At 36.7% G+C, this 144179-nt stretch overlaps 7 protein-coding genes across 15 annotated transcripts; 3 read left to right on the top strand and 4 right to left on the bottom strand.

The window, feature by feature from the left end:
- Positions 1 to 8897: 8897 nt before the first annotated feature.
- On the bottom strand, positions 8898 to 9296 carry LOC126700971 (uncharacterized mitochondrial protein AtMg00310-like). The gene has a single exon (XM_050399129.1). It carries the CDS (start codon positions 9294 to 9296, stop codon positions 8898 to 8900), a length of 399 nt encoding a protein of 132 aa, XP_050255086.1.
- A 16516-nt stretch (positions 9297 to 25812) lies between these two features.
- LOC126701252 (1-aminocyclopropane-1-carboxylate oxidase 5) lies at positions 25813 to 62060 on the top strand. 3 transcript variants are annotated; one of them, XR_007647261.1, is made up of 4 exons: positions 25813 to 26002; positions 26178 to 26401; positions 26994 to 27844; positions 61962 to 62060. XR_007647261.1 is itself a non-coding variant. In XM_050399361.1 (4 exons), exons 1-4 carry the CDS (start codon positions 25901 to 25903, stop codon positions 61687 to 61689), a joined length of 921 nt encoding a protein of 306 aa, XP_050255318.1. In that variant the 5' UTR covers positions 25813 to 25900; the 3' UTR covers positions 61690 to 61881. The 3 variants fall into 3 exon arrangements, 2 of the variants coding, with proteins under 2 accessions (XP_050255318.1, XP_050255320.1); XM_050399361.1 differs by lacking the exon at positions 61962 to 62060 and adding an exon at positions 61582 to 61881 and having other exon boundaries at positions 26994 to 27480; XM_050399363.1 differs by lacking the exons at positions 25813 to 26002; positions 26178 to 26401; positions 26994 to 27844; positions 61962 to 62060 and adding exons at positions 59898 to 60104; positions 60280 to 60503; positions 61095 to 61881.
- Positions 62061 to 62990: 930 nt separating this feature from the next.
- On the bottom strand, positions 62991 to 72622 carry LOC126701250 (NAD kinase 2, chloroplastic). 2 transcript variants are annotated; one of them, XM_050399359.1, is made up of 8 exons: positions 72099 to 72619; positions 69486 to 71438; positions 68833 to 68954; positions 68588 to 68729; positions 68264 to 68488; positions 67935 to 68009; positions 66637 to 66738; positions 62991 to 63451 (listed from the first exon to the last, which is right to left on the bottom strand). In XM_050399359.1, the coding sequence occupies exons 1-8, from the start codon at positions 72318 to 72320 to the stop codon at positions 63248 to 63250; spliced, it is 3045 nt and encodes a 1014-aa protein (XP_050255316.1). In that variant the 5' UTR covers positions 72321 to 72619; the 3' UTR covers positions 62991 to 63247. The 2 variants fall into 2 exon arrangements, 1 of the variants encoding a protein (XP_050255316.1); XR_007647260.1 differs by having other exon boundaries at positions 63358 to 63451; positions 68259 to 68488; positions 72099 to 72622.
- A 1622-nt stretch (positions 72623 to 74244) lies between these two features.
- On the bottom strand, positions 74245 to 87029 carry LOC126701251 (uncharacterized). Its single transcript, XM_050399360.1, has 17 exons — positions 86497 to 87029; positions 86368 to 86410; positions 85721 to 85842; positions 85091 to 85198; positions 84667 to 84811; positions 84498 to 84589; positions 83177 to 83270; positions 82557 to 83049; positions 82200 to 82342; positions 81628 to 82007; positions 80668 to 80835; positions 77506 to 77796; positions 76700 to 77116; positions 76569 to 76613; positions 76399 to 76484; positions 75087 to 75177; positions 74245 to 74746 (listed from the first exon to the last, which is right to left on the bottom strand). Exons 1-17 carry the CDS (start codon positions 86674 to 86676, stop codon positions 74669 to 74671), a joined length of 2976 nt encoding a protein of 991 aa, XP_050255317.1. The 5' UTR covers positions 86677 to 87029; the 3' UTR covers positions 74245 to 74668.
- Positions 87030 to 98323: 11294 nt separating this feature from the next.
- LOC126701246 (ubinuclein-1-like) lies at positions 98324 to 110812 on the bottom strand. Of its 3 annotated transcripts, none has more exons than XM_050399351.1 (13): positions 110229 to 110809; positions 109026 to 109112; positions 108773 to 108865; positions 108565 to 108641; positions 105886 to 106489; positions 104413 to 104503; positions 104203 to 104312; positions 103978 to 104061; positions 103182 to 103307; positions 101850 to 101987; positions 101716 to 101763; positions 101024 to 101125; positions 98324 to 99014 (listed from the first exon to the last, which is right to left on the bottom strand). In XM_050399351.1, the coding sequence occupies exons 1-13, from the start codon at positions 110484 to 110486 to the stop codon at positions 98541 to 98543; spliced, it is 2292 nt and encodes a 763-aa protein (XP_050255308.1). In that variant the 5' UTR covers positions 110487 to 110809; the 3' UTR covers positions 98324 to 98540. The 3 variants fall into 3 exon arrangements, with proteins under 3 accessions (XP_050255308.1, XP_050255307.1, XP_050255309.1); XM_050399350.1 differs by having other exon boundaries at positions 103978 to 104064; positions 110229 to 110805; XM_050399352.1 differs by lacking the exon at positions 101850 to 101987 and having other exon boundaries at positions 103978 to 104064; positions 110229 to 110812.
- Positions 110813 to 115978: 5166 nt separating this feature from the next.
- On the top strand, positions 115979 to 120816 carry LOC126701245 (PLASTID TRANSCRIPTIONALLY ACTIVE protein 6, chloroplastic). Of its 4 annotated transcripts, none has more exons than XR_007647259.1 (7): positions 115980 to 116551; positions 116636 to 116704; positions 116821 to 116925; positions 118663 to 118782; positions 119274 to 119363; positions 119456 to 119638; positions 120404 to 120816. XR_007647259.1 is itself a non-coding variant. In XM_050399347.1 (6 exons), the coding sequence occupies exons 1-6, from the start codon at positions 116069 to 116071 to the stop codon at positions 119570 to 119572; spliced, it is 984 nt and encodes a 327-aa protein (XP_050255304.1). In that variant the 5' UTR covers positions 115980 to 116068; the 3' UTR covers positions 119573 to 119885. The 4 variants fall into 4 exon arrangements, 2 of the variants coding, with proteins under 2 accessions (XP_050255305.1, XP_050255304.1); XR_007647258.1 differs by having other exon boundaries at positions 119456 to 119794; XM_050399347.1 differs by lacking the exon at positions 120404 to 120816 and having other exon boundaries at positions 119456 to 119885.
- A 19048-nt stretch (positions 120817 to 139864) lies between these two features.
- Positions 139865 to 143327, top strand: LOC126701005 (agamous-like MADS-box protein MADS9). The gene is made up of 7 exons (XM_050399155.1): positions 139865 to 140356; positions 140510 to 140576; positions 141185 to 141246; positions 141325 to 141424; positions 141555 to 141584; positions 141955 to 141999; positions 142994 to 143327. Exons 1-7 carry the CDS (start codon positions 140169 to 140171, stop codon positions 143129 to 143131), a joined length of 630 nt encoding a protein of 209 aa, XP_050255112.1. The 5' UTR covers positions 139865 to 140168; the 3' UTR covers positions 143132 to 143327.
- Positions 143328 to 144179: the final 852 nt, after the last annotated feature.

Genomic DNA, 144179 nt, shown 5'->3' with positions numbered 1-144179 from the left:
AATTTAAGCTTAATTTGAAATTAAGATGCTGAAGTTGTTAAACCAATCAACAAGAAATGATAGATTTGTAATACACTTTTGTGCATACTCTTTTTTTCTTTTGATAAGTACACTTCTGTGTATAATACTCTTTCTTTCTTTTCCTTTTAATTATTTTGGAGGCTGGGTTAGTTGGGAGGGTTTAACATTTTAGATATTTGGGATGTAATTATTGATATGGTGTAATTAAATATGTTTAGTTTGTTGGTTTAATGTGGTATTGTATTTGCTATTAGAAAATATGAATTGTGGTTCATTATAGGTGCTGTAAAATATGTATTTTAGGTACATTAAAAAAAAAAAATTATAGGTGCTAAAAAATTTTTTTTTTTTTTTAAAATGACCTATTCCGGCGCTTTTGAAAGCGCTGGCATAGGCCTTTTAAATTATATTCATTTAAGACCTATTCCAGCGCTTTTGAGGCGTATGCCTTTCCCAGGACTTTTGAAAAGCACTGGTACAGGTTCGGCGACCCTATACCGACATTCACTGCGCAGCCAGGAAAAAAAATGCCAGGATAGGAATTTTGACCCTATCCTAGCGCTTTCTGGAGCTATCCCAGCGGTTTTGAAAATGCTGGGATAGCCCCTTTTTTTGTAGTGTAGTCAATTAACTCTCTATGATTTAGGGTTTATCCATTGTCTCCTGGCTTCCCATCCCATTTGCTCCAATCGAACTTGCTACGTACTACGCTAGTGGTGCTTTTGGGTACGCATGTATAGAGCAACCTTAAATGCAGGTGTGAGTCTGTGAGAATGCTACAAGCCTTGTAGTGAAATTGGAATTGCTACTTGTTTTTAGGGTCAAAGAACCAGCTATTGATCCCTTAGGCAAAATCTTAACCAAAATTATTTCTAAGTTTAAAATTAGAGTATGATGGTAGGAAAATGTTAGGCACCTACATACTCAAAGCCCAATCCGGAGATCAGCATTACTATTGTCACTTAACCAATTTCAATAAACCTGATAAACCTAATGATTAAACCATAATGTAAACATGCATTAGAAAAGTAAAACACTATATATTACAATGATAAAAATTGTTAAAGAATCCCAAACAAATGAATTAGTGATAAAAGGGATAAATTACTTGAAATAAAATAGAAGGCAAAACAATGTATGCCCTTCACCTTATAGCTAGCGTACCATGTTCTTTCATACCCAGATGTTGTTTTGCATATATAGGGTCTAAACAAGATTGAGAAGAACATCGTTTCATCGAAGAAGAATAATATATGCTTGCATTATTGCAACGTTACCGTACGTTGTTCGTCCCTGATGGGATGTTGTCCATAATTCAAAAACTAATCTTATTGCCAAATAACCAGACCAACTGAATAAAATGTGCATAATAAATAACTCTAAAATTAACTTAAAAACCCTAGAAATCACACATTTTTTAGAATCTAAAAGTAAAAAGAGGAAACAAAGAAAAGGAGAAAAGGGACTCACCAAACAAAAGGAATTTGAGGTCTCTTGAACTAGGTCCTTTGTCTATGGACTAGGAAAAACACTAGTATACAGCAATGGATCAACTTTTTACCAGTCCCCTCAAGAATTGGAAGAAGTTGCTTTCTTAAGGCTCTTTTTTTTTTTTTTCCTTCAAAAATGCTTGTTACCCACTTTCAAATCAGTTGGTCAGTAAAGAAAAACAGGAAAATTGAACCTCAGACCTATTGAGAAACTAGTGGGGATGTTTTAGCATAGATTTTGTAAGTAAAATAGGGTTATAAAGGGGTTGCTCAAAGGTGATTTCAAGTGTGGGGTTTGATCCTCATCCCCTTTTATAGAGAATATTTGAGGTTTAGGGGATGTCTGGGTTCATTCCCACATTGAGAATGAACTTTGGTAACATTCCCAAACCACCATATATATCCCCTCTCCATTATTTCCAAGTTTAGAATTAGGGTATGATGGTACGCTATCATGTAGGTGTTCGAAACAAGGACAATTTCACGCCATATACAAGACAACGTACACTATTTAAGGGCAGCGTTACGTACCGGTCTTTTAAGTGCATTAAGGCCCATTTAGAATTGGGTAGCCCATGTTTTGTAATATGTGACACAAGGGATGTCTTTATGAACTGTTTTGAATTTTATGGCGATGCTCGACCTTAAGGAATAAAATTAATTTTAGTAGGTATATGTAATTAGGTATCAAGTTAGACACTAGCATGCAACAGCCCAAAATTTTTATTTGAATACTTGTGCTCCTTCTATGGTCTTCACTGTCATACTGTTATTGTTAATGATGTCTGATTTTGATGTTTAAATGCACTGGCGTCTCCATGTAGAGTGCAGGGTGGTCACAGGACCACCTGAACTTGGAAAAAAATTAATTAGTATATGTAAATTTTAAAAATTTATGATTTTTTATCCTTAAAAAATATTTGGGACCACCTTAAATTTTTTTAGGCTCAACATAATTATACTTTGGACAAAATTTAGCAACAAACTTGGTTGTAGATTAAGACTACAATTCTACTCAATCTTTTTTTATTGTGAATTTTGGTAAATCCACCATTGGATTACATTTTTTTCTTAAATCCTCCATACTAGGAAATTTTCAAAAAAATCAAATATCAATAGCTACGTCATCATTCAAATCTTAAATTTCAAATTTTTGTTGTCTACAATTATACATAAAAAATAAAACTAAATAGTAAATAACTTCTGATTGACATGAAATTTGATTTGTATTTTAAGAACATAAAGAACATACAGTTTAATATTTAAATTTTCAAAATATGTAACCATGTTAATTTATTTAGTGAGAATTGTAGCAAAAGCCCAAGAAAATTTTTATGAAACTAAAATTTTGAAAAAAAATATAATTTGCAGTATTGATAATGAGACTATCATGCAAAGATTTCAAAATAAGAAAATTCAAAAAGGAAATTGTAAGACTTATGTCTTTGTGTATATGTGTGTGTTTTTTATAGTCAATATATGAAATTCTATTTTTATTAAATTTTGTATAATTTAAGTTTCTTAATGACCACCCTGAAAAATATTTCTAAAGCCGACTATTTGAATGACAGAAAACATCCTCTATTTTCTTCTCCACCAACTCGCTGCAATATTCCTCTCTATTATTTTCTTCTTTCTCCTGCTTCAATTTCTCCTCCAGGCTCCAGCTTACTGTCTCCTTGTTTTCTCCAAAGATTTTTTTACCTTCCCTATATATATCTACTTTTGTGCTTTCGGTCAAAAATGTCAGACACACATACTTTAGAGTTTATATACTAAAAAATATATGACTAACCCAAAGCTAACCATAAACTAATCCAAAGTTAGTATGTTTGTTCTACAAGAACATGAACTTACAATTGGATCAATATACTTGTTCTACAAGCACATGAGCCTATAATTGAATTGGATTATAATATATCTAACACCCCCCAACCGTCAAACTAAAGGTGAAAGAGTAATCTTAAAGTATTTGTTAATTAATAGACCATTTCAAAAAAGTTTTAATGCTACTTCTATATGAAATATAAAAATATGAAGAAAAAAAATTAATTACTTTTTTTTCCAATAAAAAAATTTTAAAAATAGTTGTCCGTTAATTTTTCCCTATTTAAAAAAAGAGACTGCAAAAATCAAGACTAAATGATTGAGATCTAACATTGATTTCGGTACTCAATTTTCTGTTTTTTTTTTTTTTTTTTTCTTAGAATATATAAAGAGAGAATGGAAGGGTTTCTAGAAAAGTATTTGTTGCAGCAGGGAGAAAGAAATAATAAACTAAATATAATTTATGCTACCAATGAAAAAAAAAAGGATAGATATCGGATCACTCACGGTCACCATCAGTAGTCATGCATATATTATTCCAATTACGGAGTGGTTAAATACGGTTGTAGGTAGTTATGCGACTAACAAGGATGCTTAAAATTTTTAATCATGAATTTACAAAATGATTAGTTGACTTAATTTATTTATGTTTTGTTTCTATTAGATAGTAATGTACTTTGCTTGTTGGAAGAAGGTAACAAGTATGGGAATGATGGAAAGAAGATTGTTTTTTCTTTTCCAACTGAAAATGATAGTCCTTACCAGGGGCGGCTCCCATAGAGTCTAGGGTGCTCACAGGCCCACCCTGGTCTAAAAAAAATTAATTATTATTTATAAATTTAAAAAATTTATGATTTTTTTTATTTTTAAAAAAACTTTGTGACCACTCTAAATATTTTTTAGACCCAACGTAATTAAACTTTGGACAAATTTTAGCAATAAATTTGATTGTAGAGTACGGCTACAACTCCATTCAATATTTTTTTTTATTGAATATGAATTTTAACAAATCTACCATTTAATCACATTTTCTTTTTATATCCTCCTTACTTGCAAAATTTTTAAGAAAATCAATGATCAATAGTCATCAATTAAATGTTTTAATTGTTGACGTGGGTTCAATTTGTGGCTTGAATTGCCACTAAAGCCCACAAGCCCATTGCTTGTATGTCGGTCAAGTATGACCGAATACAACTAAGAATATAATTCCTAGTATTGCCGACCTATAACATATATATAAATATAAATAAATAAATAAATATATATATATATATATATATTAGGTTTGTGTTGAACGGCATATCTAGAGAGATCAAAAATTCGATTAACCTAGTAAGTGCAACCGCATAAGAGAAAATAGAGAAAAAAGAGAGGCACTCAGCTTCTATTCTTATTATTTATATGAGAGAGTGCTATGTGTAATTGGGATTTGAGTTTCTTGAGTGTTCTTGTGCACTATTGTATCTTCCTATTTTTATAGTGAAATGTCTCTGTCATCGCCGTGGAAGTAGGTAATTTGCCAAACCACATAAATTCTTGTGCTCTTTGTTTGTGTGCTTATTATTTAATTTCTGCTTATTTACTGTTATTGATTTGAGTCCTGAGATGCAATCTACACAACATAAATTTTGAGTTTTTATAGTCTAAAATTATACATATAAAATAAGTTTATGAATTGAATAGTAAATAACATTCAATTGGCAGTTTTCTCAACCAAAAAATAATAATAATAACATCCAATTAGCATGAAATTTGACATATGTTTTAAGAATATAGAGAACATACAATTCAGCTATTAGATTTTCAAAATATGTAACAATGTTAATTTGTTTAGTGAGAGTTGTAACCTTAGGCTACAACTAAGTTTGTAACCAAACTTTGTCCTCAAACTTTGGTCTCTTTAACAATATATTAGGTCCTTACAAACAAAAAGAAAAAGTCCAAGAAAAATTTTATTTAACTAAAATTTTGAAAGAGATGTAGTTTGCAATATTGATAATTAAACTATCATGTAACAAGAAAATTCGTAGAAGGAAATTGTAAAATTCTGTGTTTGGTGTGGGTTTTTTTCAGTCAATATATAAAGTTCTCTTTTTATTAGATTTTGTATGATTTAAGTTAAAAAAAGTTTCTTAATGACCACCCTTAAAAAAATTCCTAAAACCGCCATTGGTCCTTGCCCAAAAGATATTTGTTATCAGCTCATGATTTTACATGTAGAATTCGATGAAAGTAAAATTTAGAGAATACAGATTTTTATTTTCTTTTAATATTGTTTGGTTACTATTCTAAATGGAATTTGTTTTTCTTTCATTTTGAAACGTTATTGGTTTCTCTGCTTCTTCTCTCCATCTTTTTTATTATATTTTTTTACATGTTACAAGTGAGGATTGTTTTAATTCTTACAAGTGGGAAAGAGGGATTCGAAACTTGGCTCATGAGGGAGACCAATTATGTCACTTAGCTGCAAAATTCTTGACATCCATTACACGGTTTGGCTCCTCTTTATCATTAGAAGTAATTAAATTTCTATTATATTCTAAGTAATACTGTAGACATAACAATTGAGATGACAGGCTTTTATTAGTTTTTATTTCAACCTACCATTAACATCACTTTATCATTTACTATTAACAACTTGCCACCTCCATAGTTAAGGGTGGCAATATTTGACATGACATGCAAACACACTATGAATATGACATGGTTTTTTATGTGTTAGTGTTTAGTATAAATAGGTTAGTGTCAAAAATGAGTTGCATGCTTAACACAATTAAGAAATTGGTCAATTCCGTGTTGACATGTTTAACCCAAAATTACCCGATTAATATAAATAAATATCATTTTCTCTCAAATAAATTTGAATTCTAAATATAGTTACATTATTAAAATAATTTAATGGTTATATTGATAAAGTCTTTATTGAAACTCTAAAGTCTATGAACCTTTAACCCAAAATAAAGAAGAAAAAACTCTCCTTACTTTATTCTTCTTAAATTGTGTATTAAATAAGTTGAAATAAGTCATGTCATGTCAACCTGCTTAATTAATGGGTTGTGTTATGTTTGAAGGAGGGGGGTCTAACACAATTATCAAATGGATTGGGTAAGAGTTGAGCCATGTCTTCGAATACCCGTATCTTGACATGACACAAACACAAATTATCACTCATATCAACAATTGTAAAATGTTTTGTAAAAATTATTGTGGTTCTAGAGTGAATATTAAGGGTTTTTTTTTTTTTTTTTTTATCTTACACCATTTTTAAAATAAGAGATTTATGCAAAACCTAAACCCATTTAATTAGTCTTTTTTTTCTTTTTTGAGAAAGATTTAATTAGTCTAGTTCAGGTAAAGTGATACAGATCCTACTAATGATAATCCTAGGTTTAGCCTAAGATTAAACTCTCTATAGATACTCTAATAAGCTCATTATAATTTATAATACGGGTTATATATAGTAAAGGTGTATTACTTTAATCCCAACATAAATCGTAAGATAATAGCTCATTTTTCTGATAAGATCTAACATTTATATCAGTAACCAATAGATAAAGTTTATTATCATTTCTTATAAATAAAAATTAAATTTAAAAAACTTAATGATAATGGTACGTACGTACCAATTTCCGTTCTTCTTCTTTTTTGGGTAGTACAAAATTACACACCATTAAAGGTTTATCTTCGATTTTATTATTATGATAACATTGTTGAATCATTATAAGTTTTACTAGGGCTTCATGAATGCTACGTGCATGGAAAAAGTCTCAAGATCGAAAAAAGTAATGAAAAGTACTCCATTATTTGATAATAATGAAGAAGGGCCAAACCTTTCATTTTGTAAAGACATTTATTTATTTATGTGAGTTTTAGTTAGTTCAACTAGTAAAGTCTCTTGATGGTTGAAAAAGATATTTAGAATTCAATTCCCACCTACACCAAAAACCGATTGATGTCTTGGTCTGATAAGAAATAGCTATCATCGAAGTGTTGAAACTCAAAAATAAAAACAAGTATTTATTTTTTTATTTTTCTTATTAAAGAGTGTACTTAGGATTAAAATTAAATTCTATAATATATATATATATATATATAAATTAAAGAAAATAAAGATTTACAAAGTTAATTTTTTTTTCTTTCCCCATAAAAAGTTTCTAAAAATATATCCTAAGTCTTTTTTTCTTTTTCTTTTTTTTTTTTAGAATTAGGTAAGCGAAGTTTTATTAATCAATCAAATCCATTTGGAATACATCCTCCAAATCAGTGGGTAGTTCTTCCACCCAAACATCAATGTCAGCAAATACAACTGCTCTACGTGCAAGGGCATGAGCTAACTTATTTCCCTCTCTCCTAACATGTTGAAAACTTATCCTTGTAAAACTAGAACATGATCCCTGAATCTCCTTAATCACATGGCCGAACATTGTCAAGTTCTCCCCCTTATTAGTGACTGCTTGAACAACCCACTTGTAATCTCCTTCAACAATCACAGAAAAAAGTCACAGCTCCTTTTCAAAAGCCACTGATCAATTACATGCTAAAACTTCGGCAGCATCCACCAAATGAGGCTCACGGATCTTCTGACTAAGGGTAGCAATTATTTCTCCCACATTATCACAAATAACGACTCCAATACCTGCCATTCCCGAGTTGCCAAAAAGGGCTGCATCAAAATTGACTTTATACACGCCATCTAGTGGAGGTAGCCAGCGGATCAAAGCTGCTCTCCTCTGGAGTTTAGGTGGCTACTTGTGGATCTCAAAAAATTCTATCACCATGTCCTTAGCTCACTTACTGACTTCATGAAGGGGCCAAGAAGGTTGCTTCTCTCGAATCCTATTACATCTCTGCCACAAGCTCCAAGCAATTGTAGAGAACTAGGCCACATGGAAGACTGATCCTCTACCCAATATCGCTTCAAATAGATCCATGAAAGTTCGAAACTTGGTCTTGTACATCACAGCAAAATTTACTTTAGATTTCCAAACTGCCTTGGCCTGATCACAACCAGAGAGCATGCATAAGTGTTTCTTGTTGTTCATCACAAAGAGAGCAAGTTACATTTAATGGAATGTGTCTCTTGTGTAGATTCTCCTTAGTTGGCAAAGAGTCCTTGACAGCTCTCCATATAAAATGGTGAATTTTTTTAGGAACTCAGATACGCCAAATGCTCTTCCAAACCTTTTGATCCGCTGACGAAGTTAAAGCTTGTTCAGCCATTAATGAACCCAAGGCAAGCAAGTGATATGCACTACGGACAGAGTATTCCCCATCTGAAGTGAATGGCCAAACATAGGCATCATCCTGACCAATTCCACATTTAATCTCTTCAACCTCCCATCCCATAAAAGTTTGATCAATCAACTCCACATTCCAAGATTGGGCATTGGGCATTAGGAGATCACTAACCCGTGAAATAGCATGATTCAAATTTGGCGACACTATTTTACTGTTTGCAAGATCAGGTAGCCAACGATGCTCCTAAACCTTTATGGATTGTCCATCTCCAACTTGCCAAATAGCACCCTTTTGTACAACCTCCCTAGCCTACAATATGCTTCACCAAGCATAGGAGCATTTTGCAAGTACAGCAGCATCAAAAATGCTCCCACTTGGGAAGAACTTTGTTTTAAACACCCTATAGAGAAGGGTATCCTTTCGGTGAAAGAGCCGCCACACTTGCTTAGCCAATAAAGCGTTGTTGAAATGCTGAAAATCCCTAAACCCTATGCCACCCATAGACTTCGAAGAACACAAGGAACTCCATTTCACCCAATGTATTTTCTTCTTCTCTTCTTGTCCCCACCAAAACTTTCCTATCATTGCCTCAATGTCCTTGCATAAGCTCATAGGCAGTTTGAACACACTCATGGAATAGGTGGGTATCGATTGTATAACAGCCTTGATCATGATCTCCTTGCCGGCTTGGGAGAGCAACTTCTCCTTCCATCCCTTCATTCATGCCCAAATTCGTTCCTTAATTAATGTGAAACAAGCTTTCTTGTTTTTCCCCACAAAGGAGGGCAGCCCCAAGTACTTTTCATAGTGCTAAATCATCGGTACACCCAAGGATTGTTTTATAACTTTCTATGACTCTTCATCAATATTTTTGCTAAAAGACAAAGTAGTCTTATCTTTGTTGACCATCTGGCCAGAAGCTACTTCATAAATAGCAAGCAACTCTTGAATTTTCTCACATTCAACTAAGGTGGAACAGCAAAACAACAAGTAATCATCAGTAAAAAAAAGATGGGTAATCTTTGGCCCCTGTCTATAAAAAGAAAACCCCTCAATTTCCCCAGCAATGGAAGCTTTCCTCAATATGGCATTCAATCCCTAAGTCAATACTCTTAGAGCATCTATTAACTTTTCTCACAATTATAATACATACTTTTCAAAAAGAAAAATACATTTGTCACTGATTTATTTGTTTTAATGTACAAATTTATTATATTTGTGTGTTTTTCACTTTTTCTTGATATATATGTACAATTTGACTTTAATTTTTAAAAATATCATTTAATGAAACATTAAACACACCTTAATTTATGCTCTTAATGCCCTTCTTAATGAGAAATTATTAGGTCCACCGGGAGGTCTGCTGACGTGGTCCTCCCTAACCTCCCAACTAATAAAATGCTTTTATTTATGTAAATGTGACATCATTTGGTAATTTTAATTTTTTATTCGTTGTGCTGATTAGGAAGTTTACAAACATATTTGCATAAATGACATTATCTCATTGATTGAGAGGACCACATTAGCAGTACTCCTGATAGACCTAATAATTTTTCCTTGTTAATCCTTCTCCTATGAATATTAATGAAAAGCTCTCCTAAAATTCTTAATGAAAAAAAAAAAAAACAAAAAACAAAAAACAAAACAAAACAAAAAAGCTTCTAGAAAAGTCGTCATTGCATGAAGAAAGAAATATTAAGTTTTCTTTCTTTAGAAAGAAATATTAAGTTTTTATTTTTTGAGAAGAAAGAAATATAAAGTCAATTGTGTTCTATGCTATCAATAAAAATAAGAACAGGGTCAACGTCAGAAGACATGCATATGAATATAATAATCTCATTACGATATGGTTAAATTCGGTTGTAGGTAGTTATGTAACTAACAAGGATGCTTTAAATTTTTAATCAAGTTTTGAAATTGTCAAACTACTAAGATTGGGTCATTGCATCGATTGACTCATAGGGGCTTCCATTTTAATCATTTAAGATTAAATTTTCTCTTAAAGAATGAATTAATTAATCCAAAGCCAATCGGTGATTAATTAATTAACCGAATGCCCACTAAATTTGAGCAAAACAATAATTAGAAAATAGGTAATGCCGACCATGCCCATGACTCTGCTAGCTAATATACTATTTTTGCTAACTATTTTATAGGTTCTTATTAAAATATTAACAATGATTTCGATGAGATTAGTTAAAAAAAAGAAAGAAAAAAATGAAGGACAAAGACCACAAACCATATCTATGTACAGGCACCCTAGACCAATTTTTTCTTTATGTCACCCTTATGAGTAACGTGTGAGGGGCACTATTACTCAGCACCATGTGTGTGACAAAGAGAGAGAGAGAGAGAGAGACTCCTTTGGATGAAAGGAAGGGAATCACTATAATAAACTACCATGCAACACTTCTTCCAAAGGAAACACTTGGCTATCCTTTATGGACAATGTCTTGGGGGAATGTATCAAAAGTCCTATTATATATGGATGCCTCATAAATAATAAGAAAATTGTTGGCAAGTCCCTTAAGACACCTATTAAGAAGTAATAAATGCTTTTTTATTATAAAAATAAAATAAAGTTCTTTTTTTACCTATTATTTTCCCAAGAAAAACTCAAATCTATGCTTGATTTTTAAAACAAAAATACATCATTCATCTTCAATTTCTACATGCACAACTTATATATGGATCTCAGTTAATTAATTTTATAAGTAGTACTTTTTTGTTGGACAAATCCAAATTATTGATTAAAGATGAGCACTCATTTGCTAACAATTGATGAGTATTCAATACTCTTAAAGCACCTCACTAAATCCTTTGAAAGGAACACCCATTAATATGGCTCTTATAATATAAGAAGAATAGTGCATCTCTCTTCCCTAGGAAGTATACCATTATCGATGGAGAAGGGCGTTGCCTTCACCAAAGAAGACTAGTTATATATTTGAGGCCTTGGGCTATTCAATTTTTCTTGTTCCCTTTCATGGCAAAGCTTTTCTTTTTAATTTACAGGAAACATGCTTGCAAAAACTACTCTATGTTGTTAGTTGAAAGAAGTTACCTCGTATTACGGCGTCCAAGTTGGTAACTTACATTATCATATTTTTTGGGCTAACTCTATTACTAATTTTCTCTCTCAAAAAAAAATATATATATATATATATATATATATTACTAATTTTGAATGAAATAAGACTGTAAAAATAAGAGACACCATCTAAGTTTCAAATTATAATTAAAAAACCCCAAACCTTGGTTCAACGATATTATAATATAATGTTTGTTAAGTTCAAATGTTCTTGTGTTGGCAAATTCAAGTCAAAACACACCTTTGATATATTTGAGTTTTAGTTTTAGTATCTAAAATAAGGTTGAAAAATTATGTTGAAAACACAAGAAAACTACTCAAGATTTTGCTCAAAACAGTGAAGATCCAATGGTCTCAACTCCTGCTTGACTCTACTCAATCAATCGAGGTTTGATGAACCTCAACTCTAGCTTATATACCTCTCAACAGAACGAGCAACCGGATTCTGCTGTGTAACTTTTAATTTCAGCCCATGATGATGACCTAGCCCACTTGGGATCCGTACACTAAAGTTTTCAAAGGTATAAAAGCTATATTTTACGGCTATCATCATAAGAGAGGACACACATTAAGAAAAGTTATTGCGACATTGTGCACTTTGGGTTGTTTTACCAAGCTATTTCTAGATTATTGTTGAAGCATATTACTACGAAGAACTTTGCACCAACTACTACTGAAATCAAGTTGTTGTGGTAAAGTCAGTCACAAATTGGAAATTCGTGAACATTGAAGGAGCTAAGAAAAGTAGTCCAACCAAGTTGGAAATGTTCTTAAATAACTTAGTCAGTTTCACTAAAGATAGATGCTTCGGAATCGAGTATGTTCCTTATAATCTCTATCTTTATTTGTGGATTTTTTAGAAAGTGATGACCTATATATAACTCAACCGTAAGGGTTTTTTTCATTAGGTTTTTCTCTATTGTGGGCATATAGTATGTCTTGAAATTTACTTTTTCACGGCGTGAAATTTAGTTTTGGCAATATAGTTGTGTCCAACACTCTGTAATTGAACCAATTCATAATTGAAAATTTTAATCAACTTAAGTAATTGGTTAAAATTGAATTGAAACCCATCAATGTTAATCAAAAACATTTAATATAAGAATTAAGACAACTACTTTTAAAGTAGATCATAGTTCGATTTTAGCCCCTAAAATATGTGTTAGATTTAAATTGGTCTCTAAAGTATCAATTGTTTCAATAAGTCCTTACAACTTTAAAAATGGCACAATGTTACTCTTATCCTAGTTTGTTAATTGTTACTACTTTATGAATGGCTTGCAGTGCTGACTTTAGGCTTAGGCCTAAGCAAAATTATCTTGTGCGCCCGCTCCCTCTCACAAGCAAGTGGACCACTAAGCTGTAGATGATAACTGGGTTTTTTTTAATCCTTTTGTCCTTTCAAATGTCATTCTCCAACACAGACTGAATTACGCTTGAGTGAAATTCTCGGAACATGTCTTATTCAATTCTAAATTTCTTATTCTTTCTTTCATTTTTCTACTTTCAAAGTGGGTTCCTCTCACATATTATAATCACTATAAACACATATAACATGTTAGACTACAATGTCATTAACATCATCATGATAAAGACATGCTTATATAGAAAATAGTCGTTACATCAGCAATTGGAATTTGCAATTTTGCATAGTGATGGTAAGATAGGATAAGACTTAAAAGTACTATTATTGAAGCATTTAACCAAATTGAAACAATACATAGATTACGAACAAAATTGAATACTAACATAAAAGGCCAAAATCATTGTTTGACCTTTGAATGATTAGACTTGTCAATTGTCATCATTCGGTAGACGTGGACCATAACACTAGTTTAGTTAAAAATAGTAACCATTGGGCTCAATTCACATGATGAAAGAGATTTGAAAGGATAAGATTGCACCCTATACATGATTTTCTTTTTCTTTTTCCTTATAAGGTGAAAGGAAGTGGGAGACTAGGAGAAGAGATTACATTTCATTTGCAACAAAAATTTACTAATGATGAGACCACGCATTTGTTGTTGAGGCATGTGTCTTGATAATTTCTCCTTATCATACAAAATTAGATATGAAAATAAAATATTAAGTATAAACTAATTTATGCTTTAATGTTGAAGAAAAACACAAAGTTATGTTTAATAACTCAAATACAGCCCCCTCAAATACAAAAGCTGAGTTGATCTTTGACCATTTCTGTGGAACATTGTTAATTTACACTATTTTAACCTAGGGTTTAATAGCATGCATGTATCAACTCTTGATCCTTTAATTAAGGCCTTGATAATCATCCTTTGAAACGATTTAAAATCACCAAGTTGATTTACTATACTATGCACTTGTTCCATTAATTCGTTAAAATTTTAAATATTCTTCTTGTATCAACCGTTAATTAGAATAATCCCAAATCTTTCTCTCCTTTTTTGTTTTTAGAAGACCAAACCTTTCTCTTTAGTGCTCACAATAGAATATGACAATATTAGGCTAGCTAACCATGATGATGATTTTCTACAGTATGGCATGACGCATTACATTTTTATCAAAAACTTTGAATCACTCTTCTACACTTGATCACTACATTAGCTAATAACATAATAGCTTCCCTCTTTGATAACATTTTCGCAAGGTTTAAAACATATATATCCTGCGCTGCATGGCATTACAACTTAGTGGTACATAGTAAAGCAAAACATTTTGGTGTATTGAAGCTTCATTTTTTTTTTTTTAGGAATAGAAGAAGCTTCTTCTATGGTACGTACCCATTTTGATCAGAATTCACAATCGTTCTTTCAAGTGTTTTAATTTCACTTTTATTTATATAATGAAAGAATGGTGAAGATTAACATAATTGATGTAAATTATATTTGGCTAAATTACAAATTGTAGCCTCAATTTTTGACATGTTTTCAATTTAATCCTTTAAGTTTTTTTTTTTTTTTTTTTTTAAATTTCAATCTTTTAATATTCAATTGTTTCATACAATCCTTCCATCCACCTCCATCAAATCCGCAGAGTTAAATTCACCAAAACGACGTTTTGAAAAGTGAAAATATTAATTTTATCTAATGACGAGATTGTATAGAACTAGATAAAAAGAACTAGATTGAAAATAGATAAGTTAAAGCACATAAGTGAGATTAACAAAATTTTAGAAAACTGACTTATAAATAAGTTAAAGTTAGAAGATATGTAATTGATGATTAAAATATTTATTTCACCAAGGAAAAAAATATTCTAGAATGTGGGGTCTTAGCAGTCAGCAATTTAGTTCTCTGTATGCTAAAGTTAGTTATGTCAAAAAATGGTTTTTTTTTTTTTTTTTTTTTTTTTGAGAAACATGTCCAGAAGTTTGTTAGAATCTTTGGCATTATATTTAACAGTTCAATAATATATAAATATATATATATATATATAAAATAAATAAAAAAAGTAAGAAAGAAAAGGTTGCTTCTATTGACTTTCCACTCTACTCTAATGTTTACATTTGGCTGGATACTGTTTAATTGTCATTATTTAGTACTCTTTTGTTTTCTTTTTCTTTTTCCTGAATGCCATTAATTAGTCAATATTGTAAACAGAAACCTTACTTTAAAAAACGAGACTCAATCATTGATGGAAAATTAATATTGGGAAATGAATATGCCTAGGGATAGAAAGGGCTTGGGGAGATTTCTAAAGTAGATGGTTCCAATGAGAGATAGTTCCACTTTCTTCTCCGCGACCGTAAGTTTATTAGAAATGAGAAAAGTTAATTGATGGCTGAAAGAATTGCTATCTAGTATTTTTAAAAACTTTTTATGAATAAAAAAAAAAGTAACAAGTTTTTTTTACAATTTTTTATATTTTTTTTTTAAATAATATTATTTTTTTTTTTTAAATACTACTATGTACATTTGGCGTACATGATGGTTACTCCACAATAACAAGTTTTTGTGAGGTGTGGGAAGTAGAGGTCGGATTCAATTCTCCAAAAAAATGGCTTCACTCACATATATGCTTAACAAATGTCCAAAGTTTATATCATATCCTTTTCCTTTTTTTCTTTTCTTTTTTCTTTTTTTAGCTTCATTGGTTCTCTGTATCCAACCGACGTGTTTCATTCACTGTGTCAATTTTTTTTTTTTTTATATCAAGTTTGTATTATTATTATTATTATTATTATTATTATTTTACTAATCAAAAGCTGCAATTCTAACTTCTATTTTATTTTATTAACCAAAGCTTGCTTTCACTATATGAACGAGTTCACGTTGAAATAATGAATTCAAGCCTTGGATCAATGCAGGGACGAAGCCAAAACTTTGAGTTAAGAGGGCGATTTTACTATTAACTATGTACAGTAATTTCAACTTTTGATTCTGCTACTTTTGTAGGTAAGAATAAAATTATTTTTGTTTAGAATTTTTTAAAGGGTAGGGTTATTTATTTTGGATAGAATTAGTTAATTGAACTTAATTTTGTTTTTAGTTTTACTGGTAATTGTTGTTGTTGAGCTTTTTTTTTTTTTTTGGCTTGTATATTTTGTTTTAGATATTAGATCTATAAATTTTTTTATGGTCACTAAAATGAGGAAAATGCTAGAGCTGCAAGTTTTTTATAAATTACTTATGTAATAAGTGATTATTGGTAAGTAAAAAAATGATATGAGTGGTGTGCCTATATGCGAACCAATAAGAATTTGCTACAAAAAAAGTTCGTAAAAATGTTGTGGGGCCAGGGAACTTGTGATCCGACCCACGCTCTATTAGGGCCCGGGGCCCGTGCCGAGGACGAATGGGGAAAGGCCGAAGTGTCGAGTGGAACAGCCGAGGACGATCCTGTCCTCGGCACTCCAGGGCTTCAAGGGGAAGAGCAACGTCTCGATGATGGCTGCCCCCAAAAAGCCCCCTGAAGGAAATGCAAGTAGAATGGAACTCACATGGGGGTACGGTGTGAAACTGGTTCAGGGTAAATACGTCCCCTCCGCATTAAATGCACCCGCCAGCGTCCTGACCATGTTAATGAGAAAAGACGCCTGGACAGGGTGACTTCGATCATCGCAACTAACAAAAAGCAAGGAGGGACAGCTGATGGGACGGGTACTGAAGTAGGCACCTACCTGATCAACAAGTGGAGGGCTAAGATCAACCAAGAAGGGCTATATAATGTGAAAGTTGATGCACCAAGGAGGTGGCTGGGAAAAATAGCCAAAAACCAGAGCCTCCCAGCCCGCCTCCAGGAGAAAGATTCCTAGAGCGAACACGATTTAATTATGTATGAACACCACAAAAAAAAACCACCGTCTGGTGACCAGAGCCTAGCCTTTCAAACCCACGCTCTATAAATGATATTGTTTAGGCCTTTTTACGTGCGAACCCAATATTATTTTGGGTCGTTACAAATCGTGTCCTTACAATTGGCGCCGTCTGTGGGGAAGGCTTGTGTCTTGGCACTGGTGGTGGGTTGATACAATCCTTCACATCATTTTCAGCAGCCGGATATAGTGTTTTAGCGTAAAGTCCCACTAGGGGCTACGTTTCTTCACTAGGGGCTGCACTTTGTAGCGTCAGCAGCACGGATGGTTCTAGGGACTTAGCCGAGGAGCTAATCCCCTTAAACCAAGGTCCCACGCCATAGCCGAGGGGATAATTCCCCCAACTACTTATAAATATCAAATTTTGGACAGAACCAAGGTATTGCATGGTCCTCGGACTCAAACCTATGGGGAAACCAACTACTTATAAATATCAAGTTTTGGACAGAACCAAGGTATTGCATGGTCCTTGGACTCAAACCTATGGGGAAACCAACTACTTAAATATCAAGTTTTGGACAGAACCAAGGTATTGCATAGTCCTCGGACTCAAACCTATGGGGAAACCAACTACTTATAAATATCAAGTTTTGGACAGAACCAAGGTATTGCATGGTCCTCGGACTAAAACCTATGGGGAAACCAACTACTTATAAATATCAAGTTTTGGACAGAATCAAGGTATTGCATGGTCCTCGGACTCAAACCTATGGGGAAACCAACTACTTAAATATCAAGTTTTGGACAGAACCAAGGTATTGCATGGTCCTCGGACTCAAACTTATGGGAAAACCAACTACTATATAAATATCAAGTTTTAGACAGAACCAAGGTATTGCATGGTCCTCGGACTCAAACCTATAGGGAAACCAACTACTTAAATATCAAGTTTTGGACAGAACCAAGGTATTGCATGGTCCTCGGACTCAAACTTATGGGGAAACCAACTACTATATAAATATCAAGTTTTGGACAGAATCAAGGTATTGCATGGTCCTCGGACTCAAACCTATGGGGAAACCAACTACTTAAATATCAAGTTTTGGACAGAACCAATGTATTGCATAATCCTCGGACTCAAACCTATGGGGAAACCAACTACTTAAATATCAAGTTTTGGACAGAACCAAGGCATTGCATGGTCCTCGGACTCAAACCTATGGGGAAACCAACTACTTATAAATATCAAGTTTTTGATAGAACCAAGGTATTGCATGGTCCTCGAACTCAAACCTATGGGGAAACCAACTACTTAAATATCAAGTTTTGGACAGAACCAAGGTATTGCATGGTCCTCGGATTCAAACCTATGGGGAAACCAACTACTTATAAATATCAAGTTTTGGACAGAACCAAGGTATTGCATGGTCCTTGGACTCAAACCTATGGGAAAACCAACTACTTATAAATATCAAGTTTTGGACAGAACCAAGGTATCACATGGTCCTCAGACTCAAACCTATGGGGAAACCAACTACTTAGAAATTAAGTTTTGAACAGAACCAAGGTATTGCATGGTCCTTGAACTCAAACCTATGGGAAAACCAACTACTTAAAAATCAAGTTTTATATAGAACCAAGGAATTGCATGGTCCACCAAGTTGGTCCTAATGGCACATATGACATTTCAGGTGATGCCTATGTACCCGCTGAAATAGGTCCAGACACGAGTTCAATACCCTGTGGGTGCGGGCGTGCTACTATTCTGAAACAGGGTCCTAAACACGTTATAGGTGCAACCATGCATACATGTTACGATAATTAGTTAAGAAATCATAAACAGTAGTAAGCATCGACAAGGGCAATTGACAAGTAACCAAAAGGAAAAAGGAAGAAAAGAATTTCATATATATGGTCAACAGGTTCAAATTACCAACAGAATACAAAGTTTTATCAATAAAAAAATAAGAAAAAAATAAGAAAAAAATAAAAAAAATAAAAAAAAAAAACTAGCTAATCATTAAGCTAAAAACAAATATGAAGCCTGGCCGGGGTTTCTACTTCTTTAAATTTGCATCGGCCACGTCCTAGGAAGGTGGAACGGGATCAGCTTCGATGCCCTGGAGGACAGTCCCTTCTGGGGAAGACTGAGCAGGATCGGTGTTGGTGCTCTTGGGGACCATAGCGAGGGGAATTGCCTATAGGGGCTGGGCAGGTATGGCTGCCTCTTCGGCATTAGGCATCTGAGTGCCAACCACGAGCTCAGCAACCTCTTTGGGTACCTCGGGATCCGTACGTTGAGATGCTTCTATCACATCCTGAAGCTCTCCCTCTTTGAGCGGCTCGCCAGGAAAGGCGCCGACCTGGACGGTTTCCGACTGAGTGACCCCTTCCTTGTGTTGGTCGCTCACAGCCATGGAGCTGGTGGAGGTGGCCTCACGGAAGGCTATAGGGTAGAATATGTTCTCCGCTTTCCACAAATCGGACGAAGCATCCACCCCAACTCGCTTCAAGGCCTCTTCCCAAACCTGGGAGCAGTAAAGCCTGCATACTCCAGGAATTTGGGCTTTGAGGGAGGCTTGGGTGTCAGCTACCCCCGCGTTGTAACCCTCATCCTCGGCCGTATCCTTGGCAGCCTCAGCCTCGTTTCTGGCAAACTCGGCCTCCCGCTTGGCCCTCATGGCTTCGTTACGAGCATACTCCGCCACACCTTTGTCATGCTCTGCCGTGATCAGTCTTTTATTTAAATCATTGATCAGCTCCTTGGCTATTCGTAACTGATACTCAGCTTCTAGCAGACGTTTTGTTTGGTCCTCGGCCTGTTTTTGGGCGCTAGCTAAACCCACTGAGGCGTTATCCCTGTCTCGGATAGCATCTGTTAGGGCAGTCTTGGCCTTGGCAAGGTCGTCCTCGGAAGCTTTAAGAGTCCACGTGGCCACTAAGCGCTTGGAGCGTTCATTCTCGGCCGCCTTACTCTGATTGTTCACCTCTTCCTTCATCCTATAGGTGGCCTGGAGAGCCTGCCAAGGGAGATAAATACATCGTGAATGACAAACCGGGAGTGAGAGTTAATAAAGTTTTAGGTTTCAAGAGCCTTACCATACCCAAGTACCTCTTCGTACTAAGGAAGACCTCCTGCATCCTTATTTTCTTCAGCCTATCCACGTCGGTGGGAAGTAGCATGGTTCTCCCTAGTGCGTCTGCCACGTAACCACCCTCGCCATCTCCAAGGTCCTTCATGGACGCAGTTTCCAGCAGTGGCCCCCCGTGAAGCATTGGGGCAGGAAGCCAGGCACTTGGCAAGGATTGGACCTCGATCCCCTTTCCCTTGCCTTAGGAAGATTGGGATTCAGTCTCTTTACCCTTGCTTTGGTGCCCAATCTTCAATTGTTTCGCATGCGGGGCTTCCTCCCTCTCATTAGAAGGTTGGGATTTTACCCCATCCATGGTTTCCTTGCCCTTGGGGCTCCTCTTTCTCTTTGAATCAGTACCTTCCGACCGAGGAGGCAGAGGTGGTTGGGAAGGAGCAGGAAGTTTGGGGTGGGGGGACTGTGACTGTGACTTTGTGGAGGATGACCTAGTCTGGATAGTCTGGGGCTGAGGTGGTGGGGACGGAGCATTGGATTGCGGCGTTCCCTGCGCACCCTTCCCCGATTGACCCTCGAGGAGTTCGATTAAGCTGGTCGAGGGCTTCCTCTTGAGTCCCATCTCGGCTTGAGAAGATGTGCCTACTGATGACAATTCCGCCTCGGACAAGGCTGGGTCACCTATATCACCACAAGGATCCTCGGATTGGTTGGCTGGGTCACCTATATCACCAGAAGGATCCTCGGATTGGTTGGCTAGGTCAAATACCCCAAACCCTTCCTCAGGCTGATCTAACTCGCCTTCGTCCTCTGCTACTTGGTGAGATGAGGAGAGGTCCACCAGTGGGATGCTCTCTAGGACAGATGATACTTCGGAGATTAAAAATCCTGTCTCGACCACGGTAATTTTTCGAAGCCGAGGACGGCTGGTGCTGATCACGTGCCTAGGGTCTGCAAATGACTTCTGAATGGGAGCGTACCCTAATATTTTGTGAGCGGCTCGAACTTAACCATCTTCGTCATTTACGAAAACTGCCGCTTGTAGAACAGTCTCCAAGTCCACCCGGTTAACTAAGTGAAAATGCCGCTGATAAGCGTGTGGATCTGCAAAAAAAAAAACACATATGCATGGTTAGTTACCGAACCACATCAGATTAGAATGGCGCAAAGGGTCGGCGCACTTCCATTCCCTATACCCCACCTGGTTCTCCTTCTACTATGGGGCACGGATTGCCATCATGCCATTCACCGGAGACGATAAGGAAATCATTAATTTAATCCCTTGTTGGAATCAAAGAGGCATTGAATTAGTCGAACCCTTTCGTCTCTCGTCTTCATATAGTAGGATTTCCCCTTCAAATTTTGGAGATTATAGCACCAATTCACGTCATGGTGGGTCAGTCTTAGCCCCATCTTTTCGTTTAAAGCATCCACGCAACCCAAAATCCTAAACATGTTGCCGGTGCACTAGGTGGGGGCTAATCGGAAGTGCCTGAGGTAACCCCTCATTACCGGCCCCATAGGGATTCTCATACCCCCCTCTACCAAGGCGAGGACGGGAATTACTACCTCGCCTGTTTCCCTTTTATAGTGCCACTCTCCCATCTTACAATGCCTCAAACTTACGTTAGGAGGAATCCTGTAATCGGCGATGAACTTTTTCATCGCCTCTTCAGTATCGACTAATTTCCTCAGTCTCGATTTAGCCATCTCTATGATTTACTAAACAAACTCAACCAGGGACGGGAGAAGAAAGGGAACCAGAGAAAAATAAACCCAGAAAAGAAAAAGCACGAGTTAATGGAGGCAGGGAACTTACATAAAAGAGGAAAGATGCTTCGAACAGGCTTTTTGTGCTGGAGATAGACTTGAGTTTGGACGAAAGTTCAGATGAATCCAGGGTATACGTGCTAGAACTCTTAAGTGTGAAACTGAAGAGACAGATTCGTTCCAAAAAATCATTTATACTTCCTAGGGTAACTGCACAAATTTTCCCGCCCACAAAGACCAAGGAATCACCACCGTTTGATCTTCATCATGCCGTAGAACATGGGAAACACAGAGCCGCCCATATTTAATGAGGCCACATTTCACCTTCTAAGGGCTCCAAGAACGTGTCTCGGGTAGACGGAAAATCTTAGGAACTGACAGGTGACAAGGATTGACTGGCATTGACAGGTATCTGATGCCATCAAAACCCTCTTATCCGCCCGAGGAGTCGGATAGCAGGATTTTGAGGGGCTATTGTGGGGCCAGGGAACTTGTGATCCGGCCCACACTCTATTAGGGCCCGGGGCCCGTGCCGAGGAGAGTATTTGCTGAGGATGAATGGGGAAAGGCCGAAGTGTCAAGTGGAACAGCCGAGGACAATCCTGTCCTCGCACTCCAGGACTTCAAGGGGAAGAGCAACGTCTCAATGATGGCTGCCCCCAAAAAGCACCCTGAAGGAAATGCGAGTAGAATGGGACCCACATGGGGGTACAGTGTGAAACTGGTTCAGGGTAAATACGTCCCCTCCGCATTAAATGCACCCGCCAGCGTCCTGACCATGTTAATGAGAAAAGACGCCTGGACAGGGTGACTTCAATCATCGCAACTAACAAAAAGTAAGGAGGAACAGCTGATGGGACGGGTACTGAAGTAGGCACCTGCCTGATCAACAAGTGGAGGGCTAAGATCAACCAAGAAGGGCTATATAATGTGAAAGTTGATGCACCAAGGAGGTGGCTGGGAAAAATGGCCAAAAACCAGAGCCTCCCAGCCCGCCTCCAGGAGAAAGACTCCTAGAGCGAACACGATTTAATTATGTATGAACATCACAAAAAAAAACCACCGTCTGGTAACCAGAGCCTTAGCATTACTCTTAAAAGAACCAGTGATATTGTTAAAGGGAAATAAAATGTAATTTTATTAAACAAAATTGATCAAATTAATACACACATATACAATAAAATATATTTTTTTATAAAAAAATTGGAATTTAGGGGGGCCATTGCCCCCCCTAGTCCAAGAGTAGTTCCGCCCCTGGATCAATGTAGGCTATAAATGACCATCATTATTTATGAATAGTTAAAGTTTGGTTTGAAAAAATTCTTATTTATACCTATTTATTTAGCAAACTAATCAAACTCAAGTTCAGGTTTAATTAATCTCGACTATTAAATGAGTCAATAGCTCAAATACAACAATGTATTTGTAAACAATATTATAAACATGAGACTTGATTTAAGTGTATATAACTTTTTTTTAAGAAAGGTGTATATGATATTATATGTTTATATGTATGCATTTATATATAAACGCATACTTATATAGACTTAAAATTAAATTTGTAAGAAATCAAACTATTATTTATAAATTTTTGATAGTATAAATAATTCATTTCACGGTAAAAATATATACTTATAATTTTAAGACTGCAATATTAATGGTCAATCTAATATTATAATTTTATAAAAAAAAAATTTAAAAAAAAAAACCATTCCATCTAATTAACTCAATATAATATAATTTCAAATATAATTTAATTATTAATTTATTAGTATATATTTGTTTAATGCCTCTCAGAGTAATGAATCAATTTTGAACATATAAGTTTTAGACAAAAAGTTTAGTGACTCCCTTAAAATTTATGATTAGAGGAATTCAGTCTAATCTTGTTAATGGAATAATTTGGTTCATCATCAAGCCAAATTATTTTATCTCAATTAATGATCAAAATATTTCCCTTCTAACAAGTTCAACAAGATGGAGAATTAGAGGGAAAAAAATCTTTCAACCATATCATATTTGGTTCATAACAACAACAAATGAAAAATCTTCTTCTGAAGACAAAATGATTAATTCCTTTGAATTAGCATATAGCATGAAACAAATTATTTGGCATAAAGCATAATTAATCTTTCTGATAAAACAAAAGAAATCAAGGCATTAACTTTGAAAAGTTTATGATAAAAAATGATAAAAGGTTTGTTACTCAAATGCCAATCAATTACGCGCCAACTACAGATCAAATTAGAATGGTTAAAGATTTGCTCGAACACATGATCAAAAGAAAAACATTAATGTGCCATACAATTTATTTTATTAGCAAATGACATAGAGACCCCAAAAAAAAAAAATTTTATCTTATCAACCAAACGGAATATTGCTTAAAGCCTAGAAAGTAAAAACACTTCATTTAAAGTATTGTAATAGTGTTGTACTCATCATGTCATGTTATAAGTTTTTAAAATTTACTTATGTTGTTGTGTTAACACATAGCCATACCCATACACATACGTGCTTCCTAGCTTAAAACCATGAATTCAAAAAAAAAAAATTTATTAGAAGGCCTTGAATTCAAATTTGAATCGTATTCGAATAAAATCAAATGAACTAATCTAAACTCATTTACAACCCTACCTGCTCATTATATCAATCCAACCTAAGTATTAGTATATTAGAGCCATTATTTAGGAAACATTGTTATGACATCAACCATGCAACGTGGCGCAAGTTACACCAATGAAGTATACAATAGGATTAATGAGGACGTCACAACTGGCCACTAATGCAATATTCAACTATGGTTTTCCCCGACCAAAAAAAAATATTGAGTTCGAAAAAATCATTAGGGTTTTGAAGTTAGAACTTTGAAGTACCACAAGTACAACAATGAATTCATTAATTTTTCTAAACAAGTTCATGATCAGACGGCCTGTCTCTTCAGTTAACTTGGAATTGTGCCCTAACATTCGGACAATCAGAATAAAATCAGATGGGCAAATATAAACCACGTGTACATGCAACATAGCTGGTGAAAGTTACAGATAATTTTTCCACTAAAAAATTCACTTTATTCCACAATTTTTTTAAAAACAAATAATAGAACTATTAAATTAGGGATTGATGATAGCTTTGTTTATAAAAGTCTTCACCTGCCTTCCTTAACCCTTAAACTATGGCTACAAATCAGTAATATTAGTTTAATATTAATTGAAGTACTTGTCATCAGAAGCATTTCCATGTGTAAACGTCAAAAGGGTGGAATTACATGTTGAACATTAGTCGGTCGAGATTTAAATTATAAGTAAAACTATATTTTAAAAAATTTAAACAAGGTGATAATAATGGGCAAGGGAAATGATACATTTCACATGTATGGTGCAGCATCTTGTAACCTGCCATAAAGTTAGACTCTTTTATCGGGCAGATTACATTAAGCCATTTGTTTTATGCTATATATTCATCGATTATTGTTGGCAACGTTACCACATGGAAGAGGTATACCTAGAGAAATATTGACTTGTGTTAATGCCGGCTCAAATCCAATGAATGTAGCTACCCTATTTTTAAAATAATAATATTGGTCATGCAACCAATATATGCATTAACTTTTTCACAATAAATTCACACAAATATGAGGCTCACCGCATATTATAAAATAGATTATACATACAACAAATGTATGAGATAATTAATACCCTATTATAGAAGGGAAGTCATCTTTCTTGAATTTTGATGACCCATTTTCTCCATGAGGCAGTTAATCAAAGTGGCTTAATCATGCAATTAATGAATATAATTAAGGACTATGAGATGCATCACCAAAAAGGGTATGCTTTTGTTGTGGATTACCAGTAGTACCTCAAAAAAGCATTGACCTTGTACATATACATATATGTTATTTATTAATGTCACCGTCCCATACCTTACCCTAACGGCTCCTTGATAGAAAAGGAAACAAAACAAAACGGACTAAAATATTAAGAGGTTGACATCCGCGAGATGGCGGGAAGCTTTACTATAAATAGGCTAGAGGATCCCCTCTTTCAAAGCACAACATAGCAAGCTAAGCTAAGCACAAACACTTCAACAAACAGCTCTTTTTCTCTCTCTATCTATCTCCATCTTTGCCTCTTGTTTTGCTTCAATGGCGATCCCTGTGATTGATTTCTCAGAGCTCAATGGCGAGAAGAGGGCCGAGACATTGGCTCAAATTGCTAATGGATGTGAGGAATGGGGATTCTTCCAGGTACTTCTTTCACTTCCTTAGCAATATCCAAAGTCGTTTAGATACAAAAGGGTGTCTAAGAATGGTGGGAATGAGTTCCCAATTCCCATCACCATTCTATCCCTTGTCTATATTTTATTTTAGCTAATGTATGATTATGTGCACGAGAATATTTATGGTTGCATTAATGTTACAGCTGGTGAACCATGGGATTTCGGAGGAGCTCCTTGAAAGGGTGAAGAAGGTCAGCTCCGAGTGTTTTAAGCTTGAAAGAGAAGAAAATTTCAAGAACTCTACACTAGTGAAGAAGTTGAATGAATTGGCGGAAACCAAGAGCGGCAAGTTGGAGAATGTGGACTGGGAGGATGTCGTTACTCTCCTAGACAATAACGAGTGGCCAGCTCAAACCCCAGGATTCAAGTAAGCATTGCATATATACATTAATTTCCTATAGTGATGATCACTATGCTGAAATTCGTTCAGGCTTTACTAAAGAAGCTGAGTTCTGTGCTAGTTACTAGAACTCTACTTTGGTTGCTGGCCAATTGGAAAGAGCAAAGAATATAGTAAATGAGAATCCAATAATGTCGACAATTACCAAACAACTATATGCAATATATACCAACCTTAACACATCAATGGATTCTAAGCAACAAAATGTTTCATTTTGTCGCTAGACTCATTCTAGGATTTCCAACTTCCTTTGTAATTTCCTTTTTGGATTTCTGGATATCCTCTCATGGCACCATGTGGTTCTCAACTTTCAAATCGATTTCTGATCTTTTGGGTACAAATACAATCCATGCTCTATGTTTTCTCTTTTAAACTTGTACGTTTATGACATTATACTCAAAATGATGGAACATTATTCTAATGCAAATTTGATTAGTTCAACTTGTAGCCAAAAGCATGCAGATGACCTAAAAACTTACCAAGGTTCATTAAAACTAGTTAGAAATTCCTAGCCCTTGAATAGGTGGATTCTGATATCGTTTGGCTTGTGATGTTACAGGGAAATCATGGCTGAATACCGGTCAGAATTGAAGAAACTGGCCGCGAAGGTCATGGAAGTGATGGATGAGAATTTGGGCTTACCAAAGGGATACATTAAGAAGGCATTTGATGGGGAAGGAGATGATGCCTTCTTTGGTACTAAGGTGAGCCACTACCCCCCATGTTCCCATCCAGAGCTGGTGAATGGTCTCCGAGCTCACACAGATGCTGGCGGTGTCATCTTACTTTACCAAGACGATGTGGTGGGTGGTCTTCAAATCCTCAAAGATGGGAAATGGATCGATGTCCAGCCACTACCAAACTCCATTGTCATCAACACTGGAGATCAGGTTGAGGTCTTAAGCAATGGCCGATATAAGAGTGTCTGGCACCGGGTTTTGGCTGCACCAGAAGGGAACAGGAGATCAATTGCTTCATTTTACAATCCCTCACTTAAGGCCACTATATCCCCTGCACCACAGCTAGTGGAGAATGTTAAGGAAGAGGTGAATCAAGTTTACCCCAAGTTTATGTTTGGTGACTACATGTCTGTTTATGCTGAGCAGAAGTTCCTCCCAAAGGAACCAAGGTTCCAGGCTGTGAGAGCCATGTAAGAAGGTTAAACTTCAAATATTTAGAAGATTACAAATTTGGTTTTTCCTTTTGTGATAAAGATTGTCCTACTGACAAAGGATACCCCTGGCTTGTCTTACTCTTAACCACATGTAGGGGAGGAAAGAAAGCTGAAGTGGGTGTTAGTGTTTGTGTGTGTGTTTTAGATTGCTGTTTTCTTTCTTGTTATGCACTTATGGGTTTCTTTAATGCACCTACTAAATTCTCAAAAATAAAAAAATTAATGCACCTACTAAGGTTTGCTTTGTACAATAGATTATATAAATGGTACTTTTTGAATATTGTTCGCAAATTGTAAGGTTTTTATTTCCTTGCTAGGTGTCAATGGAATTCTTATATGATCCTTTTTTTCATCTTTTTTTTCTTTTTCTTTTTTTTTTTTTGGTATAAATACAATAGAATTTCAACCTATAACATTCATTCCATGATAATTATTCTTTATTATCAAGTCAAAGACATCAATTGGTTTTTGTTATTGACAGATCTCTTATCTAATGACAAAAAACTTAATAAGTTAACCTTTATCGAAGTCGAGGAGGACAAATATAATTTTCTTGAGAGGGACAAATATAATTTTTCATGGACTTATTTTCTAAAATCATAAATACATGCCTATTATTTAATATTTTAAAAAAATTTAGGGGAGGCACAGCCCCCTCTTCTTGTACATGGTTCTGTCAATCATTAATAATAAAAATAAAGGGTTGTCTAATGATTGCTATTTATTATTAAATCCATAATATCAATTGGTTTTTTGTATAAATAGATTGACAACAAAAAACTTAATAAGTTGAACTCTTCATTAGTAATAAAGATAAGGGTGGTCTCATGTATAGGTTTTTTCAGTATGTTTATGGTTGAAACATTCCATAATTTGCTGTTGAGTTATTGAAACTGGTAGACTCAATTGGTCTCTTTTTTGGAAGAGTTGTTAAATTCAACCACCCGAGTTTCTTCCAATAGCCCAACTTGGACTTACAGCAAAATTTTACAAAAATAACGAACATTAGTGAAACAGTAAAGTTAAGAATACAAAATAAGTCAGCTGTTACGTTTGCATAAAAATTGGATTTTATAATCTGATGAAATCTGTTTGAATTGGAAATCAAAAGGGCCAAAGAAATTCCACTCAATGATAGGAGAGAGAGAGAGAGAGCTACACCTATCACCATATAAATTAAGCAGTCAACAAATAGTAGAATAAGGCGCAAACATAAAATGTCTTAGAAATAATAATGGCAGTAGCGATCAACATTAAATTGACTCCCAAAGAAATATCACTATGAAAATTATTTCTCATGACGTGTAATATTCCAAAGATCTTCTAGGTAGTATTATTTCAATGAGACTTTTTCACAAGAAATTCAACTAATATATCACAAAGAGAAAATAAATAAGAAAGAATACAGGTAGTCAAACAAACATCAATCAACTTTCAGATTCATCGATGGATCTACAAGATTAAATCTTTATTGCTGTGTAATAGATGACATTATACAAGTACATTTTGTCATATTGAAATGAAAAAAAAAAAAAGGATTCACATGGAAGCCAATGTGGTAATGTATCGTATTATTTACTCTTTGTAAAGTCAAATTTTCTTTGATCTCAGTTTACAACATGTACAGTAATTTTGCACAAACTTCAATCTCAGACAGAAAGAGGCTTCAAAGTAGATTTTAATCCTATTTGTGTCTGGAATCTTTGGATGTGCTCAAACTTTAGCACCACACATTTCGAGAGGTTTGAATACATGTACTATGATTGAAGGAGGGGGTCTGACACGATTATTAAATGGGTTGGGTCAGAGTTGAGCCATGTCTTCGAATACCCATATCTTGACATGATACGAACACGACATTCAGTGGCGACGCCACGTTGAAGTCAAGGTGTTCCGAGGAAAACCCTGACCTGGAAAAAAAAAATTATATATAATAATTTAAATTTTTTTATTTGTTTACCCTTAAAAACTAAAATAGGAACACCCTCAAACAAAATCAGGAACACTCAACAATTTTTATGCCAAAAAAATTTTGAACTAAAATCTAAAAAAAAAATCTTATGTCAGGCAAATCCAAACGTATAGCTTTCAGCCCAAAAAAAAAAATTGTAAAACCTTATCATTTTACATAACAAATTTGTTTGGATTTTACAGAGCAAGCCCAAAAAAAGCCCAACATCAATCCTAAACAAATACCCAAAGGCCCAACCCAAACGTATTCTAAAAAAATAATAAATAAAAAAACCCAATACGAATACGCATCGGCCTCAATCATCAAATGGTAAAGCTAAAACCTAAAATCAGAAAGCCTAAAGAAAAAAACCTCATCAAGGACAACCCCTTACGCCTCCGCCTAAAACCTCATCATCAAGCACATAAGCGCGACGCGGTGATGGCGACTCCGCCTGAAACTCAAGCAACAAAGCTTGGATCGGGCATCAAAGATCGGAGATCGAAGATCGGTCCGATCGGATCAGAGCTTACGATGCCGACTGAGAGAGAGAGCTCAGTGTATGCGACACCAATCGGATCAGAGCTTGCGACGCCTTAAGGTATTTTATTACACTTTACATCTCTCTCTTTTTCTCTCTTAATCTTTGGGTAACTGGGTTTTGCTGTGGACCTGTGGTCTGAGACTGAGAGAAAGAGAGCTCTCTTTCTTTTTGAAGTGATTCTCTCTCTTTTAAGTCTTTATAAATTATAATTATTCAATTTATTTGCTTGCCCCTTTTTTTTTACTTTACCCGTTGGTGTAAATTATAATTATTCAATTTATTTGCTTGGCCCTGTTTTTTTTTTTTTTTTTACTTTACCCGTTGGTGTGTCACTGTGTTGGTCAATTGGTGTTGGTCAGTTTGTCTTTTAGTATATTGTGATTTGTGAATTTATCTACTTGGCTCCTCTTGTGTGAATTTTGTCTATTGAGTGGGGTTAGATGGGGCCAAGGGCTATGTGGTGTGGGGTCGGGTGGGATATTTGAATTGGGGAAGTAAAGGTATTCAAAGGCAAGGGTGTGTGCACACATAAGGTGTGGGTGTGTGCTAGTGTGTGCTTATGCACAGTAAATTGTGTGCTATACGGCTAGTAGTTAGTAAAAAAAAATTAATGAAGCAACTAAACACCAATAATTAATAATTTAATTAAATAATACATTATAAAAGACAAAAAAATTAAATTATGTTAGGCTAAATAACAATTAATAATTTAATAATTAATGAAACAATAATACAACAAATTATAGTTTATAAAAGACAAACAAATTAATGAAACAATTAAACAACAATAATTAATAATTTTATTAATATTTCAAATAAATTTATAGTTTATTGTACATGTACCTTTGTTCATTTCTTTTCTTTTCATTTTTTTTCCTTTTGAGGTTTTTCGGTATACAGAATGCAAATTTGTTTTGGTTTTAAGAAAAAAAAAAATTAAGCACAAACTTCATGCCGGCCATATCTTGAATTTCGGCCAGTATTTACCGAAACACCCAAAATAGACCGAAATGACCCGAAATTTTTTCAAAGTGGAATAGGAACACCCTGGACAAAATTCCTGGAGCCGCCACTGACGACATTCAAACACAAATTATCACTCGTATCAACAATTGTAAAGTGTTTTGTAAAAATTATTGTGGTTCTAGAGTGAATATTAAGGGTTTTTTTTTTTTTATCTTACACCATTTTTAAAATAAGAGATTTATGCAAAACCTAAACCCATTTAATTAGTCTAGTTCAAGTAAAGTAATACTGATCCTACTAATGATAATCCTAGGTTTAACCTAAGATTAAACTCTTTATATATACTCTAATAAGCTCATTATAATTTATAATACGGGTTATATATAGTAAAGGTGTATTACTTTAATCCCAACATAAATCCTAAGATAATAGCTCATTTTTCTAATAAGATCTAACATTGATATCAGTAACCAATTGATAAAGTTTATTATCATTTCTTATAAATTAAATTAAATTTAAAAAACTTAATGATAATGGTACGTACGTACCAATTTCCGTTCTTCTTCTTTTTTGGGTAGTACAAAATTACACACCATTAAAGGTTTAACTTCGATTTTATTATTATGATAACATTGTTGAATCATTATTAGTTTTACTAGGGCTTCATGAATGCTACGTGCATGGAAAAAGTCTCGAGAACAAAAAAAGTAATGAAAACTCCATTATTTTATAATAATGAAGAAGGGCCAAAACTTTCATTTTGTAAAGACATTTATTTATGTGGATTTTAGTTAGTTCAACTGGTAAAGTCTCTTGATGGTTGAATAAGAGATTTAGAATTCAATCCCCGTTTACACCAAAAACCAATTGATGTCTTAATCTGATAATAAAGAGCTATCATCAGAGCATTGAAACTCAAAAATAAAAACAATTTTTTATTTTTTTATTTTTCTTATTAAAGAGTGTACATAGGATTAAAATTAAATTCTATAAAAATATATATATATATATATATATAAATATTCATATATATATACATATATATATAAATTAAAGAAAATAAATATTTTCAAAATTAATTGTTTTTTCTTTCCCCATAAAAAGTTTCTAAAAACATATCCCAAGTCAATACTCTTAGAGCAGCTGTTAACTTTTCTCACAATTATAATACATACTTTTCAAAAAGAAAAATACATTTGTCACTAATTTATTTGTTTTTATGTACAAATTTATTATATTTGTGTGTTTTTCACTTTTTCTTGATATTTATGTACAATTTGACTTTAATTTCTAAAAAATCATTTAATGAAACATGAAACACACCTTAATTTATGCTCTTAATGCCCTTCTTCATGAGAAATTATTAGATCCACCGGGAGGACTGCTGACGTAGTCCTCCCTAACCTCCCAACCAATAAATTGCTCTTATTTATGCAAATGTGACATCACCTGGTAATTTTAATTTTTTATTCGTTGTGCTGATTGGGAAGTTCACTCACACATTTGCATAAATAACATTATCTCATTGATTGAGAGGACCACATTAGTAGTCCTCCTAGTGGACCTAATAATTTATCCTTGATAATCCTTCTCCTATGAATATTAATGAAAAGCTCTCCTAAAATTCTTAATGGGAAAAAAAAAAAAAACAAAAAAACAAAAAAAGCTACTAGAAAACTCGTCATTGCATGAAGAAACAAATATTAAGTTTTCTTTCGTTAGAAAGAATTATTAAGTTTTATTTTTTGAGAAGAAAGAAATATAGAGTTAATTGTGTTCTATGCTATCAATAAAAATAAGAACAGAGTCACCGTCAGAAGACATGCATATGAATATAATAATCTCATTACGGAATGGTTAAATTCGGTTGTAGGTAGTTATGTAACTAACAAGGATGCTTTAAATTTTTAATCAAGTTTTGAAATTGTCAAACTACTAAGATTGGGTCATTGCATCGATTGACTCATATATAGGGGTTTCCATTTTAATCATTTAAGATTAAATTTTCTCTTAAAGAATGAATTAATTAATCCAAAGCCAATCGGTGATTAATTAATTAACAATGTCTTGGGGGAATGTATCAAAAGTCCTATTATATATGGATGCCTCATAAATAATAAGAAAATTGTTGGCAAGTCCCTTAAGACACCTATTAAGAAGTAATAAATGCTTTTTTATTATAAAAATAAAATAAAATAAAGTTCTTTTTTTACCTATTATTTTCCCAAGAAAAACTCAAATCTATGCTTGATTTTTAAAACAAAAATACATCATTCATCTTCAATTTCTACATGCACAACTTATATATGGATCTCAGTTAATTAATTTTATAAGTAGTACTTTTTTGTTTAACAAATCCAAATTATTGATTAAAGATGAGCACTCATTTGTTAACAATTGATGAGTATTCAACACTCTTAAAGCACCTCACTAAATCCTTTGAAAGGAACACCCATTGATATGGCTCTTATAATAATAAGAAGAATAGTGAATCTCTTCCCTAGGAAGTATACCATTATCGATGGAGAAGGGCATTGCCTTCACCAAAGAAGACTAGTTATATATTTGAGGCCTTGGGCTATTCAATTTTTCTTGTTCCCTTTCATGGCAAAGCTTTTCTTTTTAATTTACAGGAAACATGCTTGCAAAAACTACTCTATGTTGTTAGTTGAAAGAAGTTACCTCGTATTACGGTGTCCAAGTTGGTAACTTACATTATCATATATTTTGGGCTAACTATATTACTAATTTTCTCTCTCAAAAAAAAAAAAAAAAAAAAACTATATTACTAATTTTGAATGAAATCAGACTGTAAAAATAAGAGACACCATCTAAGTTTCAAATTATAATTAAAAAACCCCAAACCTTGGTTCAACGATATTATAATATAATGTTTGTTAAGTTCAAATGTTGTTGTGTTGGCAAATTCAAGTCAAAACACACCTTTGATATATTTGAGTTTTAGTTTTAGTATCTAAAATAAGGTTGAAAACTTATGTTGAAAACACAAGAAAACTACTCAAGATTTTGCTCAAAACAGTGAAGATCAAATGGTCTCAACTCCTGCTTGACTCTACTCAATTAATCGAGGTTTGATGAACCTCAACTCTAGCTTATATACCTCTCAACAGAACGAGCAACAGGATTCTGCTGTGTAACTTTTAATTTCAGCCCATGATGACCTAGCCCACTTGGGATCCGTACACTAAAGTTTTCAAAGGTATAAAAGCTATATTATACGGCTATCATCATAAGAGAGAAGACACACATTGAGAAAAGTTATTGCGACATTGTGCACTTTGGGTTGTTTTACCGAGCTATTTCTAGATTATTGTTGAAGCATATAACTACGAAGAACTTTGCACCAACTACTACTGAAATCAAGTTGTTGTGGTAAAGTCAGTCACAAATTGGAAATTCCTGAACATTGAAGGAGCTAAGAAAAGTAGTCCAACCAAGTTGTAAATGTTCTTAAATAACTTAGTCAGTTTCACTAAAGATAGATCCTTCGGAATCGAGTATGTTCCTTATACTTATAATCTCTATCTTTATTTGTGGATTTTTTAGGAAGTGATGACCTATATATCACTCGACCGTAAGGATTTTTTTCATTAGGTTTTTCTCTATTGTGGGCATATGGTATGTCTTGAAATTTACTTTTTCACGGCATGAAATTTAGTTTTGGCAATATAGTTATGTCCAACACTCTGTAATTGAACAATTTCATAATTGAAAATTTTAATCAACTTCAGTAATTGGTTAAAATTGAATTGAAACCCGTCAATGTTAATCAAAAACATTTAATATAAGAATTAAGACAGCTACTTTTAAACTAGATCATAGTTCGATTTTAGCCCCTAAAATATGTGTTAGATTTAAATTGGTCTCTAAAGTATCAATTGTTTCAATAAGTCCTTACAACTTTAAAAATGGCACAATGTTACTCTTATCCTAGTTTGTTAATTATTATTACCATATGAATGGCTTTGCAGTGCTGACTTTAGGCTTAGGCCTAAGCAAAAATTATCTTGTGCGCCTGCTCCCTCTCACAAGCAAGTGGACCACTAAGGAATGGATGATAATTGGGTTTTTTTTAATCTTTTTTTCCTTTCAAATGTCATTCACCAACACAGACTAACTGAATTACGCTTGAGTGAAATTCTCGGAACATGTCTTCTTCAATTCTAAATTTCTTATTCTTTCTTTCATTTTTCTACTTTCAAAGTGGGTTCCTCTCACATATTATAATCACTATAAACACATATAACATGTTAGACTACAATGTCATTAACATCATCATGATAAAGACATGCTTATATAGAAAATAGTTGTTACATCAGCAATTGGAATTTGCATAGTGATGGTAAGATAGGATAAGACTTAAAAGTACTATTATTGAAGCATTTAACCAAATTAATTGAAACAATACATAGATTACGAACAAAATTGAATACTAACATAAAAGGTCAAAATCATTGTTTGACTTTTGAATGATTAGACTTGTCATCATTCGGTAGACGTAGACCATAACACTAGTTTAGTTAAAAATGGTAACCATTGGGCTCAATTCACATGATGAAAGAGATTTGAAAGGATAAGATTGCCCCCTATACATGATTTTCTTTTTCTTTTTCCTTATAAGGTGAAAGGAAGTGTGAGACTAGGAGAAGAGATTACATTTCATTTGCAACAAAAATTTACTAATGATGAGACCACGCATTTGTTGTTGAGGCATGTGTCTTGATAATTTCTCCTTATCATACAAAATTATATATGAAAATAAAATATTAAGTATAAACTAATTTATGCTTTAATGTTGAAGAAAAACACAAAGTTATGTTTAATAACTCAAATACAGCCCATCAAAATAAAATTGTAGGATCTTTCCACTACAAAATACAATACATCAGGCTAAAAAGCCAACCAAGCAGAAAAATATGAAAACTTATATTCTGGATGTAATGCATCAAAACAACGATAACAATTAGAGCAGGGCTTACCAATCAAAGCAGGATACCTTCTCTATTTTTCAACCTTTTCTGCACAGTTGCTTGCTTGATTGAACATGCACCAGAGAATTAGGTTAGTAATTTATGGCTAAGTTTGTTGTAGGCTCAGGTTTAACTTTCGTTATCCTTTGATTCTAATTCTAGTTGAGTCTAATAGCGTTGTTGTAGTTTACTCTGTTCTCTAGCGAAAGTTGGGTCCACCAACTTTCTCCTAGGACTGAGAAAGAGTCGATCCCTTCTTTGTGAAGGCCAGTCAGTCCCTGTAAGTTGCCTTTTGGTTACTTCAGGTTTGTGGTTTTTGTTTGTGGGGGGTTTTGGGAAACACTTATGGATTAGTAGCATGGAAGAGATTACAAAGGGATGGAATCAAATGTCTCTTCAAGGACCGGAGAAGGATCAGTTCGACCTCCGCTCTAATATGGGTTCGAAGGACTTCATTTTGGCTGCAAAATTCTACACAAAACAGGTCATTAATGTTGAAGCCGTAGCTCGAAATTTCTCTCTTCTGTGGAGAACAAGGAATGGGTTTAAGATAAAGGATCAGGGCAATCATATAATCCTTTTTATCTTTGAAAATAAGCTTGACTGTGAAAAAATTCTCTCTGCACAACCCTGGAGTTTTGATAAGTTCTTGGTGGTGTTTCAGAGATATCATAATAACACTCACGTTCGCGACTTGGACTTTGAGAGAGTTCCTTTCTGGGTGCAAGTTTATGATATTCCGGTTAGCTTCATGAACAAAACGGTGGCTGAAGGTTTATGTTCGGGTATCGGCGAAGTTGCTCCACTGATTTTTCAGTTATGGAAGGAGGCGATCATGTTCGTGTTAGAGTCATTTTAAATGTTACTAAACCTCTCGGCCGTGGACGAAAAATTTCCCTGGATAGTGGAAACACAGGCTGGGTCTCCTTTAAGTATGAAAGGTTGCCGAGCCTTTGTTTCTGGTGTGGCTATTTAACCCATGGCGAGAGGGACTGCGAGCATTGGATTGCTAGTGGTGGTTCGCTCACAACGGAAGACAGGAAGTATGGGACGTGGTTGAGAGCCCCTCTGTCAAACCATATTAAAAGATCAACCATTGCTGTTCCGGGTTTTTTCCAGCAAAAGAAAGCTTCACATGTTTCTACGGTTGAAGAGAAGGAACCGGTTTCGAAACCACATCAGCCAGTGACGCCAGCGAGTGGAACCTCGACGTCATCAACAGAAAAGGTAACCCCAAAATCTGAGCTTCCTATCTTTTCATGTTCTGTAGCATATCCTAGTGTCAGGGATGGGGATGAGTTTCCTCCGGGTTTTGAGGGTCAGTTACACACAAAAGGAAACTTTCCACACTCTCTATCAGTATCTGATGAGAAGCAAGGGAAAGGTGATGTGATGGATGAGGGGATAGGGAACTTGGAACTATTACCAAGGGAGAGGTGTGAGTATTTAAAAAATTTGAGGGAAGAGGGTAAGAATGTAAATGGGGAATGGGTTTTTGAGGGTCAGGAAGGGAAAAGTAGTAAGTCAATCCTTACTTTTCATGAAGTGGACGGTTTACAGGACAAAGGTGAGGTGATGTTTGTTGAGAAAGGAAATTTGAGTCTGGCTTCAAGCAAGGAGTCTGATACCTCAGAACAGTCTTGGGTAACGGGTAGTAAAACTCCTAGGCCTATTCAATCTATGGTCACGGGTGAGTCTCCATCTAAAAGTGCCAGGTCAGCTAGACTCCCATTGGCTGACCTCTCTAATTTTCCTATTTCTCCCATGTGCTCCCTTTCATCTCATAAACCCTCTTGGACACGTATTAATCGTGGCTTCTCTGATCCTGAAGCAAAATTAGATGTAGCCGTTGGGAAAAAAAGGGCTTCACCGCCTAAACAAAAATCTCAGCAAGGTGATAAAAAAAAAAAAAAAAAAAAAAAAAAAAACAAAGTTGGTTTCCAGCCCCGCCAAGATTTATGAATCTCTTTTGTTGGAACTGTCGGGGGCTTGGGAACCGGCAGACAGTTCAGGAGCTTGGAGATTTGGTTCTAGCACAAGATCCCTCGATCGTGTTTTTAACTGAGACATGGCTGGAAGAAGCAAGGCTAGGTTCTATTTGTGATTCTCTTCAGTTTGGTCATTATTTTGGTGTTTCAAGAATCACTCGTGGGGGTGGTTTAGCTATTTTTTGGAAGCTTGGTTTTAATTTAGATGTGGAATCCTCTTCTCAAAATCATATTGATGTGGTGATAAATAAAGGTAAGGCAGATGCTTGGCGCTTCACAGGAATTTATGGAGCTCCGGAAACTCATTTACGTTTGGTTTTTTGGGATTTGATTCGTGGGCTTCACAGGCAGTGTTCTCTGCCTTGGCTGTGCGGAGGCGATTTTAATGAAATCTTGAAATCTCACGAAAAGAGTGGGGGTAGGCTGAGACCTTATGGTCAGATTGATCAATTTCGAGAAGTGTTGGATGAGTGCAACTTAATAGACCTCAGTTATTCCGGAAATAAATTCACTTGGTCTAGGTCTTATCCGAATGGTGGAATGGTTTGGGAGAGGTTAGATAGGGCATTGGGCTCTGTGGATTGGTATGATTTATATCTAGCGACTTGTGTCCAGACTTTAACTTGCGTGTCCTCTGATCATAGTCCTATCTGTATTCGTCTTAAGGGGATTGTAGTAAAATCTTCGAGACCTTGGCATTTCGAGTAGATGTGGCTCAAGGACATAGGATGTAGGAACACAGTGGTCCGAACTTGAGAGAGAAATGTCGGGGGCTCTCCTATGGAAGTGGTGGTTACAAAATTGGAAGCTTATCAACAGAGCCTTACGCATTGGAGTAGGAGTTCTTTTTGCCATGTGAAAAGGGAGATTGCGGAAAAAAAGAAGTTATTAAAAGTGGCTAAATGTGAAGCAGCCAAGGGGAGACATGTGGATCGGTTCATCAAGCTTAAATCAGAAGTGGTCGATTTACTTCGTTTAGATGAAAAAATGTGGCAGCAACGTAGTAAGGAGCATTGGATGATCTCCAGAGATCGAAATTCAAAATTCTTTCACACAAGAGCCTCACAACGGTTTCATCGAAACAGAATTAGGGAGCTTCCTAATCAAGAGGGTGTGTTGGTTTCAGGAGAGGGTGATCTTTCGGAAATGGTTAGGGACTATTATAAAAATTTATTTCATTCCTCTAGACCTACGGAAGTGGAAGAAGTGGTTTTGTCCATTAAACCAGCCGTGACTGAAGATATGTTTGATCAAGCCTTTTTCTCGAGAGGAAATTGAAAATTCCTTAAAGCAAATGGCTCCGCTAAAGGCTCCCGGCCCCGATGGGATGCCTCCCATCTTTTTTCAGAAATTTTGGAGTGATATTGGAGATGATGTTGTCCATGCTGTGCTGTCTTGCCTTAACTCTGGTAGTCTGATCCCAGGTTTGAATCATACTTTTATTTCTCTCATTCCAAAAGTAAAAAATCCTGAGTTTATTACTGAATTCCGACCTATTGCTCTCTGTAATATTTTATATAAGTTGGTTTCTAAGGTGTTAGCAAATAGGTTGAAAAAAGTTCTTCCTCATATCATTTCTGAATCCCAGAGTGCTTTTCAATCTGACAAGGCAATTTCTGATAACATTTTGGTGGCTTTTGAAACTCTCCACCATATGAAGCGAAAGAAAGGGGGTAGAGTGGGTCACTTAGCTCTAAAATTAGACATCAGTAAAGCTTATGATAGATTGGAGTGGGTGTTCCTCAAAAAGGTGATAGAGAGGTTGGGTTTTCATTGTAGGTGGGTTGGTTGGATTATGGAATGTGTTCAATCAGTAACTTACTCGGTGTTGGTGAACGGAGAGCCTACGGATACTATTATTCCGACTAGGGGTATTAGGCAAGGGGATCCCCTTTCTCCTTACCTTTTCCTCCTTTGCTCGGAAGGTTTAAATGGTCTCCTTGAGCAGGAAGTGGCAGCAAAGTCTCTTGAGGGCTTCTCTCTTTGCAAATTGGGGCCAAAGATTTCTCATCTTTTGTTTGCTGATGATAGCCTCCTCTTTTGTCGAGCTAGGGTGGAAGATGTATCAAAAATTTTTGAGATTCTTGGGAGGTATGAGCGTGCCTCAGGTCAAAAATTAAATGCAAATAAGACTACTATTTTCTTCGGTGGTAATGTTTCTGTTAAGGCTAAGCTACAAATTCAAAGTCTCTTGGGTATTCCGGAAATTAAGGAATATGAGAAATATTTGGGTTTACCGGCGTTTGTGGGGAGACGCAAAAGAGCTAGCTTCAACTATATAAAGGATCGGGTTTGGGGTAAACTTCAGGGGTGGAAGGAAAAACTTTTATCTCAAGCCGGTAAGGAGGTTTTATTGAAAGCCGTTGTTCAAGCCATCACGACCTTTGCTATGAGTTGCTTTCGGCTTCCGGTTGGTCTTTGTCAAGATATTAAGGCGCTCATTCGAAGATTCTGGTGGGGCCAATGGGGGGTCCGTCGGAAAATTCATTGAAAGAAGTGGGAGGTGCTTTGTAAACCTAAAGAAGAGGTGGGATTGGGTTTCAAAGACTTATGCAAGTTTAATGAGGCTTTGCTCTCAAAACAAGTATGGAGGTTGATACACGACGAGCACTCCCTTTTCTATAAGGTGTTCAAAGCAAAGTAATTTCCTCGTGGATCCATTTTTGAAGCTTCTGTATCTTCGGGTTCATATGCTTGGTAAAGCATCCTGAGATCTAGGCACTTAATTGAAGAGGGTGCTAGATGGAGAGTGGGGGATGGGCATCATGTCAAAATTTTCCTGGATAAATGGCTTCCAATCAGTGAGGGTGTTCTGGTTTCTTCCTCGAGTGAGCTTCATCCGGAGGCTACGGTTTCAAAGTTGATAAATCAAGTCTCGGGGTGGTGGAATGTTCAGTTGATTGATCGTTGCTTTCATCCCCCGGATGCGACTCGGATTAAAGCTCTCCCTTTAAGCTCAACTCCTCAGCCCGATGTGCTGATTTGGCCTCATGAAAAATCCGGTAAATACTCAGTAAAATCGGGTTTTCGCTTGCTGTGTGAAGGTCAGGACTCTACGGAAAACACGAACCAAACTAGCTCCGAAGATAGAGTGTTTTGGAAAATTCAGGTTCCCGGAAAAATAAAACACTTCCTCTGGCGGGCTTGTACAAACTCTCTAGCAACAAAAGACAATCTGGTCAAACGAAAAATATTATTGGATGCGACTTGTAACCGCTATGCAGGTGTTCAGGAGGACTTACTCCATTCTCTATGGAGTTGTAACGGTCTCAAGGAGGTTTGGAGAAGGGACTTTGGTTGGATTTGCAGGTCAGGATCGATCTTTTCCTCTTTCAAAGAGCTGGTTGCTCTGGTTTTCACTAAGCCGGAGCTGATCCCTCTGTTTGCTATGACGGCATGGTCGATTTGGTTTCACAGGAACAAGATCCGGGTTGGTGAGAGTGCAAGGCCGCTGGGTCAAATAGCAGGTTTTGCACGTGATTACATGCATGATTTTAAGTCCCTCAAGAGAAGCTCTCCCACGCTTCGTGCTTCTACTCCAAAAGTTTGGAGTCCACCTGCGGATGACGGATGGAAAATTAATTTTGATGGTGCGATGTTTAGTGAATCTGGTGAAGCGGGGATAGGGGTGGTTGTGCGAAACTCCGTTGGCGAGGTTAAGGCTGCTCTGGCAGAAAAGATTAAAAAACCTCCTTCTGTGGAAGTTTTAGAGCTGCTGGCTGCTAGAAGGGCTGCTCTCTTTTCAGAAGATCTAGGTCTTGATAAGGTGACTTTCGAAGGAGGTTCGGAGCAGGTAATGAAGGCCCTTCAATGGGGTGGCTGGGATTTCGCTCCAGGTGGTCATCTCATCCGAGATTTTCTTTGTATTGTAAACTCCTTTGTGAGTATCTCGATCTCTCATGTCTGTAGGCAAGGCAATACCGTTGCTCATGCTCTAGCTCAGAGAGCTAGACTCTGTTTCCCTATTTCAGTTTGGTTGGATTCCTATCCAACAGACATTACTCCTTTTGTATTAGCTGATTCTTCAGCCTTGATCTTTTAATATTTCGGGTTTTCCTACTCAAAAAAAAAAAAAAAAAAAAAAAAAAAAAAAAAAAAAAAAAAAAAAAAAAAAAAAACTCAAATACAAAAGCTGAGTTGATCTTTGACCATTTCTGTGGAACATTGTTAATTTACACTATTTTAACCTAGGGTTTAATAGCATGCATGTATCAACTCTTGATCCTTTAATTAAGGCCTTGATAATCATCCTTTGAAACGATTTAAAATCACCAAGTTGATTTACTATACCGTGCACTTGTTCCATTCGTTAAAATTTGAAATATTCTTCTTGTATCAATCGTTAATTAGAATAATCCCAAATCTTTCTCTCTCTTTTTTTTAGAAGACCAAATCTTTCTCTTTAGTGCTCACAATAGAATATGACAATATTAGGCTAGCTAACCATGATGATGATTTTCTACAATATGGCATGACGCATTACATTTTTATCAAAAACTTTGAATCACTCTTCTACACTTGATCACTACATCAGCTAATAACATAGTAGCTTCCCTCTTTGATAACATTTTCGCAAGGTTTTAAACATATATATCCTGCGCTGCATGGCATTACAACTTAGTGGTACATGGTAAAGCAAAACATTTTGGTGTATTGAAGCTTCTTCTATGGTATGTACCCATTTTGATCAGAATTCACAATCATTCATTTCAAGTATTTTAATTTCACTTTTATTTATATAATGAAAGAATGGTGAAGATTAACATAATTGATGTAAATTATATTTGGCTAAATTACAAATTGTAGCCTCAATTTTTGACATGTTTTCAATTTAATCCTATAAGTTTTTTTTTTTTTTTTTCCATTTCAATCTTTTAATATTCAGTTGTATCATACAGTCCTTCCATCCACCTCCATCAAATCCGCAATGTTAAATTCACCAAAACGACGTTTTAAAAAGTGAAAAATATTAATTTCATCTAATGACGAGATTGTATAGAACTAGACAAAAAGAACTAGATTGAAAATAGATAAGTTAAAGCACATAAGTGAGATTAACAAAATTTTAGAAAATTGACTTATAAATAAGTTAAAAGTTAAAGTTAGAAGATGTAATTGATGATTAAAATATTCATTTCACCAAGGAAAAAAATATTCTAGAATGTGGGGTCTGAGCAATTTAGTTCTCTGTATGCTAAAGTTAGTTATGTCAAAAAATGGTTTTTTTTTTTTTTTTTTTTTTTTTTTGAGAAACATGTCCAGAAGTTTGTTAGAATCTTTGGCATTATATTTAACAGTTCAATAATTTATATATATATATATATATATAATAAAAATAAAAAGTAAGAAAGAAAAGGTTGCTTCTATTGACTTTCAACTCTACTCTAATGTTTACATTTGGCTGGATACTGTTTAATTCTCATTATTTAGTACTCTTTTGTTTTCTTTTTCTTTTTTCTGAATGTCATTAATTAGTCAATATTGTAAACAGAAACCCTACTTTAAAAAACGAGACTCAATCATTGATGGAAAATTAATATTGGGAAATGAATATGCCTAGGGATAGAAAGAGCTTGGGGAGATGTCTAAAGTAGATGGTTCCAATGAGAGATAGTTCCACTTTCTTCTCCGCAACCATAAGTTTATTAGAAATGAGAAAAGTTAATTGATGGCTGAAAGTATTGCTATCTAGTATTTTTAAAAACTTTTATGATAAAAAAAAAAGTAACAAGTTTTTTTTACCATTTTTATATTTTTTATAAAAATAATATTAAATTTTTTAAAAAATACTACTATGTACATTTGGCGTAAGTGATGATTACTCTACAATGACAAGTTTTTGTAAGGTGTGGGAAGTAGAGGTTAGATTCAATTCTCCAAAAAATGGCTTCACTCACATATATGCTTAACAAATGTCCAAAGTTTATATCATATCCTTTTCCTGTTTTCTTTTCTTTTTTTCATTTTTTAGCTTCATTGGTTCTCTGTATCCAACCGACGTGTTTCATTCACTGTCAAACTGTCAAATCTTTTTTTTTTTTTTATATCAAGTTTGTATTATAATATAGGGTAAATTCCACAAACCTACCCTGAGGTTTGTGGAAATACCAATGAGGTCCACAACATTCTAAAACCTACCAATTTAGTCCTTAAAAGACAATTTTATCCCTACCCTTCAGTGATAATACCAATCTTTCCTCATCTTGCTTCTCTCTCTCTCCATTCCTCTCCCCTTCTCTCTTCTCTCTTTCTTTCTCAGATCTCTCTCAAAACCCACCGCCCAACAAACCCATATCACCCACAGCCACTAGAAAAGTCACTGACCACCACACTCATACCATCTTCTCCGGCAATAATTTCGGCATCGTTGACCGGGAACGAAAGGCTACTCCGGCGAATCGAGCCGTACAGTCTCTCAGCGTCAAGAGGAACGGTGTTCTGAATCAAAACATGCTGAAACTTATCCTCAAGCCGAGACATCGCATGCTGAATCGCCGAATAAGCTCGATCCACAATCTCTGAATCGGACCTCACCGAATAGAAAGAGAAGTTTTTTTTTGTCTGAGCTGACATAAATAAATCTTACAATTTTATGGATGATTGTTCAGTAATTTTATCATGTGTATATGCATTGGTTTCTTGAAAAGCTAGTGGATGTTTCTGGGTTTGATTTAAAAATGGGTTCTTGGTGGTGAATGTTTTTTTTAAATGTGTTGATTTCTGTTGGTTTGTAGAGTAGGTTTCTGGGTTTGATTAAAAATGTGTTTTTGGTGGTGAATGGTTTGTGTAAATGTGTTGAATTTTGTTGGTTTTATAGGGTATGTTTCTGGGTTAGATTAGAGATGGGGTTTTGGTGTTGAATAATTTTGTGTTGGTTTTAACAGAGTAAAAAAAGAATTTATAAGAAAAGAAAGGAATGGCGGAACAGGTATTGGAAAGGAGCCAAACTGTGATTTTTAAGAGAGAGATCTGAGAGATAGAGAAAGAGAAGAGAGAAGGGGAGAGGAACGGAGACAGATTAGAGAAAGAGAAAGAAAGTTAGGACAAAATTGTCTTTTAAGGACTAAATTGGTAGGTTTTAGAATGTCATGGACCTCATTGGTATTTCCACAAACTTCAGGGTAGGTTTGTCGAATTTACCCTATAATATATTATTATTATTATTATTATTATTATTATTATTTTACTAATCAAAAGCGCAATTCTAACTTCTATTTTATTTTATTAACCAAAGCTTGCTTTCACTATATGAACGAGTTCACGTTGAAATAATGAATTCAAGCCTTAGATCAATGTAGGCTGTAAATGACCCGCATTATTTATGAATAGTTAAACTTTGGTTTGAAAAAATTCTTATTTATACCTATTTAATTAGCAAACTAATCAAACTCAAGTTCAGGTTTAATTAATCTCGACTATTATGAGTCAATAGCTCAAATACAACAATGTATTTGTAAACAATATTATAAACATGAGACCTGATTTAAGTGTATATAACTTTTTTTTAAGAAAGGTGTATATGATATTATATGTTTATATGTATGCATGTATATATAAATGCATAGTGTGGGGGTAAAGTTCGCCAGTCAACGTTGGGCCAAAGTACCTGTACTAGGCCCAACCACAACAAGAAGCGAAGACACGGGCGGAAGACCCCCCCCCCCCAGCCCAATCATGTTGGGCCGGGCTTGCTTAGAGGCGTCCGAGGAGGAGTACCTCCTCGGACGCACCAAATGGGAGTCCGATTCACTCCCTTTACATGGCGCAAGGCCAACCAATATCTAGGAAGAGTGCATGACGTTCGGGGGGGGGGGGGTGGGGCAACCACAACTGCCGCATTAAATGCCAAGGAGCAACTTTTCTAGCCGCATTAATGTGGAAAGGACAGGAGAAGAGGATTATCTTGGCCAGTGCAAGTCACAGAAAAGAAGGAGGATGTCCTATGGGACAGGCACTCAAGTAGAGGCCCAGATAATTAACAAGTGTAGGGTCATTATCGTAGGAAGGATGCTATATAAGAGAAGAAAATTCTCATGGTCAAGGGATCGCAAGCCAGAGGAGGAAAAACAGAGAAAAAGAGAAAGGAGTTGGAGAGAAAAAAAGCAGAAGATACAGCCCCACGGACTGTTATCCCAAAGGCTTAGAGGAATATCCCTACGTCCAACTGGTTGCATGGCTTGTTCGTAACTACGTTCACGCTGTCAAGACCTAGTTCTGTAACCTACTCTCTACAAATTCATTGTTGAGGGACTTTTGGGCCAGAATCGCTCGCCTGTTGGGCCTGAGCCCCAAAAACCGCCCTTACAATTGGCGTCGTCTGTGGGGAGAACTTGTGTCTCGACAAGTGAAACAGTAAGGGATGGAAGGATCAGGTCCGCGCCAAACCGGACGTGCAGAATCTCAACGACAGGACAACTTTGTAAACCTCGAACGAGCGAAGGATCAAGATAATCAACGAGAGGGCAATGTGAACACCTCTCACACGAGTAGAAGCCGCTCAAAAGGGAAGGATCACGCGTCCCACCAGCACAACGAGCGAAGGGCTCTACAACAAGAGATTGATGATTTGAAGAAGAAGCTGCGTCGAGCCCAGCGAAAACGTCTATCGCCCGTTTCGGACACTAGCAGTGGTGAGGACGGTGAATACAGACGAAGGTCGAGAACCCCTCCGAGCGAGACGTTCTCCTATGAGGAAGAACGGCCTCACAAACGCGGTTGCAAAAGCCCGTCTTACCAAGGCCTGGTCAATGACGCCATGAGTAAGGCCCTGGACCGAATCTTCCAGTCGCCATTTACCCGTAGAATAGAGAGGGCGGTGCTTCCTCGGCGGTTCAATCAGCCGGCGTTTGCCCTATACAATGGTCGAACTGACCCAGTGGAGCACGTGAGCCAATTCAACCAAAGGATGGCCGTCCACTCTAGGGACGAAGCGTTAATGTGTAAGGTGTTTCCATCCAGCCTGGGACCCCTAGCAATGAGATGGTTTGATGCCCTCCCACCGAATTCCATAGATTCCTTTAAACAGCTGACGCAGGCTTTTGGTTCCCGTTTCATCACCAGCACTAGAGCCCCTCGGCCCCTCGATTCCCTCTTATCCTTATCCATGCGAGAAGGAGAAACGCTGAAGGCCTACTCGGACAAATATTGGGAAACGTACAACGAGATAGAAGGGAACTACGATGACGTCGCCATCAGTACATTCAAAAGGGGCCTGCCGACAGAGCACGGCTTGAGAAAGTCTCTCACGGGGAAGCCAGTCACCAGTGTGCAACAACTCATGGACAGAATAGCCAAGTACAAAAGGGCCGAGGAGGACCAGGAGATTAGGAAGGGAAAGGCGAAGGTTGTCCCTCAGGAGAGGAGGGACTTCAGGTCGGACCGCTTCAGCAACAGTAACAAGTCGAGAAGAGATTATATGGAGCAATCTGGATCTACTGGGGCTCAGGTAGTCCATGCTGTGTTCCGAGAACCATTGCACGAGATCCTGGAGAAAGTAAAGCGCGAACCTTTCTTTCAGTGGCCGAACAGGATGGCAGGCGACCCCTCAAAACGCAATCAGAATCTATACTGTGCGTATCATCAAGAGCCCGGACACGCCACTAACGAATGCAGGAACCTGAAGAACTATTTGGATCGGCTTGTCCGAGAAGGAAAGCTAAGGCATCTGTTGCACCGCCCTGAGCAGTCGAATGTCGAAACCAGACAAAGCGCATTGAGGCCACCCATAGGCACGATAAATGTCATTCTTGCCACACCTGGGAGAACCAGTTCCGGCCCGTTCAGAGTGATGTCAGTGGATGGGTTCCCGACAGAGCCAGGCGAAAGAGGACCCACGAGAGCCAGAGCGAGGGCCCCGCCATTAATCGGGTTCACGGAGGAGGATAAGGAAGGAACTATTCAACCCCATGAAGATGCCCTAGTCGTGACGCTCAGAATAGGAGGTTATGACGTGAAGAGGGTGTTAGTTGATCAGGGTAGCGCCGTGGAGGTAATGTACCCAGACCTGTATAAAGGGCTGAACTTGAAGCAGGAAGACCTGTCGCCATACGATTCACCCCTGCTTAGCTTTGAGGGAAAAGTCGTCATCCCGAAAGGCATGATTAGGTTGCCTGTGCAAACAGACTCAGAAGTAGTGGAAGTGGACTTCATCGTGGTAGACGCATACTCCCCCTACACAGCTATTGTGGCACGGCCATGGCTTCATGCACTAGGGGCTGTGTCGTCAACCCTGCACCAGAAAGTGAAATATCCATCAGAAGGTCGAATCAAAGAGATAGTAGGGGACCAAGGAATGGCCAGGCAATGCATGGTGTCGGCAATTTCTCGACGACCAAGCAGCGGACCTTCCACTTCGGCCGAGAATAGCTTATAGCAATCAAGGACCCCGATCCTAACTACAAGTAATGGAGGACCGGCCATGGAGGTGAGTTGCGAGGAGCTGGAGAAAGTGCTCGTCAGATCAGACCCCGAGAAGTTTTTCCAAATTGGCTCGGAATTACCAGCACACGAGAAGTCGACGCTAATTAATTTTCTTCGACGAAATGAGGACGTATTCGCCTGGGATCCTTACGAAGCCCCCGGGGTTGACTCAGACCTAATACGCCATCACCTTAACGTTAATCCGGCTATTACACCGAAGAAGCAGCCTCCCCGGCGCCCGTCAAAGGAGCATGCGGACGCTGTGAGAGAAGAAGTCGCAAAATTGAAGAGAGCTGGGGCTATCAAGGAAGTATTTTACCCCGAATGGTTGGCGAACACCGTCGTGGTGAAAAAGAAGAGCGGGAAATGGCGGGTCTGCGTGGACTTCACAGACTTAAACAAGGCATGCCCGAAGGATCCTTTCCTGATGCCGCGAATAGACCGACTGGTAGATGCAACTGTCGGGCATCCCCGAATGAGTTTTTTGGACGCTTTCCAGGGCTACCATCAGATATCCTTGGCCACCGAAGACCAGGAAAAAACTGCTTTCGTCACCCCAGTTGGCAACTATCATTACAAGGTGATGCCCTTTGGCCTGAAGAATGCCGGGTCTACCTATCAAAGGATGATGACTAGGATGTTTGAGAAACAGATGGGAAAAACTATCGAGGTGTATATAGACGATATGGTAGTAAAGAGTAAATTGGTGGCCGACCACATCAGAGACCTCGACGAAGTGTTTCAAATCCTGAGAAGGTACAAGCTGCGACTGAACGCATCCAAATGCTCATTTGGGGTGGGATCGGGGAAATTCCTGGGCTATATGGTAACCCACCGGGGAATCGAGGTTAACCCTGACCAAATAAGAGCCATTCATAGCATGCAACCCCCTCGGAATCCCAAAGAGGTCCAGAAGCTTACTGGCATGATAGCAGCTTTGAACCGTTTCATCTCCCGCTCAGCGGACAGATGCAGACCTTTTTTCCTCCTATTGCACAAGTGGAAGGGTTTCGAGTGGACTGAAGAGTGTGATTTAGCCTTCCAACAGCTCAAGGAATACCTCGCCCGACCACCAATCATGTCCAGTCCCGACGCCGATGAGGTGTTGTATGCATACATCGCGGTCGCCGCTCATGCGGTGAGCCTAGTGCTAATCCGAGAGGACAACGGCACGCAGCGGCCCGTGTATTACGTAAGCAAATCGCTACAGGAGGCGGAGACCTGGTACCTCCCCCTCGAAAAGGCAATATTGGCCGTCGTGCAAGCTACAAAGAAGCTCCCCCACTATTTTCAGGCACATACAGTAGTTGTGCTAACCCAACTTCCACTGAAATCAGTCCTCCGTAGCGCCGACTACACAGGAAGAATAGCTAAATGGGGAACCATCCTGAGCGCCTTCGACATTAGATACATACCTCGCACCGCCATAAAGGGTCAGGTCCTCGCCGATCTGATAGCTGAATTCGCGGAGCCCACCTTAGAAGGGGTGGAAGTGTCGGGATCACCGAGTGCCGATAGGAGATTGGTCGGCACGATTTCTCTGCAAGAACACGATAAGTGGAGAGCATACATCGATGGTGCAGCAAACCACAGGGGCTCCGGGGTGGGACTCGTTCTAATCTCTCCCGAAGGTATAACCTTGGAAAAGTCGTTGAGACTGGGATTCCCGGCAACGAATAACGAAGCCGAGTATGAGGCACTGTTGGAGGGGATGTCAATGATCCGGAAGTTAGGTGGGAAATGCGTGAGCATATTCTCTGATTCGAGACTTATAATGGGGCAAGTAAGTGGGGAATTGGAGGCGAAGGATGAAAGAATGCGAGGGTACCTTGCCCGAGCTAAACACCTGCAAGCCCATTTCGATGACTTCCGTTTAACGCATATACCCAGAAGTGGGAATACCCATGCTGATTCTCTGGCAACACTGGCCACCTCCTCGGCTCAGCCCCTTCCGCGGGTTATTTTAGTTAAGGATCTCTGCCGCCCAACGGAAGAGAAGCCCAACAGTATTCGGGTACATAACGTCGGGGAGGGACCAAGCTGGATGGACCCTCTTGTCCGGTTCTTGAAGCACGACTCCTTACCGGACAATAAGGTTGAGGCTGACAAAATCAGGAGGAGAGCTCCCCGATTTTGGTTGTCTGAGGACTCCAAACTTTACAGACGTTCATTCTCAGGGCCATACTTACTGTGTGTGCACCTAGGGGCTACGGAACTCATACTGGAGGAGTTGCATGAGGGGATTTGCGGAAGCCATACGGGGGGCCAGTCCCTCTCCCACAGGGCCATGACGCTGGGTTACTGGTGGCCGAGCATGCATAAGGAGGCTTTGGAATATGTGAAGAAGTGTGACCAATGCCAAAGGTTTGCTCCGAATATACATCAGCCGGGCAGAGTACTTAACCCGTTGTCCAGCCCTTGGCCATTCGCACAATGGGGCCTAGACATACTAGGGCCATTCCCCAAAGCTGCTGGGAACAAGAAGTTTCTTCTCGTCGGCACCGATTATTTCACGAAATGGGTCGAAGCTGAAGTGCTGGCAAACATTAGGGATGTCGATGTCAAGAAGTTTATCTGGAAAAATATTGTCACCAGGTTCGGGACCCCACACACCCTGGTCTCAGACAATGGCCTCCAATTTGACAGCAAGGCTTTTAGGGAATATTGCAGTGAACTGGGGATTGTCAACCGATACTCTACACCAGCCTACCCGCAGGGTAACGGACAAGCGGAGGCCATCAACAAAACCATAGTGAATGGACTGAAGAAGAGGTTGGACGACGCGAAAGGGAGGTGGGTTGAAGATCTAGCCCATGTCTTGTGGACGTACCGCACCACGCCTCGCAGGTCCATGGGAGAAACCCCCTTTTCGTTGACCTACGGGGCCGAGGCCGTCATCCCATTAGAGATAAACTTTCCCTCCCAGAGGACTACTGCATTCAACCCCATTGCTAACGACGGACTTCTGGAAAAAAGCTTGGACCTCTTCGAAGAGAGAAGGGAAAGCGCGATGGTGCACCTCGCCTACTATCAGCAAAAGCTCAAACGGGGCTATGACGCCAAGGTGAAGTCGAGGCCCTTGACGCCCGGGGATCTAGTGCTGAGGAAAGTTCTGGGCACCGCGAGGAACCCTGCATGGGGGAAGCTTGGACCAAACTGGGAGGGCCCATACCGTATCACATCCGTGGCCGGCATTGGAGCGTATTTTTTGGAAGACTTGGACGAACGTGTAGTGCCACGTCCGTGGAATGTAAATAACCTGAAAAGGTACTTTTATTAATGAAAGACACTATACTTGATGCCGTGTTACTGTGCAACTATTCGGGATAAGCGTTAAACAGAACCCAAGTCCTGCATGGCTCCCCGGACCACAGACTTGGAGGAAATTAACCACGCAACGATTCTCAATAGGTGTTAAATAGAACCCAAGTCCTGCATGGCTCCTCAGACCACAGACTTGGGGGAAATTAACCACGCAACGATTCTCAATAGGTGTTAAACAAAACCCAAGTCCTGCATGGCTCCTCGGACCACAGACTTGGGGGAAATTAACCACGCAACGATTCTCAATAAGCGTTAAACAGAACCCAAGTCCTGCATGGCTCCCCGGACCACAGACTTGGGGGAAATTAACCACGCAACGATTCTCAATAGGTGTTAAACAGAACCCAAGTCCTGCATGGCTCCCTGGACCACAGACTTGGGGGAAATTAACCACGCAACGATTCTCAATAGGTGTTAAACAGAACCCAAGTCCTGCATGGCTCCTCGGACCACAGACTTGGGGGGAAATTAACCACGCAACGATTCTCAATAGGTGTTAAACAGAACCCAAGTCCTGCATGGCTCCTTGGACCACAGACTTGGGGGAAATTAACCACGCAATGATTCTCAATAGGTGTTAAACAGAACCCAAGTCCTGCATGGCTCCTCGGACCACAGACTTAGGGGAAATTAACCACGCAACGATTCTCAATAAGCGTTAAACAGAACCCAAGTCCTGCATGGCTCCTCGGACCACAGACTTGGGGGAAATTAACCACGCAACGGTTCTCAATAAGTGTTAAACAGAACCCAAGTCCTGCATGGCTCCTTGGACCACAGACTTGGGGGAAATTAACCACGCAACGATTCTCAATAGGTGTTAAACAAAACCCAAGTCCTGCATGACTCCTCGGACCACAGACTTGGGGGAAATTAACCACGCAACGATTCTCAATAAGCGTTAAACAGAACCCAAGTCCTGCATGACTCCCCGGACCACAGACTTGGGGGAAATTAACCACGCAACGATTCTCAATAGGTGTTAAACAGAACCCAAGTCCTGCATGGCTCCTCGGACCACGGACTTGGGGGAAATTAACCACGCAACGATTCTCAATAGGTGTTAAACAGAACCCAAGTCCTGCATGGCTCTTTGGACCACAGACTTGGGGGAAATTAACCACGCAACGATTCTCAATAGGTGTTAAACAGAACCCAAGTCCTGCATGGCTCCTCGGACCACAGACTTGGGGGAAATTAACCACGCAACGATTCTCAATAAGCGTTAAACAGAACCCAAGTCCTGCATGGCTCCCCGGACCACAGACTTGGGGGAAATTAACCACGCAACGATTCTCAATAGGTGTTAAACAGAACCCAAGTCCTGCATGGCTCCTCGGACCACAGACTTGGGGGAAATTAACCACGCAACGGTTCTCAATAAGTGTTAAACAGAACCCAAGTCCTGCATGGCTCCTCGGACCACAGACTTAGGGGAAATTAACCGTTATGCGATTCTCACTAAGTGTTAAATGGAGCCCAAGTCCTGCACGGATTCTCAGCCACGGACTTGGGAGAAATCAGCTTCGTAGCCGTTTTTGCGCAATTATGAGTTATCGCTATTCTAACGTTCTCATTCATTTATACTTAACTTTCAACAGTAAAATGGCAAAACCAATATCCATTCATGATGAAAACAAAATGGAATAATGCAACGATATCTGAAATGAAGTAACTTTTGTCATTTAATCTTCAAAGTAGCTTGGTTCACAAACATTAGCAATGACTAAACAAAACAAAGCACAAAAAGCAAAACAAATGAATTCCTATACTATGTCCCTAAGAGCCTTGAGTCGGAGCAGGCTGATCATCCGCTGCTGGGTTCTCCGGGGCAACCTCCTGGGCCTGTGCAAGGATCTCGCTGATGCGAAGACTGTCCTCGGGCGACTGGCCCTGCGTGGCTTGCTCCGTGCCCCCAGCCTCGGGAACGGAGGAGTCTGTTGGAAGAGGCTCAGTGGAGACGACCTCGTCAGGAATCTCGCATATTTCCTCAGGGAAAAAGATGTTCTCAGCTTTCCTGAGATCAGAATCTGCTGGGACGGCTGCCCGATCCAGGGCTACACCCCAGGACGTGGTGACGTATTCCCTGCAGACGGTGGCAACTTCCTCGGCCAGTCTCTCCTCAGTATCATGGACTCCACGTTCATATGAAGCCGCCACGGCCTTCTCTGCAGCTTCCCTGGACAAGCGAGCTTCCTCCTTGGTCCTTGCAAGCTCAGCCTTAAGCTCTGAAACCGTCTGTTGCTCCGCTGTCAGCTTCTCCTCAAAGTGGCGGAGCTGTTTGTGCAGCTCGTCAGCTTGCTTTTCAGCATTTTTTAGGCCAGCTTCTGCACTCGCATTGGCCTTCTTCACCTCCTTTAGTTCATTGGTCTGACGATCAAAATCTCGTTTGAGATCGCCAGCGGCCCTCTCAGCTGCAAAACGGGACTGAGCCTCCCTATGCATGTCCTCACGAGCCTTTTTGGCCCACTCCTCAGCAACATAAATTTGTTGAGTGACCTGCGCTCGGACGGAAATAAAAACACTATTAAAACATGACGATAAGGGGGTACACAGTATAGAGACAAGATAGAAGATTCCACTTACCATGGCCATGTCCCTCTTCAGTGACATGAAAAGTTCCGGCTGACGAGTCTTCCTGAGACCCTCCATGTCACGGGGCAGGAGAAGAGGCTGCTGCAGGGCCTCGGCCAAGAATGAGGCCTGCTCTCGTTGGGATTCCCATAGGGTCGCATCCCAGGGGATTGGGGCACCCTCTTACTCTATCCGAGGGGACCATGTCCGTTGTCCCCTAGTAATGGCCGCCTCGTCTCGGCTCTCAGTGGACCTTGTCCTTTTCTCTCGGGGCTCTTTCGTCTCCTTGCCCTTCTTTTTAGGCCCGGCCTTTTCATGGGCAACCTCTCCCTCCTCCGTCTCTTCTACGGGCCTTTTTCGCCTTAAGTTAGGCATGGGCTGCAGCGCCGCATCCGACGAGGGAGGGAGAGGAGGAACGGGAGCTTTAGGGGCAGTCTGTCCCTTCGAGACGTCCCTGGAGGACTGCCCCTTGGACCTGTTAGATAGAAGGCCCCTGAGGCCAGTCCTTGGCTGGAGATCCATTCCTTCTTCTTCTTCTGTGTCTTCGCTGATATCAGGTTGTGCGATGACTAAACCAGTACCAGGAGCCGCTGAGGCGCGATCTAAATCAGCGTCAGAGTCGGAGAGCTCTACTACTTTGACCGACGCCTCCCCTTCCTCGGAAAATTGAAACTGGTCTATCTGATCCTCTAAGGATGAATGCGAAGAACCGGCCTCCTCCTCTGAGATAACTACTGGGGGAAAGGCGCGTTGGGGAGGTAACTGAATAGGAGGCAAGTCTGTTGCAGCGAGAAACCCTGGTATGGATACGTCAATGCGTGCCAATCTCGGACTACCATCCCTTATAGCTTGTCCGGCTTCCACCAGAGATCGAGTGAGTGGAACATAGTCCAAAATCAAAGGAGCCGACCGTAGTTGTCCGTCCTCGCTAACGAAAATCTCGGACCTCAGAAGGTAATTCAGAGCCTGGATGTTGACCAAACTCAGCCGAGGGGATGTTCGCCCTTTGTCTGCAAAGGCCGTTAAAAGGGTCATGTTAGTCCGAGGAGACATGCAACCAAACCAACAAGTTTAAAATAAAAGAAAAAGGGGGGAGAGGAGCTCAAAACTAGGGTCCTTCCCACGGAATCTAGCTCTATGACACCCCACCTGGCGTTCCCGCCCTAGTCGGACAGTGAGGGCCGTCATGCCATGGTCCGGAGACGATCAAATGGTCGTCCTTCAGGCCTTTGCTGGACTTCGGAAGGCAGGATATCAACCTCACTTCGTGAGTCCTGGACTTTAGATAGTATGAGTCGCCGAGCTTATGGCATTCATAAAGATGAACCACGTCGTGCCATGAAAGGCCGAGGTTCATCTGATCGTTCAGGGCGTCGACACACCCCAGGATCCGGAACAGGTTCGCGGTGCATTGGTGGGGGGCAAATCTATGACCACGTAGGTAATCCCTAGTTATTCTCCCCATTGGAATCGTCATTCCTCCTTCCACGAAGGCTATCATTGGAATTGCGACTTCCCCTATTTTACTCTTGAGCAAAATATCCTCCTGATGGCAATACTCTAAACCTACCTCCGGTGGAATACGATACTTCGCCCTGAAGCCCGCCATACCGGCCGGAGAATCTACCATTTTCTCAAGCCTACCCATCCCCTCTAATCCTAAAACAACTTGAAGGCAGTTTGAATAATGGAGAATAACGAAGAAGAAGTGCGCACTTACGGGTAAGAAGCTCGAAGAAGTCTTCAAGAGAATGGTAGCGGAAGTGAGAACAGACTGAAGGAGAGAGCTCTGAGACGTTCTGAATATTGGAGTGCTCGTCAAAAATGAGGGACAAATGCCTTCAAAACCTGTTATACTTGGAAGAAGTTGAACAGACGTCTAGAGCGAGTGAAACGCTGTCCACCGTAGATCCGGTCTCCAACCGTTGGATTGGATGAGTGTAAAACCTCAAAAGTTGCAGTTACTTTCCCCCGGGTCATTAAACGCCCTCAGCATTAATGAGGCACGTGAGGGCATACCCCCCCCCTTTACACGTGTAAAGCAGGAATTCACCACGAACTGTCCAGTGAGTATCAAAATCCCGCCTTTCCTCCTCGGACCCAGAAGAAAGGCCGGAATTTTGAGGGGCTATTGTGGGGGTAAAGTTCGCCAGTCAACGTTGGGCCAAAGTACCTATACTAGGCCCAACCACAACAAGAAGCGAAGATACGGGCGGAAGACCCCCCCCCCAGCCCAATCATGTTGGGTCGGGCTTGCTTAGGGGCGTCTGAGGAGGAGTACCTCCTCGAACGCACCAAATGGGAGTCCGATTCACTCCCTTTACATGGCGCAAGGCCAACCAATATCTAGGAAGAGTGCATGACGTTCGGGGGGGGGGGGCAACCACAACTGCCGCATTAAATGCCAAGGAGCAACTTTTCCAGCCGCATTAATGTGGAAAGGACAGGAGAACAGGATTATCTTGGCCAGTGCAACTCACAGAAAAGAAGGAGGATGTCCTATGGGACAGGCACTCAAGTAGAGGCCCAGATGATTAACAAGTGTAGGGTCATTATCGTAGGAAGGATGCTATATAAGAGAAGAAAATTCTCATGGTCAAGGGATCGCAAGCCAAAGGAAGAAAAACAAAGAAAAAGAGAAAGGAGTTGGAGAAAAAAAAAGCAGAAGATACAGCCCCACGGACTGTTATCCCAAAGGCTTAGAGGAATATCCCCACGTCCAACTGGTTGCATGGCTTGTTCGTAACTACGTTCACGCTGTCAAGACCTAGTTCTGTAACCTACTCTCTACAAATTCATTGTTGAGGGACTTTTGGGCCAGAATCGCTCGCCTGTTGGGCCTGAGCCCCAAAAACCGCCCTTACACATAGTTATATAGACTTAAAATTAAATTTGTAAGAAATCAAATTATTATTTATAAATTTTTGATAGTATAAATAATTCATTTCACAGTAAAAATATATACTTATAATTTTAAGACTGCAATATTAATGGTCAATCTAATATTATAAGTTTATAAAATAAAAAAATAAAATAAAATAAAAACCGTTCCATCTAATTAACTCAATATAATATAATTTCAAATATAATTTAATTATTAATTTATTAGTATATATTTGTTTAATGCCTCTCAGACAAGTAATGAATCAATTTTGAACATATAAGTTATAGACAAAAAGTTTAGTGACTCCCTTAAAAATTATGATTAGAGGAATTCAGTCTAATCTTGTTAATGGAATAATTTGGTTCATCATCAAGCCAAATTATTTTATCTCAATTAATGATTAAAATATTTCCCTTCTAACAAGTTCAGCAAGATGGAGAATTAGAGGGAAAAAAAATCATTCAACCATATCATATTTGGTTCATAACAACAATAAATGAAAAATCTTCTTCTGAAGACAAAATGATTAATTCCTTTGAATTAGCATATAGCATGAAACAAATTATTTGGCATAAAGCATAATTAATCTTTCTGATAAAACAAAAGAAATCAAGGCATTAACTTTTGAAAAGTTTATGATAAAAAATGATAAAAGGTTTGTTACTCAAATGCCAATCAATTACGCGCCAACTACAGATCAAATTAGAATGGTTAAACATTTGCTCGAACACATGACCAAAAGAAAAACATTAATGTGCCATAAAACTTATTTTATTAGCAAATGACATAGAGACCTTATGTCATATTAATGATAGCCAAAGTCCTATATATATTTTTGCCTCCATTATGACCCAAAATAAAAATTTTATCTTATCAACCAAACGAAATATTGCTTAAAGCCTAAGAAGTAAAAACACTTCATTTAAAGTATTATAATAGTGTTATACTCGTCGTCATATCATGTTATAATTTTTTAAAATTTATTTATGTTGTTGTGTTAACACATACCCATACCCATACGTGCTTCCTAGCTTAAAACCTTGAATTCAAAAAAAAAAAAAAAATTATTAGAAGGCCTTGAATTCAAATTTGACTCGTATTCGAATAAATTAAATCAAATGAACTAATCTAAACTCATTTACAATTTACAACCTTACCTGCTCATTATATCAATCCAACCTAATTAAGTATTAGTATATTAGAGCCATAATTTAGGAAACATTGTTATGACATCAACCATGCAACGTGGCGCAAGTTACACCAATGAAGTATACAATATGATTAATGAGGACGTCACAACTGGCCACTAATGCAATATTCAACTATGGTTTTCCCCGACCAAAAAAAAATATTGAGTTTGAAAAAATCATTAGGGTTTTGAAGTTAGAACTTTGAAGTACCACAAGTACAACAATGAATTCATTAATTTTTCTAAACAAGTTCATGATCAGACGGCCTGTCTCCTCTGTTAACTTGGAATTGTGCCCTAACATTCAGACAATCAGAATAAAATCAGATGGCCAACGATACACCACGTGTACATACAACATAGCTGGTGAAAGTTACAGATAATTTTTCCACTAAAAAATTCACTTTATTCCACAATTTTTTTTAAAACAAAAAATAGAACTATTAAATTCTTATATATTTCTTATAATGAAGTTGACAACGTATTAAATTAGGGATTGATGATAGCTTTGTTTATAAAAGTCTTCACCTGCCTTCCTTAACCCTTAAACTATGGCTACAAATCAGTAATATTAGTTTAATATTGATTGAAGTACTTGTCATCAGAAGCATTTCCATGTGTAAAAGTCAAAAGGGTGGAATTACATGTTGAACATTAGTCTGTAGAGATTTAAATTATAAGTAAAACTATACTTTAAAAAAATTTAAACAAGGTGATAATAATGGGCAAGAGAAATGATACATTTCACATGTATATATGGTGCAGCATCTTGTAACCTGCCATAAAGTTAGACTCTTTTATCGGGCAGATTACATTATATAAGCCATTTGTTTTATGCTATATATTCATTGATTATTGTTGGCGATGTTACCACGTGGAAGAGGTATACCTAGAGAAATGTTGACTTGTGTTAATGAGGTATAACTAGAGAAATATTGACTTGTGTTAATGCAGGCTCAAATCCAATGGATGTAGCTACCTTATTTTTAAAATAATGTATCTTGTACAGCCAATATATGCATCATTTTTTTTACAATAAATTCACACAAATATGAGACTCACGGCATATTATAAAATAGATTATACATACAACAAATGTATGAGATAATTAATACCCTATTATAGAAAGGAAGTCATCTTTCTTGAATTTTGATGACACATGTTCTCCATGAGGCAGTTAATCAAAGTGGCTTAATCATGCAATTAATGAATATTTTTAAGGACTATGAGATGCATCACCAAAAAGGGTATGCTTTTGTTGTGGATTACCAGTAGTACCTCAAAAAAGCATTGACCTTGTACATATACATATATGTTATTTATTAATGTCACCGTCCCATACCTTACCCTAACAGCTCCTTGATAGAAAAGGAAACAAAACAAAACGGACTAAAATATTAAGAGGTTGACATCCGCGAGATGGCGGGAAGCTTTACTATAAATAGGTTAGAGGATCCCCTCTTCCAAAGCACAATATAGCAAGCTAAGCTAAGCACAGACACTTCAACAAACAGCTCTTTTTCTCTCTCTATCTATCTCCATCTTTGCCTCTTGTTTTGCTTCAATGGCGATCCCTGTGATTGATTTCTCAAAGCTCAATGGCGAGAAGAGGGCCGAGACATTGGCTCAAATTGCTAATGGATGTGAGGAATGGGGATTCTTCCAGGTACTTCTTTCACTTCCTTAGCAATATCCAAAGTCGATTAGATACAAAAGGGTGTCTAAGAATGGTGGAAATGAGTTCCCAATTCCCATCACCATTCTATCCCTTGTCTATATTTTATTTTAGTTAATGTATGATTATGTGCACAAGAATATTTATGGTTGCATTAATGTTACAGCTGGTGAACCATGGGATTTCGGAGGAGCTCCTTGAAAGGGTGAAGAAGGTCAGCTCCGAGTGTTTTAAGCTTGAAAGAGAAGAAAATTTCAAGAACTCAACACTAGTGAAGAAGTTGAATGAGTTGGCAGAAACCAAGAGCGGCAAGTTGGAGAATGTGGACTGGGAGGATGTCGTTACTCTCTTAGAAGATAACGAGTGGCCAGCTCAAACCCCAGGATTCAAGTAAGCATTGCATATATACATTAATTTCCTATAGTGATGATCACTATGCTGAAATTTGTTCAGGCTTTACTAAAGAGGCTGAGTTGTGTGCTACTTACTAGAACTCTACTTTGGTTGCTGGCAAATTGGAAAGAGCAAAGAATATATTACAATGAGAATCCAATAATGTCGACAACCAAACAACTATAAGCAATATATACCAACCTTTGACACATTAATGGATTTTAAGCAACAAAATGTTTCATTTTGTCACTAGACTCATTCTAGGATTTCCAACTTCCTTTGTAATTTCTTTTTTGGATTTCTGGATATCCTCTCATGGCACCATGTGGTTCTCAACTTTCAAATCGATTTCTGATCTTTTGGGTACAAATACAATCCATGCTCTATGTTTTCTCTTTTAAACTTGTACGTTTATGACATTATACTCAAAATGATGGAACATTATTCTAATGCAAATTTGATAAGTTCAACTTGTAGCCAAAAGCATGCAGATGACCTAAAAACTTACCAAGGTTCATTAAAACTAGTTAGAAATTCCTAGTCCTTGAATATGTGGATTCTGATATCGTTTGGCTTGTGATGTTACAGGGAAATCATGGCTGAATACCGGTCAGAATTGAAGAAATTGGCCGCAAAGGTCATGGAAGTGATGGATGAGAATTTGGGCTTACCAAAGGGATACATTAAGAAGGCATTTGATGGGGAAGGAGAAGATGCCTTCTTTGGTACTAAGGTGAGCCACTACCCCCCATGTTCCCATCCAGAGCTGGTGAATGGTCTCCGAGCTCACACAGATGCTGGCGGTGTCATCTTACTTTACCAAGACGATGTGGTGGGTGGTCTTCAAATCCTCAAAGATGGGAAATGGATCGATGTCCAGCCACTACCAAACTCCATTGTCATCAACACTGGAGATCAGGTTGAGGTCTTAAGCAATGGCCGATATAAGAGTGTCTGGCACCGGGTTTTGGCTGCTCCTGAAGGGAACAGGAGATCAATTGCTACATTTTACAATCCCTCGCTTAAGGCCACTATATCCCCTGCACCACAGCTAGTGGAGAATGTTAAGGAAGAGGTGGATCAAGTTTACCCCAAGTTTGTGTTTGGTGACTACATGTCCGTTTATGCTGAGCAGAAGTTCCTCCCAAAGGAACCAAGGTTCCAGGCTGTGGGAGCCATGTAAGAAGGTTAAACTTCAAATATTTAGAAGATTACAAATTTGGTTTTTCCTTTTGTTATAAAGATTGTCCTACTGACAAAGGATACCCCTGGCTTGCCTTACTCTTAACCACATGTAGGGGAGGAAAGAAAGCTGAAGTGGGTGTTAGTGTTTGTGTGTGTGTTTTAGATTGCTGTTTTTCTTTCTTGTTATGCACTTACGGGTTTCTTTAATGCACCTACTAAATTCTCAAAAATAAAAAATAAAAAATAAAAAAAATTAATGCACCTACTAAGGTTTGCTTTGTACAATAGATTATATAAATTGTACTTTTTGAATATTGTTCACAAATTGTAAGGTTTTTATTTCCTTGCTAGGTGACAATGGAATTCTTATATGATCATCTTAAGATACTTTTCCTTTTTTTTTTCTTTTTTTTTTAATATAAATACAATAGAATTTCAACCCATCACATTCACTCCTTGATAATTGTTCTTTATTATCAGGTCAAAGACATCAATTAGTTTTTGTTATTGACAAATCTCTTATCTAATGACAAAAAACTTAATAAGTCGAGCTCTTCATTAATAATAAAAATAAAGGGTGGTCCTGATGATTGTTATTTATTATTAGATCCAAAATATCAATTGGTTTTTTGTATAAATAGATCTGTTATTTGACAACAAGGAACTTAATAAATTAAACTCTTCATTAGTAATAAAGATAAAGGTGATCCCACGTATAGTTCTTTTCAGTATGTTTATGGTTGAAACATTCCATAATTTGCTGTTGAGTTATTGAAACTAGTAGACTCAATTGGTCTCTTTTTAGGAAGACATTGTTAAATTCAACCACCCGAGTTTCTTCCAATAGCTCAACTTGGACTTTATCATAATTTTACAAAAATAACAAACATTAGTGAAATAATAAAGTTAAGAATACAAAATAAGTCAGCTGTTATGTTTGCATAAAAATTGGATTTGATAATCTGATGAAATCTGTTTGAATTGGAAATCAAAATGCCCAAAGAAATTCCACTCAATGATAGGAGAGAGAGAGAGAGAGAGAGAGAGAGAGAGCGAGCTACACCTATCACCATATAAATTAAGCAGTCAACAAATAGTAGAATAAGGCGCAAACATAAAATGTCTTAGAAATAATACTGGCACTGCAGTAGCGATCAACATTAAATTGACTCCCCAAAAATTATCACTATGAAAATTATTTCTCATGACGTGTAATATTCTAGTATTATTTCAATGAGACTTTTTCACAAGAAATTCAACTATTATATCACAAAGAGAGAATAAATAAGAAAGAATACAGAAGTCAAACAAGCGTCAATCAACTTTCAGATTCATCGATGGATCTACAAGATTAAATCTTATTGCTGTGTAATAGATGACATTATACAAGTGCATTTTGTCATATTGAAATGAAGAAAAAAAAAAGGATTCACATGGAAGCCAATGTGGGAATGAAACGTATTATTTACTCTTTGTAAAGTCAAATTTTCTTTGATCTCAGTTTACAATATGTACAGTAATTTTGCACAAACTTCAATCTCAGACAGAAAGAGGCTTCAAAGGGCCTTTTGATCTAGCCTTTCATTCCAATTTAGGCAGCGAATTAAGCTGTGAAACCAATCACCTGTCTGGTCAGACTTGTTAACTGTTGGAATTGGGTGCTGGCTCATAGATATTCGTACAGAATCTCCTCGTGAGAGTTGCTGCCTTCTCTTCCCATCAAAAGAAACCCATGCATTGCTTCTAGCATCTTCTGGAATCTGGTCAAATACAAAAATGTTAAAACTCCTAAGAGTATCCACAGCAGTAGAGTTAAATTTTTAGCAATTTAACTCCACCAAAAGCTACTTTATCTATTTTACCTACACACAGTGGATCTATTTTAGCTTTCAACAAAATAAAATAATATAATCATCACAATAAAATAATATTCCCACTACAATAAAATAATACATCCCAAAAAAAAAAAAAACCCACAAACGGATCATCACCACATTTCACAACCACCGCCGGCCAAGAACAACCACCCACAAAAACCTTTCAGCCAGCCACATCCACCTCCACCACCACTCCACTAGCAACAACCTCTATGTGACAACCACAATCCACGGCAAGAAAAATAAAATAAAAATCAAACCACCACCAACACAGCCACAACCATAGCCCAACACAGGCCACGACAACCACAGCCGCAGCTACCAAACCACCACCAACACAGCCAACAAACCGCCATTTCAACCACAATCCACGGTCACAACCAAACCCAAAAAAAAAAAAAAAAAAAATCAAACACCAAAAAACCCATGCGAAGAAGAACCAAAAACACCAGCCAAAAAAAAAAAAAAAACATATCGGAAACCCACAAACCTAGCAATCCAAAACCCATGAACACATATCGGAGAATCAACCCTGCGTCGATGCTACCCACGTTGTCAACATCCTTGCCGTGCTTTAGTTTCCATTTACGCTTCGATCTCATCACTCTACCCGTACATCTCTCTTTCGACTTGGGACTTAGGGCTTGGGATGGCGAGCTGGGTCGGCGAAAGGGGTGGGTCGGAGCTTGATCGAGAGAGAGAAGACCAGTCATCGCCATCGCCGATCACGCCATCACCATTTTCGTTTACGCCATCGCCGATCACGCAAAAAGAGCAGAGAAAAGATATCAAAGAGATAGAGAAGGAAGAGAGAGGGCCGAGACTTGAGTCTGACGAAAAGAAAGAGATGGAAGAGAGAGAGAAAAAGATGGATTATTTTAATGGAAAGAGAGAGAAAAGTTAAATAAAATAGTATTATTTTTTTTTAGCTTCGTGCTACAATGCACATCTATCTATAGATGTGCACTGTAGCTGTTTTTGCTTTTGCCTCCACTGCTGCAGTATAGTTTTTAGGGGTAGTAGAGCTAAAATATACCAATATACCTATATAACACCACTGCTGTGAATGCTCCAACAAAAATACAATGGCCAAAACTATGGTCAATAAGCCAGACTTTCATAGTGACAGGATACATAACAGCATTTTACTTCTCATGTGATCACAAAATGCTTGAAACATGACAAATATCATAGAACAAGAGAATTTGGCACAGAAATGGTACTTTTTTCCAGATACCATTGAAGAAAGATGAGAGAGATTTATAAAAGATGAAATCCAACTATTGCATTGACATGAATACAGGTAACAAAACTCATAGAATGCTTTGGACCACTCTCCCATGTACTTGGGTTCCTACTTAAGAAAAAAATTAATTAATTCTTAATTCTTACAGTTCATTAGGCCACGTATAGAGGTTTAGTTCATTTTTGATAAATGAGACAAACAAATCACAACTACATTTTGCACCCTCACTGTAATCTGTTTCCATTTAGCTAATGTATATCTCAACAGACAATGAAAATAACTAATAAGAACATATTTTCATGAAATTCCCAGGATTTAGATAAAAGGATAACCAAATCTGTTAATTGACTACAGTAGGATAGATTTTATTGTTAGTAGCCACACCTAAAAGAGGAATTCCCACAATAAGTTGATGGGATGCATATTAGGAAAGTACATGGTAGCAATCCAATAAAAGATTTCGATTCTAGCTGGGACAGCTATGATCATGGTAGCTACCAACCCGTAATCGCAATGACCCAATTGCAAGAGCGAAAGCAAGCTACTAGCGCCTATCAGCAAGAACTAGGCTTGGCTTTGTTAGTAGTGCCTGCATATTCTGTCTCACCCAGCAGCCCACCCATTAATTATTCAGAGCTGGCCAGCAGGCCAGGCAGACTAGGACCGTCAAAGAAAACCTTATATCTACCTTAGAAAACACCACCCACCAAGTTGAGTTTTTAAATTATCTTTATCAATATGTTTATGATTGTATTCATAATTATGTCAAGGGCAATACTTGATTACAGTTCTTCAGATGCAATACATTAGACTCCCCAATAAAGCACAGACAGTGCTGCACCTAAGAAATTGTAGCTAAGTTTTACCCTTATACATCAACATATATGAACATTGTAGAGCTTTGACTGCACACTAATCAAAATAATATAAGTCTACAAGTCAAAGAAGCACAGCACTCCTAACACTCACCTGATTCCTGAAATGTGGTTGAATATGGAAATAAAAGGGCATTAGAATCCTATTGCTCCAGAGATTACACAATATCAGGCCCTTCAAATACATGATGGCATGTTGAGTGAACATTCGCATTTGAAAAATGTGACTCCAAGACAATCCCTAAAACCCACACTCAAAGCCATTTAGCATAGCTTTGTCAACATGCCTTAAGAACAGCGATAACTAAATAGTGAACAAAGTAAAAATTATATATTCCTTCTGCTTCTTCTACATATGGTGATTCTCTGTTTATAGATATAGAGCAGCTTCCTCTATGAGTTGGGAACAACCAGGATACGATGTTGATTTCCAATTCAAATGTCAGCCTTGTATGTACACTTCACATGAAAACTGTGAAGAATTTTTCTCTAATTCCAAAAAGATAAAAAAACCAAAATGAAAGAAGAGACTTTTGTCACTTGGCACCTAGAGTGCACTATGCTCTCTCAGACACGAGTCAGTCCAACCAAACCAGCACCCTTTTTTAATATAGGTAATATAATTCAAAAGTGCAAAAGGGATGCAACCCAAGTACATGGGAAGTACACAAGGGAACACCCAAAAGGGGGAAAAGAATATTATAAAAAAAATACAGAACTGTCATCTCAAATTAATATCATCAATAAAAGCTAACGAATCTGACGATGTAGATGGCCTGGCAGTATCCTTTTTTGTACAGTTTAAGAGCTATAGGTGGCACAATCAAGACAATAAACAGGCTAAAACCAAAATTTCTTCCAAGAAAAAATAGTGACATATCTACCAGAATGTGAGCTAAAGATACAGATTTAATAATAACTGGTCACTAGATCATTAATAACATCACCTTCATTTCCAACCTTGCCGAATCCGGAAGTATAACTGGTCTAAATGAGAGGGAGTGGGGGCAGATTGGTGTAAACAGCATGCAAGGAACATTTGGATGCACCTGCACTTAGATTACAATAATGGCCTTAATAGTTGTAATAAAGAGCACCAGCAAACAGCAACAAATGATGATATTTTGGATTGCAGAATTGAATTTATATATTTTGGGTCAATGAGTTTGAAAAATAAGAACACTGATTTGATAGACACAAATATTGTGATTCTTTCATTGCACATAATTAGAATTAGACTATTTAATGGAGTAATCTGCTGTAGGGAGATCTTTTCTTCCTTCTACTTTGAAGAGAACTCGAGACCATTAAATGAAGGATTTTAAGAAAAGTTCATTTAATAATAAACTAATAAATAAACAAGTGCAGCAGATTATACATCCAACATGTAAAGTCAGAAAACTTAACACGTTATGTGCCAGCAGAGGACATAACAGCAACTATGTTGAACAACATTAGTTTCTAAAATATCAAATATTCTGATATTTGTTATGCTTAATTCAGTTTTAGACTTTTTTTCTGCTTCCTTGTACACTAAAACACACTATGATCCCCCAAGAAGAGATATTATCTACTAAGCTAATACAAAAAGATGAAGGGATTTTCTTCATGTAACGATTAGAATCATTAAAGTTCTGATAATGGTCAGATGTCTTTGATGCATCCAAGACATATGATCATTATAATTCATAGACACCAAATTTAAAAGCAAGCTTAAGCCAAGCCTGTCATTCCTACACTGCATCAATCTCATTATCAAATCCAAAGCTCCCAATTCTAGCATAGTCCATCAAAGACATCTGACCATTATAATTCATAGACACCAAATTTAAAAGCAAGCTTAAGCCAAGCCTGTCATTCCTACAATGCATCAATCTCATTATCAAATACAAAGCTCCCAATTCTAGCATAGTCCTTAAAGAGAGGAGAGTGAGATTTTCATATTTATAGCACATTTCTAATAAAGTAAATAGATGGCTCCCAGATGAAAAATGGTGTCCTTCGTATTTAACCTAGGCACCAACACAATGTTGGTAGTTGTTTTTACCAAAAATGGCTGTTTTGATCCTCTTATCTTCAGGCCAAAAAAAGGCTGTTTAAAAGTTTTTTTTTTAATTTTAAAAATAATAAATAATTTCTGAAAGCTCACGTTTAATGGTAGCTAAAAAAACCAAGCCCTAGAAACAATACATATCCTAGTACCAAAAGTTATATAACCATGACTTGAATACAAAGGAAAGCTTACCATGGAACCACCTGCAGCTGTAGAGTAAGCAGTACTTCCTGTTGGTGTGGCTACAATGACTCCATCACCTTGCACCTAAAGAAATGGTACTCATTATATTATTAAAAGCATATGGCAATGTCATAAACTTATCTTTTCTTACTACATCAAAGTTTAGACATGAGATGTAGCATAAATGGTGGCTATTGCTTTAGATTATATAAATGTTGGACTTCTTGTGATTGGAGAGGGCAAATAACAACTCCTCAGCTCACATAATAGTTAACATGGAATTTTCAAATAGGTTTCCCATTTTTCTTGTATTAACGAAATGAATTCACTAACCTCACCTTGGTTATGAGCCTGTCATGTTCATAGCATTCAATTTTAGAGAGGTATGGATTAGAACCCCGATCAACAACGACCTCATTTAGGACATCAAATACTTTCCCAGGCATTGCTTTACCATTTCGAAAAATTTCACATCGAAGGCGCATTCTAAGAGTTATATAGACACCATCCACAGTGTTATTTCCATGGATGACTTGTCTTAAGTCTTGTTTATAGTCATCAAACTACATCAAAAGAAATATAAAAGGAGTCAAACAAATGGCTATTCATGAACAAATAATTAAGACAATAACAAAAGACAAAAGCTGAGTTAAGAAGCTTACGGTATGGGAAGTCAGAAATCCAAGAGATCCAAGATTAAATGATACAACAGGGGGCACAGCACCTCTAAATAAATTTGATGCATGTAGTATAACCCCATCTCCCCCCAAGCAAGCCACAAAATCAACCCTTTCATGTAGATCACTGCATCAAGGACATCCAACAGGTCAGCAAAATTCTCAATGAAGTATAGGAATATTAACAACTATTTCAATGTTGTTGCTCTTAAGACAAGGAGTTCCACTACCTGGTGTCTTGACTATAAAAGGTCTGAATAAATCCGAACCCTGGGATTCTAGCAAATATGTCATGCACATCAGGTTCCACAAGAACATTCATTTTCTCTTCATAATACAGAAAAGAGGCAACCTGAAATTCCATGCAATAAATGCAGTTAACAATAGCTGTGCAAAGATTAAATAAGTGACTCTGAAAGTACACATGACCTTTTTTATTGATTGACAGAGATCCTTCAATATACTACAGAATAGGATATATATATTCTCTTGAATACCTAACTGCTAGGCAAGACATCCCTTACCTGAGACAAATTCTACTAAGAACATGTTCTGATTACTCACCTCTTTTAAAGTTCACAAATAAAGATGTATTTACTGCTCAATTTTCAATAACATGATAAAGCGGCCACAACCCTATTGTCTGTGTTGTCTTAGATATATCATATATCTTTATTTGGGACTAGAAGCTATAAGTCAGAGTCCAAAAAAAAAACTTATTATACCAAAAAAAAAAATTATTTCAAGGCAAATTATCAACAAGCTAAAAACATGATAAGGTAAGGAAAAAAAAAAGAGTAGAAACCATATTTTGTTAGTAACCCAATTGATTTCCCAGATATTAAATTTTAGGCATTTACTAACAAGATATTTCTGATGGTACCTCTTTAGCTTGTTCCATGAGCTCTTGCCCCAGTTTCTTTAACAACAATACAGTCTTTGGTGTCGATTTCCACATAAGCATCTGCTGCTGGGTACTAGGATGAGTGAAGGCCAAGGAGGATTCTGTCACCATTTCTCTGGTACAAGAAAATCCATCTGTTCGAACTAAAAACATTTCTGCTTTCCTTCTTGACTGCACCCTTACAACACCAGTTGCAGAAGCACACATATTACCTCCAATCCTAGCCAGGTCATCACTGGCTGAAACTAAAGCAGCTCCACCATTGACCTTATGGTCCTTCAGTACAGATTTGGATGTTAGATGGTTATTAGTCGCAATCGTAGAGATATTTTCTGTCATCACAGAAGACCTTCCCCCTTTGCCCGGTCCATTCACAACTGGACCAGTGGCAACCAAAATATCACCAATCAAATACTTCCCATTGTCAGCAGGTGATTTTTGGGGCTCTCGATATAATTTTTTTCCATTAAGTGAACCATTGGAACTTCCTGACTCCAGAGTCAATGGTACAGTATTACTAGCAATTGTATCACCTTTCCACATTGTCCCAATACACACCTCTCTTGAAATTGGCAGTATTTCAAACCTTTTCAATTGATAATTAAAATAAGTAGGGGGGGAGATCTTTCTACTCCTAAAAAATCTAGACATTTCTTTTTTGGAGAAGACACTGCATGGAGGAACCTGAGCCTTCAGAGGATCAGTTTCCCTGCTGTAGTTTGCATCAGATCCTACTCCATTATCAGCTAATTCTACTGATGTCAGACCTTGGGGAGAAACATGGCCGTTGTAGGCCCCATTACTGCTTTCATGTTCCTTAACCTTGAAGGGAGAAACTTTTTTGCAGGATACTCCATTTGAACCATGATATGTACCCAAAGACTCTTGAATTGACTTGTTCTCCCTCTTAAGAAGGGAGTTTTCTTCAAGAAGGGAAAAATCCTGAAGTTTTCCCATTTCATTTGCATCACGTAATAACATATCATTGGAAGCAACTGACCGACTAGAGACAAAATGTGATGCAGAACGAGTCATGTACTGCCTCCACCTGGAGACCATGGCAGAAGTTCTCTGCACTCCTTCCCTACTGTGAAGATATATGGGCTTTTTGCTGCAATCTGAAACTAAAGATGCAAACTTCTCAACCTGCTCCATCGTAGGTGCGGTCCCAACTTCAACAGGAATTTTGAACAGTTCAACTTTCTTAGACAAAATAGCATCATCTATAGCTGCTTGGTAAAAGTTATCCTTTACAGTCTCTGCTCTAAGATCTACAATAGTCTTATACCCTTTATTCACTAACCACTTCAGACCTTCTTCTGTCACCTGACCACCCATCCAAAAAGCTACCTCGGAATCTTTGGGCCCGGAGTCTTCTTTAGAAGTCGAAAAATAAACGGGCTTCCAATTCGCAAACAGTGTATGGCATGGATAATCCTCCTGACGAGAAAAACCAGAATCATAGCATACATTCTTCAGTCTCTGAAGTTTCCTCCACACATCCAAGCTTCGATTATCATCAGGCATCAAATAGTTTTCAAGAGCGACATGGAAGCTCTCACAACACCTTTTCATCTCACTCCTGTAAATGGCAAGTGGAGGAAGCATATCCTCCGAGCTTACATCTCCAATCCGAGATGAATTTTGGATTGAGGATCTTCCGGAAAGGACATCAGTTCTTCCTTTGTTAAGGAGGGATACCATGCAACCAAGGACAGAGACTAGTTTATCTTCCAATAGTGGTTTTTCCTCGGATGTGAAGTCATATGAAACACTACATTCACCAGTCAATGGATTGCATAATGTATCCATTAGTGCAGCATGAAGCCGTTCAGCCGCTCTAAAGATTCTACAATATGCCTCAACCTCTGCAATATCCCCAGGAACTGGACCAGCCCAAGGCACTGGTGACGAGTCATAAGACTGCAAGGTCTTCACATCCAAATAAAGCAGCGTCAGTCTAACTTATTTTAGAGACCATCAATTCATTGAATCTCCACTAGATACATGCAAGAAAGTGGGTGCTCAAGTATGCTATTAAGAAAAGGAAGGAAATCAGTGCAAAAGACCAACAACAGTATTATAACACAAAGATGCACCACAGTAATCAATCTTGCAAAAATAGAGGAGAATGTGTTACAATCAGATTTAGACGACCACTTTTGATAGTTTTAAGGACATAATTCATAGCAAATTAAAAGGGTGGAATAACTCATTTTAGGCTTTCAAACATTTAAATTCAGAACATTAGCTAATATATAACTACAATAAACGATGCAAGACAATCAATTAAAGCACCCTTAATGCATATAAGTCCCCATTACAAATGGGTTTTCTCATTCAAACCAATTCCAATCAAAATGGAATATGTTACCAATCAACCTACGGTTTCTCCGCCCACAACAACCAAAACAAAAAATTTGATCAAACCCATTACGATTTCACAAAATCCACACACAACCCACATCTCCAACCAACTAAATCTCTCCAAAAAAACATTATCTTCAGCTCTCTCAGTCATTTAATCAAACACCCATTACCTCAATTAAAAACAAAATTTAAGTTGAAAGAGTTGCAGTGAGAGCACGTGACCTGAGAGTCCAACCCGAAACTGAGGGAGGAAGACCTGGAGAGCTCCGCAGTGACCACTAACTTAAGCTTTCTCTTCAAGCGATCCTTCTTACTCTGCAACTCAAGCTTGGTACTGCCACCACCCCAGAACTGAGATGGCTTAGAGTTAGAGACCCAAAACTGAGAAGAAACTATAGCTGACGACGATGATGACATTCCGGTGGCCGGAGCAGAGATGTTCATGTCGACGACGGCGATGGCCACTCGGCACAAATAGCAACATGCCACGATATGTGTGGAATCAAAGAAAAAAATATAAAAAGGAGTTCATTTTTTTTTTTTTTTTTTTGGCAGAGATGAGAAAATACAAGTGTGTTTGTGTTTGTGTTTGTGGATAATGTGGTTAGAGGTTGGAAATTGTAGTGTTGGATTTGGATAGGAGTAGGACAATCATTCAGTTTTGTTCTGTTTCAGTTTCAATCTCTCATTCATTCTTGTGAGTCAGTTTGGCATTCAGATTGAGAGAGACTCTTGATGTGATGTTTTTTTGGATTCAGGAGATATTTATCCTATTGTCATTGTGGCTGTGGGTGAACTGTGGCTTACTAATCTACTTCGGCTACGTGGCCAGGACAATTCTTTGGGTTTTCTCTTCTTTTTTTTCCTTTTTCTTTCTTTTAAAAATGGTCATAGATTCAGTGCCACTTGTCCAAAACTCATTTTATGTTGAATTATCTTAAATATTAAAATGTTGAATTATGATTTATATAGTCATAGTCTTTTTCTTTTCTTTTTTTAGGAAAATTTACGGTAGTCAAAGTACATATATGTTAACCGAGAAGAAAAAAAATCTCAAAAAAGAAAGGGATATGTTAAAAAAAGAATTGACTTTTTTCACATCTTAGTATCTTATTCCCATAACATTTAAGAAATTGTTTAGAGTAAAATATTATTTTAATCCTTTATTTTTCGTCCCTAAATTATTGAAAATATTTTATTTTCTATTTTTAAAGTTTATTAAAAAAAAAATTTTGTCCTAAAACTATTGAAAATAATTTTATTTTCATCATTATTTTTGTCTATAAATTATTTTCTAAGTTTAAAGATAAAAAAAGAACTTTTTAAAGTTTAAAAATAAAATAAATAAAACCAAATTTTTGATAAAGTTTAACCAAGTCCACTGCAACACAAAAATGCACGAGAATAATGTAAAAAGAATCAATAATAAAACTCTTGACATGGAGAGATTTTTCCTTTAAAGAGATGGGTTGATTCTTATGATTTTTTTTTTTTTTTTTCCTTTTTTTTCTGCTTGAAGAAATTATCAAGTTCAGCCAAATGTGTTTTAAATTAGAAAAAACCCATGACCTTGCGAATAAATCATAAAGTAAACATCACTAGTAAATTACACGAATAACCATTTCTACTTACAATTCTAGTTCTAGCCCAACCGTTTGAAAAGATAAACAATGAAAAGTATACAGCTAAAAGACAAGAGGATTAAACAAAGAAAAGCATATTGTAACTTGTAAGAATTAAACATCGGATCGGACAGCGTCTCGTGCTTTTAGATGCAATGCCGACATGTGGATAAGGATTCTCTCTATTTGGATTTGGATAGACAAAGACCGAAAAATTCGCATCATTTATATATCACATAATTAAACATCTTTTTTTTTTTTTCTAGATAATACAGATTTTATTCACGAAAGCAAAACGAAAATGAAGATTACAATGTCAAATTAATATGTGCACGAGTTCTAAGAAACAACAAGGAATATATCCTAAGAGTCATCCACTCATGCAAAAGTCTCATTCCACTGCGTAACATCATATAAACCTTTAAATTTGTTTTATAAAAATTAAATCTTCACCATGAAATTCTATCAATTTTGAAAACAAATGATTTTATCTTCTTTTTTTTTTTTTTTTTTTTTTTGGTTTCCCACATTGTTTTCTCAAGGCTTTCAACCGGAAACAAATCACAGTTCGCGTCGGGTGGGCTCACGAAGGGGTAAAGCGTTGGCCCAAGAAATTCTTTTCAAAGTGTAGGTAGCAGGACTCGAACTAGAAAATACACCCAGTCGAGCCTAGTACAAGCACTTTGAGATCGAGAGCCCAACCAACTCGGCCAACCCCCTGAGTTATGATTTTGACATCATCAGGATAAAAAGTGGGGAGTCAAGAGTAAGCATCCCTTTATCCGTATACGCATTTAATAGAAATTAATACATCAAATGTTTTTTCAACCTATTTCTATAAGCTGCTGCTTAAAAGTTACATAGATCACATAAATGTTTTACTGACAAAAATTAAGGTGAGAATTGAGACTAACACCGATAAACCTCCTCCATTGGCTCCCTTTCCTTAAATTTTGTAGAAAACAATAGTCAATACAAAGTACATGGTTACCATCTTAACCTTATCTTGGGCTGTATGCTCCTTTTCCTCCTCTTTCTGCACCACGGCAAGGTTAGGAATCGGCACTTGTGCAAGACAAGAAATTCTCTTGCAATAGCTGAAAACAACCTCAATTTACCATCAAACCTCCAAACAGCACAGGCTGTTTATAGGGAGGCTTTTCTAGTGCTTCAAGTTAAGCTACTTCGTGTTCGAACTTTGTCTATAAGCATTTGCCTGCCTGACAAATCTTCTTCATAACCAACAACCTGCAAGAGCAAAATTTGAACACTTTCTTCACAATGGAAAACTTAAAACACCAAATACACCGCTTGGTACAGCTATATTTTCAGCTGTTGTGCCTAGAAAAAATTGAGGTTTATAAAAATTTTATTTTGAAAAACGCAGTTTCAAAACAGGATGCCAAACGGAGATGGGCTTAGCACAGGATAAGTTTTACAAATGCTAAGAGATACTGAAAAGTTTTATCTTTCCTCCCAAAGCCAATACACTACTAACACATTATTTCATACATATTAGATAATCACTGTACTTCAACCATGCAAATTGCAAACAACCAATAAAATCCAGATAAGGAATTGCTCAAACCTGAGACTCTGTTTGTGTTTCACTAAAACCATCATACATTCCTGCACTTCTATCTCCAGAAGGATTGCAAACATCATCATTTTTCCCAGTCCTGAAAAATACATCAATGCCAGAGTCAAAAGAAGAGGTAAAACAAACTGCAGACTCCAGCAAGTATGGTTTGGGGAAGGGTTATTTAATTTTGATAAATAATTTTGGTTTCTAGACCAGTCATTTTTAGGTTTGAGGACACAGTCTTGTAGACATTAGGATAACCATTTATTTAAGGAAATATTTTGCTTTTCAAGTTGGAAGTGGTCAGTTATGTCAAGAAACAAGTCCTGGGATTCAAAACCATCATAAAGTTAAGAACTATCACAGAATCATAGTGGCAGCAGCAAGTACTTTAGACAAAAATCGGATCATCGGTATTGTCAAGATCAATTATTACATAGCAGCACAACTTCAATTGCTGACATAAAGAAAATATAGAAGCACTGACAGAAAGAACCAAAGAAACACCAAAACCATGCAGTCACAAATTAGGCTATGGGGAACACCGAGGGTAGGGGACCAAACCAGTTTCCTAATGCACATACGTGAGATGAAACTCATCTTTATAAAACATCACTTGAAATACCAAGAGAGGGATATTCAACAAAAGCATGCACAGTAGCATCAATGGTAAAATCAAACTTCAGATCAGAAGAAGATCAAATAAGTACTCAGAGTTCTCCACATTAAAAATGGTAGAACCAAAATTCAGCTGAGAAGAGGATAAAATAAGTACTCAGAGCTCAGTATGACTCCAAAAATCCAAGTTTATCAGGAACACTAATCAAAGTGAGGAATTCTACTAGTAAAATCACAGTATGCTTCTATACAAACAAGATGAGATAGCACAGGATGGGAAATTAAGTCAGATAAATATCAAGCTCAACTATATAATGAAATAATTATATTGAACTAGAAAAGTAAACAAATGCTGTGAATAATTCTATTTTAATAATATCTTAACTTTTTCACCGAATTAGTTAAATATAAAAAATAATAATATAAGAACTGCAATTACTCAAAAAGAATTATCTGATGTGAATTGCTAGCGCACTTCCACTGCTACAATTTCTTATTCTTTTTTTTGTCCTTTTTGTGTGTGTATGTGTTGTGTGTGGGGGGAGGGGGGGGGGGGGGGGGGGTTGTTGTACAGTAAGGATTTTCATACTAAATCTGAAAACGTCATTCATCTCATTTGCATTCTTTATGATAAAATAATAATAAAAAAATGCAAATTTTCAATAAATTTCAACAAGCATAGGATTCTCAGAGATGTTACCTGTTTAACCAGTGTTTAGACAACCCAACGACAGAGTGAGCATCTGAATGGTCTCGACCAAGGATTGAATAATCAGATGAGAAAAGCTGTTCCATCATCAAGGACTAAAACTAATTTGGAATTGACAGTACATGAAATATGTATAAAGAATGATCACAATCTAAGGATACATTTTTATCACACCCAGTCCTTCCTGGTGAATTCTGATCATGAATCTTACAAACAAAACAGGCAGCAAAATAAGTCAACCAACAAAGTTGATTATCAACCAAGATATAAAAGAATCATCACCATTTTTTACCTTGCTTGTCTGCTCCAACAAGTCCTCAATAGCAGCAGCAACATCAGGAACAGCATGAGAAACTTCCCCATTATCTTTTGTTATGTTGTCTCCAATGGCATTCAAGTTGATGGGATCTCTTAAATGTACTTTAGAGGAAGGCAGATCCTTTTGGTCATCATCTTCCAAAAGCTTTGCCCTTTTGTTGAACACACTTGATTGTTCAGATTCTTCCTTAAAGCTGTCATTTCTGCTAAAGGTACACTGAGTTGCTGTGTTTCTTAGGTCTTGTGATTGACTAGGAAAGCAAGAGGGACTACCTCCAGATACCATCCGCACAGCTTGTGTAGGAAACTGACTCGTGGTACACAATCCTGCCTCTTGGTCTTGAACAGTGACCTCTTTTGGGCGAAATAAATCCAGAGCAACAACTTCATTCTGTCAGTAGACAAAGAACTCAAAACATATTATTATGTCTACAGTTCTAAAAAGCATGTCTTCACCACCCCCCCCCCCCCTCCCAACCCCCCAACCCCTCTAAAAAAGGCACCCACACACATACACAGTAACACTATGACCCCCCATTGTGCAGTGTGACTTCTCCCAAATTTAGAGCACTATTTTGCAAAAACCTTCTGAAAGAATTGCCTGGCTCCCCTAGGTATTCAATAGCTACCCATCTGTATAAAAGCATGAATTTGCGTGCGCACGCGCGCACACACACACAGGCACAAAGCATGCTCAAACACAAGTAAACATAAACAAATCACCTCCCCCCTGCCCCCTCCAACGCACACACACAAAAAAGACACAATATCAGAACATACCTGCCTGATACACTCATATATCCACTCTGATGTAATTGAGTGTATCCCCCATTTACGAGCAGCCTCATACTTTGGTCCATTGGTGAATTTACATAATAAATGGGTAACCTTTTTAGTAAGTTTTTCCGCAAATTTAGCTCCAAGAACAAAACACAAGTTTCTTAATAGTTGTCTATCTTTCTCCTCATATTGTGAAACACAGACTCGGAATCTCTCAAACCCAGGCAAGGGAATCCAGCAGGGAAGTGGAGAATAGAGAATGTGACTGCCAACATCCAGCAAGTATTCCTCCTTCAAAACAGATATTTTAATCCCATCAGCAATTTCCAGTAGGACAGTCTTATAAGACTTCAAAAGAAATAAGATGATGATTCATCCCTAGCTGCCATCTCCAATTACTAATAAATAAAGCTGATCAAGTAAAAGGGAAAAAACTAGAACAACAGCACATGCTGAAACAGAATAATTAAATCAGTAAAGATTAATCAAATTAGTTCATAATTCTTAATTACTATTTAAGACAACAGAATAAGGTGATGGCAGAATCTTATGAATCAGAAGAAGAAAAAATTACAGAAGGTTATAAGATGAGTGCAGTCTTGTTGCTTAACCAAAAGGGGTAATCATAGAAAATATCTGTATGCTAATCAATGTTCTCAACCCATATTCATCCTCCTTCAGATATATAGATAAAACACACTCATAGATTCTAAAGGTTTTTCTTTCAGAATTTTTTTTTATAGGTAATGAGACTTTCATTAAGGAAGCAACATACGTACAAAAGAGGAATTTATGAAGTATACAGGCTGTAGACACAAAATTTCATTACAAAAACTAAGTGAAAACAGAACCAATTGAGTCATATAACAACATAGGCGGTCTACTCAAATCCAATGACAACCAAAAGAATAATGATCCTATGAGTTGAGATTAAATCCTCTGTACAGACAATTCTTGTTCTCCATATGTCCTCCTATTCCTCTCCTTCCACATAGGCCACATTAAGCAACCAGGAACCACATTCCATACTTTATTTCTAAATGCTTTTACTATGTCGCCAACATTGAAGTAAATCTTTCACCAGCAGACATTACCCAATTTACTCCAAAGACTAGAAATATAATGTTCCATAATTTCATAGCCACTGGACAATAGAGTAGGTAAAATATTTGTTACATGATTAAACTCCCTTTTTCTAACAACTTAATAAAGTATCATGGTATTAGAACAGGTGGTCCTAAGTTCAAATCTCATCTCCACTCTACCTTCTATTTAAAATTTAAAAAACAAAAACAAAAAAACGCAGTGTTGGACCCCACTTATTAAGGGCTAGTCTGAGCTTACAAGTAAGGGATAGTGTTATAATAATGGTTAAATGATTAAATTCACTATTTGCTAACAATTGAAGCTTAGGGACAAGTGGTAGTTTATAAGAAGTAGCAAGTAATCCACAGCTTCATTCAACAACAACGACAACAACAACAAAAAGTGATCCACGGTTCCTCATTACTCTTGGAGCATTCACATCAACCTCAATGCACTGTTAGCCAAATTTGATCTAAAACCTCACTTTTGTTAGTTTAGCTAATCTACTACTCAAAGAAAATTACATCAGTGTCAATACTTTATTACTATTTCATTTAAGCATTTTTTTTCTCTCTCCAAAGATCAACATTTTTTTCGCCCCATCTTTCCCCAATTTCACATTTTCTCTCCAAACTCAGCCACCAGATTGATGCACAGATCAACTCAAGCCACACCCTTGTAACATAATACCCCCTTAACCACCAACCCATTATTATCCTTCAAGCTTGATTCCTTTTGTGAGTCTCGAACCACTAAGTACTTTTACTTCTTGCATCTAACCTCACCTAGTAGATCTATTGCATGCACCTTCCCAAGTGTCAAGTAGCATGATCATTGCACAATATCATGCTCCTTGAATCTTGGCTACGCTGTAGCACATACCTCCATGATTAATTCCATAGAACTTTTCACTTCTGAATTGTACTTTCTCTTCCATGTCATCCACCAGATCAATGTCCCACTGCCAATCGCTGCACAACCACTGCCAATTATGCGCAAGAGAGAGAGAGAGAGAGAGAGAGAGAGAGAGAATGAAATAAAAATATATATATATTTTTTGGTTTGTTGATGAACAGTACCACCATAAGTGTATTGAGGTACTGTTCATTTGTTATTTTTACACATCAAAATATTGATCCTGATGCACAGTGCTTTAGAGGGTTTAGCTATTATTTTGGCAAAATGTTAGTTTACCTAGCCTGCTATGAATGCTCTTACACAACACACCAATTTGCCAAAACCATACCCCTCTTCACCAAGTTGCCTATAGTGAGAACTTCCAACAAAATCACAAACCACATTAAGGACCTTGTTAGGTACTTTAACCCGCCAAATAGCCTTCCTAGGGAAATTCAAACAGCCAGCACCTCTCAAAACCTCATAGAAAGAGCGAGCACTAAAACATCCATCCTTACAAAATCTCCAAAACAACTTATCCTCCACACCTGTTTTGGCCCATATATAAAGAGTTCTAGCAGCCAATCATGGGCAGATTTCACAAATGTGGGATCCATTGAATTCCTCCATTGTTCATCTCAATGCAGTCCAACACCATAGCCATATAAGGATGCTGCTTTCCTATCAACACACGAAGCATCCTGCCAAAACCTAATCCTTCTACCATCACCAAAACCAAAAACCACAAATCTATAGAAAGAATCCAATCCTACTCTAATTGCCTACCAAAGACCACAACCATAAGATGAACAGCATCAACAGATTTTTCCATTTTATTTTTTTACAGAGAGTTGCGAAAAAAGAGAGGAAGACAAATAATCGGTTCCACACAAGATTAGGGCCAACCACATGTATTCTGTGTGTAGTTGATAAACCAAACAAAAAACTGTACATGTTCCTCTTTCATTCTTTCCTACCGACCAAATAAAGTAACTAACATAATAGTTGGTGGATCATGGATGCACATACATTTCGTATATTGCATATCTAGGAACTCCATTTTGGAGTTTACTGATTTAAACCTTTGTCAATTTATTATTCTAAGACATAAAATAGCTAGCAACAGCCAGTGGTCAATGTTAACAGAAAAATATGCATAAATGAATCAGTTACACATACCTCTAAACAAGACCGGATCCAGTGACTGGATACACATGTGGTTTGGGGAGCGTCTACAGACCTGGTTATTACACCATGACACTGAATGGTATAGTGCATATTTTGTTTCACAGGATCATCCACTACCTTTCCTCCTCCTTGAACTACCCATTGAACAATTTCAGCCCTCTGGGAGAAGATATCACAGTTAACAGTTAAACATATTTGAATATTCTATACCTGTCTCAAATTCATTACTGCATAATAATAATAATAAAAGAACATAAAAAATATAAATATATTCAACCCAAAAAACAAAAAATATTGAGAATCAAAAACAATTAGCAAAACCCAAAAAATGAATGCTAGTAGGTGCAAAATGAGCAATCAAGTTCTTAGAAGTTAACCAGCAAATACTTTTTCTTCTAAAATCTTACAACATATCCATAACTGATTCTAGTGTTCAAACCAATCTGTAGAATCTTATTTGATGTTTTGTAATGCCAACATGAATTAAGATACACACAAACTAAAGCCCCAGGTCTAGGTGGATTCAATGTGTGTATGCATGTATAACATTATGATGAAAATATTAAGAGGTTGATTTCAAGTTAATGGATGGAACTCAGAAGCCTAATCCAAACCCAAATTGTTTACTATAAAAGCAATATGTATTCTACCATTAAATATAGAATTCTTAACATAGCAACCAAAGACCTTAGTTTTAAGCGGGTTTGCAAGACTGCAAGTTCATGTTTCATATTCCAAGTCCTATTTACTGCACAAATTTTCTTTTTGCAACATGACATGGATACTATTTTCTAGATTTATTAAAAATACCCAGTGTACATTTCTCCTAAATTTACAAATTAATACTGACATTTACAACCACGCACATCAGTGAACTTCTAAATGGTGATAATTATGCCAAGGCCATGGTCACTGTGGTGCAAAATTGAAGTATGAATTTTAACAACTTACTCTATCCTCAGGAAAGGATTTTGAGAAGCAAAATACTCTCCCCTTGAACACACCTGATGGCTTCCCATTTTTAACACTGGAATCATGTTGTGTCTTCTGCCGACCTTTTTTTTTATCTGTCAATTGACCATTACCTTTACCATTTATAACAGGAAGTTGACTTTGCTCAGAAAATTTTGCCGTTGCTTTAAGAGAACTGTCTCCGTTCGTGTTGATTTCTGACCTCTCTTCTTTGTTTTTCTCCAATGACGGCAATCCAATTCCAGAGTTCCTATTCCCCAGTACCTGATCGGATGACATGCTAGGATGAGCTGTGGAGTTTTTACTTTGATTTAAGCTGGCTACTCCAATCACTGCTCCTTTTGTGGAGAAGACAGAATCTATGTGATCACAATTTACAAGTTAATATGAAGATGTATAACATACTTCAAAGCATATAGTTGACAAGTACCAATCAAACAGATGAAAGAAATAAAAACAGCCCAAATAACAACATGAGTCCGGCTTAAATTAGGATGTGAAATTTAAAACACACACACAAACCAGGATTTCTCATATAGAAAAAAGCAAACCTTTTGGAAGAAGTAGATCATAGGCTATGTATCTCTGTAGAACAGGGATCTCTTTCTTTTCGCAATCACAATCCTCTAGCCAGGTGGGTTTAACTACATAAATGACACCCAAAGCTGCAAGGCTCCTTACCTCCTTTTTCTCACTAAAAAATTACAAAAGCAAGTGAGAGATGAAGCTAATACAAATAAGGGAAGATACTTCCCCAACTCAGCAAGAATAATAGAGAGCCAATGCAAATAAAAGGAATATCACATTTATGTCATAAGTCACCACACTAGCAAGGGACCTTAAAGAATTGCATAAAGAAAGAGCCAAAAAATTGCATACTCTTTTCACTAAAAAGAGTCAGCACTTACATCTCTGAAGGAGATCCAACTACTATGTGTGTCAATTTATCATTGAATGACATATACCGGGATCCTCCACCTCTACGCACCATACTAACTAGTTTACGCATTTCAGAAACTTCAAAGCCAACAAGTAATATTCTACACTCTGACAAGTATAGATCACCATCTTCAGATTGAGAGTCGTTGGCAACAAAACCATCAAGGCTTGTTTCATTTTTGCGCTGCATGGTAGGTTTTTCAAAATCCCCCTCCTTAACAAAGACAGGAGGATCCGAAAAAGCAGAAGACACATTCTGCGACAGAGTGGCTTCTACATCTGAATCCGCAAACCCAATGCTGGGAGCAGCTTGAGAGTTTAAATCTTCCGATGTGGATGGCACAGACTGTGAATTTCCAATACCCTTGTCTAGGCTATGCTGTAGAGTCAGGCGATTCCTTACATTTTTATTTGAAGATACAGAACCACCCTGAACAGGATAGGAGTCCTCATTTAAACAAGCTATTCATCCAAGAAAGAAATTAAAGGTCAGATACAATGTGCAAAAACCATGACAAAGAGAAATACAATATGCTGTGAATTTAAAGGCACCAGAAGATATATAACATCTTATGAAAGAAAGTACCACCTCTTCTAGCAATGGATTGATAGAACCATTTCCGAGTTACAATATAAATATGACCCCATCGTCGGGCAACCTTGTATTTGTCACCTTCAGCAGCTTAAGAATAGTCAAGAGCACAAAGGTACATACACTAAAACTATATTGAAGAATTCCAAAACTCAAATAGTGATAGGTGTGGATAAAAAGATACCTTGATAAGTAATAAAAAAATTATTAAGCCAAAAAAAAAAAAAATCATGCAAAGGAAGCCGATAGAGTATACTGGATGTGTAGATAAATAGATATTGAAATATAGTTTAGGTGACAATGGCATGCTCACTAGATGAGTTAAGAGAAAAACACCACATGCTGTAGCAGTGTGAAAAGAAACCATTAAACCAGTTGAGTGAACCAAACCAACCGACCAAATTGAGCAGCTTGGTTTGATTTTTTAGGTTGATTGATTCAAATTGGTGTATAAAGAATCCTAATAGTTTCAGTTCATTTAGTGGTCAACCAATTAAAAATAACCAAACTAAACTTAACTGCCTATACCATATATTTTTATGTTTTGGGCCAAGACTCAAGATCATTTTAATTTTTTTTAGTATTGAACGCTGTCTAATTACAATAGCTAATTAAAAAGTAAGAGGTTCTTAAATTTGGAGCCACAAAAAGGCAAATACCATTCAGGCCTTGATTTTTAAATTACTTGAGCCTTGAATTTCAGAGTGGCCCAACTATAGGCCCACATGTATGAAATCAAACTGATCATATGGATCATAATCAGTTTGAATAGATTATGTTCATTAGGTATTTTTGGTTTCGTCTCATTATCATTTCTACCAAACTGACAAGATCAGTTTGGTTGAAAACTCCACCTCCAAACTGACTAACAAACACCCCGTCATATAGAGCGTGCAAAGCTGGGATTGTAGTTGTCACCTAGGGGAGTGCAAGATGCAACAACAATAAATTCCATGTTAAATAACATTTAATGTTTTTAAAGTCAACCATTGATGAAAGTACTCATAGTCTTGTCAAAAATTCACTTATGCAGCTAGAATGGGAAATAATCTGGAGATACTTTAGCTAGTTCAGGGGATGCCCAAATGTATAAGTTTTTATACACCCTCGAACCAAAAGGGCACAATGATATCGTATGTAGAATGTGGCAGACACAGCAGAATGACAAAATAAATTTATGCTGTCAACCCATAAGGCTGCAACAATGCTTTGCTAATAAAATTGAGAAGGGTACTTTATTACTGTCACACTGATAGAAACAAATGTTCAAGCAATTCAATACCAAAGCATTTCTTTCAAGAAAACATGATAAGGATATATCACAAATCAAATGTGTGCACTTCTTGGTCAGTTCAGCAGAATATTTTCCACCATTTTGTGTAATAAGCTTTTCAATCTCCTTTCGCTCATCTGAGATAAACAAACAGGTTAGCCCCACAAACAAATAATTTATTATAAACAGAAGAAAAAATAGCCAATATCACAACCTGCTGGAATTTGGGTCACACAAATTGTCAATCCAGAAAAAGGAAGAACTCTGAATGATTCCTGAGGAACAACACGGTGCTCATTCCAGCATTGATGCAACCACTCAATTGTGACAATTGGTTTCTTCAGAATATTTAAAGCCCACTGAAAATGTAAAGATTATTAAATAAAATCAGTGATTGCATCCCATCAATGTATGGAATCTACAACACGTGACACATATACAAATACAAATTTCTACAAGAACTCCAACTGATACATCCCACCCAACTCTAATAAACAACAGACGAACAGTACCATGTAGCACACCAAACACCTCAAAGTGACTGCAACACTTCCTTTTTCTTTTTCTTCTTTTGAAGAGTAAATTGCAGAAAATTGTCATCATGTAATTTCAATTATGGAGCAACACAAATACCAAACCTTGTATTTTGCAGCCAGAACATTCTTCACAATGACAAAGCTAACATCCAGAGATGCTTTAGGATGCAACACTCCTCCCATTGCTGTTACTAATGTTTCTATTTTAACCTGAGAAAGAGAGAGAGGGATTTAAGTGCAAGTAAGTGAAAATGAGGAAAATCACATGTGGGATACTAAATACAAACATACTTAATTAGAAATTATCAACAATAATAAAAGAGAATGATGAGAAAAATCACACATTCCTTTACTGCTTTTTATTTTTTTCAAAACTTTTATGTATATACATAATATGTTTTGGCTAAAAATGGCACACCAATCAAAACAGTGCCAGTACTAATACAAGGCCGTCAAAAAGACAAAGCCATTTGATGGCTTTAATTAGTTCTTTTTAATTGCGAACAATAGAAAAGTGCATGAGAAGCAAAGAGCAACACCAAGAGATATGAAAATGTGGCAAAATTCCAGAGTTAGAGGCCTTTCCAGGCATGCCCCCTGCTTGAATTATATTAAAAAAAGCATATACTAAGAAAACTTTTGGGACTAAAAAGGTCTTAGTACAGGTGCCACTTTTTTAAGCAGTTCATACATAAAGTTTAGAAATACATACACGTACCATAAGCATGGTACCTTTTCATCCGCCTCAAAACCAGATGCGAGTACTTTGACACCATCCATTGCAAAGCAACAAGTGTACCCTTGTTTAGGCAAAGCTCTATTCTCTTTTGCACAGGAAAGAACACATTGAGGACCTACCCAACAAACAAATGAACATCAAAGTCAGCAACCGTTTTGTTTTCCAATCAAGAAATGAAACTAACAACCCAGCTATAGAACCATTAAAAGTAAACCTTTACATGAGTAACCATATAGTTCATAATCCAAACAATCAAAAGAAAAAAAAAATAAAAAAAATAACAACAACATTCCCCGAGTTAATGCCCCTAATACATTCCAAAATCAAGCCAATACCCAAATCCCAATAAGCTCACAGTGAAAAGTGTTTAAATAATCACTAAATATTACAGGCTCAAAATAAGTAAAAAAATAAAAAAGACTTGACAACAATATTATGGAAAATATGCACAGAGGAACTGCTGCTAATGCAGATAGAATGTAACTTTATGGGGTAAAATTCAAATTCTAAAATTTCAAGGAGGTAGAATTCAAAGGACCCCAAATTGAGAAACTTAACCAAAAAGAGCTCAGAAATCACAACCTATATTGACATAAACAAAATTCCCAAAACGGTAGCATTGTAAAGTGAAAAAGCATACCAAGTAAATTGCAACCTTTGGCTCTAAGGTCCAGAAATTTCTCCTGCAAACGAGAATTGAAGCATGGAAATGAGAAATTGAAGTGAAAAAAGAAAAAGAAAAAAGAAAAGAAAGAGAACACAATAATACGTGATCGGGGGAAGAGATGATGTGGTAATCGTTAGGGGCGGAGCGAGAAGGGTCGCAGCAGAGGAAGACGTCGGCGCCGTTATGCTTGAGGGCGTCGTGAAGCGTGTCGAAGATTTCAGGAGGCACCAGGTTGCGCGACATGAACACATTGGCACCCTTGAATGTCTTCGTCTTCATCATCTTCCTACTCTCTCTCTCTCTCTCTATCTCTCTCTCTCTCTCGCTACTCAACAATCGCTACCTCACTGACTCACTGAGAGAGTCTGAGTGTTTGGATAGAAATGGAAACTGAATTTTTCCAGAGAGAGATTGGGAAGTTAGGTTTTTGAATTGAAATGGAGAGTGAGAGAATTGGGAATGGGAACAAACAACAAAGGAAAGGCCAATTTTAAAAACGCGGGAACGGGGGTTTTTGCTTTGGTGAACTGATTCTGGTGTTGCTCATGTCCATCCTTTTCTCATGGACTTTCACCGGTATTTGCTGCTAGCTAGGGTTAGATGGGTTTGGAGTTTGGAAATTTGATGGATCGTACTGTTTTTTTTTTTTAATAAAAAAGGTGGAAAGAGAAAGATCACACTTTTGTTAGATATGTGGCGGACAAACATACAAGCTGATGGATCCAACCCCACCTTGGCCCAATATCTTTTTTCTTTTTCTTTTTTGTTTGAGATGAGGCTTTATGTAAACCCATAAAGTTTCTAATTATCCCGAAGGCATTTTTTTTAAAGAGATATTTAACTTATGGTGTCTTCTATTTTATCATCAGATTAAGATATCAATCAATTTTTAGTGTAGGTAGAAATTAAATCTCGAATATCGTATTCAACCATATAAAATTTTACCAATTAAGCTAATTGGAACCCACCCAAAATCAAATATTAAGTGTATAAAAAAAATAGTAATAGATAATGTACGGCACCGTGGTAGATTTGAACAAACGACTTGTTAATTTTTCTTTAGAACTAGTGCTTAATTTAGAAACTTTAGAGGGTGCTTAGATTGATGAAAATTGAGTTATATAACTCAATTTTTATCACCTAAAACTCAAAAAATGTGAGGCCCATCGAAACTTAGAACCTATTTGGTGAGTAAGTTCAAACTCACATTTTCATTTTTAAACAACATTACACATTTTTCACACTCATCCACAAATATTTAAAAATATTCTAAATAATAATTCTCAAACTACTCTACCAACCCTTTGATATTTGGACTACTTTTTTTATGAAACTATTTTTTAGTTTTGAATTATGAATTTCAATGGCACTCTTGTAAATACTCAGTCTTGGTGGGGCTCGTAGCAGTGTATGGTCAAATCACTTTGTGTCGTGTGAGACTATTGGGCACTTTCAGACCCAGTGTAACTCTATGTTTTATTTTCTTTTTTCTTTTCAAACAGCTTTCCTCTTTTTCACGCTTACACCCATCACACACCCACCTTCTTCTCTTTACTTTTTCATTTTCCTCCACCTCCTCTCATTCCCAAACCCATTGATTTCCTAAATTCCAAATTGAAAATGGCAAATACACAGTACAAACCCAAAATCTCGGAAGAATTTCATCCCTGCATCGAAGAAGTTTGTACCGTAGGTTGCCTCAAAAACAGATAGGTATAGAGCAAGAGAGACAGAGAGAGGGGGCGGCTGAGAAAATTATTGTATCTTGGGTTGAATCAGTGTCAACCAAGAAGATTCTAGTTGGAGATCCGTGCTCTCTCGCCGAAAAAGATGATCTGAATCAGAGGAGAGAGAGGTTGAGAAAGCAAAGAAAATGAGTATGTTTCAGCTAGTACAGTAAATAGATCCCACCACTTTATGCAAAAAATTGAGTTAACAAAAAGAAAAAATGTCAACAAAAAGAAAAAGGGTCTTTGGGCTGGGCTCAATAAAGAGACGGGCGGGAGAGGCGGGCCAAACAGTGCCTTAAAATAGTTCGATTATAGGATCTGCCAGAAAATCTTGTGGCAGAGTCTTGAGCATGGTGTGGACAGAGGTTTCAGTTTCAAGGTGTTCCTTCGGCCACAGGCAGTAGGAAGGGAAGCTAAACAGTGTTCAACTATTTGGGTCAAAAATAAAAAATTAATTGCTAAAATCTGGTCAAATTTTTTTTTTTGGCAGAATGTTGGGGCGTAGGGCCTAACCCATGAGACTATGAAACTACTAAAAATGCATAATTTAAAAAAATTAAAAATGCAATTAGTATGGTGAGAGAACTGTAAAAGTTACGGTGGAATTCTTAAAATAAAAAAAATAAGAAAAATGAAATTATGATGTACAAATGTCTAAGCATTGAACATAATCTTGAGAGGAGAGTTGCAAACTATTTTATCATAATGAATTTTTCCACGTTGTATAATGCGTTATTGTTTTATTATGAGATTGCTTGAAATTATTCCCACGAGCATATATAAAGGTTAGTCCGTTTGGACTAGACCAACATCACATTGCCATTCTTGAACAAAAAGAAGCAGCAATTTAGGGCAGTAAACGTTCATGAGCTTTATCGAATAGTGCACGTTCAAGTTTAACTTATCAGGAAAAGTCAAAAGCTCTAATTTGGCTTGAACTCATGATAAGGTTAAAAATAGTGTTTGAACTTGAGATTTTGGAAAAGCCCAAAAGCTTGAACTTGGCTTGATTAGTCAAGCCAAGCTCAAACTTAATATCAAGCTTAGGTCAAGTTTTTGAACTTGAGATCTAAAAAAATTATATTATCAAATTAAATTTTATCATGCATCTAGTCCTATTTATGATTAGCTATTATTCAAATTAAAATTCTACATAATTAAATTTATTCATTCACTATTCCTTGTTTACAGCTTTAGCAATTGTTCAAAATACAATTTTTACATTCACTTTAGATGGTGAAGAACTAGAAAAATATTTGTTTGTAATTATTATGAATGAGATAATACTAAGAGCATTAGCATTGGAAAATGCTAATGCTATATGTAAGGTGTATTTAGCATTTTAAGTTTCAAAACATCTTACATCCCGGAATGCTAAAGGCAAGTATTGTAAATTTTTTACAATACTTGCTACAGTGCAATTCTAAAGATATCTTTAGAATTGCACTGTAGCAGTATTCTAAAACTAATAATAATATTTTAATCCTATTTTCCCCCGAAATTTCTCTCTCTCCCTCATTATTTCTGTTATATCTTCTCTCTCTCTTCCTTTCTCTCTTTCTCATCTGCTCTCTCCTCTCATTAGAACCGAACATGCTCCTCCTCCCACCATCAACATAACACATCACAGTGGAGGAAACATTGATCTAGGTTGATCAACGATGGAGGAAACGTTGATCTAGCAGCGGCAGTGGCGGCGGTTTCTGGGTTTTGATCGGGCTTGATTTGGGTTTTTTTTTTTTTTTTTTTCCTGTTGTGATCGGGGTTGATCGGCGGTGTCTGGGATTTTGGTGGTTGATTTGGGTTGATCAACGCGGCGGTGTCTAGGTTTGGGTTGATCAACACGGCGGTGTCTAGGTTTTGATCGGGTTGATCTGGGTTTTTTTTTTTTTTTTTTTTTTTTTTCCTGTTGTGATCGGGGTTGATCGATGGTGTTTGGGTTTTTGTTCCGGTGGGATTTTGGTGGTTGATTTGGGTTGATCAAGCGGCAGTGTCTGGGTTTTGATTGGGTTTTTTTTTTTTTTTTTTTTTTTTTTTTTTTTTTTTTTTTTTTTCTGTTGTGATCGAGGTTGATCGGCGGTGTTTGGGTTTTTGTTCCGGTGGGATTTTGGTGGTTGATTTGGGTTGATCAAGCGGCGGTGTCTGGGTTTTGATTGGGTTGATCTAGTTTTTTTTTTTTTTTTTTCCCCTGTTGTGATCGGGGTTGATCGACGGTTTCTGGGTTCATGAGTTCCTCTGCGTTCATCAATGGCTGCAGGCCTGTTGAAATAAGTTTGGGTTTTCTAATTATGTAATGTGTATGATGAGAGGCTAAAGCATTTTGGTGGTGGTGGTGTGGTGATTGATGATGGTGGAGCCGTGGAGGTGGTGGTGTGGTGATTGATGATGGCGGAGCCGTAGAGGTGGAGGTGTGGTGTGGTGGTGGTGGTGTGGTGATTGGTGATGGTGGAGCCGTTGGAATCTAGAAAAAAGTGACGGTTGGAAAGCAGTAGTAGGGAAAGATTAAAAAATAATATTTTAATAAGAATAGAGTTTTGGGATGTGGAGGTATTGTAAAATAAGATGGTATAATGATAAAGTGAGTTTTTAGAATGGTAAAATAGGATAACATTAGCATTTTCCAATGCTAATGCTTTAACATGTTTCATAACTTTACTTTAGGTGATTGATTGGGAAGGATCATATATGACCCACTTAATTAATTTATTTATTTTTAAATGTAGTTATAGTCTAAAGTGGTTCTTGGTCAGTTTAAAGGGAAAGAAAAAATTAAGGTAATAGGTAGTGATTCTATGTTGGTCATGTCATTACTAAGATATGTGTAATGAGTATATTTAGCTAACACATATAAACTTTAAATGAGTCTATGATTGGATTGTTTTGTATTAAACCTAATAGCTCACGAGCTTGTTCGTGAACAAATTTCTGCTCGACTTGTTTATTAAACAAGCCTAAAATTAAGACTCAAACTTAACTTATTTATAAATAAACAAATATGAACGAGTTTTTTATCGAGTCGAGTCCGAATTGTTCATGATCGGCTTGGTTCATTTATAACCCTAAACAACAGAAAGAGTGAAAGACATCAAAATCAAACAGAAAATGGAGAAACAATAAAATTCAAGCAATTATGAAATAATAGCACCACAAAATTATGGACCCAGTTCTGAACCTTGTCTTCCCTGACTATAATTAGCAGAGAAAATAACTTCTTCCATGAAATGCATATTGAACAATGATGGAAAGATCACAATATATGGAAGAAAAAACTACAAATCATGGAGCATCATACAAGAGCAAAACGATCACAAATGTTGCTTCTTCTTTTTGTAAGTGCAAATTCAGCCAACAAGTTACAAGCTTTACTCTTCATATGGTTAATTTTCTGCTTTAGACTTGAAAAGTTGAGACTTGAGAGTATTAACTCTAAAGTTTTAAGGATTATTAGAAGCTCACCTTGTACAAAGGATAGAATAACAGATTTCGATAACATGTTAGTTTGAAAAAGAAAGAAAAACCTATGAAATTCTTCCCACTTCAAAGTTGAGCTCTAGTTGCATACATTGTCTAAGATCTCAACAGAAGGGGAGCCAAAATAAAAAATAAAAAAAGAAGAAGAAGAGCAAAATCCCTTTTTCTTCTTCTTAAATTTCATTTTGCTACTGCTAGTTCATTCATCTAGTAGTACTAATTTCTAGTAGACAATGATGATTAGCAGAAAAACCCGAAATTGCCATTATCAAAGTTGAGAGCATAACTAAAGGGGTCATAGTTGAAGCTGAACCTCTTCTGCTCCTTGGCCCGGTGGCTCTTCACTTGTCTCCTAACTTCAGCTCTAACCCTCCAAAACAAGCTTCTCAATTTCCTCTTCCCGCGCAGAACCACCACATTTGGATCAAAGCAAAACTCAATCACGCACATTTTTTTTCCTTTCACCACTCCCTTTGACCCAAATGCACAAATGCAAGAAAAACAACCAAAGCGCAGGAGGAGCATAGTTTTAGTGGGGGCCGGGGTCTTATTAATATCATGCAGTGAGTGAGACTGAGCATGGTAAAAAGTTAAAGTGTGCATTTTTTTTTTATGGGGGTTGGTGAAGCTGAAACTGAAAGCTGTTTGTGTGAGCGTGTGGCAGCAATTGAGACAGACTTTTATATATATATATATATATATGTATGTATGTATGTATGTATTTCTCTCCATGCATTGTGCTGTCGCTCTTGAGAACTCTACGGTGCTGTCTGTCTCAAAGGGTATATACGAGGGAAGGGAAGGCATAACTCTGTCACATTGGTAAGACCGTAAGAGAGATAAATTGAGAAGAATAGTATCACTACTGCTCCTACTAATAACTGGGCAAAAAGATATTGTCAAGGACTTTTTCTCTTCTCTCTTTTTCTCCTTGTTGAAGAAGTTTGTTTTAAAATGTCAAATAACAATAAGATTAGGAGAACTTTTGAAAGCACTATAGAATATAGATACCATCAAACATGCATTGATTGGATAGATGGATTTGCTTTTGAGTTTGATGGACAGATGATACATGTTTGGTGTTAAAAACAAATTGGTAATTATCCATATATATTTATATGGACAAAACTAATATTGTTCTAATTATAATTTTAATGTCAGTTGTGATGAAAAGAAAATGGTGAAATTGAGTTTCTAGCATTTTTCATGTCAAATCAAAATGTTTTACAGTTTTAAGATATTTGTCATTAAAAAAGGATATATTTCACTATGCAAATAAAAAGTTAAATCTAAATGAGTATCCAATGTAATGTTATATAAAATTTTAAATAATGTGGTATTCTGTACTTTGCCAAAAATATAAATTCTGTCATACTTTTTTGTATTTGACTATATACATCATTAATCACAATTTGACATGTATTCTTCCTACTTTCTTAAAAAAAAAAAAAAAAAAAGTATTGTAATCTAAGAAATAATTTCTTTACGGTCTCACCTTTTTTTTTAGTGAATTCTTCTTTCATAGCAGTCCTATAACTGATAAGTATTCTTTGGTTGTTAGAAGCAAAAACAAGCGAACATGAATAATTGACTAAACTTACGGATCAGCCACATTTGTTTGCTTTTAATTGCAGCTTTATTCGAAAGTAGTACATTTTAACTCATTGTAGAAGAGGGCATCAGGTATATGTTTTCTCTCTCTCACAGTTGGTGAGTCTCACTCCACTGAAGAGTAGGACCCACTAATTGTGAGAGAAAAGAAGCATCATTGGGTGTATCTTCTAATGAAACAAATATGGTTCAACTTAGCTAATAATGACATAAAAATCAGTAAGTGTAACAACTATGAAGCCAGCAAAAAATACCACAAAAAGGATGCGCAACTCAGTGCTACTGCTAGTCATTACTCATTACCCATTATTCAAGATTGAGGGACCTATATATGTTTCACACACTGTTTAGTTTGTGAGTAGCTCATGTCTTGCGTTCACCTGTACTGCTGTACATTGTGATTTGTGAACAACTTTGTATGATTGTATCACTTCTCTCTTTCTTTTTTCAATTGTATGATTGTATCACAGACCTATGTAACACTTGCATCATTTATTATCTGCTTTCTCCCTTTTTTTTAAAATTTTTTATTTATTTATAATTATCTAACAAAACATGTGCACGCATTAAGCGCCCTTCTAATCTGAAAAGTGATTACACTTGTGACATGTAAATTCCACAAGTACTGCCAAAGCATTTTTGGCCAATGTGAAAGCAAGATTATGGTGTGTGTGAATAATTCTGGTCAATGACAATGAGGGTCAAAGTAGCTACCACACAGGCTGATATTTTGTAGTCTTATGCCAAAGTAAATATGATTTTTTTTTTTTTTTTTTAAATTTGAAGTAAATATGGACTTGATTAAAGAGAACCTTGTGTATATTTATACTTAAGTTAGCAAAGGAGAAATGGGCAAAGAATCTTTATATTGCTTCTATTTGCTATGGTCGAACTGTTTCATGAACTGCCAGACTTTCTTTTGGGATGGAACTCATGTTATCTTGACCTCTCCCTTGTATGACCCATGAAACCGGCTCTTAACATCCACTGCTCCTTGTTGGGAACCAAGGATCCACTCAAGGCAAATTTACCAATCATGGCATTTTGGAGTCGATGTATGCTAAACTCTTCTCTATATTGCCGACATCACATGGCATCTCTTACAAACACCAGTGCACTGTCTTTCAATTGTGTCAAAATGCTTGAGAGGCTAATTTTAAATCATATATGTCCACCTGGGATGGGGGTTTGACCTATCATTAAAAGTTTGTATAGTTTTGAACAATAATCACATGGTTGAAGGCACGTGCACAGGTCAATCTGATTATTGATGGTATTTTCAGAACGTAAATTTATGATTTTGCTGGGGGCTCTAGACATTCTCAGCTGTTCAGCCTGTACTTAGTCCTTTTTTTTTTTAAGACCTCCCTTTTGGACTTGAAGATATTTCTGAGATGTATGAATTTGACCTGAAAGAAAGTGATTGTACACTTTTGAGTAACAGTTTGTAATTGTCTCTTTAATATTATTGCTCTTCATGACTTATCAAAAAAAAAAAAGTTAGCAATGTGCCGCATGAAATTTCATTGGTTAGATAGAAATGGATATTGTGTTACATTAAAGTGACGCCCAGTGTCTATGTTAAATTAATTTTTGAAAAAAAAAATATAACTTTTAATAATAACTTTCTCTCATAGTGCTAAATTGTGAAAACAGGGACAATTTGAAGAAACACAAACAGAAATTAAGGCAAGCAAGAGAGGGAAAATGTGAGAAAGTGTCAGAGAGATTTGAGAGTAATTCTAAAATAGGAAAGGTATACTAAATTTCATTGATTTCTATGGTGGGCCTTTCTGAGATTATGGGCTGGGCTGCCTCTTGCCACACTACGGCCCAAAGGTTCTGGGTAGGAGAGTCAGGACTAGTTCAATTGCAACTCACCTTAGACCGGCTTGTGCGCAAACTAAAGTCCCTTTGTCAAAACTTTGGTCACATGCCCATTGCAAGTGAGACTGTTACAAAAGAGTTATGGCAGGCAAATACAATATGACAACAATAAAAGAAATATATTTGCTATTAGACAGAATAAGTAAAGGATTCTCAATCAAAATAAAGAAAGAGAATGGCACAACACCAAGAAATACATTATAAATGAAATGGCAAAGGCAAAAGAGAAATAATACTAGTACTTAATTAATAAAAGCAAGGAAGGAATGGCTAGTATGCCGTACTTAGTTGCAGTACGGGACTAAGACCAAGGAGGGAACCGCTCCCTCAATGTGAATAACCTCTCAGTAAGATCCTATTATAGAAATTTCCCACTTTGAGATAACGGGTCTAAATGGCTTATGACCAGAAAATCCTTAATCCTTAACAGAGGATAGGCTTTTAGAGGGAGAGAAGGGGTTAGAGTATTGGTGCATGCTTGTCATTCTATTCTCTCTCTGTTTTTCTTCTTAACTTTCTCTTTCTTTCTTCTCCATTTTGTTACTCTGCTTTTCCCACTCTTTTCTTTCTAGTTCTTACTAATGTGTTATAGTGGTGATTGTTGTTGTTGTTGTGAATCTCTTGTTATGATTGTTGTTGTTGTTGTGAATCTCTCATTATGATTGTTGTTGTGTTGATCCCCCCTACTGTGCACGGTGGAGGTTCCTTATATACTGTCTGTCGCGACCAATTTTTACCATTTTACTCCTTAACCACCTTTGTCTGGGTGTGAGTGTCCTTCCAAACCACTCACTGGTTTGTAAGCTGCCCAGCCACCACTACTTACATGTGCTGAACGTACCACTCCCCATTATCAGACAAAGAAATCTATTATGTTTGCTTGTTCATCGTGGCATCCATATCCGCAACAGTGCGGGTATTCTCTCTTACTATCCCTCATGACTTACACCTAGTGGTTCCAACTCATCATTCCCTCTTTTGAGTAGTATGTCATCCCAATAGGACATTTCCCCCAAAAGAGTTTGAGTGAAAACCCCAAAATAGGCTCCCCCCTTCTCCCCACCGCCAGGCCATACCCTCTCTTACCTCTGACCCATGGCCTACCACTCCTGTATTGGCTGGTTACAGGTTGGTAATGTCTGAGCCTTGTGCGTGCTCCCCTTCCGTGTGTGTCCAAAGCTTGTCTGCTACTTATGCGTTTGCCATGGCCTAGAGGCTCGTCTGTGTGTTCTGATGCTCCTTCTTGACTTCTTATGGCATGAATTGGTTTCCTGATCCTTCATTTTTTATGGCTTGCTTCCTTTGAGGGCTTGACCTTGCTTGATTGTGGGCTTTTCTCTCTTTAGCCCACTCTTTACTCCTTCTGTTGTCTTGCTAGTATTCCTACCATGTCATCATGTTATTCCCGTTGTGGTGTTATTTGATCCGTGCTTGCTGGGGCTCTTTTAGGCTTGATGTATGCTCTTCTTTCACTTGATTACAATGACCCAGCATTGTCACTGGGTCCGCATTCATGCTACTTGGGCTTTCTTGACCCATTCCCTTACTTACGAGCTTCCTTGGCCCATTTCTTCCTCCTTGAGCATCCTCAGCTCACTTTCTTTCCTTGGGCATCCTTGGGCCATTCCAACTCTGCATTCCCATAGGTTTCTACTAACTCTTTTGGGTTTTCCTGGCCCAATTACCATATCCTTTACCTTTGGAGTTCATGGGCTTTCTATCAACCCTTTACTTACTTACTTCATCACTTTGGGCCTACCTTGACCCATTCTTGCTTTCATAATGCCCATGGGTTTACTACTTCTTTCTCTAGGCTCCTTTAGACCCGCTTGCTTCCTTTGAGGCCCATTTATCATTTTATGGGCCCTTGATCCATCATTCTTGCCATTTGGGCTTAATGGTTTTTCTCTCAATTTACTAACTCTTTTCTACCCACATTGTTGGACTTCTTCCTACTATTGGGCTTTTCCAAAATGAGCATCAACAATTTCTAATTGCTTCTATTATATATATATATATATATATATATATATATATACGCACACACACTGAAGAATTAAGCCTCAATAGACTCAGTGCTATAATTGTTGGACAATTTTGTTATAGTAACTAGCATTTGAGCTCACACTCAAGCGCATGCTCAGAGACTCTTCTATTTTTTTTCTTTTAAAAATTAATAATTTTCAACTTGTAAAGTAATCACATATATACAAAGTGAATACACAAATAAGTAAATTGAAAAAATGTACTAAAAAAACTGAGGAAAAAAAAATCCCCATAAAAGAAAGCCTAAAAAGACTTGAAGATGAATTTTTATTGCATCAATATTGTAAAACAGAAAGAAGCAAACCCAAAAAAATAAATAAATAAAAGATATGAACAAACAAAATTCAAAAGTCTTGAAACTCTTAAGGCAAAATAATCATAAAATTTGAGGTAGCTGCCCAAAAAAATGGTTAGATCCCATTGCTTTTACTTTTAACGTGGGTTTTTTTTTTTTTTTTTTTTAAATGAAATAGATAACTGTTTTAAAAATTAAAATAAATTTTTTTTTTTTTTTTTAAAAAAAAAGTGTGAACGTGGAGTTATGGTCTTCTTAAAATAAAAAACTTTTAATACTCAATTTCAAAACCAACAAAAACGTAGTTCTATTTTATAGGCAATGTTTTAGAAATGTATTTTTACCATGTTATTCTCAAATTGTGTTTCTACTTAACGAGGGTTGACAAAGAATGAGAGAAAATCATGAACCAAGACCCAATTATAGAGTTTAGGGAAGGCTGGTGTATTAAATTTGGGGTAGCAATTAGAGGAAATTTCCCAGCAACCTAAACAAGCTTGTGAAATGCACTGCTTTGCCCCAGCCTCACAGGGTCACCCTACTACCTCTCAGGCTGATAGATTTCCATGATGTATTTCTTGACATTTTTCCCCATGGCCAGATCAAATGTTCCTCCTCACAAAACAAGTAGCCAACAGGGCATTTTTACGATGTTTTTATACTAGTACATTATATGGCTTCCTTTGTTGCTTAATTTGTAACTCTTATTTGTAACATGCAATTCCAATTATTCTTATTTTCCCACCAAGTGCATATTTCATCCTTCTCCTCTTGTACTCATTTTGAGTTCAAACATTTGGTTTCTATTAGAGCACTAGGTCGCATGTGGAATAATCCATACAACCAAGATTCGAGAAAAAAAAAAGGTAAAAAAACAATAAAGAACACCTTTGCACAAGAAAAGCATAGCTTGCTGCTGTTATCTCTATTGAAGATAAATCTTTAATCCAGAAGGCACCATTAAAGAACATATAATTACAAAAATGGTAACAATCAGTTGGTCAGAATGAATGAAGCCCACCAAAAAGAAAAGAAGATTGAAATACAAATACTTGTGTTATGCAAAAGATTTAACGAGGTAAACTTCCTAATTGAGCTATATCATGTCAGCTGGACTGTTCAACACTTGGAAGCGCAGTTGACTGAATGTTTGATTTTGGGGGAAGAGCTGCAGCCTGCTTGAGGGGCTTGTGTTTTTCTTCTCCCTGTTGGGAAGGTAACTTATCTGGACGGAAATTAGTTTCATGCAACTCGATTTCCGGCTTCCTCTTTACCTTCTTCTTTGTCACTCCACCATCAGACACCCTTGCATCATCCAGCGAATTGCTTGATGTTCCCTTCAACTTTTCTTGTTTTATCTTGTCCAGGTTAAGAGGACCATTCGTAGAGGGACTGTGTGCCCTGACTGCTGCAGTTGTACTAGGGAGAGGCCTGTTTGCTGAAGTTAACCCATGACTGCCAGTTTCAGTAGATAAGCGCTCACGCATAGGCTGCGGCTGTGCTATTGAATTAGTCTCAACTCGAACAGTCTCCTCTATTTTAGGTACCAACATCTTCTTCCTCTTGATTTTCTCCTGTTCCTACACAAACATTAAATATAAAAATAAATAAATAAAAACAGATATGAATCAACTTGAAAAACACCTTCAGGGTAACAAGCACCATATTATTACCATCAGTTTATGACAAATGTTTTCACCACTCACCAGTTTAAGTCTCCTTAAAAAGTATAGATATTATAGCCAACATTGCCACTAATGGTCCATTTGGATTGAGGGGGAAGTCAGGAGAGTAGAGTAGAGTTGGCCCAAAATTAGCCTATTTTCAGCCAACTCAACTCTACTCTACTCTCCTAAGAGAGCGAAGAGGAGGCCAGGGGTAACAAAATAAGGGGTAATTAAGAAAAAAATTTCTCTTGTTTTTTCAATATTTCAAATCATACAAACTTATGATGACTTCATACTCAAGTTACATTAAGCCAAACTATATTAACTTTAAAGCAGTCCCACAACTACTGGGGGGTAGGTATAAGAGATCTCATACAGAATTGGTACGGTACATTCTTACCATGAATAAACAGCACTATGATTTTCATGCATACATGTATAGAGACATGTCTAAGTATATACCGCGAGGTCACAGCCCAAAGCCAATGAGCATACCATAAAGTGTAGGAGATCTTTTTTATTGATTACAATTATAAAACAGGTTCAATTTTCCAGGTTTTTACTAATGCCATTTACTTAAAAGAAAGAATTCAATTCAACACCACATAACCCTTACGTATACAACAATATATTCAGCCTGCACAAGAAATATATTCCAGTCAACAGATTGAATGGTATAGACAGGAATTAAGAGCACTAACAATAGTGGTGCAAAATAGCTATATTGCTATTTTTAGCACCACTAATACTTAAAATACATGCTACAGCAATGGTGTTATAGCTAAAAAATTTTAGCTACTTGCTACAGTGCACAGCAATACTGTAGCAAGTAGCTTAAAAAAAATACTGTAGCAAGTAGCTTAAAAAAATTATTAAACTCTCTCTCTTCTCTCATTAAAAAAATATTTTATCTTTCCTTTCTTTTTCTCTATCTCCTGCTTCTTTTCTTTCTTTCTTTTTCCTTCTCATTTTTTTTTTCTCTCCCTCATCGCCGAGACCCATCTCTGTTGTGTGAAAAAATGGCGGCTTCTCTCTTTGTGTGTGTGGATGCTCTTATTAAGTCATTTTTGTTCAAAAGCATCGGAGTCCACAATTCATGCTTTGTGGGAGTGTAGCGTGATTACTGATTAGAACTGTATGGGATTCAGATTTTGACTGGGTTAATCACTTCGTAACTCCAAGTAGCTCTTTCACAGACCTGGTGGGAGTGGTAAGCTGAAATAAAAAATCAGATGGATTTGTTTTCCATGATAGCCTGGTCGTTGTGGAATCAGATGGATTTGTTTAGATCATATATTTCTCTCTCGATCTGTGTGTATATTAGAGCTTGATTTCATTACTCTTCTTTTAACTAGGTTTTTTTTTTTTTTTTTTTTTTTTGCTGAGGCGTTTGGTTGGTGAGAAAATGTTGCAAAATGAAGGAAATCATTATTAAAAGTAAACTTTATTACTATAAAAAAAAAAAAAAAAAAAAAAAAATCAAAATCACTTCAATTTGGCCAAGTTGGCTTGAATTTGAATTTTTTGGTGGTGATTTGTGTGGTGGTTTTTGGCTAATTTGGATTTTTGGCAGTGGTTGTGGGTAGTTGTTCTTGGCTTGCTAGTTGTTGTTGGGTGGTTGTGGGTGGTTGACAGTGGTTGTGCCATTGATCGATTTGTGGTGTTTTTTTGGTAGTGGGATGTATTATTTTATTGTAGTAGATATATTATTTTATTGTGATATTTATATTATTTTATTGTGTTGAAAGCTAAAATAGATCCACTGCTGCTGGATGTTTTGTAAAATAAGTAGGTAAAATAAATAAAGTAACTTTTTGTGATGTCAAATAGCTAAAAAAATAGCTCCACTGCTGTGGATGCTCTAAAAGCTTAGAAGCACAAGAAGCCTTACCAACACCCAAGACAAAATGCCTAACACGTACCTTATGTTTGGTGTACAATGCCCTCCTTCTCTCTTTTGCCCTACAAATTGCTCGTTTTATCCCATGGTTGTCCATGAAACCATTTGGCCACAACTGCGCAAGCTGAACCACAGACAGGATTTTTACGTCAGAAAAGCAAGGAAATTACTGAGGAATGTTTGGACAATCATAACGATAATAAATTAATAAATATATCATGTTTAAATGAACAGAAACCATAACCAGCAAGAGAGCTTCAAAAAAATTTGGTGATAGAAAGGCTCTTTAAAGAAATAAATCCAGAGAGAATAATCAGAAAGCATGTCAAAAAAATTGTCAGTCAACATAAACCTCAGAATACAAGACTCAACATGTATGAGGAGAGAAATAGAAGTCACTTGCCCCATCTCATGCAATAAACATATTTTGAGAAAATCAACCAAAACTGAAACACAAAACCTAAACAAACTCATGAGAAACTACTAGAGAAGCCGATTTCAATGCTTTTATGGCCATCTCATGCAGCTTCATTAAATCTTTAATATCTAAAATGGCAGAAGCAGTAAGATGGAAATGCTGACAAAGAAACTAATGGTGTGTTTGGATAAGCTGTTGCAAATTTGAAACAGAGTTTTGGGTTTTTAAAAAGCACTTTTAGATCCCATAATGCCTAACCAAACGGACCCTAAACAAACACATAAAACTTGAATTACCTCAGCATATAACTTTCTAATTTGTGGACCCGCATCTTCATCCAGCCCCTAGACCCATTGAGAATAAGATAAAATAAGAAAATTTTCCTCCACCATGAAGAAACAAAATTTTCAGAGAAAGCAAGAATCTATACATCAACAAAAAGGTCATAAAGATCACAAATCTTGTCCTCCATAGCAACATCCATAATAAATTTTTTTTTAAGGACTCCTTTTTCTTCAGAACAAAGTTCTTGAAAATCATCCGATGCTCCTGCTTGCTGCCCAAATGCCTGGGAAACATATCATGCATTTCAAATTAATTCCAGTAAATTCACTAGAAACTATTGCGACTGAGACACAGTACCAAGCATCACAAGAAAAAAAGTTATTAAGCATTGCTGTTATAATAGACAATCAGTTTTCTGTGAAAAATAAAATAAATCTGATTTCAATAGTGATAAATGAACATAAGTATTTTTCAATTTTAAGATGGTTTGGTCAGGAGAAACAAAGAGTTTGACTGCAGCCACATGGTTAAACAGTGCTTGGCACTCCTCTAAGACAAGAGTAAGGCCAGAACATAACATTCTGAACGTGAAAGACACAAGTAGCTTTAATTTACTGGAAGAAATGATCCTACATAGAGCAAAAAGAAAAAGGGGACCACAATACTGACTCTGGTAGTAATATAAGAAGCATTGTTAATCAAGTGAAATTTAAAAATAAATAAGAATGATGTAGAACAAATTGGCTGATAGGGTTGTATTTTGAACTAGGGTTAGGGCTAAGAAATTAAATGGGGGGTTTTTGGTGGAGGGCCTGAAGGTTGAAAGTATTAGGTTATTTGACTGATTCTAATCAGAAAATAGAAAAGGAAGAAGGGGAACAAGAGGGAAAAAGAAATGGATTCACAGCTAAGGTTTGAATGCTTCAAGCACTCAGACAACGGCCGTAGAAAAATTCCAAAAACTTTCATTATTTCAAAGGTTGGCTACAAAATGCTTTAGCTGGAAACCATAAAATACCCAAGTTTTAAATCAAATAAAACACTTAAAGATTTAACTTAAGACTCAAAAATAATAAATTTCATTGGTTACAAAGAAAAAGGAAGATAGATTTTTTCAAGATGGTTAACCACTTGAAGTCAACCTGAAAAGCCCAAAGCAATTATCAACAAGCAATCAAACTAGCTAGATAAATCCCAGGTAGGGCTTGTAGAATCATCGTAGTCCCAAATTAAAATTCGTGCTTTAGAATTCAGATTCCTGTCTCTTGTAAATCTTACCAAACCGTCCGGTTGTGTCCCATCAAAGAAGCTCAGTCCACTATCATTTATTAAGTTTCACTTTTATCCAGCTAAAGAGAATGAAAAAAATAGCACTGAAACACAACACAGGTCAAGACTCCTAGGCACATTCACAAAGAGAGAGAGATACAGAGGGAGTAACATTACCACCAAAAAAAAAAAAAAACAAAAAACGTACCTTCAACTCCAAAGAGGGTGGCTGTGTCTTAATCATCTCAACTACTTCCCTCTTTATCAGTTGAAACCTATCATCTTTCTCCTGTTTTGCTGAAAGACCCATACTAATCATGACTTTTAAGTTTCTCTGTAGCAAAATACAATGGATAAGTTCTTGCCATCATTTAATCGTTGTATATTAAGTTTAAAATAAATTAATTAATTAACCTCAAATTAATTAACACCAAAAATGAAATAAATGCAAAAGAGAACACTAGTTAAAAACAATATGATGATGAAGTTTTCACAAGAATGTACAACTATTACCCAATTTTATTTATCCATCATAGAAACAATAGTGACAAAAAGAAACTTTATTATTAACCACATTGATAAAAATTCCATGAAGTTTATCACATTCTTATCATGCTAACGTAAAGAGCTTGTAAATTTCCATGAAGTAAAATTCAAAATTCCAGTAGCTGCCATGAAGGCATCGAAGGCCTCAACTATATATCAAAATTCAAAAGCTCGTAGCTCTGACCACGGCATTAATAAGCACAATATTCATCCACCCCTGCCCTAAGTAAATTAAAGGAAAATTGAGGCGGCAACTGGAATATGGAGAATCAAGTACCAGAAAGTCACATTGTTTTCATAGAAGATGATGACCCTGCCAATGGCCTTTGGGCCAAATGGCACTTCCACTCCCCATAATTATGGAGTGGTGGATGAGGGTGGAGGTTCATATCCCCTTGGGTGCGAGTTTTTACCTGGCAAACAATAATAATAAAGTAACAATAAACAGAAGGTGATACCTTCAATGTTCTGAGCTGAATTAGATGACCAAGAATACTCATTAGACGGTTAAGTAACTCCTTTGATATTCTCCCTTGGCTTGCCTGCTGCATCCAAAAAATAAACAAAAGGCTTACATAGAACTTCCTCAAAAGCTTTGTGTAATATAAACAAACGCATATACATTGAGGTCATGATATAAATTTTCAAAACAACACAAAGTGATGTTAGCTCTTCTCTAATACCGCTAATCTAGCAACTTTAGCAAGCTTCAGCTTTATTTCTCTAGGTAATCTCCTTTTAACTCCCTGGGATGAATTATCTGCCTCTTGATTATCCACAGCTGGTGGCCTTGCTGTAATATGTTACACAAAAAGCAATTGATTATTGGCAAGAAAATCAGCAAATTAACATGTATAAAAAATAGAATTGTCACAAGAAATTTATAGCCTTACATTCAGCAACCATCTTCTCTAACTCCCTAATGGCCTTTTCGAGTGAGCTTTTTGGCCTAACATTAGAACCATCCTTTCTGTGTGTTACCTTCTGCATGAATTTATGAAACAACATCAAAACTAAAACAAACATGATATACAAGGAAAAACAATTACCATCACTTCTGTAATAAGAAGATAATGCAGCTATCTCAAGAAAATAAAGAGAGAGAGAGAGAGAGAAATGAGGCACTTAGTGAGAAAGGTCCCCTTTAGCCAAAACATGGTAGTAGCATCTACTTCTTTTTTTATTATTGATAAGTTACACACAAACCCAAAGGGTCTTGGACCCACAACCTCACCCTCCATCACATTATCATTGGAGAAGGAAGTGCTAGTTAGGCTATAGCTCATCGGCTAGTAGCATCTTCCATTTTTCCTCAAACTCAACTAAATAAAAAACAACAGCTGCAACAAACTAAAATTTTAAGAATGCACAAAGGAAATACAGGGTAGAAGGGTAACTTTTACAGCTGCATCTGGCAGTGTCTTTACATTGTCAGGCACAAATTCTGAACTTCTACAAAAATTAAGGCATTATTATACATTTTATGTGTCAAATTTCTTCAGACGTGGCAACTCTCTCTAAAACCTAGTGAAATAATTTTTTGACAAGTACATACAGCTCACAGAAAATTAAAGAGGTTGATATAAATAACATAGATCAGTTTTTTCTTTTGACAAATGGCTGCACTAGTCTGGAAAACCTGTCTTCATAATGCTTCAGATTTAAGTAAAAATAAATTGCTTCCAAACTACGTTGACTGACCTGACTTAAAAACAGAATTATAATAACAAAAAATAAAATACAAATGTCGGATTTTGAGAAAGAACACAAATCAGAAAAAACATCAAGTAGATTGATAATGTGAGAATTTGCATATGTAAACATCAAGATTTTTTTTTTTTTTTTTTTTTTTGGGATAAGTACATGTCAACATCAGGATTAAGATAAAGTTATTGCATGTCATTCAAAAAGATATATATATATATATATATATATCTCAAAGGCCTCACTATCAAACACTACTACATTTATGTCTACATAAACCCTTCATCAAGTCCAGAATTTTATAAAAGCAAACACTGAAATATGCTTTTACTCATTTGCTCGAATTAGATAGTTATTGCTTCCTCTACCTTGTATCTTGAAATGGATAAAGCTCAAGCAAGATCAAATATTAATGTGTTTAATATTAACACACACACATACATGGTGTATAAATGTTTCCTTATAGGTAAATTTTTAGGAATTGGCTAATTTGGCTTTGGCACCAGGTGTCCACATCATGTAGTTCACGGCAGACAAATGATCAACTCATGAATGAAGAAATATAGTGGTTATTTAATTTGAATAGATAAGTAAATAAATAATTTTTTGATGAAGTAAATTTTTTTTTTAAGTGTAAGTAAATAAATAAATGAATAACTTACTGTTGTTTGCACGGTTGCATACTTGTCCTCAGAGAAATTATTATCAGATAGTTCACGAATGCCATTCTTTTCTTTTGGCCTAATTGATGATTCCAACTGATCAACATTGTTCAAGGGTTTTCCAGATAGAGATTTAGATTGTGCATAAGCACTTTTGTCCATGTATTTTTGGTGTGAAGTGTCAAAGGGTCCACTTGCATCTTTCAATTTGTCACCAAGGTTCTTAGAATGAACAGCTCCAGTCTTCTGCTTATCAATATCCCTGACTTCTGCTAGGGATACAGAAGCATCACCATTAGATGCTTTTAAGGAAGGATCAAATGCCGTTTTAGTATCAACAGATTTCTTCTTGGAAGGAATTCCAGGAGCACTTAATTGATTCTGAAATTTCACATCTTGAAACTGTTCACTTGTTACAGCCAAATTTTGTGAGGGACTAGTAGAGTCCTTCATAAACATTGCTGCTATCTTTGTGGCTGCCGTCTTGCCCTTTTTTACATGTTTAGATGGTGCATGATGATCATCATTTTCAACATGACCCTTTTCCAAATCTCTTCTGCGCCTTTTCTTTGGTTGCTGATTAGGTAATACAGCAGGTTCGTTTCTAGTAAAAGGGCGAAAAATCAGTGAAAAGATTAAAAAAAAAATGCCAAACTCAACAGATCAAAACATACTTTAATTTAACTTATTCAGAAATCTGATGCACTAAATTTTCAACTAGAATCTTGGCATAGATTGTTCTAGAAAAAACATTAAGATAATAACATTCTTAACATAACTAGCAAATAACTCCAGGGGATAGATCAAAGTAATTAAAAATAATGAGTTCAACAACACTTACTATTAAAAGAACCATAAAAGATGAATGATGATAACATAGTAGGTGACTAATAAAGATTTTCTGCCAGTTGAAATACTGATGCCTGATAAGGAGTTCTACAGGCTCTCATTTGATGGGTTTGGGAGGAGATATAGGAGAATGTTGAATAAGGTGTTGGCTGTTTTTTTTTTTTTTAATTTTTTATTGATAATTCAATAATTGGGGGAGGGAGAATTTGAACCTTGGATGTCCCAGTTGGAAACACCAAGAGGTGCCACTTGAACTACAAGGCTCTTGGCAAGGTGTTGGTTGTATTTTTAGAGAAAGCTTCAGGTGTAGAGTTGTGCAGGGTGCATAAAGATTAAATCAACCCTTTCGACTTTCCAGAACCCCCATGGTTATGGCTTTTGATTTATCGCAACTGGCATGTATTGCTTGTATGTACATGGATGGGCCCATCTTAATGATTCCTTTAATATGTTCCCATAATGGTGATTTATTGACATCCATTGTCACTTATTTGGAGGGGGGTAAAGTAGCAAGCCATCTCTATACCATTACTACCACACAGCTAGGATCTAGAGCATCTTAAAAATATTAGCATTCAGCCTGAACAGACATTGACAGTTGACCACAATTGATCATACAAAAAATTACCAACAAATCAGAATAAAACTAATAATTCAGTGGTGAATCTGGTCTGCCTAATCCTTGCACTCTACCTCTTTCAGTACCTGAGAGCTAAACCCCCACTCCTGTGTTTTTATGTATTATGTGAAGGAAAACCTTTTCTAAGCAGATTTATAATCAGGTAACAAACTGAGCATAAGGAAGACAAAAGGGCACAATTAAACCATATCCTTATTTTAATATCAGTGAAAAAACCTTGCTGAAGAGACAAAACCAAAGATAAGATACAGATACACACATTTGTTAGTTAGATTAACATATGAGTCTAAGTGTATACACAAAAGCATGAAGATATACACACACACAAGAAAAGGAGATAGAGATGACCAATAAAGACTTCCTGTAAGTCTCAATGAACCAATAGGCCCAATACTCTCTTCATATTGGTAGTTATGTTCATTATGAAAAGCATCCCCAACTGAGTGCCCCTTCATGGCTACAAACTGTAACATTCTAAGGCTTAGGCAAGGCAACACTCTTCCACCACTAACATACTAACACATAAGTAAACTCGTGATAAGAAATGAACCTGAAGAGAAACTTTCTCATGTTCAAATGTTAAGATATTTCAAATCAATGGAATAAAAACAAACTACTAACCACAGTTTTGTCATGATCATAACAAACATGATTTTTATGACAATGAAAACAACTTGAAAGAGTAAATCCCCAAAGGTCAACTTGAAATATTAGAAATAGTAATCACGAAACTACATCAAATCTTGTATACCTCCACCTTTTATATGCGTTACAAATAACTGCAGGTATGTAAAATTAACATTAAAAAAAAAAAAAAAACTGGTTAAAAAATTTGTGAAATTCCTTGCAGTACTTGCTACCATTTCACTATTTTGAAACCATCAAAAAGGAGTGGTCAAATCCAAATGTTTTGTAATATGATAATATTTCCAATTTTTTAATAAATGATTCATTCCATTAAAAGAGGGCAGAACTAAAATATGACTAAAGCCAGAATTTTCAGGGAATAAATTGTGGACTTAAACTTAAGGCTACATACCAATGGCCATCAAAAAGAAAATTAGGTTCTGGCAATGTCACCTCTTTGACCAGACTAACATAAAGAAGCAGGAAAAAGAATAGTATACAGCTAACGAATGCAATTCAAATGACAGGAATAGAATCAAGTAAAGGTTCAAAAAAAAACTCACATGCGTTCTAACTTCCCCCTATTAACAAAAAAACCATCATGTTTTATTGCTGAGTTATCAACTTCGAAATATTCATCCTGCAGTAAAGGTAAAGAGGAACATTACAAAAGCAGTATACACCTTAAGACACCCATAGAATGAGAAGAACAATGCCACTTAGAGCTCCACAAAGTTCAATGTGTATATGCAAAATGAAAATTGTACTTACCAGCTCAGCATCATCTATGAAAGAGTCTTCTGTATCATACTGATCATCATCAGGAAGATCACGTTGATCTTCATCATCACTACTATCCTTACCCTAAGAATTATTCATCGTCATATTAGCATAATGCATTCCAAATATTCTCATACTCTCTTGCATATTAAATAAAAGAAACGTATCTCAGAATCAATGATTCTGCAACAAATTCTCACTAAACAAAACCAAAAGATTTGGGGGGGGGGGGAGAGATACATACCATGTAGAGACGTTCGATCTTCTCAATAACAGCACTAAAACGATGCGGACCAGGTTCATCAGTCACTTCATTTTCAGTTGGTTGTCCCTAAAGATGAAGTGCAAGTAAGAATTTATAGTGCATAAAGAAACCACAACTCCATGTGCAACGAATGGCACATGGAAATTGAGCAGAAAAGCAGATGACTGAAATCTAACAAAAAATATATTATCACAAGAACAAAAATGCTTGTCATAACCAAGATCCTATATGTTGTCTACTGATGTAAATGGAGATAAGGTCACACTCTTTAACACTAACACATAGCGCAAAGACCTAGATACAAGACTATATCGTCCTACATATGCATACAGCCATCTTGACATGAATCCAAGTATTTCCAAGCAAAACATAACTATGACAACATACCATATACAAATTAGACATATGAAAATTAATTATCATAGGAGAGCATTTATGATATTATATAAAAATATGTATAGAATTATTCATTCCAAGTGCATACACCATTTGAGCTATAATTTAAAACTACAATAGTATCCTAGAAATATCCAAAATCCTCTCACAAACCATAGAGCTGAGAATACTGTTAGCACGATTCACGTGCAATACTTAAGGGTTAAGAACAAGAATCCAAACATGCAAAAGCTCACATGACCACACAATATCAAGAATTGAACTTTCTGTGAGACATAATAATACACACGCGTAAATTCTTCCATGGAACCATATACAGCAGTGCAAACAATATCATAAAATTGCCAATACTAATTCCTCAATAGATACTATTTAACTGGCATTCATTACTCGAAGAAGGACACAACACCAACCCAATCAAAGTTCGGATTAAGGTTTAGTTGAGTTAACCCGAGTTGAGTTCAGTCGAATGAATGAAAAGAAAAACACAATGGTCAACTCTTACCTTTCCTAATCAAGCATTTTCATTCTATCCCCTAACCTACTCCATCCACAAACAACCACAAACCCAATTTAAATTCAAAAAAAAAAAAAAAAAAAAATCCACAAATTTCTTCGAAACAATGGTTTCGAACCCAAATCCTTTCACATGTAAATAAAAGATGTAAGCCAGTACACAAAGCTCCCCCAATTCACATACACAGAAAGTAATCAAATTGATAAAATTTACAATCAACGCTATGTATCACACAATGTTTTCATAGAGAGAGAGAGAGAGAGACTGACCGGAGCGAGGCGGGACTCGAGGGCGGGGTGAGCGTTGGCGGGAGGTTCAGGAGCGGAGGTGGAGGCGGATCCATTGACCTTGTTAGCGTCTTTCAGGAGCTTCTTCCAGGAGACTATGGTGGTCTCGCCGGGTCGGAGCTCCACCGTGAACATTTGCCGGTCACCGGCCTTCACAAACGACGACGAAGCCCTCGACGCCGACGATTCGCCACCTGCAACAGAAGCAGAAGCAGAAGCCTTCTTCTTCTCTTCCTCCATGGCCGAGAGAATTGTAGAAGATTATTGGGATCGAAGGTTGGAGAACATGGCAATAGGCAATAGGGCAGAAAAGGGTTTTTGAGCCCTAGAAACTAAGAAAGAAAGGGGAAAAAAAAAATTGGGTTTGAGAGATTGCGCGGGATACAATATTGTATTTTACTGCGGAGGGATTATTTTTTATTTTATTTTTTTATTTAACTGCAGGCAAGGTTTTTAATTACTAATTAATTCTGGGGGCTTCTTTGTTTTTTCTTTCTTTTTATATTTGAGTAGTATTTCAAAAAAAAAAAAAAAATACTACAAATTTTCTTGCTGTTTCTTTCCCGAGAAAGTGAGAGGGAGGGAACTGGGACGGCGATGGCACGAAATTATTTCTTGTCATGGGCTGGGTCCAAAGCCCATGTCTGACTAGAGGACTTGGGGCTAAAAAATATATAAGAATTAGGGATTAGGGGTCTTTTTTTTCTTTTTCTTTTTTAATGGAAGTTCTTTATTACACGACCATAATACTAATTTGTTTGTTTTTTTTTTTTTTTTTATGTAATGGAAGATGAACTCTAGATCTCTTATTTAATGATAAGATATTTTACTAGTTGAGTTAACTAAAAACTACTGTTAGAGAACTATTTTGTTAGGCGTGTTTAAAAAATCCAACTTTTTTAATAGGCCTTCATTGTTGTTTATAAAAGGAAAAGACTTAAATACAGTATTTAAATATTATTTCTTATGTTCTTCTTTTAAAATTTTACCATGTAGATATTTTTTTTATGGAATTGAAGTATATTTTTTAATTAAGTAACTATATGGCTGAATTTTAAAAAGAGAACATAAAAAACAGTACCTAAAGTATTGTACTTAAATTTTGTTATTTCTAAAATTGATAGGATAGCATTTATTTACATTATTACACATGTGATGTGATATGACATAGATTTATTGGACTTAATGTAATTGACAAAAAAACTAAGTTGATAGAAATGTTAACAATTTGAACAAAAGTTGACAATTCAACCCCCAACTAAAGGGTATAATTTTAAGTTTGAATTAAAAATTATATATAAAATTTTTAACAATATAAGGCCAATGAATCTAATTTTATAAATTCATAAAGAAAAATTATTTTATCTAATTAATTCAAATAATATCAATTTAATTGTAACCGGAACCGGTCTAATTTTGCTTTCTTAAATAGTTATAAATTTATTTTTACTTTTAAAATATATTATTAAAAGAAACAATTTCGTACACTCAGAGCAGAAGGGGGAAAATATCTAGAATTTGGCTCTTAAACTTTTTAAGACAAACCATTGCCGCCCTGATTTGTGGCTTTTATTAGCTACACATACGGGATTTAATTTGAAGGGGCCAATGTAGTCCTTTCAGAATAAAAGCTATATATTTGGGCCCAAAATAAAAATGAATAAGATTTGTTACCAAAGTCATTTTGTCTTTATTTTACATTTCAAAGACAGCATTGAATTATTGAATGGCTATAAAACAACACTTGGTTTTAGCATTTGCATTATATAGCAGGGTCATTCTCTAGAATCTGCACATATTTTGAACTTACTTCAAATGTATGCTTTCAACTTACGCCAACAAAGTACTGCGATAGTGCAAAGAGCCGAGGACATTAAAAAAAATTGTTTATAAAATAGTCCACTAATCACCTTTCTTAGATTAAGCCATTAATTTCTAATAAATTATCACATCACTTCTTAATATGAGATTTTTACCATCCAACATGTGTTGGTAGGAATTTTAAATTAGCAGTATAGACTCTTTTATTTTAATGATTTTTGTTCATGTCATTGCATGTCTAATATTTGTATTGACCTCAAGGTGGGAGTTTAGTGGTTAAGCACCTCGTTCATCTTGCCTTTAGCATTTGGGTTTAAGCCATACAAGATGCATTAGTATTGAGGTTGGAGGAGCCATCTAGCGCAAAGGGTGGAAAGTGACTTACTCCCAAGATTCCATATTTTTTCTTTCAACCAATATGTATATAATATTTGCACACAGTACACAACTAGTTCTATAATTTATATCAAAACAAATGAGGGTGATTGTCATGAGTTGACGACCGACATAAACTTTTTTAATACATTTAAGTTTTGATTATGGACTTAAGTGATTGACTAGGGGATTTTCACTGCACCTATCCAAATTTAATTATTATGGACTCTTTTATTTTAATGATTTTTGTTCATGTCATTGCAAGTCTAATATTTCTATTGACCTCAAGGTGGGAGTTTAGTAGTTAACACCTCATTTGTCTCACCTTTAGCGTTTGGGTTTGAGTCATGCGAGATGCATTAGTATTGGGCTTGGAGGAGCCATCTAGCGCAAGGGTTTAACTTGTTGCAGTAGAAAGTGACTTGCTCTCAAGATTCCACATTTTTCTTTCAACCAGATATATATGTGTGTGTGTGTGTGTGTCATGAGTTGACAACCAACATAAACTTTTTTTTAGAGAGTTTTAACCTATGGCATCTACTCCTGATGATTGCTCTTTAAGTTTTGATTATGTACTTAAATGATTAACTAGTCACTACACCTATCCAAATTTAATTAAATATTAAAAATATAATATAATTTAGTTATAAATATACTCTATCATTAATAGTTAGATAATATCTCACTGGCTATTTGTAAAGTATAAACTTTTTTACTTTGTTTTGCTAACAAAACCAATATAAACCAAAACATAAAAGTAAACATATATTATGAGATTAATCAAAAGTCAAATTTCTTTATTTTATATATATGATAGACTATATAGATAGCTGGCATCTAATTTATTTATTTCTAGGTTCTTTTAAGTGTTTGCACATAATAAAATCACACTTTCTACTGGAGTTGTGTATATAACTTGCACACGTACGTAATGATATGTATGACTACAAAAAGTCTCTCTTAGTTTTTTAGGGTGTGGCGAGTGGCGACATCAAACCCTAGACATTAGATAAACCCTGTACTTGTCCTAGTGAAAGGTTGTAGTCCCCTCTTGTTTTCTTTATATATCTTTTTTTTTTTTTTGGTAATAGACGATTTCATTAAAACAAAACTAAGGAAGAACAAGAGAAACAGGACACAGCCTGGACAGGTAAAAACCCTTACAATCATCCTCATAAGCCTTAAGAGTGCTCACAGGCGGGCTCTCATAGTAAGCAATTTCAGCTTCTTGACTAATACTCAACCTAGCTAAACTATCTGCACACCGGTTTGCTTCCCGGTAGCAGTGCTTGAAAAGAATCCGGTGGAAACGAGAGATCAAGCTCCTGCAGTCATCCAAAACAGGGGATATTACATTGTTTACATATTGATCATTACTAATAGCATCCACAATAGCCCTTGCATCCAGTTCAACGATGACAGCATCTATGTTGAGATTACAGCATAAAATAAGGCCCTCCCTTAGACCCCAAAGCTCAGCTATAAAGCTGTTTGTGACTCCTATACGTCTGGAGAAGCCCCTAATCCAAAGCCCACGATCATTCCTTATCACTCCCCCACATCCAGCCACACTCGGATTGCCACACACCGAGCCGTCCGTATTAAGCTTCATCCACCGTTTTCTTTATATATCAATAGGGCTTGTTTTATCCCAATTTCTTCTCTCTTTTTTTGTTTCTTTCTCTTGTACATTGCTTATTCCTTTTGCCTTATTTTGTTTATATGTTCACATTAGGTGTTTTAAATCTAACCATGGAGAATATATATGATATAATTGAGATGTGCTGTTGGCTTAGATTGTCAAAAAATGGGAGACAAAACCTTTAATCGAGCAAACTCCACTAAAGCAATAGGTGGAATATTTGACCTACAGAGGTCAAGTTCTCTCACACTCCTATATATAGGTCAAAATTTATGAACTTCTAGTTAGGTATATGACCAAAAAGGTTATGAAATTCTTAGGACAATTGTTTGGTTGGCAAGTTTGACGAAGAGATGGGTGTTGAAAGTTTTATGCAGGTTAGGGTTATGATTGACATATCCAAATCCTTAAGTCGTTGGAGAAAAATAAAGCTAGTAGGAGGAAACATTAATTAGGCATCCTTTAGGTATAGGCATCTCTCAAAATTTGACTACTAATGTGTGTGATTGGACCATAGGAAGAAAAAGTGCTTTTGCTCTTTAGAAATGATCAAAAGTATGAGACTCAACTTAGAGCATTGTACAATGGGCAACTGTGGAAGGTCTCCAATGTGTTACCACTATCCTATTCCATCCTACATAATGGAAAACCTACCAATGACTTCAAACGAATTCGAGGACTCCACTAAGAAGATCCACTTATCCCCTTACTTATTGTTGATTTACGCATAATGTTTACATGCATTTATTAGCAAAGCAATTACTTTATAAGAGATATATGGCTATTCTTTTTTTTTTTTTTGCTTGCCCTGTGGCCTTAATTCCCAAACTTTTTTGTTATGTGACATGTTTCAAAAAAATTTTGCTTTATAACCAAAGTTGGAACTTAAGTTTCCAAGTAGTAAATCAAGTCTTGGAGACTTGAGTTCTAAGTTACAAAAAATAATAATATTAATAAAGGAAATGGCACTCTCACTCTCATTCTCTCTTTCTCCACTAAAATCTCAGTACACTCATTACTCACAAAAGGATTACAAAACTACTATGGAAGGCTATTCCAAACTCTAATTAAAACTCATATATGATACTTTAAGTTCGGTACACTCATTAGGCTTCCCAATTAAACTAAAATACATGGTTGTATTGGCCAATGAGATACAATCAATTTTTTATTTTTTACATGAATAATCAAATTCAATACAATCATGTGTTTCAATTTTACTGAAGAGTATAATGTATTGCACATAAGACATTGTATTTAAATTTTACTCCAAAACCAATAACTAATTTCTCATAGGCTGTTTCTCAAAAAAAAAAAAAAAAAAAAAAAATTCTTATAGGCAAAACATCCATCTAATGCTTTAATGCAAGAAAGAGGAAATTTTAAACATTTGTCTAGATTTAGTCTTAACCATACCCATTTGTCATTTGACTCATAAAATGCAAGGCACTACAACTTTTAGTGCATAAATTTTATAAATTAATATGTTAATGAATGTGATTGGTAGCCTTCAAACCTTTAACTTTTTAATTAATGAATGTTTATTTTTATTTTTATTTTTATTATTATCAACATACCAATTTGTAAGCTTCATGTTATAAAACTTGTAATATTCTTAAAAATTATTGTCTACTTAAAGAATGTTTAGATACCACTTATTTTGCTGAAACAGACAAATTATTATTGAAAGTATTATAGATAAAGGTAAAAATTAATTGAAATGGTATAATAAAATCATAAATAATATTAAAAAGTGTCGTGAGGTCTATAAATAATACAAAAAATAAACTAAATAATAAAATAATTTTAATTTTTAATCTTAACTCAGACATGCAGTTAATCCCTCCCTCCAAAACAAATGATTTTAAATTAACTAGTATAATATCATTTTCAAAAAAAAAATCTAATCAACTCTTCCCTATCTCCTTCCACTCTGCTCATTCTCACTCACTCCACCATTACAAAACCTCCTAATCCAAAACCCATGTCTCTCCCCATCACCACCACCTTCCTCTTCTCACCACCATACAAGCTCCCCACATTCACCACCCCACACTCCTCACTCCTCTTCCCCTCCCCACCGCCACTCCTTCTCAAACGCACCATTCCCACTCCCACCCCTCTCCGACGCAACAACCCATTCCTCACCCGCGCTGACGACGGCGACGGCGACGGAGCCGACCCCGACGACTACGACATGGACGAGGACGAGCTCGAGGAAGTCGACAACAAGAAAGACTTCGACATCGAGTACCACTCCGAATCCACCTCGCTCTCTGCTACCGCCGACGAAGACATCGACATGGTACAGAGCAAGACTTTTGTGTCAACACAAGGTTGGGACTCCGAGATGGTTGTCGATTATAGGATCAACGAGGAAGAGTTCCATAAGATTTCCTTGCTTCACTGCGATTTCTTTATCAGAAAACCCCCTGACCCAGATAACGATGTCTATGATTTCAGAGAGGTTCATTTTGTTTTTCTAATACTTGTGCTTTTGTTTTGGTTATTTTTGTATTGTTATTTTGATTTTGGTTCTTGGGTTTTGTAGATGTATGTTACTCCTCCTGATACTGATGTTTATGCCATTCCCAAAGTGCTTGCTCCAATGCCTCAAAAGGTAAACCTTTTTTTTTTTTTTTTTGGGTGAAGCAAATGACATATACACATTCAATTTTAGTGTCTTTTTAATAATGGGTTTTCTTTTTTCTTCCTCTTTATGTCAAAATTTTATAGTACATTCGCTGTGCAATGAGTGATTATGGATGCTACAATGTCACAGAACCGCCCATTGATGCGCCTCGAGATCCATTATATAAAACCGAGAGGGAGATCTTTAAGGTATGAGTAAACTATTATTGCTCTATTATGTGTTTTGTGTCATCTAGTTAGTGTTAAATTGAATTTTCCATTTACATAATTACTGAACTACTGATATATTTCAATTTATGGTACCTAAATCCTAGATCATTATTAAGAGACATTAAGGAATTTCGTAGATCATGGCATTAGAGTTAGAGAAGAGTTCAACTTTCTTTGGCAATACAAGATGGGGCTTTTTTTATTTTCGTTTTGGACATTTGGTGTGCAAGCCGGAGGTTCTTGTTTAACAGATTATTTGAGATTGTAGCCAGTCTTTATTTTCTCACTTATGTTCAATAATGCATTGGGTTGCCATATTCTTCACTTTTGCCTTTTTCTTCTAGAAAAGTTGGGGCATCGTTTGTAGGCTTTCTTTGTGATCGTGGACAATACTATAGTTTGGCATATATGTGGCATAGCTACTTCTGCGAATGCCTATTTGTGTTTAATCTGTGTGACAAATTGGTTAGTAGGTAGTCTTGCTGAGTGAACTAGCTTCATGATGTTCCCAGTGTGATCATAAGAAGCTTTTTGAATATATATATATATATATATATATGTAGACACACACACACACACACACTAATTTGATTGTGTTTCGGTGTTAATCTCAGAGGGTTTGATTGTGTTTCAGTGTTAATCTCAGAGGGCTTGCTGCACTTATGCCCACTGTGTAAGGTTGGCAGCATGAACGTCTGTAGCCAAGTTGTATGTTGCCCCTTTAGATGGGAGATAGAGTATTGGGAAGGGACAGGCACCCTATTATTCTTTTGTCCTGGAGATTGAAATGAATCAGAAATTTGATAGGAAGAAGGCTTATAATTAACCCTTGATTGTATTTTTCAAACTCCTCCTCCCCCTCCCTTTTTACAAATTTTTTGAAGTAAAGGAACTCTTAAATTTATTTGTTAGAGTTGGTCCTTCCATTTATTTGTAATACAATCAGAAAAGATTGAGAAACAAGAGACTGCAGGTCTTCTCACAACATACTTGATGATAAAAATAGTAAAGCAACAGAGAGGGAAAAGATGGGGTGGAGGAGGGGACTGGTACATGTGAGAAGAGGAATTTTTTATTGTAAAAGGAGAGAAGTATTTAAAACTATAAGTACCTGAACATGTTTCACAAGGATGCAAAATCATTGACATTACATATGGAGGTTTACAATTGATCTCTACCATAAAGACTAAAAGAATAGGGAACAGTTTTATATTCTTTAATAAGAAAGTAGAAAACTTTAGCCTCTGTCATAGCATTGGCAAACCTACCTTTCATATTGGTGAAGAAACATTGGGCACATATCTTTTCAATTATTTTTTTTGTTTTCTTTTAGGTATAAGCTATAAGGAAATGTCCGAACTAAAATTCCTATTTGCATGGGAACAATTTTGGCAGATCCATTGGCTGCTGAAATCACTGTCTTTTGTTTGGACAGACATGCAATATGTTTGATAAATCCCAAAGTTCAAATACTTCAAGAACATTGAAAATATTAGTGTGGCCTGGCCCTTTAGCTGCCCCAATAAATTTCAGGATGTCTATTTGATAGCATGACATGATAGGATAACATGGTCATTTGAACAATGCCTTCAATATTGTAGTTGGTTTCTCTTAAGATGCTAATTAAATAATATTAAGAACTGAAAGGATGAAGTTCTTCTTTTCCTGATTCTTTACTGTTAGCAACAGCATCACCGGGCTGCATTTCTGTTCCAGGTTTTCTTGACAAAGCACTATAGGAACCGGAGGTTGGATGACCCAGAGTTCGTGCTTGATTTTGAGGAGATTTATGTTATTGATTCCCAAACAAAATCAATTACCAGAGCTAAAGTTTTGGTGAGGATATTTATTTGTGAATATTAGTTTTAAAACTGCAATGACTATTCTTCTTATGCTTCTTGTGGACGTGGAATGGCTATTTGCTTCTTTACCTCTGGAGTTTTGATTTTTTCTTTTCTTTTTGTTTTGGCTACCTTTTGATTTTGATGAATAACTTTGTTTAAGCAGTTTAGTTGTAGGACCATGTTTCCAAATTGAAAGTGGTGATGCTTAAGGTTATTGGTGAAAATTTTTAGGTCCCCCACTCCCCTAAAAAAAGGATCCCTGAAAAGGAAGTGAAGATTTCTAATGATAGAGATGTTTGACTTGACCATCATGACCGAATCCCTTTTCATTATGTGATTCTTTGTACCATAGGTTTTAGTTTTAGCAAGTACATGAGGAATCCTTTTTTCTCTGCCTGTCAATCTTTTTATAGTTCTAGTTCATGTTGTGACTTATTAGATTTATTTATTTTATTTTGAAAAGGTTGATATTACCTTCTGTAGGTCACAGTTCCAGGAGGAAGAAACAGAGATAGAAAGAGTGACTTGCTTGTAATACGAGATAAAGGGAGCTCCTTCAAAATAATTCCTCTGGTGACTATCCCTGATCTTTATCACTCTCTGTAAGTCTATTTCTTTTGCATGTCAGCATGTCCTGATACATTGTTCCCTTATAATGCTTCCAGAGCGAGAGAGATAATCCTTCCACTGTGATAGAGAGACAAGAGTGGGACAAGACCAGGGAAGACATGGAGAAACATCTTAGAAAGCTACGGGACTTCAGCGTTTCAAATTGGTTCTAGTCACTCTGCAGATTTTCAAGATTGCTTCATGAGGATTAATGAGAGCCACATAGAGATTGTTTGGAGGTAAGCGCTTGTAAATATATTGACATTTAAACTTCAGCATATGTTAGCAATATCGGCATAGATGACCCCTTCTGCAAGGAATTGCTGCTGATTAGATTGAAGTTCCTTGGATTCAATGAGTTCTGGGCACTTCACCAACTTCCTTTTTTGTATCTGGTAGTTTCTTTACCTTGTATTTCAATATAATTTGAGGTGTATTCATACCATCATTATGTAATTCTAAATCAATCTGTTTTTTAGAACACCAGTCTCTCCCTTCATAGATTTCCATGTTGCCTCTATTTTGCTTTGCCATGCCTGAGGTGCTTAGGTAGACATATTTTTGTGGTTAATACCTACTCTCCTATGCTGGCCAATGTTGTTTCAATCGCTCGGACAATTTACTTTTATAAAAGAAAAGGATATTTCATTGAGAAGGGATGACAGCCGTTTCTAAAAATCTGTCCCTACATTACCCTAGGAGAGCTCTTGTAGAAGAACTATGTTCTCTAGTCTCTACCAATGAATAATTAAATCCTAATGGCAATCTACCAAAACTAATACCCAAATTAGTCTATTTGGGTTTTAGATTTATTTTTTTCTTTATAAGTCGATAGTTACAACAACAGGTAGAGGGGATTTGCGAAAAATATTTGTCTCTACATTATTGAGTTATAAGACTTTTGACAAATGAGCTTCAGAAATTTAGTTTAAAAAACTGATATCTCAATCATCCCTCTGGCATTAATCACTTGATCTCTACTTTTCTGTGCACTGGATTGATAGTGGAGCCCAGCTGAGCAGAATTCTGAAAGTCAGGCTTAGCATCACATATCCAAAAGCTTTATGCAGACACCATATGCAGGCTTATTGTTCAACACCAAAGACCCAGTGCCAGTTAGATTCGGTTGATTAATGGATCTTATTTAATTCTAGTTAAATTATTAATATTTGGTTGTTCAACTATGATATAAAGTTCAATTTAATCCATGAACTTAAAATTTTCCTCTGGAAAATTGCATGGAATGCAATCCCAGCTCTTGAGATGCTTAGGAACATATTTGAGATTGAAGATATTACTTGTTTGCTAGTTATGGGGACTTGGAAACTGCGGAGCACCTTTTCATTTCTTGTCATGTGGCTCAAATAGTGTGGTCTTTGTCTGATTGGCCAATCAATTTCCATGAGTTTGGATTAAACTCCATGAGTAGTTGGATTGGCTTAATTCAACAGCCTTAAGATCTCTAGGGAAGATGAACATAATTTTTGCTCTGCTGTGAAAATATTTGTGAGATGCTCTGGGTGGTTCATAATGGTTTGCAATTGGATCCACACATAATTGATCCTATTGTGATGGCTAAGAGATATCAATAGTGTCTACAACTCACTAAAGATGGCGCGGTTGGCAAGAAAGAGCAGAAATCTCATCAAGGAAGTAGGAAAAAATATTTAGTATAAAGTGATACCACGTCAACCGTATCAAAATCCAATAATTGAGAGATATGTGTGCAAAATAAGTATATCAACATTTCGCCATTGCTCTCAAGGTCTAAAGGGTGTTAGTGAATAGTTATTTTTTGCGCATATGTATCTTGTTTATTGGATTTTGATACGGTTGACGTGGTATCATTTGATACCAAATACTTTCTTGAAAGTATAATAAAATATAAACTTTGATGCAACTGTGAGAAGGAAAGAGATTGTATTCAAAGTTTTAGTGCGTTGAAATGACACCTCTCCAATTTTGGCTATTTGTCACCATTACAACGAGACATTGAACTCAAGCCAAGTCCATGAGAAATTCCTTGGATATTCTAAGTATTCCTAACTGCTGTGTGAACAGATAATGGAATTGAATTCCGCATGGACTGAGTAATGGATGTGGAGGATTCTTTGTGCTTTATGGGTTGAAGCACAAGCAGCATTATTAGCCATTAAAATGGCAAAAGAGTAAGGGTTTTCGGCAATTATTCTAGAAAGGGATGCTCGTAATGTAATTGAACCCATTAACTGCTCTACTCTGTTGCCCCACTCGTCTATAGCTGCCATTACTGCAAATATTTTTACTTCTTTTACACTTTCTTGCTCTTTGGAAGGTTACCCGTGTAAAGAGAGCAGGGAACACTCTTGCCCATGAAGTAGCCAAATGGGCAACTTCTTGTAATTTGTAAGGGAGACACTCCATCTCCAACATTTCACGTTCTATGCTTAATCCTTCTATTGGAGAGGAAAAATAACAAGGTGTTTCAGATACATGCATCCCCATACTCACATGAGGGTGGGCCTCACAACCATCTCATTGGAGAGGGGGCTTCTTCCTCCTAGACTGTAATTTTGGATTCTCTTTGATGTTAATGTTACAATTATTTAGATTAAAAAAAAAAAAAGAGTTCAGTTTAATCATTAGATTATTAATTGTGTCATCCTTTTAACTTTCAAAATGAAATCAATTTCACCTTTAGATCTCATCTTTTCATTTAAATTTTAACAAAATTCATGAATATGACCAATTTAAAAGGTTATTATGGAAAGTGCCAACATGTCAAATTCAAGTTAATTTCAACTATTAAACTCAATGATAACATTGACTTTATTTTGAAAGTTGGGAGACTAATTTGACAGAATTAATAATTGAGGAACTATAAGTGCGTTTGGATAAGCTTTGCAAATTACTTATTTATTGAAAATTGTAGAAAATGATAGGAAATTTTTTTGGGTGTGGGACTCACCAAAAGAAAGCTCAAAAAGTCCAAAAAACTAGCCTTGTTTAGGCTTGTCAAACGCACACCAAATTGGACTCCCCAATAATTATAGGACCAAATTAGTTATTTAACCTAAATTTTATTGATTTTATGTAATTGATTTAGACAGTCTAGAAATTTATTTATTCTCCTTGCTTGGCTAGAAAGTATGTCCTTCAATTCCTTGCTTGGCTCGAAAGTATCGTGATGGGATGTTTGATTAATAAAATTTCATTTGAATTGTCTCCAATAGTTTGAGAATAATTTCAAACAACCCTAACCGTTAATTCCTAGGTTTTTTGTTTTTTTGTTTTTTGTTTTTTCCTGTTTTGTAATTGATTTCAAGCAACTTAAATGTTGATTCCTAGATTTATCATTGTTTCTTCTATTTAATTTGTTATAATGCAATTTTCTTGAGAATTATGTCTTGTATCACCAAAGTTCAAATATGATAAATTCATACTGATGATGATGTATCCTGCGAAGGGTACAACTTAGCTTAACAAAGTCATATTTTAAACATATGTGTATTACGTGGCAGCCAAATATTGGTTGATCAAACAGTTATAAGAAATCATGAAATTAAATGAAGGGTGTTAGAATCCACTTAGATAATTGTTCCAAAAATCAAAGATCATAAATTTAAATGAATGAGCGACAATGTATGGGAATAGGTGTCCTAAAAGATTAAGGCAAGAATGAACATGACCTACAATAACTATTAATAACCATCAAACCTTCAATAATATAAATGATATCGCTTCGAATCAATAAGATGGATGCTCTGACTTCGGTGGGCTACTGAACGGTGGAAGGCCTACAAAAAGCAAACGCTGTCAAAAAGGGGACCGGAGAAGACCGGCCAAACCCCCTCTGATAGCAAAGTTAGTCTCACAGGAATGAAGTTTCAACTTTTTGGGAGTCAAGTCTCAGAATGTTCTTACCTCTCTTGGGTTCAGACTGGTCCTTTATATAGAGATCCTGGGGACGATTATTTGTCCAATAACCTCCCCAAGATTTGTGGAAGCCAATGAATCCGGAGTTAACTTCCTCAACGGCTACTAAAGTTGTAACCGCTAACGGAAGTTAACTTATTTGAGGGATTCATGGCGATAGCTACGGGTTTAGTAACCGCTACAAAGAGTCGAGAGTTTTCTAAGTGTTGTGTATTCGTCCGTCCAGTGTATGACAACTTGGTCGTTCTTGGACATCTGATGATCGTCCATGGACGACCTTCATGGACGAGTTTATCGTCCATGGGAGACTTCATTGATCAAGAACAATATTATCGTCCATGAACATTTTTTCCTTCTTCTGGGATGATTCTTGATCCAACTTGCTCTATTGGCTCTGGATGATACCTTTGGACGAATTGGAGTTGACTAATTTTGCACTTCCCCATCAGTTGCCCCTTTGTTCAAAGGGTCGTCCAAGATATTGTTGTGATTTTAATAAGATTTCACTTTTTTGTGAGCCACGTGTCGCGAAGCTGTTGGTTGGCCAGTCGTGTCGATCTCGTTTCCCAAAAGAACCGCCACATGTCAATTTTTGAGTGGCGAGTGTCGTTTCACAAACCTTGTTGCTGGGGCCTATAAATAGTGCATTCTCTTTCATGCCCTTTACTTTCCTCTCATTTTCCCTTCTGCCATCTCGTCCAAGAGCCTCGTCTAACTTTCCTTCTAGTTCTATAAGGTATTTCCTCTTTCTTTTTAGGTTTTCATCTTAAATCTTTCTACATTTCAACCATGTCTTCGTCTAGTAGTTTAGAGAGTGAGATAGACGAGTACCAGGACGGTTCTTCTGGGAGTGAGGGTAGTGAGGAAAGTAGTGTAGATAGCTCGTCCTATAGCGATTCCTCAGACGAGCATTATTCGTTTGGAGTTCCTGGCATTCCTTTAGAGGAATTTCAGGAACTACAACGTAGGATGGCTTCTGGATCTGGGGCTAGCTCGTCCAGACAGCCATCTAGCCCTCCTCAAGACGAGGAAGAGGACGAGGAGGACGTAATTTATAGTTGTGCCCCAGAGGTAGCATCCACCTTAGACGCTGCCAAGTTAAAAACTCTTGTAGATAGATACCAAATTCCTAAAGAGCTTAACCCTCGTCTACCCAAGGTTGGAGAATGGTGTTGTTCTCCTTCCTCTAGTTTAGGGGTATACACTTCTTACCTTTTAGCTAGCCTTAGGTTTCCTTTAAATTCCTTCTGCAGAGACCTCTTCTAAAGGTTGGGTATTGGACCTAACCAGCTCAACCCCAATGGTTGGAGGACGATAGTCGCCATGCAAGTGCTATGGCGTGAGGCACTGGAAGGGAACCGTCCAATTACGGTGGACAAGTTCCTTTACTGTTATAAGCCCTCGGAGATAAAGAAATCTGCTGGTTTTTACCAGTTCTCATCCAGGGGCTCTTATTACAGTTTAATTAAGGGCCGTAGCTCGTCTGATCGGCTCTGGAAAAAAGAATTTTTTATTATTTATGGAAATTGGGCTGGGGGCCCAGCTGATGTGGATAATCCCCCCTTCCCCACCTTTTACCAGCCCTCTAGGTCGACTTCGTCCTGAGGGTATGTTTTCTTTCCATTTTATTTCATTTTTCCTTACATTTTTCCTATCTTTCAATCGTCTAACTCTTTCTCTTGGTGATGCAACTGTTGTTCGTCCACGTTTGGACAAATTTTACTTGGACCGGATAGACGTGGTTCATACCTTCCCTGGGAGAACTTTCCACGATTTGGTAACTCTCAGTCGTCTAACAGCTTGGGGACTTGGCCCAGTGCCTACTGCAGAGAACCTCAGTCATGAGGAGACTACCCGTCGAAGTAAGTATCGTCCACTTTATTTCATTTTTTTTTTTTTTTTAATTGAATTTCCTCGTCACAGGGATAACTACAATGAGGGAAAACAAAGAAAAAACAATGACTAGTGGGGACGAGGATGTTGCTGCACCCCCAACTATCCAAGTGACTTCCGTCCAGGTTGGGAAGAGGAAGTCTAAGTCGATATCCAGTGCCGTGGACCTGGACGACCTTCCAAGTCGTCGAGGCCCTAAGAAGCAAAAGCCTGGTAAGACTTCTCTTCCCAAGGTCCCCAAGTTTACACCTTCGACGGTGAACTTGGATGACCCTCTGGTGGATGTGGAGCCCGTCCAAACAATCCATCCAGTCCAGACTGATCCTCCCCCTCCAGCTAAAACTTCTCGCAAGCCTAGTTCATCGGAGCCTTCTGATCATCCTTCCAATCTAGTTCTGGACGAGGGTTACGCATGGAGGACGTTCAAAGGAATCGTCACTGAGCGTGAAGTTAATGAATGCTACAACATGTCAGTGAAGGAATTTGAACTTTCTGGCATCCATGACCTTTTTAAGGTAAGTCTTTCCCTCATCCTTGTGTTTAAATTTTTTTTTTTTAGAAATTTTAATTTGAATAGGATGTCTAACTCCCTTTCGTCCATATGCAGGCTGTGTCAAAATTTTATACAGTAACCTGCCAAGCTAAGGAGCTTGCTACAGAGGCTAAGACGGCTAAGGACAAAACTAAGGAGCTGACCAATGAAGTTCTGCTAAAAAGGGGGAGGTCCTTAGGTTGACCGAGGATTTTAATCGTCTACAAGGAAGTGAGATGAAGCTGAAGAACGAGGTGGAAGAGCTTAAAGCTGATAACTTAGAGAAGGATACCCATATCGTCCATCTCGAAAGACAAGTCTCTGAGTTTGCCTTGTCCTTAGAGAAAGCACGTGAAGAAGCCATAGCAGCCTTTAAGAAGTCTGACGAGTACAAGAATCGTCTAGACAGCCACTATGCACTGGCTATAAGGACTTTTGTGCTGATGCTAAGGAGACATATCCTGACTTGGACTTCAATTCTTTCAAGCTTCCCATCACTACTGAAATTTCCTTGTTGCAGAGGAGTTCTGAGGATGTCAACATAATGGACGATGCTAACACTGAAGTGACCCAGGACGACCCCCAGACTAGCTTGCCCAAGTGATTACATTTTCCTTAGAAAATTTATTTTACTTTTATCTAGAAGTGTTAGCTTTTATTCATTATTCAAATTTAGGGACGACCATATTTCCATCCTTGATAAGACTTCCCAGTAATTTCTCGTCCATGCAATGGATTGTTACGCTGGTTAGATTCATTTATGGGCTTGTGCTTTTGCACAGTCTTTGTTCATCCATGTTCTGGACGGCCATTTCTCAGGTTTCATCTCGTCTTGAGCTTTAGATGGATTTACCTTGTTCTATTTTAACTTTAACTCAGGTTTCATCTCGTCTTAAGCTTTGGACGGATGTACCTTGTTTTATTTTGACTTTAACTCAGGTTTCATCCCGTCTTAAGTTTTGGACGGATGTACCTTGTTTCATTTTAACTCAGGTTTCATCTCGTCTTAAACTTTGGACGGATGTACCTTGTTTCATTTTTCCTTTTGAGGAAAGCTTATGGACGATACATCCTTGCGTCCAAGGATTTCATTCGTCCATGCTTATTTGCTTTTTTGTGGATCATTCTGAATGAATATACAAAAAAGATTCCCATACAATATACTTGAAAATATATCATATATATATATATATATCTGAAAATCCAAACTTATGCAAACATTCGTCCATAGGCATGGCACATGCTCGTGAGCTAGTGCCTTAGGAAATTAAAAATACAAACCAACTCGTCCATGAATAGCACAAAAGTGAAAACACTAATGTACTTTCTTGGGGATTATTGAAATACATAAAACACATAGTAGTAGTAAACAAACATGAGAACACTTCCGCTCATCCAGGTATCTCGTCCGTGGCCACTTTCTTCAAGAGTCAACATTTATTGATGGTATTTCCTTAAGTGCTCAACATTCCAAGGGTGTTCTATCCTCCGTCCATCCAAAGCTTCCAAATAGTAGGATCCTTGCCTCTTGTAGTTGATAACCCTGTAAGGTCCTTCCCAATTTGGCCCTAGTTTCTCGTAGGCCGAGTTTCTTATTGCCAAGGTAACCCTCTTCAGGACGAGATCCTCGATGTTGAAGCGCCTGGGCTTCACCATGGCATCATATTGTCTTGCCATAAGATTTTTGTACCTCGCTGTTCTCTGTTCTGCATCCATCCTGACTTCGTCCATAAGGTCAAGGTTAAGACAGATCTGTTCTTCGTTTTCTTCAGCTTGATACTTCCTCACTCAGTGGCTCGTTATATGTACTTCTGCCGGTATGACTGCCTCACTTCCATAGGCTAGTTTAAAAGGAGTTTCCCCTGTTGGAGTTCTCACTGTCGTTCTATAAGCCCACAAAACACCTGGTAACTCATCCGGCCATACTCCCTTTGCTCCTTCGAGCCGAGTCTTGATGATCTTCAACAAGGATCGGTTTGCTACTTCTGTTTGGCCATTGGCCTGTGGGTGGGAGGGTGAGGAGTAATGGTTCTTTATTCCAAACTGTTCACAAAATTCCCTGAAAGGTGTGTTGTCAAATTGTCGTCCATTGTCAGACACTAGTACCCTAGGTACCCCAAATCTGCATACAATGTTCTTCCAGACGAAGTTCTTTACATTCTATTGTGTAATTTTTGCTAAGGGTTCGGCTTCCACCCATTTTGTGAAGTAATCTATTCCTACCACCAAAAATTTCATTTGCCGAGTTCTAGTTGGAAAGGGCCCCAAAATGTCCAGTCCCCATTGCGCGAAAGGCCAAGGGTCCATCATTGGCGTAAGATACTCTGCTGGCTGTCTAGGAATGTTGTTGAAGCGCTGACATTGATCACATAGCTTAACATATGCCTTAGCATCAGCTTGGATGGTTGGCCAATAGAATCCGCTACGGATGACTTTATGGACGAGTGATCTGGCTCCCGAATGGTTACCACATGCTCCTTCATGAACCTCCCTCAACATGTAGTTTGCCTTATCCGGAGCCAAACACCTTAGGAGAGGCTGGGAAAAACCTCTTTTGTATAACACTTCGTCCATAAGTATGTACCTGGCTGATTTGACCCTGAGCTTCCTAGCTTCGTCCTTCTCTTCTGGAAGCCTTCCGTCCTTCAAGTATGACACTATTGGGGTCATCCAATTTTCATCACCTTCTATCTGCAGCATCTCTGGAAGATCTATTCTAGGCATGTATTGTACTGCATCCAACTCGTCCATTGCTTCATTCGCAGATGCTTCCTTTGCCAGAATATCTGCTTCCACATTCTCTTCCTTTGAGATTTGAATGAAATCAGCTTCTTTAAATTTCTTCACAAGGCGCACTACCTTCTTTAAATATTTCTTCATTCTGTCTTCCTTGGCTTCACATATCCCATTTGCTTGGCCAATGACCAACTGAGAGTCTCCCAAGACAAGTATTGAGTCTGCTTCTACAGACTTAACCAACTCAAACCCCTTTTAAAGGGCTTCATACTCCACTTCATTATTAGTAGTTTGGTATTGCAAACGAGCCTTGTACTTTAATTTGTCTCCTTCTAGTGACTGCAAAACAACTCCTATTCCTCCAGCATGCAATGTAGACGATCCATCTACATGGACGACCCATTTTTATTGTACTCTCTTTCACCAAGATCCTCGTAACTCGGAGTGAACTCTGCAATGAAATCTGCTAGGGTTTGGGTCTTTATTGCATTTCTCGGTTGGTACCGAATGTCAAATTCACTAAGTTCCACCGCCCATTGAATCAGCCGTCCTACAGCTTCTAGCTTATTCATTGTTTTCTTGAGCGGATGGTCCGTCATGACATTGATGATATGAACTTGGAAGTAATGTCTTAACTTTCTAGAAGCTGTTATCAGTGTAAAAACCAACTTCTCTATCAGTGGGTACCTTCCTTCTGCTCCTCTGAGTGCTTGCCTAGTGTAGTACACGGGTTTTTGTACTTTCCCTTCCTCCCGGATTAGAGCTGAACTTACAGGATATAGAGACACCGCTAAGTACATGTACAGTTCTTCTCCTTGTACGGACGGACTTAATAATGGAGCTGTAGTGAGATAGTCCTTCAGGTCTTGGAAGGCCTTTTGACATTCGTCCGTCCATTCGAATGCCTTCCTGAGGACTTTGAAGAAAAGTAAACATTTGTCTGTGGCTTTCGAAACAAACCTGTTTAAAGCAGCAACTCGTCCAGTGAGGGATTGGACTTCCTTGATATTCTTCGGTGGTTCCATGTCCAATATGGCTTGGATCTTGTCTGGATTCGCTTCAATTCCTTTTTGCGAAACCATGAACCGCAGAAACTTTCTCGACGATACTCCGAATGCACACTTACTTGGGTTCAATTTCATCTTATATCGCCTACATGTTTCAAAGGTTTCCTGTAAATCGTCCAAATGGCTTCCCTCATCTATACTCTTCACAAGCATGTCGTCGACATAGACCTCTACATTCCGTCCTATCTGTGGACGAAACATGTGATTAACCAACCTTTGATAAGTTGCCCCTGCGTTCTTTAAACCAAAGGGCATCACCTTATAGCAAAACAAGCCTTGGCTGGTAATGAAGAAGGTCTTTTCCTGATCAACTTCGTCCATTTTATTTGATTATATCCTGAGAAGGCATCCATGAAGCTTAACAACTGATGGCCAGCCGTAGAGTCCACCAATTGATCAATGCGTGGCAAAGGATAACTATCCTTGGGGCAAGCCTTGCTCAAATTAGTGAAATCTATGCACATTCTCCACTTGCCATTTGCTTTCTTCACCATCACCACATTGGCTAACCAATTCGGGTAATAGAATTCCTTAATAAACTATACCGTGGTCAGTTTTTGAACCTCTTCCTTGATTGCCTTATCTCGCTCAGGAGTGAACACCTTCTTCTTCTGACGAATAGGCTTAGAAAAGGGGTACACATTCAATCGATGAGTGATTACACTTGGATCGATTCCCGGCATGTCGTCATGACTCCATGCAAAAACATCGATACTCTTTCTCAGGAACTGGATGAGATCTTTTCTTGCCTTCTCCTTCGTACCTGTTCCAATTCTGGTGAATTTCTCGGGATCATCTTCTTGTAAAAGAACATCTTCCAGTACTTCTGTGGGCTCTGCAACAACCCTTCTTTCCTCAATACTCATTGTCTGCACCTGCTCGTCCAAAGCCATCATGGCTAAATAGCATTCTCTAGCTGCCAACTGATCTCCTTGTGCTTGCCCTATCCCGTACTCCGTAGGAAATTTGACTGATAGATGGTAGGTAGATGTTATCGCCTTTCAACTGTTCAAAGTTGGTCTTCCAATAATGACATTGTATGAGGACGAACAATCCACCACGAGGAAATTGACTTCCCTAGTTATCTGCTGCGGGTATGACCCTACCACTACTAGTAATGTAATGGTGCCTACGGGTTGCACTTTCATTCCTCCGAACCCTATCAATGGTGAGCATACTGGACAAAGTTGATCCCGCCCAAGCCTCATCTGTTGGAAGGCAGGGTAGTACAATATATCTGCTGAGCTTCCATTATCAACTAACACTCTTCTGGTTGTATAATCTTCGATAAGCAAAGTAATGACAATTGCATCATCATGCGGGTGATGGATCCTCTCAGCATCTTCGTCAGTGAAGGAAATGGTCGGCTCGTCCATTGATCCCGTTCTTGGTGATCGTCCAGAGAGTTGGACGTTTTGCATCACTTTGAGATACGTCTTCTTCGACTTGGAAGATTGCCCCGTCAAGTTTCCTCCAATGATAATCCTTATCTCTTCTAGTGGGGGCCGGGACGATTCCTCCATTTTTCCTTTCAACTTCTCATCTTTACGATCCCTTCCAATGAAGTGCCTCAGCTTTCCTTGTCTAATAAGATTCTCAATTTACTGTTTCAGGTCATAACATTCATTCGTGTCATGCCCATGGTCCCTATGGAAACGACAATATTTACTTTTATTGCGCTTATTGGGATCTCCTTTCATCTTCTCTGGCCATTTTAGAGAAGGGTCATCTTTGATTTGCATGAGCACCTAATTAAGTGGAGCGTTCAGAGGCGTGTAGTTATGGCTTCTTCCTAAAGGACCCGTCTTCCTATTATCTCGTTCCTTCTTATCTTCCGTCCGTCCCTTCTTTAGATGAGGGCCTTGTTCTGAGTGGCGTGCTGGGTGCGCTTCCATCCTTTCAGCTCTTTTCCTCTTCTTGGCTATGATCGCATCTTCTACATTTATAAAGTTCTGAGCCGAATGGACGAGCTCAGCCATGGTTTGAGGTTCCTTCTCATATAGCTTGTGGATAAATAGATCAGAATTAATCCCATTATGGAAGGCCGCCAATAGAAGCTTGTCGTTTACCTCGTCCACACTAAGGGCTTCTCTGTTGAAGCGAGTGATGAATGACCGCAGGCTCTCATTCTCCCCTTGCTCTATGGTCAACAAGCTGGACGAAGAACGCTTGTGTCTCTGCCCCTTAATGAAATTGTTAACAAAAAATTTGCTCAACTCTTTGAAAGAACCTACAGAACTTCGGGGTATTTTGCTGAACTAGACTCGTGCTGGACCTTTAAGGGTGGTAGGGAAGGCTCTACACATGATTTCATCAGGGACCCCTTGAAGGTGCATTGTCGTCTTGAAGGTAGCAATGTGATCAAACGGGTCACGCGTTCCATCATACGAATCCAGAGAAGGCAGCTTGAACTTTGATGGTAGAGGATGACCGTTGATGGAAGCCGCAAAGGGAGAGTCAGTTCTGTGGACCAAATCTTCTATAGGATTCGTCCTCCTCATGTTCTCTTTCATTTCCTCCATGACTTTCTTCATTTGGTCCATCTCTTCCTTCAAGTGTGGTACCGTTCGTGAAGTGGTGCCTCTTAACTGACTTCCAATTTCAGTATTTTCCCTATCACCGTGACCCTGTGTTTGTCCTCCTCTTTCATGTTCCTTACGTGTCTGTCTTCTTTGATTGATCTCCATTCTTAACTCTTGGTTTTGGCGAGTCAACTCCGCCATTGCAGCTGCCATAGATTGCACATACTGAACAGACGATGTCTGCATGACTAGTGCAGATTAGCGATCGCGTTGGGGATCGCTTGAAGCGCCTCTGCTTCCCTGACGACCTGGGCTAGTAGCCCTCGATCTGGGCTAGTAGCCCTTGATCTGGTCCTGACCATCCTAACCTTTTGTCGCGGAAAAGAAAACTACAAAACAATCTCTCTTCCCACAGACGGCACCAACTGATATCGCTTCGAATTAGTAAGGTGGATGCTCTGGCTTCGGTGGGCTACTGAACGATGGAAGGCCTACAAAAAGCAAACGTTGTCAAAAAGGGGATCGAAGAAGACTGGCCAAACCCCCTCTGATGGCAAAGTTAGTCTCACAGGAATGAAGTTCCAACTTTTTGGGAGTCAAGTCTCAGAATGTTCTTACCTTTCTTGGGTTCAGACTGGTCCTTTATATAAAGATCCTGGGGACGGTTATTTGTCCAATAACCTCCCCAAGATTTGTGGAAGCCAATGAGTCCGGAGTTAACTTCCTCAACGGCTACTAAAGTTGTAACCGCTAATGGAAGTTAACTCATTTGAGGGATTCATGGCGATAGCTACGGGTTTAGTAACCGCTACAAAGAGTCGAGACTTTTCTAAGTGTTGTGTATTCGTCCGTCTAGTGTATGACAACTTGGTCGTACTTGGACATCTGATGATCATCCATGGACGACCTTCATGGATGAGTTTATCGTCCATGGGAGACTTCATTGATCAAGAGCAATATTATTGTCCATGAACATTTTTTCTTCTTCTGGGGTGATTCTTGATCCAACTTGCTCTATTGGCTCTGGACGATACCTTTGGACGAATTGGAGTTGACTAATTTTGCACTTCCCCATCAATAAATAAAGTTGATACTTGATAGTTCAAAAGAAAGGCATCTTCACTACAATCATACCTTAATTTTGTTTGTTTATCCTTTTAATTTCTCCTTTTAATGTAGATTTAGCCTTGATTGTAGTTTTACTGTCACATTAATGCAAGTCAACTTCCAATGCTTTAATTCTCTATAGTTAATCCTATTCAGTTAATCATACATCTAATTTACTTTTCTGTGTGTTATTAAGTAGTTTATTACCACGGGTTAGCTTTGAATGGATTAGTTTAGCCTCAATTTGCCTTATTTTAGATCATGCACTTAATCACTGTTAACTTAGTCATCTTCAAATTACGCTTACGCCATCACATTGGTTTAAGCCCTCTTAATTTGTTTAGGTATTGTGGGTTCCAGTTAGCTCAATTGGTAAAGTCTCTAATGGTTGTATAAGAGATCTGAGGTTCAATCCCCGCCTACACCAAAAACTGATTGGTGTCTTGGTCTGATGATAAAGAGCTATCATCAGAAGCAGACGCCATAATTTGAAATTCTCTTAAAAAAAAAAAATGTTGAGTTAATATTATTATTTTTTAGATAAGAAATGGAAATCGTATAAATTTGTTGAGGTATTTTTGAACCCTCTAACCTTCGGTATAAAGTTAGGTAGCATGCCCAAGACCAACACCACGAACCTTAAGACCATCTCTAATCAATCCTCTACTCATGATCAAATAGTACCTTAAAATCTATTGACCCGAAAATGGTGAAAATTTTAAAGTATAAATCTAATAGAAAGTTATTTAGAGGTATGACATTCATAAAAAGTTATATTGTGTGTAATTTAATCTGTCTCTCTTAACCCCAACAAAGTGGACCAAATCAACCAATAAATATATATATATATATATATATTTATACACTTTGAATAACTTTCTTTTTACATATTTGCAATTCATAGGTAAGTAGGGAGGCATACATGGTATAAACTATAAAATGATGCTTAGTTTTATTAAATGTGTAGCAGGGTTAAAGCGATAGTTAAGATATAATAACATCTTTTGTAGTACTTTATATCTACTTAAACTAAAACTCTTTTTTCAAATTGTCCATCCAAAAAATACCAATTAAGTGTGTAATGAATTTCAATGTACGTTTGGGAATTGTTAAACAAAGTTTTGTTTTTAAGTTTTTAACCGTTCGTCTCAACTTTTTATCAAATAATTTAGCTATTAATTTTTTAAAATAAATTACTTTTTAGATATAAAAGTTATTGTCAATCTAATATTCTAGAATTTTATTTTTTGAAATTTATTTTATCTGTAGTATCTTAAATTTTCTATTAAATATAGTGCAAAATTTGAATTTTTAAGCATTGCGGACTCAACATGTTTGATTAGACAGCTTGTCACTTTTCTTTACGGTGCTCTGTGCAGCCTTCCTTTCCTATTGGGTTGAAACAGAAAATCAAACCATGAAATACGCACTTCCACAATCCTGAAAATAAGATACACGTTTGTGTTTGGGAAAACACACTTTTCCATTCTTATTTTTTGATGTTCTTCTCAAAAGTCAGAAGAACACACGCTAATGACTGTTTAGGGAGGTCTTATCAAGAAGTTTTATAACCTAAATTTGTTTGTCACCTTAAAATGTGTGATAAAGTAGATGATTTGATCCATGAGTCAGCGATTATAAGTTAAAGTATGCGTGTGTGATTAATTAATGTTGCATTAAAATTTCATATTTATTTTAGCATAAGATTCTATTTTTTTAACATAACAATTTTTCAAAATACCCATATCAAATTCCCAAAAAAAAAAAAAAAAAACCCACATCAAATTATCTATTCTAAATTTTATTTCATTAATTTTTTTAATTAATTTTATTTCTTCGTACAGAATAACCATCTTTCACTTTCTTTCTTTTATCTTCGAAATATGTAAATAAAGAATAAAAAACTAAATTCAGAATAAATAATTTTAGTGTAAATTTATACGATTATTGTAGTAATTTTGCAAATTTATACATCTTTAACTTAACTAATATGAATAATTTGAGACTTGAATGTGTAAAATTGAGCCTCTTTTTTTTCTTTCTATTTTGCATAGTCTGATACTAATGCTCTTACAATTTTATAACTATATATATATATATAGATATATTCATTTAAACAAAAAGTTTTAGTTGTAATCATTTTATTTTATTTTTTTCATCTTTCTTGCTGTATAATCGTGTGTCATGATCAATGGTAACTGAATCAAAATCGTAAAGTTATAGAACTGTACACCGAAGATTGAAATTAAAATTTAGCAAGAGATTAGCAGGCCAATGAGCTCGAAGTTCTTTCTCTAGTAGGAACAAATTGGAGGATTAGTAGTTTAGGATTCAAGATCCACCTTGTGCATGTGTTTCTTGCCAATAAGAAAGAAAATCGAAACGAATAAATCAAGATTAAATTGCCTTGAATCGAAAGAGTTGTGAATTGATAGATATTTGGAAGGTGATTTTTTATACTGCTTTTATTTTTGGTTTTTTTTTTTTTTCTTTCTCAAAATATATTCACCTTGCCTTTGAATGGAAATAGCTTGATTATGTGCAATTATTGGAAATTAAAGGGCTTTAGCAAGTTGAATGTGAAACTCTCTAGCGTAAATCAGTAAACCATCATGCCACATTGTGCTGAGTAAACCACAAGCAAAGGCAAAGTTGAGATTCAACATAAAAAGTATAGGGCCTTCCTAGATTCTCCGGTATGTGAAACTCTCTAGCGTAAATCAGTAAACCATCATGCCACATTGTGCTGAGTAAACCACAAGCAAAGGCAAAGTTGAGATTCAACATAAAAAGTATAGGGCCTTCCTAGATTCTCCGGTCCTTTTGGAGAAGTTAACAGAACTGACAAAGAAGTGGCAACCTAGCTTGTTCAAGTACGCAGCCCTATAATTATCATATGTCGGTTTGGCAGATACACTCTACATTTATTTTATCAATGTAAATTGGAGGAATTTATGAACAGAATAAGTTATAAAAATACTTTTTTTTTGTTTTTAGTTTTTTTTTTTTTTTTTTTTTTTTTTTTTTTTTTAACTTCCTCCTCGTTTAGTTTTGTACTTCTCTCACTTCTCTTCAATTTCTTCCACTTCGTTCAACATTATTTTGTCACTACTTTCCCTTACTTCCCTAGTTAACATGTTTCACTTTTTTCCATTGCTTTTTTTAATTGATAAAATTTAGTTACAAATTTGGTTGTAGTCTAAGGTTACAACAACTTTTTAAAGAATGAATATTAATACATATTTTGAAAATTTAACTATTGAATTGCATATTCTTAATTTAGGTACTTAATACATATGTCAAATTTTGTGTCAATTAGATATTATTTACTATATGATGTATAAGTTTATATTTTATGCATAATTTTAAACGACAAAAATTTGTAATTTAAGCAATTTATTGATAACAAAGTTATTGATCTTTAATTTTTAAAAAATTTTGCAAGCACGGAGGATGTAAAAAGAAAATGTAATACAATAGTAGATTTGTCAAAATTCACCTCCAATAAAAAGATACTAAGTAAGGTTGTAGTATTAAGTTACAATGAATTTTGTAGTTAAATTTTATCCTTCCTCAATTCAAACAAATTGTAAGAAATATGTGGTTTTTTACCTCAAATAATGAAAAATGATTATCAGGAAGCTATACCACTTTAGATATTGACAATTTAACACTATAAGAGCACCCACAGCAAGTGTGGTAAATGTGCCAAATGCCAAATATTTGGCACATTTACCACACCAAACACAAAAAACACCAAATACCAAATGTGCCAAATCCTATAACTTTTACAACATGTAAACAGTACCGTTGCAAATTTGCAACGGTACGGAATAAAAATGGTATAATTTTAATCATATTTTATTCTCTATTCTCTCTCCTCTCTCGTCATTTTCATTTTATTCTTTTCTCTTCTCTCTCACCTCTGTTCTCTCTCACCGGTTCCCTCTCTTCTCAGCCACCGATCCCCTCTATTCTCTCTTTTCCCTTTAATTTAAGATCAGTTTGACGATGGCCATTATCACCGGAGGCGCAAGCGGCATGGGCGACGAGTTCGCCGCTCACGGCGCACGAGCCATCGTCATCGCCGAGCCATCGCCATCGCTATCCGATCTCACACACTCTCTCTCTCTCTCTCTCTCTCTCTCTCTCTCTCTCTCTCTCTCTCTCTCTCTCTTGGTGGTTGTTGTTTTGATTGTTGTTGGTTGGCTAAGATTTATGGATCGCCGTTGATATGGGTTACGATGTGTTGTGGGTGTGAGATTTGGGATGGGTGAAGGTTGATGAAGGTTGCTACGGATGATCTGGATCGGTGAAGGTTGTTGTTGGTGTTTGTTTGATGAAATGATGAATCGGTGGCTATGTTTGTCTGTTTGAATCAATGGCTATTTGTTTGTTTGAATCAGTGTTGGTTTGGCATTTGGGTGGTGGTTGTGCTTGGTGATTGGTTTTTTTTTTTTTTTTTTTTTTTTTTTTTTTTTTCCCTGTTTTGTTGGTGGTTTCTGCCTTGCTGGGGTGTGTGTGATGGTGGGGTGGTGGTGGCTGTTGGTGCGGCAGTGGTTGTTGGTGGCTGTTGTTGCGGCAGTGGTGATGTGCCGTTGTTGTTGATGGTAATGAGAGGGAGTATTTAATATATTATTTTAATGTGTAGTATATATTATTTTAATATATAGAATTAAATAATAAAACATCTGATAAATGGGATGTTGTAAAATAATGTGGTAAAATAATAAAGTAGGTGTTTAGTGTGGCAAAATAGCATAATTTTTGCCACAGCTGCTGTGGATGCTCTAATCATCATTAGGGGTTTGTAACAAATTAAACCATGTTGTTTCAAAAATAATAAATTCAATCATGAAATTTTAAAAAGTAATAAATTAAATCCTACAGTTTTAAAAGTATCAAAGTAAGTCCTAACGTTTCAAAAAGTAACAAATTTAAAACTTCAACCAATATTAAATCCAAGTTACAAAATGGACCGAGGTTATTGTAGAAGCACTACAGGAGTAGTTATATAAGTTATTTCTCTACATAATTTTCAGCCTTTTGTTGGAGGGAATTAAACAAAAAGGGGTTTCAATTCTTAAGGTATGGGGTTCACAATACCAAGCTTATAGATATCTCAAGGCATGAGGCATGAGGCATGATTAGTTTGGTATGTTTATTGATGGAATTCCACTGTGAAGTGTGACCTCCCAATTGCCTATTTGCCTTACCCTCTTAGGGTCGGAGCAATCCCATGCTTATTTTAATTATTCAATAGTTAGATTTTCTATATATATATATATATATATATATATATATTAGTGGGAGTTTGAAGGGTTTCTCTCCAAACTAGTTTAAAGAAAAACTTTGTCCATTTTTTTTTTCAAAGGGCCAAGAGGGTCTAGGCACCTCCTGGGTCCATTCTTGATCTTTAGGTTGGATTCTTTAACTTGTATTGAAAGTTATATATATATATATATATGCTTGTGATGATGTGGCTCGATACAAGTTATATATATGCTTATGATGACATTACTATTACTATTACATCTATAAGAATAATGATGATAATAATTATGTAGGGATTGAACTATGTTTTCCATCAAAAGATTTGGAAGAATCTCCTTCAACCTATATGGCAAAAGAAATGCTAAAACCACTATATATTTATTTACTACAAAAAATCTTGCAAATTAATATGATAATAAATATAGTTGAAATCACCTTTTATGATTGATGATACATTAATTTGTAAAGTTTCTATTGTAAATTTTATAGTATTTTGAGCACACTAATTTATGACAAATCATAAAGTTATAAAGTAATGACTTATTAAATAAGTTATGTGACTAAAAATACAAGTAGATAATCATTTGAATCTTCATATAAGAAGTTCGAATAATTTTTTCTTTAAAATGATTTGGAAGTAAACTTTGATCATACACAATAAATTTTTTTTTTGGTTATTGGTGTGATTGGGAAAAACAAGAGGTGTTGTTTTAATCAATTTACAAGTATTACCTAGGGTTTCACACATTGTTCAAATCCTTTATTTTTTAATTTTTTTTGAGTCATTGTTCAAATTCATTGTCTTCTTTTTTTATTTTTGGATAAACCAAATCCATTGTCTTCAGTCTTCACATGTCAAAGCCTTGCTCAGGGGAGTCACCAATCAAATGGCTTGTCAAAACCGTATCAAAGACCCAATCAGCGCTTCCTACAGTACTTCGATCTTCGATGACCTTGACACTTCAGAAAATCATATTCTCTCCTTTGCTGTAGGGGTTCGCATATAAAGAACGCATGGTTTCCTTTTCCTTTTTGACCCTTCTTTTAATTACCACACCCACTATTATTATTTGCAAAGAAAAAAAAATTCATTGAATTTGATTTGATGGTTTTGATCTGATTATTATACCATATTTGGTTCCATCACTCAAACCCCAGACAAGACCATCTCAAACTACAAGGCCTCATAGAACAACGTTAAAACGTGTCTAGTACTCATGCACCATCCCCACTTTACGTATCAAACATAACCTAGTCCTAGTCTTAGTTTCAATTTTGACAGACTTGAGCTTGAATTAAAGCCCATAAAAAGTTCACCAAGCTAATTATCAGTCATAGTCATAGAGTTTTTAAGTTCAAGTGAAACCCTAATAAACCATCAAATTAATATCAGTCACAAAGAGAGAGAGGGAAAGATAGAGAAAGAAACCAATGGTTAATAAGAGGTTGCAACAAAAACTACAAAGCCAAATTAGACATCAGTAAAAGCAGTTGGCTTGGCTTTGTCACCAACCCATAAACAAATCCTTCCTCTCTGTGCCACTTAGAAAGTCTTTTACCCTCTAACCCAAATTAGAAATATTGCTCTTCCAATGCTTTCCTATCTCTTTATTAAATCCCACTACCTCTTCCTCTTTCCTCCATTTCATTTCAACAAACAAAGAACAACAAGAAGAGGAGAAGAAGAAGAAGAAGAAAAGTAGGAGAAGAAAGTTTGTGAGAGATGGGGAGAGGCAAGATTGAGATCAAGAGGATTGAGAACCCAAACAACAGGCACGTGACCTATTCAAAGAGAAGAAGTGGGATCATAAAGAAGGCTAAGGAGATCACTGTTCTATGTGATGCTGAAGTTTCCCTTGTTATCTTTGGTACCAATGGAAAGATGCATGAATACTGTAGCCCTTCAACTACGTATGTATATAATATATACTTCTCTTTGTTAATAACCTTTTCTTCTTCATATATATTATTATATATAGTCTCAGTAGGGTTCTTGGCTAGTAATTGATCTGTGATTCTCTTTGTTTTCTAATATGTGGGAAATTTTTATTTTTGATGGTGAAGGTTGATTAACATCATGGACAAGTACCACAGGCAGTCTGGTAAGAGGTTGTGGGATGCTAAACATGAGGTGGGTTTTCATATAATGAATACTCTCTCTTTTTGTGCTTGATATTGTTCAACTTTTTCTGTCAAATTTTTACTGTAAAAGCATCTGGTAGTTCTTGCTTTGTGACATGATTTTTTTTTAGCTAAAAATATGTTAAGAAACATGAACTATGAATTCTATGAACAGATCTACAAATGGGATGTATATAGTCCCTCTTTTTCTCTCTCCTAGCTTTCAAAATATTCTATTGTTTTTTTCATAGAGAAAGAAAACTAAAACCACATGAATTGTAACATCTATGAACAGATCTGGTAACAAAACATTATTCCCTCCCTTCCTTTTCCTTGCAAAAATTGAAACAACTGAATGGTTGGTAGTTATAAGCAAATAAATATAATAAATGTCTTTCCTTTGACAAGATCTATGTCTTTGTCTGATAGTTTCTTGACTAAAAGCATAGTAAACGGCAAATACACAACCTCTACTAACAGATCTGCAATTAGAAATTTAGTTTAACTAACAGATCTGCTGACTAAAGTCTGACCCATCATGGATTTGTATATTTAATTTAATTTAATTTTTTTTTGAGATAAACTAACTGTTAGGGTTTCCAACTATGATAAACTCAGAACCTCAGCAATGAAATTGATAGAATCAAGAAAGAGAACGACAACATGCAGGTTGAGCTCAGGTATATATTAATTGGATATTTGGTTTCTTTGCTTCTCCCTCTCTCTCTCTCTCATGTAGATGGAAGTATATGTTGCAGGCACTTGAAGGGAGAGGATATCACATCTCTGGGCCCAAAAGAGCTTATTCTCTTAGAGGAAGCCCTTGATAATGGGCTCTCAAGTATCCGAGGAAAGCAGGCTAGTATCCAAATATTATTATTTTATTTTTTTGCTAAATAGGATCCAAATATTTATTATATATATGTGATTGAAGATCTTAATAGGCATCCAAGAGAAGATTTAACTTGCCGTTTTTTGTTTTTTGCAGATGGAGTACTTGGATATTGCTACAAAAAATGTACGTGTAGACAGAACCATAGTGCCTTGCTTGATTGATTTCTTTTATTACTCATGAGTAATGTAATAGGAATATCATAACTATATTGGCCTATATTTTATCTTTAAAAATTGTTAAAGCAATGCAAAAGAACCTTTTTTTTTTTCGTTTGAAAGAGTAAGGAAGTATATCAAAGTCTAAAGATTTGAACTTTTTTGATAATTTGGTAGATTGATGAACTAAGTTATGCTTTACTTCTTCATTTAAAAAAAAAATGTTGAGCAATGCAAAAGAACTTTTCAATGTTCCTATATATAAGTATATGAGTTTTATTATTATAATTTTTTCTTTCCGTGACCTTAATTAACTTTGTTAACTGGACATTGCTCAGACCGAGATGTTGGAGGAGGAGAATAAGCACCTTACCCTCGTTCTGGTAATGTCATTCAACTTTCTATATATCTTTACTTATAAGCAAATCTGTGGACACCAATGAATGTACATGAATATTAGTGCATGAAGTATATGATGTGTGCAGGTGTGCATGTTGTATGTTAATCTGTAGTTGTAGTTAGAATGTATGCTTATTTATTTGCTCAATACTTTCTGTGTGCATTTAAGCAGTTTTACACAATGATATGGTTTTGTGAGAGATTCATTTGTGTGCATTTGTGACTGTGTATCTCAGTTTGTAGAGCCGTTTGGTTGAATATGTGTATGCATAATTGTATAAAGGCTTAGATGGTTATTTCAATTTTTATGTTCATGAAAGGGCTAAGTTGTGATTTAGTTTGGTGAGTGTGCCTCCAAGCATTGTGCATTTGTGGTGATAAATTGTATTTTAATATATGTGCATGCATCATTGTATCCATTTGGGTGAGCTTATTATCATTGATCTATTAGGCTTAATAAAAATAAGGTTACCAAAAATACAATTATACCACTTTAAAATATTGTATATAAATCAAATGGGCTATGATTGTTTCACATTCAGGATTGTTCACACTATTTTACATTATATCTATATTCTTTCATATCATGTATAAAATGTAGATATCTTGTCTAAAAGTGTGGATATTGTGTGAGATATTTCACATCCAAGAATGTGAAGCAATAATTATCCAAATTAGATAAAGCTTGCCAAAAGGTTTTAATACATTTCAATCATAAGGTAGTGATTGCCATAGATCAGTAGAGTCAGTTTCGTTTTTTAGATTGTTGTGAATGAATCCGCGCCCCACCCCCCAAAAAAAAAAATGTTCATATTTTTGAGCTATATTTTCATGTTGATTGATAATCAATAACACAAGTCCAACAAAGTCAAATTTCTATTCATTATAAATTAATTAACTCAATTAAGACAGTCATGACAGAATTGTGGCAAAGTCTACTAGTAGTAAGTACTAACATTTCCCTCCTCTTTACAACAGCACCAACAGGAGATGGCCATGGAAGCAAACAGGGACATGAATGATGAGTACCAGCAGAGAGTGAGAGAGTACAACTCTCAAATGCCGTTTGCCTTCCGTGTGCAGCCTATTCAGCCAAATCTACAAGAGAGAATGTAATAGAACTACTGTTGCTGGCATCTAAACTCTTTAGTTTGCTAGCTCTTCTGCTTTCCATGTTTTGTAATAGACCTAGCTAATATCATGCTCCTTGAGCATGTACTAGTATTAAAACCTGCAAGTGTGTGAACTTGGCTTTTGGGTTGATCGATTACTTTGTGTAATTAATATATATGGTGGGGATGAGCTTGTGTTACCTTAGCATATATTGGGCTATTAATGTCTAAGGCCCTAGATAGATATATATATATATATATATGTACCTTTATATACTATTTTGTTGGTTTGACCTTGTTTTTACCTTATAATGGGCCATCATAGAACCTAGATAATCATCTGCTCTTTTTCTCAGATTGAATTGTTAAGTTTTAGCGAACAAGCATTTTCCTGTTGATTTTGTTAATTTTTACATAGATCTTTTTAAAAATTGAAATTCCTCTCCCCCTCTCTTTATATTGTCAATCAAAATTGAACTCTATCTAAGTTTTATCCTTTTGATATGCCAGTATATGTCAGTTACCTAAGTGATAATTGAGCTTTATATACATCACGTGTCTCGATCACTAGCATGTCACCCCTAAAATATAATAACCCAGCCAAACATAATGAAAATTACTACAACAAAGAGCAAAGTTCCACCAAATAAACACATTTTGTACGTTGTCCACAAAATAATCTACATAAAAATACTCACTCCACACCTCTTCAAAAATAAATAAATCACTCCATACATGTATTACCCATCTATCATTTTTACATTTTTGTGTGCGTACACCCAAAAGTCACTCTAAGTACTCCTTTCAAGAGTGTTAAGGCTCCTTTATATAGAAATATATATAATACATGTAAGTTATTATAAGAATTTAATCACAATATAATGGAAAAATAAATTACAAAGATTATGAGGTTATTGAGATATAAATATTTTGTAAGAACATTATGAGTTGATGGGGTGTTATATTTCATAATAACTTTTGTAATAATAAATGTATGAATATAGAGATTTGTTAATTTTTATTGTAATACACTAACAGTTGGTGTCAAGAAA

The sequence above is a fragment of the Quercus robur genome, chromosome 9 (genome assembly GCF_932294415.1).
Source record: "Quercus robur chromosome 9, dhQueRobu3.1, whole genome shotgun sequence".
Taxonomy (NCBI): domain Eukaryota; kingdom Viridiplantae; phylum Streptophyta; class Magnoliopsida; order Fagales; family Fagaceae; genus Quercus; species Quercus robur.
This window is presented reverse-complemented; position numbering and strand designations above follow the sequence as displayed.

Bases quoted from the DNA above. Each gene is read 5' to 3' on its own strand.
- LOC126700971 (XM_050399129.1), bottom strand. From the start codon at position 9,296: ATGAAGGGATGGAAGGAGAAGTTGCTCTCCCAAGCCGGCAAGGAGATC.
- LOC126701252 (XM_050399361.1), top strand. From the start codon at position 25,901: ATGGCGATCCCTGTGATTGATTTCTCAGAGCTCAATGGCGAGAAGAGG. The intron at 26,402-26,993 runs GTAAGCATTGCA...GTGATGTTACAG, and splicing joins GCTCAAACCCCAGGATTCAA to GGAAATCATGGCTGAATACC. The intron at 27,481-61,581 runs GTGAATCAAGTT...GTTAAGGAAGAG, and splicing joins TGGAGAATGTTAAGGAAGAG to GTGGATCAAGTTTACCCCAA.
- LOC126701250 (XM_050399359.1), bottom strand. From the start codon at position 72,320: ATGAACATCTCTGCTCCGGCCACCGGAATGTCATCATCGTCGTCAGCT. The intron at 68,010-68,263 runs GTGAGGTTAGTG...CCATTTCTTTAG, and splicing joins ATGACAGGCTCATAACCAAG to GTGCAAGGTGATGGAGTCAT. The intron at 66,739-67,934 runs GTAAGCTTTCCT...ATCTAAGTGCAG, and splicing joins CAGCTGCAGGTGGTTCCATG to GTGCATCCAAATGTTCCTTG.
- LOC126701251 (XM_050399360.1), bottom strand. From the start codon at position 86,676: ATGATGAAGACGAAGACATTCAAGGGTGCCAATGTGTTCATGTCGCGC. The intron at 84,590-84,666 runs GTTGTGATATTG...TGTTTATCTCAG, and splicing joins TGTGACCCAAATTCCAGCAG to ATGAGCGAAAGGAGATTGAA. The intron at 74,747-75,086 runs GTTTGAGCAATT...TTGCTCTTGCAG, and splicing joins AAACACAAACAGAGTCTCAG to GTTGTTGGTTATGAAGAAGA.
- LOC126701246 (XM_050399350.1), bottom strand. From the start codon at position 110,486: ATGGAGGAAGAGAAGAAGAAGGCTTCTGCTTCTGCTTCTGTTGCAGGT. The intron at 109,113-110,228 runs GTCAGTCTCTCT...CTTCATCTTTAG, and splicing joins TCGAGTCCCGCCTCGCTCCG to GGACAACCAACTGAAAATGA. The intron at 103,308-103,977 runs GTATCACCTTCT...ATTTTGCTACAG, and splicing joins TTCAGCTCAGAACATTGAAG to AGAAACTTAAAAGTCATGAT.
- LOC126701245 (XM_050399347.1), top strand. From the start codon at position 116,069: ATGTCTCTCCCCATCACCACCACCTTCCTCTTCTCACCACCATACAAG. The intron at 116,926-118,662 runs GTATGAGTAAAC...TTTCTGTTCCAG, and splicing joins CCGAGAGGGAGATCTTTAAG to GTTTTCTTGACAAAGCACTA. The intron at 119,364-119,455 runs GTGACTATCCCT...TAATGCTTCCAG, and splicing joins CCTTCAAAATAATTCCTCTG to AGCGAGAGAGATAATCCTTC.
- LOC126701005 (XM_050399155.1), top strand. From the start codon at position 140,169: ATGGGGAGAGGCAAGATTGAGATCAAGAGGATTGAGAACCCAAACAAC. The intron at 140,577-141,184 runs GTGGGTTTTCAT...TGATAAACTCAG, and splicing joins TGTGGGATGCTAAACATGAG to AACCTCAGCAATGAAATTGA. The intron at 141,585-141,954 runs GTACGTGTAGAC...GACATTGCTCAG, and splicing joins TGGATATTGCTACAAAAAAT to ACCGAGATGTTGGAGGAGGA.